The sequence below is a fragment of the Engystomops pustulosus genome, chromosome 2 (genome assembly GCF_040894005.1).
Source record: "Engystomops pustulosus chromosome 2, aEngPut4.maternal, whole genome shotgun sequence".
NCBI classification, from domain to species: domain Eukaryota; kingdom Metazoa; phylum Chordata; class Amphibia; order Anura; family Leptodactylidae; genus Engystomops; species Engystomops pustulosus.
In genome coordinates this window covers 141,645,885-141,790,063 of record NC_092412.1, presented here as the reverse complement: position 1 = coordinate 141,790,063, position 144,179 = coordinate 141,645,885, and the positions used below count along the sequence as shown (strand labels likewise).

The 144,179-nt window shown below is 41.1% G+C and overlaps 4 protein-coding genes across 5 annotated transcripts; all 4 read right to left on the bottom strand.

Moving 5' to 3' along the window:
- Window positions 1-45,478: 45,478 nt before the first annotated feature.
- RRAGC (Ras related GTP binding C) lies at window positions 45,479-61,675 on the bottom strand. Its single transcript, XM_072136734.1, has 7 exons — window positions 61,166-61,675; window positions 58,526-58,729; window positions 56,507-56,706; window positions 55,885-55,999; window positions 52,655-52,797; window positions 49,792-49,940; window positions 45,479-48,286 (listed from the first exon to the last, which is right to left on the bottom strand). The coding sequence occupies exons 1-7, from the start codon at window positions 61,349-61,351 to the stop codon at window positions 48,135-48,137; spliced, it is 1,149 nt and encodes a 382-aa protein (XP_071992835.1). The 5' UTR covers window positions 61,352-61,675; the 3' UTR covers window positions 45,479-48,134.
- Window positions 61,676-77,995: 16,320 nt separating this feature from the next.
- On the bottom strand, window positions 77,996-79,762 carry LOC140118610 (uncharacterized). Its single transcript, XM_072136733.1, has 2 exons — window positions 79,020-79,762; window positions 77,996-78,737 (listed from the first exon to the last, which is right to left on the bottom strand). The coding sequence occupies exons 1-2, from the start codon at window positions 79,701-79,703 to the stop codon at window positions 78,267-78,269; spliced, it is 1,155 nt and encodes a 384-aa protein (XP_071992834.1). The 5' UTR covers window positions 79,704-79,762; the 3' UTR covers window positions 77,996-78,266.
- Window positions 79,763-83,455: 3,693 nt separating this feature from the next.
- On the bottom strand, window positions 83,456-94,099 carry MYCBP (MYC binding protein). Its single transcript, XM_072136732.1, has 5 exons — window positions 93,940-94,099; window positions 89,321-89,393; window positions 88,182-88,230; window positions 86,726-86,855; window positions 83,456-83,627 (listed from the first exon to the last, which is right to left on the bottom strand). Exons 1-5 carry the CDS (start codon window positions 93,952-93,954, stop codon window positions 83,583-83,585), a joined length of 312 nt encoding a protein of 103 aa, XP_071992833.1. The 5' UTR covers window positions 93,955-94,099; the 3' UTR covers window positions 83,456-83,582.
- A 9,095-nt stretch (window positions 94,100-103,194) lies between these two features.
- On the bottom strand, window positions 103,195-143,872 carry TBC1D32 (TBC1 domain family member 32). 2 transcript variants are annotated; one of them, XM_072136730.1, is made up of 34 exons: window positions 143,668-143,872; window positions 142,353-142,547; window positions 140,832-140,993; window positions 140,323-140,500; window positions 139,032-139,103; window positions 137,311-137,436; window positions 136,952-137,030; window positions 133,696-133,793; window positions 133,555-133,616; window positions 133,092-133,227; window positions 132,466-132,525; window positions 130,838-130,934; window positions 129,033-129,170; window positions 128,758-128,850; window positions 128,396-128,538; window positions 127,548-127,672; window positions 124,193-124,394; window positions 122,033-122,115; window positions 120,410-120,548; window positions 119,265-119,352; window positions 118,173-118,291; window positions 117,388-117,507; window positions 116,776-116,864; window positions 116,202-116,324; window positions 113,972-114,080; window positions 113,143-113,236; window positions 112,343-112,465; window positions 111,597-111,680; window positions 111,107-111,170; window positions 110,419-110,534; window positions 108,695-108,846; window positions 108,208-108,348; window positions 107,891-108,079; window positions 103,195-105,546 (listed from the first exon to the last, which is right to left on the bottom strand). In XM_072136730.1, exons 2-34 carry the CDS (start codon window positions 142,508-142,510, stop codon window positions 105,436-105,438), a joined length of 3,873 nt encoding a protein of 1,290 aa, XP_071992831.1. In that variant the 5' UTR covers window positions 142,511-142,547; window positions 143,668-143,872; the 3' UTR covers window positions 103,195-105,435. The 2 variants fall into 2 exon arrangements, with proteins under 2 accessions (XP_071992831.1, XP_071992832.1); XM_072136731.1 differs by having other exon boundaries at window positions 103,328-105,546; window positions 142,353-142,562.
- Window positions 143,873-144,179: the final 307 nt, after the last annotated feature.

Genomic DNA, 144,179 nt, shown 5'->3' with positions numbered 1-144,179 from the left:
AATAGGTTTAGTGTTTCTTCAAAGGGTTAAAGTGTGGCACAGGATAGTACAAGAATACAAATGCCACTCAAAATCAGAATTTTTTTAACAAACGCAGCAAAACCTAAGTCAGTTGTTTCCCGCTGCCCTCCCATACGTTGCCTGTCTGTTTGCTCACAGTAAGTGTACAATGGTGCGGCTACGCGTGCATAACCTCTTTTCTTCTAGCGGAAAGGCACTGGAGACTGAAACTTTACAGTATGATTCCAGACTCCTCTTCTATGTAGGAGAAACACTGCCATCTAAAGGAAATTAAACTAATTACATCCTTTAAATCCTGTATTGCTTAAATGTATTATATACAGGCCATGGTTAGTTTATATAAGGTTTGGACTGGGCCACAGGTAAACAGGTTAATCCACCAAGTCCCTGAATGAATACTGCATGGCACATCACACTTGTAGTTGCATTGAGTGACTGAGATGACAAACCATAAGTGACTACATTCCACCAAGGGGCAGATTTACTTACCCGGTCCAGTCGCGATCCAGCGTCGCGTTCTCCGACGCTGATTCAGGTTCTGCCGGGATTCACTAAGGTCGTGCGCCCAAAGTCCACTAGGTGTCGCTGCTGCGCTGAAGTCCGCCGTAATTCACCTTCTTTGTCTCGCTGTATGTGAGTGCTATTTTTGCGGCACAATTTTTTTTTTAAAATTCCGTGGTTTTTCCAAATCCGTCCGATGCGCCACAATCCGATCGCGTGCACCAAAATCCCAGGGCAATTCGGCGCAAATTGGAAAAATACGGGAAACCCAGCAGAAAAAAACTATTCGGACCCTTAGTAAATGTGCCCCAATGTTTCACCTTCTCATTTAACACATTTTTAAGGTTTGAAAATGCCTTTATTGGGAATGTGAAACATTGCCTGAAATGGGATAGAATAAAGTCACCTTGGTATCTGGAGTGCTGGTTCACCCTCCAATGGAAGCAGGTCAAGCAACTCCTATAGGGCCTGTACAGATCAGTCAAATGTTACTGGCCAGTCCACACTTACAAAGTATCATCTCCTGTACACATAGGGTGTAATCTATGAATCTTAGATGGTGCTGTCTGTGTCCTCCTCAAAGTACAGCCAAAGAACATGAGCCCTGATGCAGAGACTCCTGACAACGCTGCGTGGAATAAGTACAAGTTTATTGGCTTACATTCAAGGGACCACACGGTGTAGAGAAAGGGGAGTACTGTCTGTGGAGGGCACTTTGGGGGAAGTACTGTATAATGGGGCCCTGTAAAGAGGGGAGGGAACTGTCTATTGGAATTCTGCTTGGGGTATTGTATGAGAGGAGCACTGTCTGGAGAGAGCACTTTATGGCAGGGCCCTGTATAGAAGTGGGTAAAGAACTGTATAGATGGGACGTGTGCGGGAGAGTAGGGTATAGGGGTTCTCTGTATAGAGGAGAGATGACCGTATAGGGGAAGCAGAAGGGGGGATGTACAGTAGAGCATGGGCACAGTGTAGGGGGGATGCAGTATAGGAGGTGTGCTTTATAGAGGGGAGAGAGTATTGGGGTTTATGTATAGAAGGAGGGCGATGTGGAGGTTGCTAGGGGTTAAGATGGGGCTGCAGTATAATGGAGGGGAGTAAGAGACAGTGATCTAGAGGAGGGAGACACTGTGTGATGAGGGTTCGGTATAAAAGAGCAGCACTGTATAGCAGGAAGGGATGCTATATAGTGGGGGATAACAGATACACTTCAAGATATACTATAGACTGTACATTATAATGTATAGTCATGAAATACATACTACCATAACCTGTGGGCAGAGATGGGCAACTTCCCATGTGTGATCTGATTTGGTATGGTATTTGTTTTTCACTTTCCTTTTGTCATTCTTTTCTGCAGGATTATCTGTGCATCTATTTTAACCCCATTGTCTTATGCATGTTTACTTGGGGCTATGCTATATGACAAATTTATTACCTACCCATATACATGGATATAATTATTTATTGTACCACACATGGCTTTTAACCCATTGTAGTTCACCCATTGTGTGTCTTGATTATTTGTATGCTACTAATAAAGATGGTAATTTTTTACATTTATTCTTTGTAAGTGTTACATCACTTTTTGGTCAAATTATTAGTGTTCTGTGGGCAGAGATGAAGAAGACATTAGAGATAAGCTGTCACCATACATCCCCCAAAAAATACCACACAGTACCTTTTAGTGTAGTTGAATAGCGTTCCCATTATGTCTTTATTTATCTTATTGCTTCCACCATTCATGTAAAATAACTGATTTTCCTCCTCTGGTGTTCTGAAGACAAAGTCATCGGGGTGGGGGAGCTCCGGCATACAGCCAAGCTGCTAGTGTGAGCAGTGTTCCATGGAGCTGGGCGTTGGCTCTCACTATATAGAGGTAATGGTTGTGGTTATGGTGTAATGGTGTGCTTGAAATATCCTGATCTTGCACAGCTGAAAAGTTATTCTTTGCATCATTGTAATAGTAAGGCAGTAATTTTAAACACTGTTTGGTGGTAATATTTGGTATTGGTAAAATGATATTATTGGCACCATTGGTTTTTATATAGACAAAAAGATATAGATCAATAGATAGATTTTTACTCAGATATGGTAGTAGTAGTAATAATATGGTTAGTAGTACTAAATATAGAGAGCGATAAGTCCTATGTGCCACAAAATGGAGCATGCAGTGACAGACATAGAAACTCCCTTTACTTTATACCTCTCAGGATAACAACAACCATGACATATGCCTCAAACATGTTTTCTCCAGTTGTGCTCTAGGTGTGCTGAAAGTGCATTAATAGCACAGAGTGTCAGCCTATGAATCCTAGAAAACAGATCAGGGGTAAGCATAGAAAAGTGTACCTTCCCTTCTCCAGCTCTGAGTTATAGTGTTGCGGGGGTCTTTGGTTACCTGGAACTATGAGCTGGGAGTGGAAGTGTCAGGGGTCATGGGACTTAATATTGAGGGAGATTTATCAGTAGTGTCTGCGAGCAGAATTGTTCTAGTTGCCTGAATGTCCAGGTCAATTTTTGATGTCCTGCTATCTCTAGGAAAGCTATATCATATCATAACAATTTTTACTTGTTTACTTTAACCACCACTTTTTCACCGTTTTTCAATCCATGAATATTAGAATAAAAATTGATCAAACAATCATATAGGTCCCAAATTGATAAAAATTAATACGCCAGCACGCACCGCAAAAAATGACACATCGCATAGGTCTGTACACCAAAGTGTGAAAAGGTTATTGGCCTCAGAATTTGGTAAAATTGCAAATATTTTTTTTTTTTGTGCATAATGAAATCTATAAAACTTTGGGATCCCTGTGAACGTACCAACCCAAAGGATAAAGGTGAAGTGTCATTGAAATCTGTAAAAAAAAGAGCCCACAAGAATATGGTGCAAATGTGTTTTTTGTCAATTTCACCGCACTTCGAATGTTTTTCCAACTTTTCAGTACATTACACGGAATATTAAATGGTTTCTATATTTATCTTTGCAAATCTCTGTAAACGTAAAAATTAAAAAGTTATTGCTTTTGGAATGAGGGGAGTAAATAACAGAAACAAAAAAAGTAGGGCAGAGTCCTGTAAGGGTTAACTTGATAATATAGTTTTATTAATTACATATTTTTTCTTTATAAATTTTACCAATAATTGACTACAAATGTAAAATGTTTTTTATTGAGTAGTAACTTTTACCAAAATATGTTATAAATGTGTACAGCATAATTCCATAACCCTTTCCCAGGCTTAGCTATAGGTGCAGAGGGTGCATGGACTTCTGCAAAGGGAAAATCTTTCCTGCAGCTTCTTCTATATTCTGTCTTCAGATAACAGACTGGAGGGGGTACACTTCAAACACCTATATCTTCTGAACCCTTGCACCTAGAAACAAAATTATGGTGTCAGGAGTTTCCCCTTTAATGTGATATAAGAATTGTGCATGGATGCTTAAAGGAAACCTACCACTTGAAGTGGCAGGCTTCAGAAGAAAACACAGAGCACCAGTTTAAAACCAGTATCGCGGTTTAAAACACTTTTTAAACTGTATAGCCGGCGCAGGGAGGTACGCGCTCGGCGCTTACCATGCGCGCGGCTACATAGGAAGTGAAGGAGAGCCGCGCGCATGGTAAGCGCCGAGCGCTTACCTCCCTGCGCCGGCTATACAGTTTAAAAAGTGTTTTAAACCGCAATACCGCGGTTTAAAACACTAACAAAAATAAGCACCAGCACCAGCTCAGCCTGAGCTGGTGCTCGGTGTTTTCTTCTGAAACCTGCCACTTCAAGTGGTAGGTTTCCTTTAACAGAATCAGAGATACCGCTCTTAAATTTACATTTGGAATTTGAACAGGCATGTACAAATAGGACTTATATAGTCGTATGGAAGTGGTGAAGGGGTTAATAGCAGTTCTACTGAGAACAAGGTGCCTTCCTAGGCAGCTTCTCTGTGATTCAACTGATGTGATAATTTCATTGCATCGTAGGTGGTTTTCTGTAGGATTCTGAATGCACATGGACTGGCTAAAAGTGAATATTCTTTACATAGGCTTCTTTTTCCTATTCTTATTCACAGGACACATTAGGGACAAAACATACAACCTTCAACAGAAAAAACAAGCATGTGAGATCAAAAAAAGATTTGCTAACAGACTTATCGGAATATATTGTACATATAGTAGGTTTTTTCATGGCAGGTTGGGGAATACATCACAGGACACTATAAAAGCTAAGGCAAAACTTGACTTCAAGTCATTCTCAAACCTTGCTTTACAAGCTATGTTTAGAAACTGTGATCTAGTCAGTGATTGGCAATGCTCCATGCGAGACTGTTCGTATGTACACAAGCAGCCTAAACATTACTGTCACTTCCATTCCAGTTCAACTTTCTTAAGCTTCACAAGTTCTCTGGAGTGTGCTACCATAGACAATCAGGTTCATGCCCATAGCTCAGAGCTAAGTGTGCTCTAAAACACTATTTCATTTCATAGGCCTAACCTAAGCAGTAGTTACAACAGGACAACATTCCCTATCTACGCCAAAGTGCAAAAACAGAGACCAAGAAAGGGCAATAAAATCATAAAACAAGACACTGGTCAGAACCAAGGTCTACAAATGCAGTACAAAATCAATGGGCAAACAGATTTAAGGAAAACATGCCAGGGGTCAGATAACAAGATTAATGTCAGCTAGCTCATAATAAGTCTATAGTAAGCAACAAGCAATTGCCTTCAAATACTTTTAAGAAATATCAGAACCCAGACCCGGAATATAATTGGATCAGCATGGCAGAAATATTAGTGGAGGGAGATTCTGTCAATCACAGCAGATTAATGGTTTGCAAATCAGAGCTTTTATTTCCACAAATCAATAGTTCTTGGGATGTAAAACAACTTTGTCTATTATCATTGTTATTTACATTACAGACCTAAAGTTTGGACACACCTTCTCATTCAAAGAGTTTTCTGTTTTTTCATGACTATAAAATTTGAAGATTCACACTGAGTACATCAAAACAAAGAATTAACATATGTGGAATTATATACTTACCAAAAGAGTGTGAAACATTTGAAAACATCTCTTATATTCTAGGTTCTTCAAAGTAGCCACCTTTTGCTTTGATTGCTGCTTTGCACACTCTTGGCATTCTCTTGATGAGCTTCAAGAGGTAGTCACCTGAAAAGTTTTTCACATCACAGGTGTGCTTAAGTTTCATAAGTGGGATTTCTTGCCTTATAAATGAGGTTGGGACCATTAGTTTTGTTGTGCAGAAGTCAGGTGGATACACAGCTGATAGTCCTACTGAATAGACTGTTAGAATTTGTATTATGGCTAGAAAAAAGCAGCTTAGTAAAGAAAAACAAGTGTCCATCCTTACTTTAAGAACTGAAGGTCAATCAGTCCAAAAAATTGGGAAAACTGATAGTGTCACCAAGCGCAGTTACAAACACCATCAAGCGCTACAAATAAACTGGCTCACATGAGAACCGCCTCAGGATCGGAACACCAATGGTCACCTCTGCTGTGGAGGATAAGTTCATCTGAGTCACCAGCCTCAGAAACCACAGGTTACCAGCAGCTCAGATTAGAGTGGTCAATGCCACACAGTTCTAGCAGCAGACACATCTCTACAACAACTGGCAAGAGGAGACTTCATGGTAAAACAGCTTCTAGGAAACCATTGCTATGGACAGGCAACAAGCAGAAGAGACTTTTTTGGGCTAGATAACACAAGGAATAGACCAGTGGGAATTTGCCTTGGTCTGATGAGTCAAAATTTGAGATCTTTGGTTCCAACCACCACACAGAAAAGATGAATGAATGGACTCTACATGCATGGTTTCCACCGTGAAGCATGGAAGAGGAGGTGTGATGGTGTGGGGGTGCTTTGCTGGTGACACTGTTGGGGATTTATTCAAAATTAAAGGTATACTGAATGTAAGTGAAGGTATACAGCATGGTTACCACAGCATCTTGCAGCGGCATGCTATTCCATCATGTTTGCGTTTAGTTGGACTATTATTTATTTTTTAACAGGACAATGACCCGATGAAAATTACCTCCAGGCTGTGTAAAGCAGTGGTCCCCGAACTACGGGCATGGGGCATCCAGAGGGCCTCCGTCTGTCCGGACGGGAAGCTCCTGCCCGTCACTGAATAGTGCTCGATGTGGCCGATGTGGCCGCTTGAGCACTATTACTGCAGGGGGAGCGATGTGGGCGGAAGAGCGATGTGGGCTCCTTGGACCTGGGTGCGCGGCCGCGTGATGACGTCATCACGCGGCCGTGCACCCCTTCCTGGCCGACGGCAGCCCAAAGAAAGAAGACACGGGATCCGCTGCCAGAGGTGAGTATAGGATTTTTTATTTTTTTTTGTTAACCTGCAGCAAATAGATTTTGGCAGTCGGGGGGCCCTGATATAAAAAAATTATTAATTATGGGGGCAGTATGGGAAATGATCAATGATATGGGGGACAGCATGGGAAATGATCAATGATATGGGGGCAGCATGTCTTAAGTGACACTTTTTCCAAACAGTTTCCACTAAAAAGAGCACAGAGCTTAGTAACTGTGCCCCATTGCCTGGGTTTCACATGAGTCAAACATTCAGTTTGCAGTTTGCAGTCCTAACCCTCTTTATAGTTCTCTATGCTGCTAGGGCTATTCCTTGCCCCATCTGACATGTACCCAACTATCATTAAAGGAAATGTCTTTTCTAAAATTCCTTCTTTCATGTGAAATCTCGTTCATTTACTTACAAAAAAAACCTCTGTCAAATCAGAGTATAGCCTTATTTTTCCTAAGATAAGTCAAATTCAGATGCTCCAGAAAGAGTGTAACTTCAGATGCCCTTATCTTAAGTTGTAACATACCTAGAAACATGCTTTTGGTGTCATAGTAAAAAAAAATCTCATCTTTAAGATCCATACCTGAGATATAGGCAAATATTAAACAAATAGTCAAACTGGATATTTATCTGTAACTCGTATTTCCAACTACAGTCATGGCCAAACGTTTGGAGAATGATACAAATGTTAATTTTTACAAAGTCTACTGCATCAGGTTTTATAATGGCAATTTGTATATACTCCAGAATGTTATAAAGAGTGATCAGCTTAAGAGCAATTAATTGCAAAGTCAATATTTGCGTAGAAAATTTACTTTTTCCTGCAAAACACATTTCATCTTCATTGCAGGCCTGCCTTAAAAGGAGCAGCTAACATCGTTTCAGTGATTGCTTCAGTAACACAGATGTGGGTGTTGATGAGGACAGGGCTGGAGATCAATCTGTCACGATTAAGTAAGAATCAGACCACTGGACACTTTAAAAGGAGGTTGGTGCTTGGCTTCATTGTTTCTCTTCTGTTAACCATGGTTATCTCTGAAGAAAAACACGTGCAGTCATCATTGCACTGCACAAAACTGGCCTAACAGGCAAGAGTATCACAGCGAGAAAGATTGCACCTTAGTCAACAATCTATCGCATCATCAAGGAATTCAAGGAGAGAGGTTCCATTGTTGACAAAAAGGCTCCAGGGCACCCAAGAAGACCAGCAAGCACCAGGACAGTCTCTTAAAAGCGTTTCAGCTTTGGGATTGGGCTACCAGCAGTGCAGAGCTTGCTCAGGAATGGCAGCAGGCAGGTGGGAGTGCATCTGCACACACTGTGATGCGGAGACTCTTGGAGCAAGGCCTGGTGTCAAGGAGGGCAGCAAAGAAGCCACTTCTCTCCATAAAAAACATCAGGGACAGACTGATATTCTGCAAAAGGTACAGGGAGTGGACTGCTGAGGACTGGGGTAAAGGCATTTTCCCTGATGAATCCCCTTTCTGATTGTTTGGAACATCTGGAAAACAGCTTGCTCGGAGAAGACAAGGTGAGCAATATCACCAGTCTTGTCTCATGCCAACTGTAAAGCATCCATTCATGTGTAGGGTTGCTTCTCAACCAAGGGAATCGGCTCTCTCACAGTCTTGCCTAAAAACACATCCATGAATAAAGAATGGTACCAGAATGTCCTCCAAGAGCAACTTGGAGCACCTTGCCATAAAGCAAAGGTGATAACTAAGGGAACAAAACATAGAGATCTTGGGTCCATGGCCTGGAAACTCCCCAGATCTTAATCACATTGAGAACTTGTGGTCAATCATCCAGATCAAACAAAAAACAAACAAATTGTGACAAAATGCAAGCATTGATTGTGCAAGAATGGACTGCTGTCAGTCATGATTAGGTCCAGAAGTTGATTGAGAGCATGCCAGGGAGAATTGCAGAGGTCCTGAAGAAGTAGTGTTAGTGTTGCTCACTTGGTTGGCTATTGTGCCTTCTCTTATTGCTATCATTCTCTGATCATCCACCACTGTTATCTAAGGCAACTTGATGTGACATCACAAATGGGTTTAACTCCAGTGCGCTGAATGACAATATTTTGAGGAGAAATTGGAGGATAGAATTAAAAGATGTGATCTGTACTATTCACCCTCTGTTGTTGGTGTCCCTGCTGCTTATTGTAAATTACATTGTGCATATTCAAAGGCATTGCAGGTAATGTGAATAATGTATTGCCATTGACCAAAGAGTTAGGTCATGTGCACTGTTGATAGAACTCAGGTAAATCTTTCTACCACTCCATGCTGACATAAACTAATATTGAGATATGTAGATTGCAGGAAGCTGCAATATACAAACTTACCAAAAAGTAATTGAATGTTTCTGTCGAAGCTCAGAAGACACCATGAACTTTACTTTTCCCAGAATTCTTTGCGGAAGGCCTCATCAATCCTTATTGGATCATTTGGATTCTAAGAGGGTCTTCACGCTTAATTAATCTAAATCCACTAGCAGCAGGATAGAGACTTTGAGTTGCTCCACAACTGTTTTAAAGCGTTCCAGTTTGAATCATCCTCTTTCCTAATTTTGTGCCGTTTTCATCTGCTTTTGGATCATCTGAAGAGCTATAAAAAGCCGACGCCTCCTTCTAACCCCATTAGGATGAAAGCTTTGGATTTTATTATTCATGTTTAATAGGAGGAAGCTGAAATTCCCCCAGGAAGTGTAAAAAAGGTAGTTTTTGATGTCTCAGATACAGAGACATAGCTGCAAAGACATGATGTGAGTAGGCAGCGAAACACATAAGACACAAGGAAATAAAGAATTTCTATAGCTTGTCCCATAAAGCCAGTGTTCAGAAAACAGTTATTTTTGGATAGGTAATCCCTTTATCCTCTGGGAAAATAACATGTTTGTTTTTTCACTGAAGTAAGGAGAGCTGCAGTATTGAGGCAGTAAATTGTCACATCACTATGAAATTACGCTGTCATTTGAGAAATGTTTCCTACATATTTTACCTAAGGCCACATATTTATTTTGTTAAAACACAGGAGTGGGATGATGACATTTGCTATTGTAGTAAATAATCTTTCCTGCAAAAGCCAAACCGAAAAAAAAAACATTTGAGACAGCTATACTACAAAAGGTTTCAGCATGGATTTTTACATATGATGATGAATCCAATTATTTCCATATATTATGTTTCCAGCACTCAAATTCCACCCTTTGTCTGTGGTGTCACTTTTTCTCCAAATTTCTCTAAAATGTCACCAAAAAGTGTCCTCTCCCTCTGGGCTTAAAGGAACAATAAGCATAGAAATAAATGGTAAAAGTGTACAAGAAATCCTCAGTTGTCCTCAGTGCCAGCCTTCAGATTTTGTTTCATAAACCTTACACAAACAGTCCCTTAGATAGTTTTGATGGTTTTCCATATGCATAGAAAAGTTATAGAAATCATTCTTATTTTATGTTTCATATAGTTTTCCCATTCAACCAGTTAAAGGGGTGTTCCCGTTTGTGTAACATAATGTTATTGTTTGGATGATGAAAAGTTATCCAATTTTCCAATATACTTTCTGCATCAATTCCTTCCAGATCTCCGCTCTTGTCATTCTATAAAACGCTTCTTTGTTAACTTCAAGTTGCCTTGCTCCTAAAAGCACATGGCACATTATTATAAAAGAGAGTAATTAGTACTGTGTGTATAACAAACCGTGCACCTGTGTGACCATGGAAAGATTTCAATCCACTGGAAGTAAACATACACGGGAGATCTAAATTAGAGAACAATGTATGACCTTTTTTTTTTCTTTCCGAGATATTAAAATGCCCATTAATCAACATTTGATGGATTTTTTGTAAGAGGTAAAAATGTGATGATAATGATGATGATAATAAGACAACATGAATGACTCAGAGACAAGTATAATAAAATTTACCAATAAACAGTCACTTATCAGTTGAAAGTGTACATGACTTTGCACATCTGCAGCCACAAGACATGACTATTCTCTCACATTGCTCTGGTAGGATTTTGGTCCAGTCATCATTCAATCTGTTCCACAGTTTTGTGACTATTGTGGGTTTCTTAGCCATAACTTTATCACCAATGATTGTCCAGGGGGTTTCTATTGGGTTTAGATTAGGGCTCTTGACTGGCCATTCACTTGAAGAATGCAAGGAAGAAACAACTTGTTGTAGAAGTGGGGTCTAATACATGATTGCATCCACTCTGTATGAAAGGTCCAACTCCTTCTGCAGAAAACCATGAGATGCATATTAGACATGACATTCTCAGCTCTACTATCACATTCATAACATACACAGCACTGCTATATGCCTCCTTCCCCCTCCCCTGGATAAAGACCTTATCTGTCTGTAGCTTGTAGCATTACTCTCCTCATAATGTGTTGTTGTCACTAAGTCAGTGTGTGTGTGAGCTCGTCCTGGAATGCAAGTGTGGGGGCTAGAGGGAGGGAGCAGCTCAGCTCACTTCAGCGTCAGACAGAAGAACAATATGCCTGCCGACCCTAAACTCAGAAGATCCAGGGTCGGGTCCAGGGCAACCAAAATTGTGTACAGCTGGACTGCTAAAGACAGGTTGGAATTATATCTGGAAAATGCTGTATTTTTGTGTGTTGTTTTGTTATCCTGAGTATATTTATGAAACTTGTCTTCATAGGAATACCCCTTAAGGGGCTGCCTCAAAAGGTAGCTAAGAGGCAATGTTTTCCTTTCCTATCCTGGAAAACAAATTTGCATAATTCCCACAATTCCCTAGTGGAGCATCAATGGCTGCAAGGCAGCAAAGTCTCCAAAAGGGGAAATCTTACTTTGTAGCCTTTACTGCTGCGTTTTTTATATGCTGTTTGTTTCTGGGCCTGTCTGAAGTTTAGTCTGTAACAAGTGAAATCCTTGCATAATTATGTCTTAATCAGGTGACTGACTTGGCCATTAAAAATATTGAAGATTAGGCAAAATATGTCTCTTTAATGGCTCTAACTTTTTTTATTTTACTTTTTTGGGCTATTTATGTGATTCGTAAAAAAAAAATTAAAAATTTATACTTAAAAGCTTTAAAAATAGTAAATGAAAATAAACTGTAATTTAGAGTTACATTAAAAAGTACATTTTAGTAGTTGCCACAAATTTTGAAATATATGTCTGTTTTTTTCTGTCCCTCAAAGGTTTGAATAGTCCTTTAGAAACATTTTTAAAATTTTATTTTTACACTTCACTTTTAGACCGTAACTGGGATTGTTGCAGCCAATGTTAAGGCTGTACTGGGTCTACACAGCAGGATCACCAGGACCAATAAATGCAGCGGACCTGCTGCTGCTTCTGGGTAAGAAGTGGGTAAATTCCACTTCTATCTACTATCCAGAGTCCCCTGCAGCAATGGGGGAGCCAACAATCAACTACCCTACAATCAGGGGCGGATTAAGACTGCCATGCACCCTGGGCTGTATGAATATTATAGCCCCCACACGTCTGCAATTCGCTGCCAAATATACTAGAATCAAGCTTCTTGAGGAACAGAAGATGCCACCAATAGTGGGAGCTAAATGCTAAAATATATTTAGATGCATTTATGCATCTTTCATACTGCACAATCTACTGCAATGCATAGTATCTACTGTCAGAAAAATGGCAACACAGAAAATGTTCTAGTATAGTGGTGAATTATGATTCCCGGTATAGTCAAGGGTGTCCAATTTTGATGGCCAATTAAGGTATGAAAATATCTGCTGATGCTTTGTGAATAAGAGTATCCAGTGCCTGTGGTATATATAGTGGCACACATCTGCTATACTGAGTAATTCACTCATTATATAGGAGACAGTAGTGTACATAATGAGATATTCTACTTGTCAATGACATAGACAGCTCATATTTGCTGGTGTTAAGAGATAACAGCCCTTCTGGTCTGGTTACATAACGTGCACATTCTTTGTTGTCAAATTGATACCAACTTTTACCGTATAAAGAGCTCCATATCCTCTACTGTCTGCCATCTATATGCAGCAAAGGTCACAGAGGAAATTAAACTGCAGTAACAGAATGGTTGCATTTATCTTTCTGTCCTGTGGTATATTGTGAAAGTAGGTGAAGTAAACACCTTTAGCACCTTTTCTCTTAGTGACTCATTAAGAGATGCACAGACAATATCAGCTGTCTTAGGCTTTGTTCACACTTGAGTCAGGTATTTCCTGTCAGGTTTTCATCACTTGCTTTTTTCTATCCACTTTAAAAAAAGACATTTGAATTGTCCCTTAAATATCAATAGAGAAATATGAAATCATATTCAACAATGAAACAATGGATCATAACTAATAATGAGCAGATCCGTAATAATTTTAAATCCTATTTGGGTACCCCCACCAGTGGCATCAAATGCAGTATTTGAATTACTCCAGCAACAACCCTCCCCAGATTAGCCACCCCATGGAACGAGAAGCATGCCAGTGCTAGGGCATTAATGATGTGGGGTTTAAGCTTCTAATTCAGTTCAGGGTTTTGCTCTCAAACACTTTGGATAAATCTCCCCCATATATATGTTTATTTTACATGATATCTTAAGGCGGCCTTAATTAGCAAAGTCTACAAGGAAAACTCTTACTTCCTGGCTTGTCCAGATGAAGCTTTGCTGCCATGTTCTTTTTGTTTTTCTTGTGGACACCCATCCAAACAGGTCATACTTGGGTCATACTTTTATGCTGTCGTGGACTTTTATCATACAATCTGATGGATGTAGAGTCTGTGAGCTTTTGGTTACTTAGTGATTTTGCAAGTTCTGACCATTGGTGTGGCATTAGGTTCTAGGAATATTGTCAATTTTGTGGACATTGCAATCAAGGGCAACTGGTACTTACTTACAAGTAAGAGAGTATCTAATTTTTCACACATCTTATGTTTGGTTTGTTTGCATCTGGGACTTAATGACTGGAATAATTTGTTGTATGTTCTTGTTGATCTGAGGTTTTATAAAAGTCTATGATTAAGAACTCTGTAGTTCAAAACGCGTCAGATTGTTTCATGATGGTACCTGTTTTATCACTTTTTTAATACAATGAAATAAACTCAAGTTTTATGCACTTTCTTATATCCCTGCCTGGTTGCTGGATCCTTCGCTTCTTTTGATCTGAGGTTTTGTTTATGTAATTTTAAAACTTTCTAAGGACCATGTGTCCTGGTACATAAAATTATGACCCATTGGTAACTTTGCAAGGTTATCATTTGGGGCAGATATGGTACCATTGCAGCCAAGGTCCTAACGAGGGTCTTCAGGTCTGCCATGCATGAGAACCCAACAGGACAGTTTTAAACTAGTAATCATTAAAACAGGAACATTGATGTTGCAATCTACATATTTATGATCTCATAAATGGACTATTTTAAGATACAAACATACATTGAGAATGCTGTAGCTACACTGATGCAGAATCATATCTTATTTAATCACTGATCCAAGCGGTTTTGCTCAAAGAACAATTTCAGGACCTTGGGAAAGCTGGGTTTCATGATGGCTGAAGTACATAAACACAGTACACAGAGCTTCCTGAACTATGCAGACCGGACTAATCAACCTGAGCTGGATCATTCATATACAGCAGCTGGAGGATGGTGCAGCGATGGATTTACCTCTGCCTGTCATGGATGATTACATCATTCTCTGGAGCAGTGCATAATAAGGATAAGAGGAGAAGCACCAGGGCCATTTTCAGATAAATAGACCTGATGTTCAGTCCCATACACTTCTGCAACTAAACTCTTTTGGTCCTTATACCATGAAATCAAATTAATTGCTAATTGTAATAAACCTATTTGAACACAGTTATTGCTTGGTAGTTGACAGTGACCTGTGCTAAGAATAGAAATTGTAGATAACTGTAAATACCATGAACACCTTGGACACTTTGCTAGACATTTCCCCCTTAGTTTGATAAACATTTTTGAGAAAATATGGCAACCTATGTATTGTTCTGTTAACTGTTATTTTTAACATGTAGGGCGTGAACCAAGGATTTCCACTTAAAGGGAACCTGTCAGCAATGCCTCCTGCAGTCAGGTAACCCCATCTCCTGCAGTCAGTCTTCTCTGCCCACTCCATGCAACTCGTGTCCCATACCTGCCTTCTAATTGGATGTCATTCTCCTGATATCTAGAGATCTAAGAGGCAGGGCTGGGCCCAATGCATGGAATGAGCATAGCAAACTGATTGCAGGAGGCAGGGTTATCTGACTGCAGGAGGCGGGGTTACTTGACTGCAGAGGGTGGGGTTACCCGACTGCATTGTACAAAAGAATAAAATATGATTTTTCATTCATGCTGCAACCTAGAAATGTGATAAAAAGACCTCTAGGTGATGCACATATTACAGAAGGAGGTACTGGTATTGGGCTTGTCGGGATTTTTGTGGTGACAGGTTCCCTTTCGAATGAAAATAACTTTTTACCATGTAATTCTATCTGATCTTTAACTATAAAAGATTTATTATTTTTTCAGTTAGGAGTGGGAGGACTAGTATTGTCCATACTAAAATTTACATTAAGGAAGTTTATTTACATTACAACATGCCACAAAAATCATCTGCCGCTGGATTGCAATGAATGTTATAGACGGCAGATACGCTATTCTGTGTAGAGCTGTAAAAAGATTAATGTACTTTTTTTTAAAGAAATTAGTAGCTTAATGAAGTGGATAAAACCGCTGTCATAGTTTTTATTGGATCTAAATTGCATGGTGGTGTAATGGTATAATGAGTCATGACTGGAAGCTGGAAGGCTAATTTGCCCTTAACTGACATGAGATCCAACGAATTAACATCTCTGTAGTTTCAGCCAGAAGAAGGAGCATTATTTCATTTTACAGCTAAGTTCTTAACAAAGCTGTTAACAGAAGGTTTATTGATCTCGACTTCTGCGAAATGATGAAATTAGAATTTAAAGAAAGACGTTTTTTAAGTTATTGTTCTTTGCTTGGCACTGAGTGGAATGTGATCTGTGATGAGGGTCCAGGAAACTTTAACATTCACTAAAAAGGAAAAGAAAAGTTTTTTTTTTACTTTATTTCTGCAATTATTATTCTAAGAAGTAGATGAGATAAAGGTGAAGAAAAGAAGAAAAGGGCAGATTAAACCACAATTTCAGAAGATAGGAGATAAATAGAGATTATCTTTGTACGATTATCTTATTTACTAAGGAAGAGTAAAGGTGACCTATAATTCTGATACATTACTCTTTTGAAACTCGTAATAGATATCCCCTGTTTTCCCTGCCAACCACATCATGGACAAATGCAATTGATGCTGGAGGTTCCTCAGGTTGAAATCCATGGAACAGTTAATAGTTAGCATTGGGATACAGAAGCAATGACACGGGACAAAATCAAGACTAGAGAGTGCAACAGGACCAGGGGGACCAAACAAGCTACTTGGAACAGGAATGTGTGGTCAGGAACAAATCAAGAGCTGCCAATAGGAATAGAAAGAAACAGAAATGAGGAGTGTGTACAAAGGGCTAAGGCCAGCTAGATTGTGCAGATAGAACTGAATACAAAAAGGATAAGAATGAGTTTGCAACGAGAAAATGTGGAACATGGTCACAGCATAGACACAATGGCCCACATTTATTAAAGGGGTATTCCCACAAAGGCAAGTTTTTTAAAATATACTCAGGATAACAAAACAATACATACTCTAATTCACTGTTATTAACAATGTTAAAAATACAGCATTTCACAGATATAGGCCACCCTGTCTCTATCAGTCCTGCTGTGCATAATTTCAGTCGCCCTTGGTTTCTGACCCTGGATCTTTTGATTTTAGGGTCAGCAGCCTTCTTGTCTGACGCTTTGGTGCTGAAGTCTTCTCTGCTCCCTCCAGGGGCACTTCCCCGCTACATTCCAGGAGGAGCTCAGACTGATACTCACAGCAAACAACACATCACATTGTGAGGAGAGCTACAAGCTACAGGCAGATAAGTTCTTTTTCTGGGGAGGAGGCGTGGAGGCACATCAGATCTGATCAGTGTGAGAGCAGAGATGTAGCACAGCTAAAAATGTAATTGTGTGTAATATGCATCTCATGGATCTCATCGTGTCATCTCTGATCTGTCTCATCTCTCTTTCTATGTGTCAGATACTAGTACAATGTTCAGAATGTAAATAAAAATGTACATAAACCTTGTACCCTGATCATATAACCACATTTTCAGCACACTATCTCACAGCACTACATGGAATCTAATGGGGCACATTTACTTACCCGACCCGGCGCGATCCCCGAGGTGCATTGTCCAACGAGGATGAAGTCTGCCACGATTCACTAAGATTGTGAGCCCGAGATCCTGCATGTGTCGTTTTCCCCGCTCAGAGTTCTTTGCGGTGTATGCGAGCGCATGTCTTGTGACGCAATTTGAATTCTAAATCCCACGCTTAGTCCGAATCAGTCGGGTTGTCCGACGGCCACGCCCCACCAAAAACCCCTGTTAAATGCGGCGCAAAACGGAATTAGTCGGGGAACCAGACGGAAATGCGGTCCACGGACCCTTAGTAAATGTGCCCTGATGTGCCTGCTTAGAGAATCCCCGCCCACACTCTGGAATTTTACTCTGACCATCACTGAGTAAAATTGTAAAGTGAGGGGTTAATGATCTTTATTGTGTACACATCACTAGGGGATTGAAATTTGAGAATTGTCTTTCAACCCCTTTAAAGTGTTTGCATCAGTTTTCTGCCTGACTTTGCACTAGAAAGAAAAAACAGCTTGCATATCTATTTATAAAGTATCTGCGCCAGTTTTGTGTATCACGGCTGCAGTTTTTCTGACAACACAGAGAAAATGTGAACCATAAGGGTCCTGTTTGTGTTTAGTCGGACCATGCACCACAATGCGTGCACCATAATTCCTAAATCAGGCGCACCTTGCACATATTACACTGTTTTTGATAAATGTGGGCCAAAGTATTAAATAGAGCTGACATTATTGCTCCTGAATGTGGATGGGAGGATGGGATTAGTAGTACCAGGAAAGAGTGACCAGTTCCTCCAAGAGCTGTACACGGTGGCTTAAACTCTAGCAGTCCCCTATTTCCCATAGTTTTCAACAAAAGTGATGAGCAGGGCCTGGTGTTGTAGTCTGTTTCCATCGGGTCTCCCTCTATGGTAGTAGTCCCTAACTGGTTATAGGTTGTTAGATGAGGGTGCCATTGACGGTGTAGGTTCAGAAGTGGCACATTGTAGGTAAAAACCATAACTCAAGTTTATTGCCTCTGGAGACTAAGGTCCACAAGATGGCGGCACAACGCATGAGCAGTAAGATGGATGACAGACACAGCTAGCTGAGAATTCCCTCAGATGGCAGATTGGGCACACTGGACATACACTGAAATCCCCCTTTCTGTTCCTTCAAGTTTTATCAGGGAACAGCTAATGGAACCACGATGACTCACCAGAGATGAAAAGTTAAGGATCAAAAAGGTTTTTTTCCACTATTGCCCTTCCTTAAATCTGACAACTAATGATCCCTAATGTGTATCTTAAGTGCAATGACACAAGGAGCATGATCAAAATAAAATTGGCTAACAAAAAATTATATATATCTACCTGTGCATCACTCTCCCTGTCTGTCTCTCTGTCACTCTCTTTCCTTGTCTGTCTCTCTGTCACTCCCTCTCCCTCTCTGTTTCTCTGTCACTCACTCTCCCAGTCTGTCTGTCTCTCTGTCACTCACTCTCCCTGTCTGTCTTTTTGTCACTTACACTCCTCGTCTGTCTTTTTGTCACTTACACTCCTTGTCTGTCTCTCTGTCACTCACTCTCCCTGTCTGTCTCTCTGTCACTCACTCTCCCAGTCTGTCTCTCTGTCACTCACTCTCCCTGTCTGTCTCTCTGTCACTCACTCTCCCTGTCTGTCTATTTGTCACTTACACTCCCTGTCTGACTCTCTGTCACTCACTCTCCCTGTCTGTCTCTTTGTCACTCACTCTCCCTGTCTGTCTCTCTGTTACTCACTCTCCCAGTCTGTCTCTCTGTCACTAACTCTTCCTGCATGTCTTTCTGTCTCTATCCATCTTACCTCACACATAAGCGTATACTCATTTCCTAAATGAACCAATCAAAGCTCAGAACTTATACTAATGGCCTGTGGCAGAACAGCAACCATTTACAGGTTAGCTTCTAACTGCCACAGCAGCATCAGACAATGGCTTCTGTATATCGTGGTTAATAAGTGTATTTTGGAAAGCACGGGTTGAAGATTTTTGGCACAAAACTTAGTCTATGACGTTCTCTGAGTCACAGAGGGCAACTTTGCAAAGTTTGGTGATTGTAAACTCGATGGTGCAGGTTCCTTTAGCAGACATACACACACACACACATACATATAGAATTAACATAACACTTATAACAGTGATGGCTAACCTATGACACGCGTGTCACTGCTGACACGCGTAGCCATTTTCACTGACACACAGCTGCCTGAGAGTTAAGTTTCATCCTACATGACCAGGTGCAGTAGCCAGGAGGCTGAGAGATTGCACTGAGCTCCCAGCACTCCCCCCTACTCCTCCTCCCCCGGGCCGGCCCCTAACCATGTGTGAGCTGTGCCTAGTGTCTCCAGGCAGCACAGGTATCAGCATCGGACACAGCAGGAGAAGTGACCCGGCCGTAAACCACGGAGACTCCTCTGCAGCTCCTGATAGTTGTGGTGGGGGGAGGATGGCAGCACAGTCAGAGGCCACATCGCTGCTGCGTTGTGTGATGTCCCAGCAGCTGCCACCTCTACACTGACCAGCTCCAGAGCAGGGACCAGGGAGGACAACCACTCTCATCATACAGTAAGTAAGGTCAGTGCACTGTATGATAGAAGCCGTGAGATAATCGCAACGCCTTGCAAATCGCCAGACATTGCGATTATTTTGCTCCTCACGCCAAGAAGGCATGAAGGAGATGCGGACAGCAGCACCTGCACCCTCGCTATGACCTGTGAACTTTCATGACTGAAAGTTTGCAGGTTACTAATCTTTTCCACACCTGTCTGATTGTTACCGATCTATTACAATGTGCGAATTGCATATAATAATAGATGATGTGGAAAATCCCCATATACTGGAATACTGTTGTATGGCAGTACATGGTTGGATCAATCAGACAACCTAGGGTTAAAGTACCCTAGAAGTTAAATAATTATACATATTTGTTATTTAAACTATAAATATCATAAAATTATGTTTTTTTGTCAAGGTGACACACCACCCGAGTTATGCTCGGTTTTTTTAGCAAATTTTGACACACCAAGCTCAAAAGGTTGCCCATCACTGACTTATAATATGGTCAATGCATGCCTTCGTACCTGACTGTATTTCATTTTCCATCCAGGCAAGAGGCAGCCTAACAAGGATCTGGAGCCTCCTTTAAATTGTGCCATTTCCTTAATTAATATATAATTTCATAATAAAACTGTAATCACTTACATAGATAATTATTACATTTACAGGCGGTCCCCTACTTAAGAACACCTGACTTACATACGACCCCTAGTTACAAACGGACCTCCGGATTTTGGTAATTTGCTGTACTTTAGTTCTAGGCTACAATTAACAGCTATAACAATTATCACAGGTGTCTGTAATTAATATTTATTGTTAATCCTGGTTCTTATGAAAACCCAACATTTTTAAAATCCAATTGTCACACAGACCAAAAAATTTTGACTGGGGTTCCAATAATAAAATATACAGTTCCGACTTACATACAAACTCAACTTAAGAACAAACCTACAGAACCTATCTTGTATGTAACCTGGGGACTGCCTGTACAAACAATGTTTCAGTCAATTCCAACAGCTCCTTATTGGTGGGTGCGTTTTTTTGTCAATGATTGTATGTATATCATATATGCTGGATCAGCTGATAACAACAGTGTTGACATAACCAATTCTATTTGATTGACAGAGATGTAAACTATAATTTTCTTTACACTTCACAACACTTAATGGTTTGTATTGCTCTATCACATAAACTATCAATAAAATGTATTTAAGTTTGTGGCTTAAATGTTAAGGGGTATGAATACTTTTGCAACCCACTATTTGTGTGAAATCCCATGACACAAATATATGCTATCTGTTCTGACCTTTGACCTTGTCCTTGACTCTGGTACTCCATTTGCCCTGACCTGACAACCTAAAAATAGTGACCTGGTAACCCTGTAAATTGTCACATAACAAGAACTTGGCAGGACATCCGGATCTAGGCAGTGTTATTACCGCACAACATGGGTAGTAGCACCTGATCTCGGGTGTTTATCCCATTGGAAACCATCGATTCTAAGTGACTACAGAGGGAGGACTCTGCTTCTGTCACCCATTGGCATGTCGCAGCGACGATTGCAGGGTTCCGATGATATCCCACGGCAGCCAGAGATCCACTGAAGGACCCTTGGACTGCCTGTATTAACTTTCAATTAAGTCAAAGGCAGTCAGTAGCGGACGGTATAATGCAGTGCACAGAACTAAATTATTAAGGCTACGCAAGCACCCTAAATGGCCTTAAAAAGGGCCACTACACTACATCTAATTTTCAAATATAACTCAAGTAGGATTTACAAGAAAATTTAAAATTTAACATTAATTGGTAAAAAATCTGAAATTCTATGCCATATGCACTTTTAGATGCACTAAAAATTATAGTGCAAAAATGCTATTTACACTACAGCCGACCTGGAAGTGCCTCTAATGTCATAAGCATAAACATACAAATCGAGTGGTGTGGCTAGTGGTTTAGCTCAGAGGGGGCAAACACATTTATGTGGGCCCCCAATCAAAGTATGCTAATTTTGGAGAATGTCAGTGCCAGAGGCCGTTAGCTCCCTGACTTAGGCTGCATTCACACGACCATTGAAAAACGGCCGTATATACGGTCGTGTATTCATCCAGAATACACTACCATTCATTCCTATGGGAGATACGGTGATACAAAGAATTGCCCTATTTGTCACCGTACCACACCGTATGTGAGCCGTATAAAAAGATAGAGCATGTCCTATTTTTTCACGTTCTTTCGTCCGTATGCCCCATTGAAGTCTATGGGAATGTATAAAATACGGGTGACATAAGTTGTAGCCACCGTATGCTGCCGTATATACGTTCTGTATCTAGGAATACCAGGAACTATGGGAGGGGAGGGGAGGACTTTCCTGGGAGTCAGAAGCAACATGGCTTATGTGCAGATGGAGAGGCTTCTGACTCTGGTGCAAGCGCACCCTATCCTATGGGATAAGAGATTGGAAGGCTTTCACAACCGTGCCCTCAAGCACAAAATGTGGGAAGAGATTACAGCAATAATGTTACCGGACGAATGGGCTACTAGCAATACCCGGGAATGTGCATCTCTTGGTAAGTTAATTACCCTACCCTGCAGCCATGTGCATTCCCCACCCCTGCGGATCCCTGCAGCCATGCGCATGACCTTCCCCTGCAGACATTTGTAATACATAATCCCAGCCTCCATGTGGCCTGTATCACCCCTACAGCCATGTGGCCTGTATCACCCCTGCAGCCATGTGGCCTGTATCACCCCTGCAGCCATGTGCCCTGTATCACCCCTGCAGCCATGTGCCCTGTATCACCCCTGCAGCCATGTGCCCTGTATCACCCCTGCAGCCATGTGCCCTTATCACTCCTGCAGCCATCAGGCCTGTATCACCCCTGCAGCCATGTGCCCTGTATCAACCCTGCAGCCATCAGGCCTGTATCACCCCTGCAGCCATGTGCCCTGTATCACCCCTGCAGCCATCAGATTGTATCACCCCTGCAGCCATCAGGCCTGTATCACCCCTGCAGCCATCAGGCCTGTATCACCCCTGCAGCCATGTGCCCTGTATCACCCCTGCAGCCATCAGGCCTGTACCTTCTTATTACTATTCTGTATGATTGCTTGAAACCGCAAATTAATAAAAAAAAAATTTGTTATAGTAAAAAAGGTCTCCACACGCTGGGTCTCAGCAAGAGACCAGTATAAGAGTGAAAAATCGGAGAAAGGGCGAAGTGGCAGTGGGACACTGCACAAGAAACCTTACCTCTACACAGGTTTCTTGCGTTTTTTTGGATATGGTGATGGACGTTGGAGAGTAAGTTATCAAAATATATTTTTACTTTAAAGCATTAATAATAAAAGAATTGTAAGTTCTTGTGTCCTCAGAATTGTCGTTGCATCAATGTACTATAGAATATGTGCACAAATTTTAAAGTTATTTTTTTTTTCTCTAGAACTGCGGATAATCTAGAGGAATCTGCCTCTATACAGACTGGGGAAGATGTGGTGGAGGAGTCCTTTGAAGAGCAGCCAGAGGATCTATCCACCCAGTCACCAACACCTCAACCTCCAACTACACCACCACCACCACCACCACCGATGCGTTCTCATAGAAGGAGGCAGCTGGCATCGTCAAGTCTCAGTATTGCTGCAGAGACGGAGGTCCTGGATCAGTTGAGGAGGAGGCGTGATGAATCGCCGGAGGACATCTTCATGCGCTCCATGGTGCACGACCTAAAAGGAGTGCATGAGGGCGACAAAATGAATTGCAGGCTAGCCATGATGGCTGTCCTGCAGATTTTTCAAAAAGGCACACCGAAGGACAAGTCCGAGGTGGCTCTTTTTTTGGAGAGACGGCGTCAGCATGTGGGTATCCTGCTTCCTCCAAGCCCACCTCCATCCACCATACCATACCCTGCCATGGCCCCTGTCTTCCATGGCCCCTACGAAGGCTCTTCAGCTATGGCTCCTCATGGCCAATCAACAGCAGGGCCATATAGTAGAGAGCTGTATGAGCTATAAATACAGCATTTTGAATTGTATATAGTGTTAATATTTGTTTATAAATTAGTTTTTAAAAAAATGTCTTCTTTCATTATTCTTTACTCCCTCCACTACCATCCTGTATATGCATGCAAAAGAGACAGATGGGCACAGGGATCAAACAGCAAAGTAGCCTTGCACCGCTCTGGCTCTTTTTCGTTCACTCAGACGTACTTTTAAAGTGGTTTTTTTTTTGCTTTTTTACCACATTGCTTTTTTTTTTTAAAGGAAAATCACCATCAAATCAAGCATGGATAAACCAGGTACACTTGCTCATAGATACGAGCACCTTGAATGTGGTAGTCTTCTTATATTTGTTATAATACCTCCATCTCACTCACACCTCCTTTACTTGCTCCTTTACTTACTCCTTTTTTAAAATTTGCAAATGTGCTTGAGGAACTCCAAGCTCCATTAACGACTATGATACCTGGAGCCCCACATGTACATTTGAATTATATTCTAAATATTAGGACCAAAGAAGCTAAAAGAAGAGCAGATACGGCCACATTTTTAAAACAATTTATGAAGATAATTACATCCAAATTCAAATGCACACATAACCATACAACCACATTGCTAATGGTTTTGAAAAAAAAACACATGACAAAGTATTGTGTATATAATTTTATTAAAAATAAAAAAGAATGGATGAGGTCTTAGTTTACTCCTTTGACTCATTTTCCAATGTCAGCCTAAAAGCAACAATTCTAAAATGGGTCAAAGAAGTAGTAAGTAGTGGGTCAAGGGGCCCCATCACTTGCGAGTCCCTACACTAAACTACCAAAACAAAAAAGGTTCAAAATAAAAAAAAACACTAATCTAAAAGTCCAGAGCCTCAACGTCCACTAATAGCATCCATCTGCCAGGGAACGACACCCTCCGAAGAAACAAAGTTGGAGGCAAACTGCTCGTGAACAAACAGTCCAGCCGCTCCAGGTCGTCCTTGGAGAGTGTTGTCCAGGGGGATAGACGCTGTTGGATGTTGTCCCTCCAGGTCACCATCTGAAGCACCATTGTGGATCCGAACGAAGTTGTGAAGAATAACGAAGGCTTGCACTACCTTTTTGACATTGTCCGGGTCCATCTGAATAGAGCTATGTAGAACCCGCCACTTGCTGCAAAGAATCCCGAAGGCACACTCCACATACTCGGGTGAGCCGATAGATGAAAATGCGCCTCCGTTCATCCAAACCACGCCACGGGAATAGCCGCAGCACATGACGGGAAAGTCCAAAGCCTTCATCAGCGACGATAACAAATGGTGCAGGATCGGGCAGGGTCGGCTTGGGCAGGGTCAGCTGGTTGGAGCGAAGTCGTTCACCCATTCTGGAAGCCCTGAAGACCGCCTCATCCGCAGAACTTCCATAGGCCCCAATATCAACAATTATAAACTTGTAGTCACTGTCAGCCAAAGCCAACAAGACCACAGAAAAATATTGTTTATAATTGAAGAATTGGGACCCTGAGTGAGCCGGCTTCTTCACACGTATGTGTTTCCCATCCAGCGCCCCGATGCAATTTGGAAACTGTGCTGAGTCCAGGAAACCATTAGAAATCCGGATCCAGTCTTCAGCAGTTGGCACAGGCATGACCGCAGGCCTTAGTCGCTTCCATATCACTTCGCAGGTCGATCTCACGATCTTGAGATGCCCAGCAGGAACTCATAATGCGAGTTCCCAGTGGCAAGAAACCTAAATTTTAAAAATACATTTAATATTTAAAGACTGTCCAACTTTAAATAATAAAATATATATACTTGGAAAAACTTACCGCAGTGTCACGATGAGCAGTTCCTCTGGTGTCACAGACCACCTCATGTTGGTATCCTGAAACCAGAGCCCCGATCGCAGGTCCCCCAAAAGATGATCAAATGAAGTCACAGTCATCCGAACATGTTGTGAAACTTTTCCGGATGTTGGCGCAGGTCAGCATACAAGTTCATGAAGTGATCCCTCCTAGGCCGCTCGGCAACAATGGGATGAACCCAAAATCGCCTAGTCAACTGCCGCTTCTCCTCATGCATTGCAGAACACCTTCGGAGAAAGCGCAGAACAACCCAGTCCAGGAGCAGATCGTCTGTGGGATTGTACGCTATCGTGCGCATATGGCTAAAAACAGCATGTATATACGGCACAATACGCCAGAAATATACAGAACGTGAAAATTTAAAAGATCGTGTGAATGCAGCCTTACCATGCATTTCAGCTATATCGGTATCTTGTGGAACACATCCACTCAGTCTGAATTCTAATGTAATAATTCCCATCGTCAGTCCAAAGTCTAGAGAAAACTTTATTGGTCCCACGGCCACATTGTCACAATTCTCAATTTCAAGGGGCCACACCAGTACCCAGCACCTTAGGCTAAGGTCATACTCGGGTCCTTATTTCCGTTAAAAAGGAAAGAACCAAGGTTTAACATATCAGCTAAAAATCTCATTGACATCAATGAAAATTTCATTCTTCCATTATGTTAGGCAGATGTCTGTTATCCATTTGATTTTTCATTCAGAGGAAAAGTACTTTAGCCTCCATCATTTTTTCCATCCAAAAAACGCAAGTATAACGAATACCTGCCTAAATAGAGCATAACGGATGACATAAAATTTACATTTATGTCAATGGAATTTTTAATTGATACTTTACCTCTGTTAAATCTCTGCTCTTTACTTTTTTAACAAAGGTAAGGAACAGAGATTTGAACGGTAGTGTGACCTAAGCCTTAGATGTTCCAAAAACCACAATACTGAATAAAACGCCACCTCATAAATGATAAATACTACTGTACATCAATACATATCACCCCAGAAACTAAATACTGCATTGTCACAATAACAAATGAAGATCCCAGACAAGGAAATAAACACCAATACAGACCCAAGACCAGGCAACAAATAATAATACAGACCATATTAACCTCTTAACGCTCAGCGTCCGATATATCGGACGCTGAGCGCAGTGACTTAGCGCTCAGCGTCCGATATATCGGACGCTGAGCTGATGCCGGTTCAGCTCAAGATCTGAGCCGAACCGGCATCGGGAAACACGGGGTGCCGGCTGTGACTGATAGCCGGCACCCCAGTGTAACACCCGCGATCGGAGTTGTCTCCGATCGCGGGTGCTTAACCCGTTAAATGCCGCGGTCAGCGCGACCGCGGCATCTAACATGTATCTGGGGGATCTTTCCCCCACGATCGGCCCCCCCGAACCGTTTTCGGGGTGCGCCGATCGTTGCTATAGTAACTCTGGGGTCCGATCTGGACCCCAGAGTTACCTGCAAGAATTGCCAGTAAGATGGCGTCTGTGACGTCATCTTACTGGCACAGTGCCAGCCTATGCAAGTGTATAGGCTGACACTGATAATACTCTGCAATACATGAGTATTGCAGAATATTATCATGAAGAAGCAATCAGATGATTGCTTCTTCATGTCCCATGGTATAAAAGTGAAAAAGTAAAAAAAAAAGTTATTCAATAAAAAAATAAAGTCATAAATCACTAAAAATGCCCCAAACCCCCAAAACATATAAAGAGACATATAACTAAAAAAAAAGTCTAAATCATAACACAAACCCCACATATATAGTATCACCGCGTCCGTAACAACCCGTAGAATAAAAGTAAATCATTATTGAACCCGCACGATAAACGCCGTAAAAAAAAACTGTTATAAACCCTCCAAAAATTATGATTTTTACCTTTTCAATCCCACAAAAAATGCTATAAAATGTGATCAAAAAACCATATGTACTGCGACATGATACTGGTGCAATGTACAACATGTCCCGCAAAAAACAAGCCATCAACCAGCTCCGTAGCCAAAAAAGTAACAAAGTTATGCCACTTGGAAGACGGCAATACATAAATGATAGATTTTTCCCCACATTAGGGTTTTGTTTGACAAATTTAGTAAAACGTAAGAAAATATATTCATGTTTGGTATCCCCGTAATCGTATCGACCCATAGAATAAAGATAACATGATTATTAGTCTATACGGTGAACACCAAAAAAAAAAGAAGTAAAAAATCCAATACAGAATTGATGCTTTTCTACTCCTGTCCTCAAAAAACATTCCTAAATTTTCAACAATAGGTGATACAAACCCCAAAATGGTAACATTGGAAAAAGCATCTCATCCCGCAAAAAAAATGGCATCACATGGCCCCAATAACGAAAAAGCGAAAATTTTATAGCCTTCAAAAGGGGCCAATGAGGAAACTAAAATCCTGGCAGCTGCAGCGCCCTCCTTCCCTTCTACGCCTCGCTGTGCCCCCATAACACAAGTCACAGCCACATGTGGGGGGTCTTTGTACTCAGGAGAAATTGCAGAACAAATTGTATGGTGGGTTTTCTCTTTTTATCTTTTGGAAATGTGTAAATTTTAGGGCTAAATGAACGTATAAGGGAACAATATGACCATTCTAAATTTCACCTCCATTTTGATTCAATTACTATGAAGATCTCAAGGGGTTAACAATCTTCGTAAAAGCTGTTTCTGATAGCTTGAGGGGTGCAGATTTGAAAATGGGTTGGTTATATAGGGGGTTTTGATGCTAAATATGTAAAATTTCATTCCAAACTGTATTTATCCCCAAAATAGTCAATTCTGAAAATCCGGAAAAGCGATATTCTATTTGCAAGCCGCGTGACATCAAAATAAATTATCCAGACATTTCAGAAATTATGAAAATGTAAAGTAGACAAATGGGAAATGTTATTTAGCAACTTATTTAGGTGGTAAATCGATCTGCCTGAAAACGCAATGATTTTGAATTTCGAAAATGGCAAATTTTTCCAAAAATTTATCATATTTTCTTTTTTTTTGTAAATAAATGCAAAACTTATCTGCCAAAATTTACCACTAAAATGAAGTACAACATGTGGGGAAAAAACAATCTCAGAATCGCTTTGATAAGTAACAGTGTTCAAAAGTTATAACCGTATAAAGAGACGCAAGTCAGAATCCAAAAAATCGGGCTGAGCCTTAAGCTACAAAATGGCTGCGTCCTTAAGGGGTTAAATACTAATAAAAAACAAATAGTAAACAAGAGACACCACAGCAGGCAAATAATAATACTGGAGACCCCCAGATAAGACTTATAACACTAGAATTCCCATAGCAGACAGCAAATACTGGAGACCCCTAGAGGAGACAGCAAATACTGGAGACCCCTAGAGGAGACAGCAATACAAAATGAGACCTTACACAGCTCCGTTTGTACAAAAGGTTTTAATATTTAAAAATCAATGAAAACATAATAAAACCTATACAAATTTGTGATGGACATATGTGAGAGGTGTCCTTTAGAGCACACAGTGAAAGTCATAAAAAAATGGCATATGTTGTATCGCTTCCATCTTATACCATAGACACCCTTGATCTTCTATCCAAATGGGAAGGGATTATCCTGGAAGGAAAACATATTTTGAGTATAGCTGTTGAAGTTTTATACGAGCCCACTATATGAGATCAAGGGGACGCCAGCATGATAAACACAATAGGGGTTATTTATCATTATGCAGGCTCCTTGTGATAGTTGCCTTGTGAGCTCCACAGCCCTTCAGATTTATTAAAGTGGCATTGGCCCTTTAATATAAAAGGTAGCTGTAACTGTGGTCCCTGGTTGTAGAAAATTGTATCTAGACTTGTCAATAAGGTCCTCTGACTATGCTTGTTCGATTAGGCTTGTTCACTCAAATAAATATCAGTGGGATTACTAGGCAAAATTTCATATGCACACCTATTCTTTAGGATTTTGATGGCAAACCTTTTAGAGACCGAGTGCCCAAACTACAACCAAGACGCACTTATTTTTTGCAAAGTGCCAACACAAAAATTTAATTTGTGATTTATACTCCGTTCTCTGTCACAGCTTTCATTCATATCAGCACCCTGAGGACACCAATAATGCAGAAAATAGGAGAAATTTGGATGATTATTATAGCTTCCCTCCAAAAGGAAGAATTGTCAGGGCCGGAGCAGGATCTGTTCACAACTTCCCACACCCCCAGTGGTCCCAGGTAGAGCTGTCACTTTAAAATAGCTCTGTGCACAGCAAGTCCTGGGCTGTCTGGGACTGCAGGAAGATACCTGGAGTCATCTCTTGTGATGGCCTGGGTGCCCACAGAGAGGGCTCAGAGTGCCACCTCTGGCACCCGTGCCATAGGTTCGCCACCACTGCTTTAGGAGATCCAAACAAATATCACAATATTGGTGGGTATCCGTAATTATCATATTCCCTCTTTTGTCTGATGCTTTAATTGTCACCCTAGTGTCAGTCTCTAATGATCTCAGTACCTGAAGTTCCTCTCTGCTACAATAAAAATGGAAATAAGTCCTGGTCAGATCTTAGATCTAGATCTATGGAAACCCTGTTCAGAAAAAGATCTATAGGTGACGCATCCATATTAGGTGGAAGCCTAGTTTGCAGTCCTGTTTGGGATGGATCATTGTTATAATTTAAACTAGTAGTCTAATATGCAATATATCATCAGGTATACCAAGCTCTGAACAGGTCTTTCTAACTTATTTCTTAAAATGTTTGTGCAACTTTAGTTCATGTACAAATAAATGCAAGTCCTTGACTACTGTGTGGTTGGAATAGTAGGAGCGCTCAACTGGTAGTAATACTCTAAGAAAATCCAGATCCTGATTATTCTTTCCTATGTTACCACAAAAACACCACATACCGTAATTGGTATTGCCGTGTTTGTAACAGACTGCACAATGAAGTAAAATTGTAAGTGAAACCGTACAGTGAACGTCATAAAAAAACACACAAAAATGACAATATTTTTTATATATCCAACCTCATAAAAACAGGATAAAAAGTGATCAAGAAGTAACATTTACCCTGACATGATATTAATAAAAAGTACATCTTGTCCCACAAAAAAAAAAGACCTAAAACAGCTCTGTAAACAAAAAAATAAGAATGTTATGCCTCTTAGAACATGACAATGCAAAACCATGTGGATTTCTCACCAAATGAGTTTTGAATTCTACAAAACAAGTCAATCATAAAAAGTTATATAAATGGATATCGCTGTAATCCTGGTGGCCCATACAATAAAGATAATATATTACATATAATAATGCAAATCTGCTCTAAATGGCTCTCCTTCTATTCTATGCCTGGCCGTGTGCCCACACAGCAGTTTACAAACATATATGGGATATTGCCACACTCGTGAGAAATTTGGTATTAAACTTTGTGGAGCTTTTCATCATTTAATCCATATTAATGTTTAATTTTAGGGCTAAAACTAATGTATTGTACAAAAAAAAATGTAAGAGGGGTTGACAAACATCTTAAAGTTGGTTTTTCATACATTGAGGGTTTCTATAATTGGCTTATCATATTCCCTCTTTTGTCTGATGCTTTAATTGTCACCCTAGTGTCAGTCTCTAATGATCTCAGTACCTGAAGTTCCTCTCTGCTACAATAAAAATGGAAATAAGTCCTGGTCAGATCTTAGATCTAGATCTATGGAAACCCTGTTCAGAAAAAGATCTATAGGTGACGCATCCATATTAGGTGGAAGCCTAGTTTGCAGTCCTGTTTGGGATGGATCATTGTTATAATTTAAACTAGTAGTCTAATATGCAATATATCATCAGGTATACCAAGCTCTGAACAGGTCTTTCTAACTTATTTCTTAAAATGTTTGTGCAACTTTAGTTCATGTACAAATAAATGCAAGTCCTTGACTACTGTGTGGTTGGAATAGTAGGAGCGCTCAACTGGTAGTAATACTCTAAGAAAATCCAGATCCTGATTATTCTTTCCTATGTTACCACAAAAACACCACATACCGTAATTGGTATTGCCGTGTTTGTAACAAACTGCACAATGAAGTAAAATTGTAAGTGAACCCGTACAGTGAAAGTCATAAAAAAACACACAAAAATGACAATATTTTTATATCCAACCTCATAAAAACAGTATAAAAAGTGATCAAGAAGTAACATTTACCCTGACATGATATTAATAAAAAGTACATCTTGTCCCGCAAAAAACAAGCCCTAAAACAGCTCTGTAAACAAAAAAATAAGAGTGTTATGCCTCTTAGAACATGACAATGCAAAACCATGTGGATTTCTCACCAAATGAGTTTTGAATTCTACAAAACAAGTCAATCATAAAAAGTTATATAAATGGATATCGCTGTAATCCTGGTGGCCCATACAATAAAGATAATATATTACATATAATAATGCAAATCTGCTCTAAATGGCTCTCCTTCTATTCTATGCCTGGTCGTGTGCCCACACAGCAGTTTACAAACATATATGGGATAGTGGCACACTCGTGAGAAATTTGGTATTAAACTTTGTGGAGCTTTTCATCATTTAATCCATTATTAATGTTTAATTTTGGGGCTAAAACTAATGTATTGTACAAAAAAAATGTAAGAGGGGTTGACAAACATCTTAAAGTTGGTTTTTCATACATTGAGGGTTTCTATAATTGGCTTTTTGGGATTTTATTATTATTTAGGCCTCTCTAAATAAAGGTTTTGTCGATTTTCATAAAAATGTAAAAAATGTAGCATTTTAGAAAAATAAGAGGATGCATAAAAACCTTGCCAACATAAAGCAGACCTTTGGGAAATGTTGGTTAGGAAGTTATTTGGGTGCTATGGCTATCTGCCTGTAAAGCAAAGAATTTAGAACTCAGAATTTTTGCTAAATTAATTACTCCCGATTAATCAGTCTTCCATTTACTAAACTCTCTCCTCTACAATCTCGCTTCCAGGCTTGTCTTTCAGACCAAACGCTCTACAGGTGCCTCTGTGCCTCCAGTCACTACAATAGTTGCCCATCACCTCCTGAATACAGTTTAAAATAATCATCCACAAAGCTCTGCACAATGCTGCACCTTTCGATATCTCCTTTCTCATCACCCAACCTGTAGCGTTCAATCTGTAAGTGATCTTTGATTATCCTATTCCTTAATTCAAACCTCTGACTCATGTCTCCAGGACTTCTTCAAGCTGCACCACTTCTCTGGAATGCCCTGTCCCGGACTAATCAGACTAATGCCCAACCTCCAAGGCTTCAAATGTACTCTTGTAACCCCTCTCTTTAGGCAAGCCGTTAACACTCCCTAACTGCATGCAACTTTAACTCTCTCTTTACTGACCCATCCTATGCACTCCTCCCATCTGTTATCTGGTAGACACCAAATACCAAGCACCAGGCTTCTCTGCAGTTGTACTGACCTTGGACTAAACAAGATAAAGGCTGAAGCAGCAACATTTTTATTAATTAAATTATTTTTATTCTGTTTCCTTGTAAAGAATGGCTGGACCCATTATACTAACTCTTATACATCTTGGGTTTTTAAAAGGCATTTTGAGTTCCCAATTTGCGCCTTTGTATAAGTCTGTGACTTATACAAAGCCTAATATAGAACTGTGAGCATCTTACATGATGAGATATTTATTGTTCATGGAGAAATGTTAGAAGTTGATTTAAATAAAATATATTGGAAATAAAGTCCTCTAGCAGTGTGGAGATAAAAGGATGCAATTCTTGGGGGTGCCCTCTAGCCAGATCATGGGGGTCTGATGCTATGAGGGTATGCTTACACTTCTATTGTTTAACACTCTACGAGCAGTACCGGATTTACAGCTAGGGAGCCTGTAGGCACATTAAGAATTACACCTTAGTTTCTCATGAAAACCAACACAAAACTTATGCTTCACTAGAATCCAATCAAACTAATCACCGTTCTAATAAGAGAATATTGTATATAGACTACATAACCTACTACTAATGTACAAACTATCAGAATGCACATTTCACACTACCATGGTTGGGACAATGCGTAGGCGAATGCTGTTGGTACCACTCTGCTACTGAAATTAGAGGGTGTCACATTGATGTACAGCAATTAAAGTTGTGTGCACCTTGTATATCTTTCTGTATCCATATCTGTATAACGCTATATCCTCCTGGGCAGCAGGACCAGCAATGATATCATCACAGGTCCTGGGGTTAATCCAGTGTGCTAACATGAACACACATAGGGGTGCAAGGAGGAGAGGGACATATGGGTGCTGACTGAGGGAGAAGAGGGTGACATGGAGTAAATGTTAGTGAATCCTGACAAGTTGGTTATATATCAGCGAGTAAATCAACTTATTTTATCAAAAGGACTGGATATTTATCAGCAAAACAAACCAAGGGGAAATTTTAGAAAATGATAATTAAAAAATACATTAAAAAAATAACCAAGCCATAATGCAAATATACAGTATATGCCAAATCATTCTTACTTTGTGAAAAACAAAAATAAATATGTTTGAGGAGAAATGTTTCAGTAAATACATATTTTGTAGGTGACAATATGTATAAGGCTGTAAAGGAATAGTAAACCCCAGTTTTCACTTGATTTATATATTTCCAGGAGATAAACCAAAGCATTGGATCAAAGTCAAGAGTTTTAACAAAGTGTTATCCCATTATTGTTACTTAGAAATGCAAGTGTTTACCAAAACAGATAACCGGTCCCTAAAGTGTTACCTTTACCATAAAATTTTGTTCAAATAACGATAAAGCGACATATAGAATTTATTCTTATCTTTATTATACCTGGAGAACATGTTGCTGTCTATGTCCACAATTCTACACTAGAGCTCAGAAAAAAACTTCAACGATGTAAAGTGCTATAGTGCCATCTTGTGGACACTTTCAAACGTAACAAGAATAAAATTCACTTGCCTGGAAATGTCTGTTCTAGAGATGAGCGAGTATACTCGTCCGAGCTTGATGCTCGTTCGAGTATTAAGGTACTCGAAACGGCTCGTTGCTCGGACGAGTATTTCCCCTGCTCGAGATCGAGCATTTAATTAAAAAAACACAGTGAAGAACAATGAAGAATAGAATAAAAACTGTGAACACAGTGAACACAGGATCATTTAAGTGAAAAAGACAGTGAAGAACACAGTGAAGAATAGATTACAGATGTTCGGCACATCTGCTTACTTGTCGGAAGATACGCGCGGAACGGCAGCAGGGAGACATCAAGCAGCAGGGAGACATCAAGCAGCACGGGGAGACATCGGGCAGCACGGGGGAGACATCGGGCAGCGGGGAGACATCGGGCAGCACGGGGGAGACATCGGGCAGCACGGGGAGACATCGGGCAGCACGGGGGAGACATCGGGCAGCACGGGGGAGACATCGGGCAGCGGAGAGACATCGGGCAGCGGAGAGACATCAGGCAGCACGGGGGAGACATCGGGCAGCACGGGGAGACATCGGGCAGCACGGGGGAGACATCGGGCAGCACGGGGGAGACATCGGGCAGCGCGGGGAGACATCGGGCAGCGCGGGGGAGACATCGGGCAGCGCGGGGGAGACATCGGGAAGCGCGGGGGAGACATCGGGCAGCGCGGGGGAGACATCGGGCAGCGCGGGGAAGACATCGGGCAGCGCGGGGGAGACATCGGGCAGCGCGGGGAGACATCGGGCAGCGCGGGGGAGACATCGGGCAGCGCGGGGGAGACATCGAGCAGCGCGGGGGAGACATCGAGCAGCGCGGGGGAGACATCGGGCAGCGCGGGGAAGACATCGGGCAGCGCGGAGGAGACATCGGGCAGCGCGGAGGAGACATCGGGCAGCGCGGAGGAGACATCGGGCAGCGCGGGGGAGACATCGGGAAGCGCGGGGGAGACATCGGGCAGCGCGGGGGAGACATCGGGCAGCGCGGGGGAGACATCGGGCAGCGCGGGGGAGACATCGGGCAGCGCGGGGAAGACATCGGGCAGCGCGGGGGAGACATCGGGCAGCGCGGGGGAGACATCGGGCAGCGCGGGGAAGACATCGGGCAGCGCGGGGGAGACATCGGGCAGCGCGGGGAGACATCGGGCAGCGCGGGGGAGACACCGGGCAGCGCGGGGGAGACACCGGGCAGCGCGGGGAGACATCGGGCAGCGCGGGGGAGACACCGGGCAGCACGGGGGAGACACCGGGCAGCACGGGGGAGACATCGGTCAGCACGGGGGAGACATCGGGCAGCACGGGGGAGACATCGGGCAGCGGGGAGACATCGGGCAGCACGGGGGAGACATCGGGCAGCACGGGGAGACATCGGGCAGCGCGGGGGAGACATCGGGCAGCGCGGGGAGACATCGGGCAGCGCGGGGGAGACACCGGGCAGCGCGGGGGAGACACCGGGCAGCGCGGGGGAGACACCGGGCAGCGCGGGGGAGACACCGGGCAGCGCGGGGGAGACACCGGGCAGCGCGGGGGAGACATCGGGCAGCGCGGGGGAGACACCGGGCAGCACGGGGAGACATCGGTCAGCACGGGGGAGACATCGGGCAGCGGGGAGACATCGGGCAGCGGGGAGACATCGGGCAGCACGGGGGAGACACCGGGCAGCACGGGGAGACATCGGGCAGCACGGGGGAAACATCGGGCAGCACGGGGAGACATCGGTCAGCACGGGGAGACATCGGTCAGCACGGGGGAGACATCGGGCAGCACGGGGGAGACATCGGGCAGCATGGGGAGACTTCAGTGGAAGAAGAGGAGCGGATCCCGGGACAGCTTATCACCCCGACAAGTAAGCAGATGTGCCGAACATCTGTAATCTATTCTTCACTGTGTTTTTCACTGCGTTTTTCACTTAAATCATCCTGTGTTCACTGTTTTTATTCTATTCTTCACTGTTCTTCACATCTGTTAACTTGTCGGGAGATAATATACGCGCGGAACAGTGAAGAATAGATTGCAGATGTTTGCATACATCTGCTAACTTATCAGAAGACATTCTTTTTCAATTAAATAACACATTTTATTCCTGAACCATGGTCCCTTTGAAAAATGCTCGGGTCTCCCATTGACTTCAATGGGGCTCGTTATTCGAGACGAGCACTCGAGCATCTGGAAAAGTTTGTCTCGAATAACGAGCACCCGAGCATTTTAGTGCTCACTCATCTCTAGTCTGTTCCCGTTGTCCAAAGGCAGCACACAAAGGTTTAGGTTCCATCCTAATGACCTCTTATTAGAAAGTTATCAACCAAACAGTCCATGCATTTCAACTCCTTCCATACATGCAATATCCAGCAAGACAAACTACTTCTAATAAGAGGGAGGGAACTTGGACTGACTTGGGACTAGAGGAAAAGAAAGTCCAGGTGACTGTTCTTTGGGTTTGTGGTCCAGGGGGACCACAATGGCCTCTGTTTGCATGAGAGGCACAGCAGTCACATGCTGTGAACACTGTAGGGTTGTCCTGCATTGGAAGAATATAAACGCCACACTAAGACTTTTCACCTTCCTGACACAGCCCATTTTTTCAAATCTGCAATGTGTCACTACAAGTGGTTATAACTTCGGAACGCTTTAACACATCCAAGTGATTTTGAATTTTTTTTTTCCGGGACACTTTGTACTTCATGTTAGTTGAAAAATTATGGTGGTATGTTTTGCGTTTATTTATTTTTAAAAAAAATTGGATATTTAGTGAAAATGTGGAAAAATCCTCAATTTTAGAAATTCAAAATGTTCTAATTTTCCATACATAATTATAACAGCAAAAAAACTTAATAACTAACATCAACCGAATCTCTGCTTTATGCCTCCGTGTTTTTTTTGCATCCTCTCATTTTTGTAAGATGTAGTGGGGCTTTAAACTTTAGGTGCGATACCCCATATGTGTTGGTAACCTGCTGTAAGGGTACACGCCAGGGCATCGAAGGGAAGCTGCACCATTCAGAGCAGATTATGCATTGTCCCTTTTTATTGGCTATACAATCTTTATTTTTTTTTGCAATTTGGACAAATAAGGTTTTATTTCCAGCAACATGAGATGCACTTTACAAATACTTCATTTTAGTTGGTTATTGGCTTATTGATGATATTTTATTAACTCTTAAATATATATAGGGAAAGAAAATCGTAAATTCTGGTTTCCTTTCTTCTTGTATTTTTTGGGGGCCATACACAGTACCATAAAAAAACATATTCTCTTTATTCCATGGATCACTACGATTACGTTGATAACTAATTTATATAATTTTTTATATATTTTTACAATTTTACTTAAGAAAAGCTAATATAGAGAAAATCTCATTTATTTTCGTATCGCCATGTTTTCAGAGACATAACTTTTATATTTTTTGGTTGACACAGCTGGTTTAGGGCTTATTTTTTACGTGATGAGTTGTCCATTTTAGTGGTACCATTTTGGCGCACATAACTTTATTTGATCACTTCTTGGAACATTTTTGTGAATGGATTTTATGAAAAAATTTAATTTTTGGCAAGTTTTTCAGATTTTGTTTTTACAGCTTTCACCGAGCAGGTCCAATAATGTTACTGATTTACTGTCCAGATTGTTACGGCCACGGCAATACCAAATATGTAGGATTTTCCATGATTTTGTGTTTTTTGTGTTTTATTAGGTTAGGTATGTAAAGGGAATGTTGGTGTTTAGGGGATTTTCACTTTATTTAAATATTTCTTTTTTATTAAAAAAAAGGTTTTATAAAGTGTTAATAACTTTTTTATTTACCTTTACAGGTTGGCTTGAACAAGCGATGCTCTGATCGCTTGTTGAAGCTCTTATTCCTATAAACAGATGTATTACACTGTGTTATGTAACACACTAGGGCAGATTTATCAAGCTGTCTGAAAGTCAGAATATTTCTAGTTGCCCATGGCAACCAATCACAGCTCCCCTTTAAAATATTCATGAGGACTGGTAAAAATTAAAGCTCAGCTGTGATTGGTTGGAAACTCCGACCGCAGGTGTTAGCGGTGGGTGTCGATACCCACCAGCTTTTGGCACCGGCGCTGTTCGACAGCCAGTGCCAGAAGCTGGACATAGTACTACGTCATGATGTGGCAAGTCATTGCAATACGCATACAGTCCTATAGTGCAGTGACAGTAACGTGTCTATAAATGCATACAGTCCTATAGTGCAGTGACAGTAACTGTGTTTATATATGCATACAGTCCTATAATGCAGTGACAGTAACTGTGTCTATATATGCATACAGTCCTATAGTGTAGTGACAGTAACTTCATCTGAATACGCATACAGTCCTATAGTGCGGTGACAGTAACTGTGTCTATAAATGCATACAGTCCTATGGTGCACTGACAGTAACTGTGTCTATATATGCATACAGTCCTATAGTGCAGTGACAGTAACTGCATCTGAATACGCATATAGTGCTATAGTGTGGTGACAGTAACTGTGTCTATACATGCATACAGTCCTATAGTGTGGTGACAGTAACTGTGTCTATACATGCATACAATCCTATGGTGCAGCGACAGTAACTGTGTCTATATATGCATACAGTCCTATAGTGTAGTGACAGTAACTGCATCTGAATACGCATACAGTCATATAGTGTGGTGACAGTAACTGCATCTGAATACGCATACAGTGCTATAGTGCGGTGACAGTAACTGCATCTGAATACGCATACAGTCCTATAGTGTGGTGACAGTAACTGTGTCTATACATGCATACAGTCCTATGGTGCAGTGACAGTAACTGTGTCTATATATGCATAGAGTCCTAAAGTGCAGTGACAGTAACTGTGTCTATATATGCATACAGTCCTATAGTGCAGTAACAGTAACTGCATCTGAATACGCATCAGTCATATAGTGTGGTGACAGTAACTGCATCTGAATACGCATACAGTGCTATAGTGCAGTGACAGTAACTGTGTCTATATACGCATACAGTCCTACAGTGCAGTGACAGTAACTGCATCTGAATACGCATACAGTGCTATAGTGCAGTGACAGTAACTGTGTCTATATATGCATACAGTCCTATAGTGCAGTGACAGTAACTGCATCTGAATACGCATACAGTGCTATAGTGCAGTGACAGTAACTGTGTCTATATATGCATACAGTCCTATGGTGCAGTGACAGTAACTGTGTCTATATATGCATACAGTCCTATAGTGCAGTGACAGTAACTGCATCTGAATACGCATACAGTGCTATTGTGCGGTGACAGTAACGTGTCTATATATGCATACAGTCCTATAGTGCAGTGACAGTAACTGCATCTGAATACGCATACAGTCCTATAGTGTGGTGACAGTAACTGTGTCTATACATGCATACAGTCCTATGGTGCAGTGACAGTAACTGTGTCTATATATGCATAGAGTCCTATAGTGCAGTGACAGTAACTGTGTCTATATATGCATAGAGTCCTATAGTGCAGTGACAGTAACTGTGTCTATATATGCATACAGTCCTATGGTGCAGTGACAGTAACTGTGTCTATATATGTATAGAGTCCTATAGTGCAGTGACAGTAACTGTGTCTATATATGCATACAGTCCTATAGTGCAGTGACAGTAACTGCATCTGAATATGCATCAGTCCTATAGTGTGGTGACAGTAACTGCATCTGAATACGCATACAGTGCTATAGCGCAGTGACAGTAACTGTGTCTATATATGCATACAGTCCTATAGTGCAGTGACAGTAACTGCATCTGAATACGCATACAGTGCTATAGTGCAGTGACAGTAACTGTGTCTATATATGCATACAGTCCTATAGTGCAGTGACAGTAACTGCATCTGAATACGCATACAGTCCTATAGTGCAGTGACAGTAACTGCATCTGAATACGCATACAGTCCTATAGTGTGGTGACAGTAACTGTGTCTATACATGCATACAGTCCTATGGTACAGTGACAGTAACTGTGTCTATATATGCATACAGTCCTATGATGCAGTGACAGTAACTGTGTCTATATATGCATACAGTCCTATAGTGCAGTGACAGTAACTGCATCTGAATACGCATACAGTCCTATAGTGCAGTGACAGTAACTGCATCTGAATACGCATACAGTCCTATAGTGTGGTGACAGTAACTGTGTCTATACATGCATACAGTCCTATGGTGCAGTGACAGTAACTGTGTCTATATATGCATAGAGTCATATAGTGCAGTGACAGTAACTGTGCCTATATATGCATAGAGTCCTATAGTGCAGTGACAGTAACTGTGTCTATATATGCATACAGTCCTATGGTGCAGTGACAGTAACTGTGTCTATATATGTATAGAGTCCTATAGTGCAGTGACAGTAACTGTGTCTATATATGCATACAGTCCTATAGTGCAGTGACAGTAACTGCATCTGAATATGCATCAGTCCTATAGTGTGGTGACAGTAACTGCATCTGAATACGCATACAGTGCTATAGCGCAGTGACAGTAACTGTGTCTATATATGCATACAGTCCTATAGTGCAGTGACAGTAACTGCATCTGAATACGCATACAGTGCTATAGTGCAGTGACAGTAACTGAGTCTATATATGCATACAGTCCTATAGTGCAGTGACAGTAACGGCATCTGAATACGCATACAGTGCTATAGTGCAGTGACAGTAACTGTGTCTATATATGCATACAGTCCTATGATGCAGTGACAGTAACTGTGTCTATATATGCATACAGTCCTATAGTGCAGTGACAGTAACTGCATCTGAATACGCATACAGTGCTATTGTGCGGTGACAGTAACGTGTCTATATATGCATACAGTCCTATAGTGCAGTGACAGTAACTGCATCTGAATACGCATACAGTGCTATAGTGCAGTGACAGTAACTGCATCTGAATACGCATACAGTCCTATAGTGTGGTGACAGTAACTGTGTCTATACATGCATACAGTCCTATGGTGCAGTGACAGTAACTGTGTCTATATATGCATAGAGTCCTATAGTGCAGTGACAGTAACTGTGTCTATATTTGCATACAGTCCTATAGTGCAGTGACAGTAACTGCATCTGAATACGCATCAGTCCTATAGTGTGGTGACAGTAACTGCATCTGAATACGCATACAGTGCTATAGTGCAGTGACAGTAACTGTGTCTATATATGCATACAGTCCTATAGTGCAGTGACAGTAACTGCATCTGAATACGCATACAGTCCTATAGTGCAGTGACAGTAACTGCATCTGAATACGCATACAGTGCTATAGTGCAGTGACAGTAACTGTGTCTATATATGCATACAGTCCTATAGTGCAGTGACAGTAACTGCATCTGAATATGCATACAGTGCTATAGTGCAGTGACAGGCAAAGTGTGCGTCCAGGCACCTACAAAGCAAACATGAGCCATAGTGGATTGACACCAAAAAAGCATGGAAACACTGGAGGCTCCCTCCGCTGCTTTGGTTGTCTCAGCTTCTAACACCGCTTCTTGATTGACAAGAACATCTGTCCCCCCACAAAGAAAAGATGTGACACCACCACAACGAAGAGGGGCTTTAAAAATCTTATGGGGGCGCCTACCCCATAATATGTCATTCTTAGTCGCCAATATTATTCTCAGAAGGCCATCCCTGTCACGCACCAACAGGTTGTTGAGAAAATAAGGTGCCCACTGGGGGCTAGGCCTGTGACAGGAAGCAGTTTGTCGCATACACTACCACCAACAAGCATTGCCTGACATCTATCCTTTTCCTACCTCCTGATTCAGTCACAGCAGTGCCTGCACCATCAGCTTTATCACAACCATGGGGAAACAGCAGCAGGCCATGGAAAACTCATTACCATGGACGCCCATGAGTTGCTAACGGAGATCCCCCCGAAGACAGATGAGTGGTTGCTGCCATTGAACTTTAAGCTTGGCAAGATGGTGTGTGACAACAGGCTTAGTCCGAGCCAGGTTGACTCACATCCCTTGCCTGGAACATGTGCTCAACTTGATGATGCAAAGCTTCATGGTGAAATATGCAAACAAATCAGAGGTGCAGCATATAGTGTACACAGTATGTGTGGATTTTCGGTGTTCAGACCCCGGCTATCTGTACTTGAAAGGAACCTGGGCATTCCCATCCATCACCTGATATGTAATGTTCCAAATAGGTGGCTGGGGTGATGCAAAGGATCAGACACTTGTCCCTGCCTTGGGGAAGCCTGGCTCGTATAAGCCACTGCATGCTCCAGTGCTTGGGCAACAACTGCCAGTGTTGATTACTGGGTGACCCTACCATGCTAGATCCCCAGTGTAAGAAAAACCTAGCATCTTCAATTCCACTACTAATGCATGGTAGAAAAATTGGGTAGTACAAATGCACTTTGGTGGAGGCCCTAGTGGAAGAGTTTCCCATCCAAAGGCTCAGTGGCAGCCCAAGGCCAAGAAGGAAGTCAACAACACAGCAAAGGCACTAGCACCAACTTGGAAGGGAGTGTCAGCATGGTCTTAAAGTGAAACACCATGTTCAATTCTCTGCAATATTCCTCAGCATTAGATAAGCCCCATAGTTTCAGAGGCATGGGAGGCAGACTGTGACATATGATGGATGGGTTTTTGTCCACACATCAATGAGTCCTTCTTGTTCAATTTTTAGGCTGATAAATTGGACATTTGGAAAAGCTTGCCCTCTATACCTTGGAAGTGCTGGCCTGCCCTGCAGAAAATGTCCTGTGAGTAAATGTGTTCAGCACCAGCAGGAGTGTCATCACAGACAAGAGGTATATGCAATTTGTACTGTGTCAATTGCGTATTAGCCCTGGTAAGTGCGGCCCCCACACCAGTAAAAAATTGTAAACATATCACACAAAAACCCAACACGGTCCTGGTGTTATAGAGCCTGAATTATGATACTATATTGCTATAAAATTCTTATTTTATTGATATGCATTAAAAACAATTAAAACATAGCATGTGCCCATCAATCATATGAGAACAACCAGATGCCTGCAATATGGGCTAACTGGTATACTCTGTCCCCCCTCTAGTCACAATACAAACATTGGGATGACCCACAGGTAATGGAAAAAACATGACATAGGTAACATTCAATATAACATAATTTAGCCAAGTAACTTTACCCTGTGTGATCAGGTTGGGGGGGGAGAGGCTGACTGCCCCACGCGTATCGCCACCTCGCTGCATATTATAGCAATATAGTATCATAATTCAGGCTCTATAACACCAGGACCTTGTTGGGTTTTTGTGTGATATGATCACAGACAAGAGGATCTGCCTACCCATAGCCAATATGGACATCTTTACTTTAATTAAGATGAACCATGCATGGATCCCAGGGGACTTAGATGTGCCAGCGAGTGGTTAAAGAGTAAGCTACCTCCTCATCTATCTCCAAAGTCTCCTCCTCCCTCTGGATCTCTAACACACGTTTCAACATTATTTTGTTTTACACTTTTAATTATTTCTTTCTTTTTAATAAAGTATTTTCCCCAGCCCATTTTTCTAGAGTAATAGTCCAGATAGTGTCTTCTATCACAGGGACAGTAACTGTCTGGATACCAAAAGCAATTTCTACCAGAGTGAGAATAACTGCATACCCATAGCGTCTTTTACCACAGTGACATTAACAGCATTTTATTTGGTTTTCATTTATGTTATTACTTTAAGCACTTTCCATACCCCATTTTTGGCTGTGTAATTGCCTTGTTATTAACCACATCTTGCAACCCTCCACCGCTTACTGCTGTCATTTTACAACCATTTTTGTAACTTAAATTTTCGGTCCCCATTGATTTCAATTGGGTTCGGGACGAATATGTTTTCTTTTGTCAACTTTAAAAAAAATATTAAAGGGAACCTGTCACCAGGAGACCCATTTTTAGCACTCCCGCAGTCCCCACAAAGCATGGTACATACACTGCCAAAGTGTTTTTGTATAAAAAATAGGTTTTACAGGAAAAAAAAAAAAGATATTTTATATTGTACCTTGCTGTGTGACTAGGCACTCATCCACTGGGAGTGGCTGGAAAGGAGCAGTCCCCCCCCAACCCCCCACCCATGGTAAACCACTCCTCCAGGTTTCCTCCTTTTCAAATATATGAAAACACCCATCACTTTCTTATCAACGCCCCCTGCTCCTCTACAGACAATCCCAAGTGAGGGGAGTTATTCATTTATTTGAAAAGGTCCACTCCCAGCGGACGAGTGCCTAGTCACACTGCAAGGTACAATATAACATTTTTTTTCCTGTAACACTTTGGCAATGTATGTACTATGCTCTGTGGGGACTGGGGGAGTGCTAAAAATGGGTCTCCTGGTGACAGGTTCCCTTTAAATTGTGCCACATTTTGTCCACCAAGTAACACGCCTTCATATGGAACAATATAAAAAGAATAGGTTATGGAATACAGCAGTGCCATGGCCAACCAGCACCAAAATGCTAAACATGGTGTTCATAGATGTCATTCTGGCTTTTATAGCAAAATACAGCTTTGCTGCAGAAAAGATATAAAGAAAATCTGATATCAAGTTGCTGTATGACTATGTAAACTGGAGGTAGGGTAAAAAGGTTACTGCAAGTTAAACTCAATAGGTGCCTTTTCTGGCTGAGTTATAATTTTTTCTCTAAATTCCAACCATATCGAGTCATCAATGTCAAATGGGAGGAGCAAGGCTGTCTGTTCCAGGCCCACCTGACAGTTGAGAGTCCAATTAATATGCAAGGTACTAAAACCATGCAAATTGAGCCCCATCCTGCCATAGTGATGGGGAGGGCCTGTTTAAGAATTGACCCTCACAATCTGCACTGGGAATAACTATGGTAGCAGCTTAGCCTGCAGATTTGGTCATAAACCTCCTTTTAAAGGGACACCATCATGAGCTAACAAATGCTGACAATCTGTTACCTGCTTAAACCGATGCACAGATTGCAAGGAACTTTTCTTCTTTCATACCGAATCCAATGACATGAAATGCAAGTCAGCTGCTGCGCAAGTGTCAAAAAAACGAAACAGGGAGCCAGTAAGGATTTAAATTTTTATTTTTTTTTACTTTGTACATCAATTACAGATCATGATTTGAAAAAAAATATATATTGATAGTGTCCCTTTAAGTGATCCAATTAATCACCAGGGGGTGCCCAATGTACATACTGGTAGGAAAAAAACAAGGCAATGTGAATACCTGACTTCTTCATTAGATGAAGCGACTTTTTTCTGCAGCTGATCTTGTTCTGCTAAAAATGTTACAGTATAGATGAGATTGGGGAATAGGAAACTTTTCCATGAGTAAATATGTTTATTGATAACCCTTGTTACACATTATTCATCTAATAGAAATATATATAACTTTTCCCCCAGTTTCACTTTTCCTTTCATCATGGTCCATAATCACTGATCATTTGAAGGATGCACTCTATTGTGAGGTTCATATACAGACAAGTTACTGTGGCACTTTGTTACAGAATGATTCAGCAAGAAAGGGCCTTTGGTACAGCAAGCGGTGCAAAATTATGGAAAAACCACCATACTAAAATACACCAATGGATTGTAGAAAACAGAAAAGTAATAGTAGTCCAGGTTATGAATTGCAACACAAAGAAAAAAAAACCCATAACAAAACATAAAATTGATGTGTAAATGTTTTCAATTTTGACTAGTGGAAAAGTAGTGTTAATGAAGGGGGGGGTTAGTCTTTACCAGCAAGGGAACAGCACGAGTCCCACATACCAAGCAGTATTCATCAATCAGTGCAAACATGACAAGTGATCCTGAACCTCAATAGCCCAGCAGGGAAAGAGGCCTAGGGGCAGATTTCTCGCACAGTTAGACTACACAGTCTTATGCTGGTCCTGTTTTATCACTGTGTCTAAAAGCCCATGCACACGAAAGTATGGGGGACGTATATTCAGCCGTATATACGTCCCCCATAGTTGTCCTCTAGTTGTGCCCATACAGCTGAGCAGGCAACGTTAGTGTGCATGGACCCTATGGCCTATTTCCCACCAGTGAGCTTGATGTGTGCAACTCGCATTGTGTGCTTGCTTCTCAGTTCAGTTCTGGACATTCCAGCAATTTTATGATCCTTCAAACTTGCTGGTGGGCAGTAGGTCTTAGACATGGTAATAAAACTGCTGTAGGATAAGACCGTCTGGTCCTGCATTGCACCTCCTGTTAGTTGGTCTTGTACGCACCATAAAAAACTGCAAAATTATGATGCATGTGCATAATATTTAAAGCTCCCTCTTTTTATTCACAACACAAAAAAGGTCCAAAAGTTGTTGTAAAATGTCTATAATTCTTCTTAAAACCCTTAATAATTGCAGTTCAAGGCATTTTCAGAGTTTCCTGACACAAATCTGCCCCATAGTATCCAAAAAGGGGACACCCCATTACCAGGTGCGCCATACTGGTTTCATTCCAAAAAATCGAATTACTTTGAACCAAGAGATAAGGCATGGCATAGTGTTGCTGGTTACCTTCCAGTGCCATCATTGTCTATGGTTGCTAAGGCTATGCTTTTTAGATCATCCTTCTGCACTCCTGATATGCTTTAGTAATCCCTTGCAACCTCTGTGCCATTTCTCGTTTGTTCACTGTCCAGAGTATACATGGACACACCCTTTGATAAAAGACAATGCTCAGTTACTTGGTGGAACAACATAAGAACAGCACATATCAGGATGGCAAACAGATCTGCACAGCATCACATCTATACCAACTCGTCCGATCACAGACCTCTGAAGAAGGGTACCCGAGACACGCGCGCTTGGTTTATAATGACCTAATCATCCTCATGTAGCTGTAGTCAGTGCAGTTAGTAGCAGCTCTCTCATTATTATTCACTTGCACCTTATTAAACACATAATTTAATCACAGAAAAAAATATCAAGAATATTAAAACCATCTTCAATATACTGTAAAACTCATGACCAATATGGCACCCTTTGCATACACTGCAGTTTATTTCACAACAAACCATGAAACCCAATTAATAAAACAAACAACAAAAAAAACAAACATTATATATAGGCACCAGCCCAAAAAAGGCATTTGGAATAAGCTGAAGAACTGCAATTTGAAAGATCATTGTAATCCGTGTATATTGGTTTGGACTTAAAAGGGCAAAACAGGGTAGAACTACTGAAATATAAACCCAGGTATGGATAGAGAAGGATCTTCCTCCATAGGACGATCACTTGATGCATGCCGGTCTAGTTCTCATAGCAGGAGAGCGCACCCTTGGAATGTTTTCAGGTCTGGAGTTTGTGTCCTGTGAAGCACGTGTGTATTTTGTGATCCCCAAGTTTCATATTAATGGCAAAAGATTTGCAATGAAGTCAGCATTTATTAAAAAAAAAAAAAAAAAACCTGAACCAGGTAAGGTGGTAAGATGACATGCGGCTTTTCACATGCATAAACGGCTGTTGATATTTACCAGAGGAAAACAAATCCAAACCAAAATGACCCATTTCAAATGGAAAAAGTAGAATCATGGCAGGAACGCAAACTTGTCACTATGATTAGACACTTAAAAGGATGTAAAACGGCAGACCATGGGAATCCACAAGGTTTCTTGTCTGTAGTACCCTGTATTTCTTGCACTGGCCTTGTCTCAAGTGACGCACTCCATGTGGGGTGCACCTAGGCTACTGGTTGCAGAGTCCACAAGGTCTTACTCTAGACTGCATTGGCAGGTGTGCCATTGTGAGTCACTGCATTAAGATTAGGGCTGCTGGCTTGATGGCTGAAGGTCCGATGGGTGGAAGCCCCCACCTCAAACACCTCATGGATGGCTTTTCGAAAGCAGTGAAAATTATAGTCTATTAATCCTGCAAAAGATAAAAAATAAAATGTATAAAAATATTTCACCGATTTCTTGAAGGTAAACAATGTTTGTATTGCAAAACAATATTTTATACTATTTAAATGTGTCCACGAAAAGAGCTTAACTAATAGATTCCTAGAAAAAAAATGATTTGTGGAGCAGTGTGTGCCCAAAGCCGTCAGAAACAAAATGTATAGTTTTATAGAGAGCACCAAGTGAGCACCCATTGTGTACTTACATCATACTCTAAGTGCATGCGACCTATCCAATATAAAACCCCCACAGAGGAGGCAGAGGCCAATGATGTATACGTCCCCCGAAGCCTCTAACAGCTTCCTGTGTTTCCTGCAGGATGTGATGTACACTGATCAGACAAAAGCCAAAAGAATGGCTCCGTCTTACAGTAATGTATAAGGACACATTCAGCATGCAAGTCAGGAGCTTTCCTGCCATCCATGCGGATAGTGAAAAAATGCATGCCCAAGATTCACAGGCTGTTACAGTGTGCAGAAGCCAGAGCAAGGAGGGGCTTTGGTAATGCCCACAAGTCGATTTTACAAGGAAGGAGGCCAGGTATTAGAAAATTATGAGACAATTACCACAGTCACAATGCCTGAACCTGTGAGTAAGTGCTCCGGGATTATCGTGCTTGATTGTCATTGCAGATCTAACAATATATTAAAAGTTATTACCAGTGGTGAACCCCATAACAGAAAAAACTGCCATATGACAAAAATGCCACTTTGTCATTTGGCAACTCACAAAAAAAACTTAAATAAAAAGTGATCAAAATGTCGTACAAGTCCCCAAAATTGTAGCAGTGAAAAAGTCATTATGTCCTGCAAGCTCCACACAGCTCCATACCCCAATAAATGAAAGGTTTTCAATGTATTTATTTTTTAAACCCATATCAATTTGGTATCCCCAAAATTGTACCGACACGAAGATTGAAGGGGAGACGTTATTTGGAGCACACAGTGAAAGCCGTAAAAACAGAGTCTAGAAGAAAACGGCACATAAGCGTTTTTTTCATCAAGTTCACTGCTACTAGGAATTACAATTGGTAGCACAGAAAACAAGTCCTTATAAAGCTCTGTAGATGGAAAAATTTTTTAAAAAAAAGTTAAGGATTTTTTAAGAAAGGGAGCAAAAAAAAAAAAAAAGGGGGAAAAAGGCATTGGCAGCAAGGGGTTAAGCTCTACATAGACTAATGGATGTATTGCAGAGGAAATGCAGAAAAAACTGGGACATACTTCATTGTTCAAATACAGACCAAAAATAAGGGATTAAATGTAAATAGCTCAACAGAATATTAAATCTGTTTACAAACTGCTTGCAAACACCACTGGTCTATATTCTAAAGCTTTTCAGAAACCAAAGATAAATCATCTTTGTACAGATTTACACATTGAATTCTTACTTTGCAGTCAGTCATGATAAAGGAGCATTCATAGTAATTGTTAATTATACTACATGACAAGCATCCTCCCTGCACTACCATTGTCCTACCTTTTCTCTCGAAGCTTTCTTCCCTAAGAATACACACGAGTGACAGAAACTTTGTAACTTCTTTCAAATACAGAACAGTTGTGTTGTTAAGCTTGATAATGGCCATCGATTCCTTGTCATACGCCGTCCCATTACACTCGGCCTGCAAGCTGGGGGAATAAAAAAGGTTTCAAATGACACAGGAAGTTTGGATGGGAGTCCACAGGACACAGACAAATTCTTGTACAGGAGGAGACATTAGCATCATGCATAAAGATGTCGCCCACTCAGGAGTGGTGGGTGTACTTCATAATAGGAAACTAACCTGATCACGGACCATTAACCCTTCTTGCAGCATGATACCTTACTTTCAATCAATAGAAACCAAGTACTGCAATGTGTGGAGATCAGGGAAGCAGTTATATCACTTATAATAGGCTTTAAGGAGGATTTTTCACCACCTCACTTACATGGAGATGAAAGATGGCACTTTGGATTTTCTTTCTAGTCACCACGGTTGAGGATATATCATTACCTGTATCTGACCATTGTAATTTGTATGATGTCAGAGAGGAGGACCATGAAAATGCAAATGCCACGCAAGCACAGCGCAATCTTGTCTCCATCCTCACTCAAGTAGCCCCCCCCCCTCCATGTCTGCTACCCCCTTATTACAAAGAAAATTTCCCCAGGTCTCACAAAGCAAGTCCCTGGGTCTAGTCCACCATCCTCCCATAGAATCCGCCCTGAAGGTCTAGTGCCCTCTCCACAAAAAGAATCACGCTCCCCCCGGTAAAGGTCCCCGGACGTGCCCTAGCAGTATATAGGGGGTCCCCGGACGTGCCACAGCAGTATATAATAGGCCAAGTAAAATTTAAACAAACCTGCCTGCGCTCCCTGTAGCCGCCTCCTCTGCTCTCTCGGCATCTTCTGCTCCAGGCGCTGACGTCGTTGCTTAGGTGACGGAGTCTGGGTCGTAGATATGAGTCCTCTCTATGACCCAGGTGCCGTCGCCTAAGCAAGGACATAAGCAGATGGGTTGGACAATGGTTGCAGGCAGCAGTAGTACCCCTGCCTGCATCCAGTGATCAGCAATCTGTGATTCTAAAGACATTGCTGATCACCTACCATCAGTTGTGCACCGCCGCTATAGATGCACATAGAGAAATCAAAGATTACGATTGTTCATGGTAGCTTCTCTGACATTGCCTGCTGCTGATTGAACAGTGTAAGAGAAAATTAGCATAACACACACCTCCAGCTCCTCCACTCCACTGACAGATTACAAAGGTCAGATACTGGGAGTGATATCTCCGCAGCTGTGGGTGCTACAAAATTCAAAGTATCCCCTAATTCTCATATAAGCGAGATGGTGAAAGGTCCCCTTTAAGTATTTTTGTTACAATACTATTGCACTATATACTTCACCGGCCACTTTATTAGTGTCCAACTGCTCGTTAACACTTAATTTCTAATCATCCAATCACATGTCGGCAACTCAGTGCATTTAGGCATGTAGACATGGTCAAGACAATCTCCTGCAGTTCAAACCGAGCATCAGTATGGGGAAGAAAGGTGATTTGAGTGCCTTTGAACGTGGCATGGTTGTTGGTGCCAGAAGGGCTGGTCTGAGTATTTCAGAAACTGCTGATCTACTGGGATTTTCACGCACAACCATCTCTAGGGTTTACAGAGAATGGTCCGAAAAAGAAAAAACATCCAGTGAGCGGCAGTTCTGTGGGCAGAAATGCCTTGTTGATGCCAGAAGTCAGAGGAGAATGGGCAGACTGGTTCGAGCTGATAGAAAGGCAACAGTGACAAATCGCCACCCGTTACAACCAAGATAGGCAGAAGAGCATCTCTGAACGCACAGTACGCCGAACTTTGAGGCAGATGGGCTACAGCAGCAGAAGTCCACACTGGGTGCCACTCCTTTCAGCTAAGCACAGGAAACTGAGGCTACAATTTGCACAAGCTCATCGAAATTGGACAGTAGAAGATTGGAAAAATGTTGCCTGGTCTGATGAGTCTCGATTTCTGCTGCGACATTCGGATGGTAGGGTCAGAATTTGGCGTCAACAACATGAAAGCATGAATCCATCCTGCCTTGTATCAACGGTTCAGGCTGGTGGTGTCATGGTGTGGGGAATATTTTCTTGGCACTCTTTGGGCCCCTTGGTACCAATTGAGCATCGTTGCAACGCCACAGCCTACCTGAGTATTGTTGCTGACCATGTCCATCCCTTTATGACCACAATGTACCCAACATCTGATGGCTACTTTCAGCAGGATAATGCGCCATGTCATAAAGCTGGAATCATCTCAGACTGGTTTCTTGAACATGACAATGAGTTCACTGTACTCAAATGGCCTCCACAGTCACCAGAGCTCAATCCAATAGAGCATTTTTGGGATGTGGTGGAACGGGAGATTCGCATCATAGATGTGCAGCCGACAAATCTGCGGCAACTGTGTGATGCCATCATGTCAATATGGACCAAAATCTCTGAGGAATGCTTCCAGCACCTTGTTGAATCTATGCCACGAAGAATTGAGGCAGTTCTGAAGGCAAAAGGGGGTCCAACCCGTTACTAGAATGGTGTGCCTAATAAAGTGGCCGGTGAGTGTATATTACAAGCAATCAGATCACAGGTTCAACCACCCTTGGGGGTGAAGTAATAAAATAGTTTTTAAAAAATTAGTTAAAAAAAAATAACTATGTTTTCCTAAGTCTAAAAACAGACATTTAAAATATGAAAATCCAGTAGTCATCCTTGAGACATTAAAAAAAAAAGACCCCTTAGGAAGCCAGACACACTGAACCAATACGTATTACAAAATACATTATGACTTTGTATAATGAACCCACAGCAAATATATTTACCTGTATATACAAGAAACATCTATGACAACATCTATCATATCACAACAAAGCTCGTAGGACTGCATGTCTACAGGAGAACTGTCTGTTGCAATATAGATCTTGCTGACCACATCAAATAAGAAAGCCTTTTCAATGCCAGAATTCTGAAATAAAATAATAGAAAAATCATAATGTAATGAAGAAACTAGAATCACATATTTCCCTTATAAAACAAGTCTTTTTTTGTTACTGGGAGAATAGCCAATATGTCTGCCTGGATATTTCCCCTATACCTGCCCATCTTGTTTTATTAAACACATCAGAGAAATAAAAGTGGAGTGCTTTGCCGGCAGCTCTGGTTAATGCTTTGTGAGAGCTCAGAGAGCGCTCTGCAGAGCATAGTTCCAGAAAAGGGGGGATGTAAGTTCGCTCACAAGTGTGTCTGAGGATCTATTACAAAGCCGCCAGAAATCACATGCAATGTCACATGTCTCACACACATTCCACTCAGCAGTATAATGGATGTTTCCTAGCATCCAAGTTTTACCATGCAGTCACATATGGAGGAATAACTAGGTAGAATATGTATTTTGGCCACAATGATTTGACAAATAAATAACTGAACAAGTAAAAGGCAAAAAGCTGAAAAATTCCCGATTTCTACTGCCTGACAACAATCCTTGTGAAGTGCAGCTGAGCAAACATGTAAGGTATGGAAGTGTGGTTACCAGGAGTTCACAGATACTTCTGTTTGACCTACATAAACTTTGCAGTCTACAAATTTAAAGGACATCTATCACCAGATCAAAGATTGCAAACCAAACCTACAGACATACTGGTGTGTGCCCCCCCTGGTAGGGTCTGCTGGTCTTTTAGATTCTTAAGCCCTTGTTTTTAAGAGGTGCTTTAAAAATTATACAAATGAGCCTGAGGAGCTCCAAGCTTCATTAACTACTACGGAGCCTAAAGCCCCTCAAACTCATTTGCATAATTTTAAAAACTTTTTTTTCTTAAACACTAGGGCATAAGAAGCTAAAAGAAGGGGGCACTCACCAGTATGTGAGTGTCCTTGGTTTACAATCCTTGATCTGGCGATAAATGTTCTTTAACCCCTTCCCGCCGCAGCCCTTTTTCGTTTTTGCGTTTTCATTTTTCACTCCCCACATTCAAAAATCTGTAACTTTTTTATTTTTCCATGTACAGAGCTGTGTGATGGCTTATTTTCTGGGTAACAAATTACACTTCAAAATGGTGGTATTTTATATTGCCGTGTACTGGAAAGACGGGAAAAAAATTCCAAATGCAGTGAAATTGGTAAAAAAACCGCATTTGTGCCGTATTCTTGTGGGCTTGGATTTTACGGATTTCACTGTGCACCCCAAATGACATGTCTACTGTATTCTTTGGGTCGGTACGATTACGGGGATAACAAATTTGTATAGGTTTTATAATGTTTTCATACATTTAAAAAAAATTAAAACCTCCTGTACAAAATTTTTTTAGGGGGATTTTGCCATCTTCCGGCGCTAATAACTTTTTCATACTTTGGTGTAATGAGCTGTGGGTGGTGCCGTTTTTTGCGGATTTTGATGACGTCTACAATGTTAACATTTTTAGGATGGTACAACCTTTTGATCACTTTTTATAGTATTTAAAATTTCTTTTTAAAATGGCAAAAAAGTGCCATTTTTGACTTGGGCGCGATTTTTCGTTACGGGGTTAAACGCAGTGAAAAAACGTTATCATATTTTGATAGATCGGGCATTTTCGGACGTGGTGATACCTAATGTGTTTATGATTTTTACTGTTTATATCAGTTCTAGGGAAAGGGGGGTGATTTGAATTTTTAGTTTTCTTTTATTATAACTTTTTTTTATTTTTACTATTTTTCAGACTCCCTAGGGCAGTAGTGGCAAACCTATGGCACTGGTGCCAGAGGCGGCACTCAAAGCCCTTTCTGTGGGCACCCGAGCCATCACTCCAGCACACCAGACGAGACTCAAAGAATCTTCCTGAAGTTACAAGCAACTTAAAATATGTTCAGTCATATTTTGATACTGACTTCACTACTTGGGAGTGTAGGATGAGGGAGAATTAGACAGGGTCGAATTATTTTTGGAGGACCTGTGTTGCTGTCCTCAGGAGGCCAATATGATCGAAAGTTGTTGAACGGGGAGCAATAAGTTACTGTTTTAATTTTTGGTTGGCACCTCGCGATAAAAAAGCAGGGTTTTGGGTTGCAGTTTGGCCACTCGGCCTCTAAACGTTCGCCATCACTGCCCCAGGGTACTTTAACCCTAGGGTGTCTGTACGATCCTATCATATACTGTCATACTATTATGGCAGTATTACTAGCATTACTAGTATGGCAGTATATGTGTATTTTACTACTCATACATTACAATGTGTTAATAGCACATTGTAATGAATGGGTTAGCTCGAAGTAGCTTCGGGTCTTCGCGAGACCAGAAGCTTCCATGGCGACGGATCGCCACTCCCCGATGACGTCACGGGGAGCGACGATCCTCAGAAAGATAGCGGCGACGATCTGTAGGAAAACACCCGCAATCGGTGCTAGCACCGATCGCGGGCGTTACCGGTAAGCCTTTGCTGTAATATGCAGCAAAGACTTACCGGCAATGGAGACGGCTCGGCCCGCGAGCCCTCTCCATGCACCGGGACCCGACATGTGACGTACACATGTCGGTAAGGGGTTAAGGGGCCAGCATTTGGGGAGGAAAATTCTATACTAACCCCTCTGGTGGAGGTTCCCGACTCTCTGGCACATCCACTTCTGATAGTGAGGATTTTTATGGCACAGTGTAAAAAAAATAAAAAAAATCACTCCAGGAGACGTCTGGATGGTTAAGTATAGAATTTTTATCTATTACCCCTCCAAAATAACAATTTTCCTAAAGAACTGTGAGTATTCAGCAATATACACAACTAGATATAGTTTTACCCAGAAATTAGTATTTAGAAATATCCTTTGCGTGACATCTTTCCACTATATCAAGCTGTGTATAAGCTGCATTAAGCTAAGGAATATGAGGCAAACAACTTCTACTGTCCAGAGGTATACAATGAATCAATAATAGGATATGGCATCTCCCAAGACACTTTGAGGTTGTAAGATTTTATTATGTGGGTTCTAACAGCCTTGTCAAGCAAGAATGATAACTTCCAGCACATCCTACATTTTACCTACAGGCAGCAGGACATAACAGGGACCAAGATGAAAATCTACTTACAGATATGAAAATGTTCAGCAGGTTTTCTAATGTCGGCAATTGTGGAATCAGTTTCTGCACAACTTTACTGAAAGCTTCAAATATTGAGTGGTCATAAATACTTGTCAGGTAGAAACTGCAGGAAGAGAGAAATTGGTGTAAATCAAGAGTCTCCATGACAGAACAAGAGCTGCCAGGCCAGTCATACAAAGCCATCACGATTGCCATTTGCTGAAGGACTGGCTTCTCCCAACCTTCCACATTATACGTGGCATTTGACAGGTTTACCAGAGCACTTTTTGGTGTTCGAAACAGAAAAACAGACAGAGCGCTATGATATCCATTTGCCATTTCCAGCTAGATATAAGCCTTTTCTTGATGGACAAATCCTTTAAATGTTTAAATATCTTATTTGACATGTGTAAGGGGAAAAAAAGCTGTAAAATACATTCAGTTGATTGTCTTTGTTTCCTGCATGGAAGGGGGTCAGTGTAACAGGAGCCCATGTCAACAGATTGACAATAAAATGCAGAGCAAGTACATCCTCACAATGAAGAGGGCTGAGGCTCCTTTTGAAATGCAAATGTGATTATTTGGGGGGAGGGGGAAGAAAGGGCAAGAAGGACAGAATAGAGTAGCTTACCTTAAATGGAGTTTTTCCAGTCCAACATCAGCCAGGTCATCATTAGCTCTCTGGTGAATATCTCTTTGTGTTTCTATCTTATGGTCATCTGATAAACCATCTACTTTGTGAATGAAAACTTCAAAATTCATGTCAGGATTTGCCTTATAAGCTTTGGTGACTGTGACGTGAAGTCTTGCGAGGGATTCCATGTAATCATCCTGCATGGAGATGCCAAAAAGGAGACATGGAAATTCATATATACACATATAGAAACATCTCAGGCCCTATGAGAATCACCTTTAAAATCTGACTAAAGCAACATTTTCAGTGTACTGTACTAACTACAGGTATCTTTGATTTGCTATAAATTGTTTGTTATAATACTCACTGACAGAACAAAAATAAAAGGCTGTGGCAGGAATGTATTATGACTGGGTGCATCCTGCACAAGTTGTGATCCTGTTCCGCTAGTGCACAATGCGCCCAATATACTAAAAGACTCCATGTGTCTGGATTAATTCTACACCAGGTCTGGACAGGCCAAAATTCATGCACCAGGTTGGGTTTCCTCACCTCAGCCTCTTCCCAACACACTTGGTATGAGGGTGAGAGACAAATAGTCTGGCCTATGGTCTACTTCCAGGTCCATCCATCAAATGATTGGTGGAGGTGTCATTAATATGTTTGGCCAGGACAGCCCTTTGAAGGGGTAGAAGTACACAAACCTTATATTACATGAACAAACTACAACTATGCTTTGAAATGCAATGGAAATATGGCTAATGTGCAACAGTGTGCATACTGAGGCTGGGGAAAACTACTACATGCACAGTATGCTGTATGGCTATCATAGTGCAAAAACTCAAAAGCACCAAAAACTGAAGAAGATACCCTTACCAAGGCTTACAATCTTCTAAATACCTGAACTGAATCGCCAACCATGTAATGCAGAACACTTTCCAATGTGGTTTAGTTTATAGAAGGCTCTCAAACCTAATCTATGATGCCCTTACTGTCACATGAGGTTTCCTGTTATTATATGCTGAACTATTCTTCAAAGTCTATATTTTTAATTCATTAAATGGAGTAATTTTTAATGACCTGACAAGCTAGACCTTTACCTGTAACAACATATAATGGAATACTACTACTCATATGTAAGGCTACATTCACATCACATTTAATGTGTAAGATGAACAAGGGAAATTTCCGATATATAGACCAAGCATATCTATATATATCCAGTAAATGTCATATACTATAAAAACACAGTACAGGCTGTCCTCTACTTAGGAACACCCGACTTACATACAACCCCTAGTTACAAACGGACCTCTGGATGCTGGTAATTTATTGTACTTTAGTCCCAGGCTACAATGATCAGCTGTAACAGTTATCAAAGGTGTCTGCAATAAAGCTGCATTGTTAATCCTGGTTCTTATGACAACCCAACATTTTTAAAATACAATTGTCACAGAGAACAAAAAATATTTGTCTGGGGTTACAATTATAAAATATACAGTTGCATACAAATTCAACTTGAAAACAAACCTACAGAACCTTGTACATAACTGCCTGTATAGAAGTGTGTCCTATGCCTTTTCATCCTGCTAAGCAGCCACTGATGCCTACAGGGGATGGGTGCAAAGTAGTGCATCCCTCCCCCGCTAAGCGCATAGTTGCTCAGCAGAAGAGAAATTCCCAGTGTCAAAGTTCATATAAGGATAGTGACATCACTGGGGGAACACAATCACTGGCTGCTGTTACTGGTTGTACTTTCAGCCACTTTCATGGGGGAGGAACAGGATGAAATATCCCACTTTATGTGCAGTGAGATACATCTTTGGCCTCCATTAAAAACTTACAAGATGATTACACCTGACCTATACTTATAAAGGAGGGTGAAAACGCAATGTAAGCCCAGTCTTATAGACAAAAAAAAAAAGACTATTTTTGCCTTTCAACAATTACTGTCTAACTATAGAGGCTGCAGAATGCATTTCTTATGATGCACCTATATGTGGTATAGACAATCACCTGAGCATCAATCACATAAATTAACGCTCCTGTCCCTCGGAAAATCATTTCGTAGTCAAACGTTGGGTCAAAGAAGTCCACTTGTCCTGGAAAGTCCCAAATTTGGAAATTGACAAAAGAACTATTAGATATGTCATCCTTGTAGATTTTGTTGGTGCTTTCCAAGAACAATGTTTCATTAGGAGACATCTTATGGAATACCACCTGCGAGATAGAAGAAGGAAAAGGTGAGATATAGCAACATTTTTACAATCATTCTACAACTGCTTGTAATACGGTCCTAAGATTTTTTTTTACGTTCTATAAAAGTAGACCTGAGATACTTTGTAACTTTTTGGACAGTTGGACAGTTTATGAGGATGACCATTCTAAAGAACAGTAGTTCCTGAGAATTGATCCATTTTAATGTATAAATACTTATTTGTTCAGATTTTTTATGCAACAAGAAAGATGGTAGCGAGACAACAGCACATTGCCTTGTGTAAATTGCATTGGGAGAAACCATATGTTTCCCCCAAACAGTAGCAATGAAATCCAGCATTTAAAAGGGAACCTTTTAAGGGATATAACATTACACAACCCACAGATCCTTATGAACCCGTGGTTTAGTGTCTGAAATCACACTCTATTATTTCAAATAAGTTTAAAAAAAAGGAAATACTTACCTTGTTCCAGAGAGGTTTCAATGAAACTGGCTTAGTACACCCAGATTTACTGTGAGAGCACTCTAGGTATAGCACACGAGCAATGAACATGGGGTGTACTATTCCGGCTTCTTAGAAGAACTGCACAGGTGCTGTAAGCACCGGAGAGTCCAATGCGTCTTATCAGACCCGGCTGTTTGATTTGTAAAGCGCTACAGAATATGATGGCGCTATATAAATTATTATATTATAGATTATGATAAGTCTAAACATATGTGGGTGGAGTTGCAATACGGTGATTTAGGACACTAAAACACTTGTCCACAAGACCTTTAGGTGATTCAGTGTCCCAACTCAACCTGACAAGTTCCCTATAATTGCCAACCAGGTACGTGATCCTAACATATCCATGTAGAAACATACAAAAACACATAAGAGAAGGAGTTGTGGGCGTGATTTACTTATCTAAGACCAAAGTACATCATAGCCAAAAAACTGAAGGTTGTTAAAAGGAAAAATAAAAAAACAGATGAATTCTTCCTCTGGAATTGTCCTATGGCCGGCATTGGTTATACTTGTCATAAAATGGTTCCAAAGTTTGGCAAAATAGATCTAGATCTGCACTTTTGGCTGTTCATTATTTATATAGCCAAGTCTTAAGGAGAAAAGTTGTGAAACTAGAACAAGTTAGCAGAAGTCATTGACAGAGCAGCCCCCAAGTTGCAGTCATTGGGTGGTTTAGTAGGGTCCAAAAGCAAGGAGACTTCTCATAATGGGAGGTCTTGTGTGCTATAGTATCTCAGCTACTTATTTTCCAGGAATTAGAGAGAAAAGACAACGTGAGGGGCGGATGTCTACCACTGGGCACTTGGATTAGCTGGCACTATACCTCCGGCAGCAACCACTTACTGATGTATTTGGCAAGGGGCAGAGCAGCTATAAATTATTCATGATTTAAGGAATACCAAATATATCAACACAGCATTTTCAATTAAGACTTTGCAGAGGAATTAAAGCCAACCTCGGTGCATTTCATCCCTGATATGTTAGTGCTACCTTAGAGCAGCAGTGTGACACTACAACGGTGCTTTCCATCCCAAGTACAAATCTGCTCATATTAAATCCACGGAAATCTGCCAGTGTTCCCAGCATAGACAATAACAATTGTCACTACAAGACACTAAAAAGCCTGCCCTAAAGAATATCTACCATTGGATAAACCAGGGACACTTACGCATAGATCCAGGCACTGTGACTGTGGTAATATTCTTATATTTCTCATCTATGGTCTCCTTCCTTCCAAAAATCAACTTTTATAATTATGCTAATAAGCCTTAATGGCTCATACCGCTATGGATATTGAGTATGGAGAGGCACACATACAAACTTTCACTCCATCCCAACAACCCCTTTTAGTGCATTTTTGGCAATGAGTGCATACTACTACTACATGTGTAAGTAACAGAAAAGAGGTGGCTACAGCGGGTGTCCAAAATGTCTAGTGAGTAACACAAAAGAATGAAAAAATTTGCCTAAGCAATATATGACATTTCATTCACATACCTCCCCCATCTGTTCCTCAGACATGTACAAGTCACCCGCTATTTCGATAACCTTCCAAAATAGGGGGAAATATTGCCAGGTCCCCTATATGATGGAACCCACAGATCATGATAGGCTCTGAGTCTACTGGACCTCTGCCCACAACTCTCATCAATGGGGACAGGGAATAGCACTGTGCAGGGAGGATTAAGGAAGTTTTACAGGAGTCATGAGGATGTGCAGATAGCACATGATCGCCCTTGGTGTGTGACAGGAAACACCATTATCTGACCTCAAAATCCAAACACTGGGTGGATCTAGGGGGCACAATCCCCTCCACAAATAATGGACCCAACAGCCATGTTGCGGGACCCCAATCCTCCTCGTTCCGATCCCCAGTACTCTACACGTGATACACCTCCGGGGCTGCACTAATGGAGAGGCCGCTACTCACCTTCTGGATGGACGACTTGCCGCTCCGCCTCATCCCCATCAGAAGGATCCGGGGTTTGCTGTCGGACGCCGTCGAAGACTCGTCCATTTCGGACTCATCCGCCCCATAACCGAAGTCCTTGGGGAAGGAGTCGGCCACCCCGTAGCTGCCGGTGAGCGGCTCGTCCACCGCGTACTGAATAGACATCTTGTGCGGTTGTAGACGCTGTTCACAGGTGCCGCCGCCGCGGTGTTCCGGTCACCATAATCCAGGCAGCACTGTCACGTGATAAAACGGTCCCGGTAGTTCAGAGCCTCCCCAAATCGTTCAGCTCCCCCTGGCGGTAGGTGATAAGATGGCCGCGCGCGGGGCTCCTCTCCGCTGCCTTGTATTGTTGTTACTGTACCGGGAGATAAGAACTCCGTTCTCTTTTGCAGATTCCTGGAGCTACCAAACCCTCCGTCCAGCTCACACCCAGTGTCCTGCGTAGCGCTCCCTCATTGGCCAATGCATCAAGATCCGCGGCTGTCTGATTGGTTGCACGAACTAGTCAGTCACCAAAGTCTTTCAGCAAACTAGGTTGTATTAGGGTCATGTGGCTGGTAATCACCTGACCCAGTGCACAGAGGAGGGGGTTAGGGTGTCACACGTGACCTTTAACCCAGCCACTTCTCCTGCAGACCAAGCAGTATTTGTTGTAGCAATAGGGCACCAATTATTACTTTGTGATCTATGCTCTACAGAACTTTTCAGGGTCAAGTAGTGCTGAAGTGGGCGCCTTGCCACAGTCAGAGTGCACCAGGGAAAATATTCCTGCTGTAATACATGCTATCCTAAAATAAAATACATGACTTTCTGGATATTTAAAGGAAACCTACCACTTGTAGTGGCAGGTTTCCGATGTCAATACCGAGCACCAGCTCAGGGTGAGCTGGTGCCGGAGCTTATTTTAGTTAGTGTTTTAAACCGCGGTATCGCGGTTTAAAACACTTTTTAAACGTTGTAGCCGGCGCAGGCAGGTACGCGCTCGACGCTTACCGTGCACGCGGCTACATAGGAAGTGAATGAGAGCCGCGTGCACGGTAAGCGCCGAGCACGTACCTGCCTGCGCCGGCTATAACATTTAAAAAGTGTTTTAAACCGCGATACCGCGGTTTAAAACACTAACTAAAATAAGCTCCGGCACCAGCTCACCCTGAGCTGGTGCCCGGTATTTCCATCGGAAACCTGCCACTTCAAGTGGTAGGTTTCCTTTAAAGGGAACTTGTCATCAGAAGTTGGCCTAATAAACCACTACTAGTATATTGTCAGGTAGTGTAACACCTTCTAGTTTTTGTTTCTTTCATGTCCCAGATTGGTGGCATCATCCTAAAAATCAACTTTGAAGTGAGAGGTAAATTGGTTGTATGAAGTCAAGGAGGCGGAGACTTTAACACTAAAACCGCTCCTCTGTGATTGACGTTGTGCATCGGACTTCAGGAGACCAGGTTAGTGATGTCTCTGGATGCAGGACCATCTATAGTAGTGAAGGGGGTTTTCTGAGGAAGAGAGAGCTTGATTTCAGTGTTAAAATCTCCTCCTTCTTGACTTTATACAATCTATTTACATCTCACTTCAAATTAGATTTTCTGGATGATGCCACCACACTGGGTCACGAGAGAAACATGATCTGGAATATGGTAAACTGCTTGGCAATATACTGGTAGTGGTTTATAGGTCCATTTCTGATTACAGGTTCCATTTAATAGGACATGTCAGGTCAGTAGACCAGTGGTTTAATGTCTCAAATAGCCCTGTTTTAGGACTCCTAACGAGTACAGAAGGAAAAACTAAAGGGTCAATTTAGGACACCAATCCATAAGGACTAGTGGGTGATTTAATGTCCCAAGTCGCCCTGACAGGTGTCCTTTAATGGAGAGGATGGCAAAATAAGATGAGGAGCTGTTGGGGGTGTCACAATAACTCTACAAAAACACTTATCAGGGATGTAAAAGATAAATCCACTTGGGTCCAAGCTGCAATACTGGACATAGCTCTTATACAAAATCAGCCATCAAAACCAAGCATGATAAACCAAAGACACTTACTCATAGATCAAGACAAAGTCCATGTGGTAATATTCTTATATTTGATATCCATTGCCTCTCTCCTTTTTAATTCAATGTTTAAAAGGAGCCAGAAGTGCTATGGGGTATTGCCAAAACCCCCCTCTGGTGCAGATTCAGGGGCTTTAACATTCCCCTCCCACTGTTGGCAGAAACTTCCTCTGCTGCCATGAGATTACATCAGTCAAAGGGAGGGGGGAGTGCTGAATGAGCAGAGGGGAGGGGGGTGGGGGGGGGATAAGACATTAACAGCCCATTAAATTGCAGCATAGAGGGGTAACATCCCCATGAGCCCTTCCAGCTTATTAGCATAACTTTAAAAGTTGACTTTAGAAGGAAGGAAGCCATGGATAACAAATATAAAAATATTTGCACAGTCGCCGTGCCTGTATCTAACGGTAATGGTTTATCATGCTTGATTTATGATAGTAGATTTCTTTTAACTCCTTTCTGACATTGGACATAGTACTATGTCACGGACACCAAGGACTTGCTGCATCGTTACGTAGTACTACATCCCACCTCTGGCACCGGCTGCCGAACGGCGACAGTGACAGAAGCTGCGAGTGTCAGCTGTATATTATAGCTAACACCCGCTGACCATGGCGTGCAAGGGTTTTCTGCACTAGATCAGCCCGCAGCGCCTGCCGGGGGCGGGGGGGGGCGATGCTCCCATGGCAGCCCCTGGGGTCTGCCAGTGCCCCGAGGCTGTGCGACACTCTCTGGCTATAATACACTGACCATGCGTTACATGTTATGTTACATAACACAGTGTAATACATCTGTATTACACTGTGTTATAGGAATAAGAGCTTGAACAAGCGATCAGAGCAGCACTTGTTCAAGTCAACCTGTAAAAGTAAAAAAAAATAAAACACTTAATAAAAACACTTTTTAATAAAAATAATTGATTAAATAAAGTTAGTCCCCTAAACACCAACATTCCCTATACATACCTAATAAAGTACAAAAACACAAAATTATGAAAACACCACATATTTGGTATCGCCGCGTCCACAACAATCTGCACAATAAATCAGTAATTTGGACCAGCTTAGTAAACGCGTAAAAACAAAATCTGAAAAAATTGCCAAAAATATATATATTTTTCATAAAATCCCTTCACAAAAATGTTCCAATAAGTGATCAAAAAAGTTGTGTGCCAGAATGGTACCACTGAAAAGGACAACTCAACAGATAAAAAATAAGCCCTAAACCAGCTCTGTCAACCAAAAAATATGAAAGTTGTGTCTCCAAAAAGATGGCGATACGAAAATAAATCAGATTTTCTCTATATTAGTTTTTCTTCAGTAAAATTGAAAAAAATAGACGCTTTTCTTTTCCTCCATACATTCCAGAGTTAATAAAATCAATGGGCTACAGACCTACTAAAACGAAGTCTTTGTAAGGTGCATCTCATGTCACAGAAAATATTCCTTATATATGTCCAAATTGCCAAAAAAATAAACATTGTATAGCCAATAAAAAGTGACAATGCATAATCTGCTCTGAATGGCGCAGCGTCCCTTCGATGCCCTGGCGTGTGCCCATACAGCAGGTAACCACCATATATGGGGTACTGTTATACTCTGGAGAGATTAGGTATCAAATTTTGTGGAACGTTTTGGTATTTTATCAACTGAAAATGTGTACATTTAAAAAAAACACACATTCATTGAACTCGATTTTGTTTTAACCCCTGTAAAACAATTAAAGGGTTAACATACAGTCATGGCTGTAAGTTTTGAGAATGACACAAATATTATATTTTCACATGGTTTTTATGTGTGTTTGTCAGATGTTTTTATCACATCAGAAATACAAGTGCAATCATATTATGAGTAACAAAAGCTTTTATTGACAGAATGAGTTAATGCAGCAATTCAATATTTCAGTGTTGACCCTTCTTCTTCAGGACCTCTGCAATTCTCCCTGGCAGCTCTCAATCAACTTCTGGACCAAATCCTGACTGATAGCAGTCCATTCTTGCACAATCAATGCTTGCATTTTGTCACAATTTGTTGGTTTTTGTTTGTCCACCTGCCTCTTGCTGATTGACCACAAGTTCTCAGTGGGATTAAGTTCTGAGTTTCCAGGCCGTGGACCCAAAATCTCTATGTTTTCTTCCCTGAGCTATTTAGTTATCACCTTTGCTTTATGGCAAGGTGCTCCATCATGCTTTACAGTTGCCATGAGACAAGGCTGGTGGTATCGCTCACCTTGTCTTCTCCGAACAAACCGTTTTCCAGATGTTCCAAACAATCGGAAAGGGGATTCCTCAGAGAAAATGACGTTACCCCAGTCCTCAGCAGTCCACTCCCTGCACCTTTTGTAGAATATCAGTCGGCCCCTGATGTTTTTTCTGGAGAGAAGTGGCTTCTTTGCTGCCCTCCCTGACACCAGGCCTTGCTCCAAGAGTCTCCACCTCACAGTGTGTGCAGATGCACTCACACCTGCCTGCTGCCATTCCTGAGCAAGCTCTGCACTGCTGGTAGCCCGATACCAAAGCTGAAACACTTTTAAGAGACGGTCCTGGCGCTTGCTGGTCCTTCTTGGGCGCCCTGGAGCCTTTTTGGCAGCAATGGAAACTCTCTCCTTGAATTCCTTGATGATGCGATAGATTGTTGACTGAGGTGCAATCTTTTAAATAAAAATAATTAATTAAAGTTAGTCCCCTAAACACCAACATTCCCTATACATACCTAATAAAATACAAAAAACACAAAATTATGAAAACACCACATATTTGGTATCGCCGCATCCACAACAATCTGCACAATAAATCAGCAATTTGGACCAGCTCGGTAAACGTGTAAAAACAAAATCCGAAAAACTTGCCAATAATGTATATTTTTCATAAAATCCCTTCACAAAAATGTTCCAATAAGTGATCAAAAAAGTTGTGTGCCTAAATGGTACCACTGAAAAGGACACCTCAACACATAAAAAATAAGCCCTAAACAAGCTCTGTCAACCAAAAAATATGAAAGTTTTGTCTCCAAAAAGCTGTGATACTCTTCCCTGTTAGGCCAATTTTGTGCAGTGCAATGTTGACTGCACATGTTTCTTTAGAGATAACCATGGTTAACAGAAGAGAAACAATGATGCCAAGCACCAGCCTCCTTTCAAAGAGTCCAGTGGTGTGATTGTTACTTAATCATGACAGATTGATCTCCAGCCCTGTCCTTATCAACACCCACACCTGTGTTACTGGAGCAATCACGGAAACAATTTTAGCTGCTCCTTTTAACCCCTTAATGACCGCCGTATCGGCTTTTTACGGCGGTCATTAAGGGTACTTCTTCTGACGCGTACGCCTTTCTACGGCGGCGCGTCTGAAGAAGAATTCGGGACACCGGGTCTTGCTGGTGCCCGTGTCAGGCTGTGATATCACAGCCCAGACCCGGCACTCTCCCCGCCGGGTTCTGCCTTCCGGGCAGGACCCGGCTGTAAGTAACTGAGCATGCGCGGCATGCTCAGTTACTTACACTATACACTGCAATACAAGTGTATTGCAGTGTAAAGGCTTGAATAAGCGATCGGATGATCGCTTATTCAAGCCAAGAAGTAGAAAATGTAAAAAAGTTTAAAAAAAAATTAAATCTTTTTATAATATAATTAGATTAATTAATTAAATAAAAGTCCCATAATCTCCCCAGTAACACATAAAATGCAAATAAAGTAAATAATACACAAAAACACGTACATATTTGGTATCACCACGTCCGTATTAATCTGTACAATAAATCTAAATCAATATTGAACCCGCTCGGTGAACTACGTAAAAAAAAAACTCGAAAAACTTCCCATAATATACAATTTTTCATCAAACACCATCACAAAAAATGTTCTAGAAAGAGATCAAAAATAGTTACATTCCCTAATATGATACGACTGAAAAGAACAACTGTTTTCGCAAAAAATAAGCCCTCAACCAGATCTGAAGACAGCAAAATACAGAAGTTATGGCCCTGAAAAGTTGTCAATAGTAAAAACAATGCGATTTTCTCCAATATTGGTTTTGCTCAGGAAAATTGAGCAAAAATAAGAAAAACAATATAAATGAGGTAACACCGCAATCGTAGTGAACCAGAGAATAAAGATAAAATATTATTTTTACGTTACGGTGAGCGGGGGAAAAAAAATGCTAACAATCCAAAATAAAAATTGATGATTTTGTTTGTGTCCCCCTTGAAATAGTTAATAAAATCTCATGAATAATCTTTAGACTCCCAAAATGAATTATCTATACATTGTATATCATCCCGTAAATAATAAGACCTCATATGTTTGCATTACCAAAAAAAAAAAAATTAATTTATTCTGAAACTGTCAGTTTGGCCTAAATGAATGTATTTTCCAAAAAAATTCTATAGTTTCTAAATCGCAAGTCCATGTGAAACACTTAAAGGGTTAATAGACTTAATATAAGTTGTTTTACATATGTTGAGGGGTGAACTTTCTATAGTGGGGTAATTTATGGGGTTTTACTATTATTTAGGCCTTACAAAGTCACCTGAAAGCTGAGTTGTCCCTCAAAATGTGAGTTTTGGCAATTTTCATGAAAATAAGAAAAATCGCACCTAAAGGTCTGCACCTCATAACATTCTAGAAAAATGACCGGAAGCATAAAATATCATCTCAGCATAAAGCAGACATTCCGTAAATGTTAATTATCAAACTTTTTGGGTAGTTTTACATCTTGTCTGGAAACCAGAACATTTCAAACTTAGAAAATGAAGAATTTTTACAAACTTTTGCCAAATTTTCACTTTTTTTCAGAACGAAACGCAAAACTTATCACTTAAATTTTATTACTAACATGAAGTACAATGTGTCACGAGAAAACATTCTCAAAATCACCGGGATATGTTAAAGCGTTCCGAAGTTATAACCAATTATCGGGAGACATGTCAGATTTGAAAAATCGAGTCTGGTCATTGAGCTGAAAACTAGTGTCGGTGATAAGGGGTTAAGGCAGGCCTGCAATGAAGTTGAAATGTGTTTTGGGGGGAAAAGTTCATTTTCTTGGCAAATATTGATCTTAAGCTGATCACTCTTTATAACATTCTAAAGTATATGCAAATTGCCATTATACAACCTGATGCAGTAGACTTTGTAAAAATTAACATTTTTATCATTCTCAAAACTTTTGGGGCAAAAGCCAAACCCCTGAGGATGTCACGTTAGGTGGTGAAACATGTCAGGGGGGGGCGACAGTAGGTTTTAGCACAGAGACAGAGAGGAACCTAATGGAATAGAGAGTCAGGTCAGGCTCTAATATGGAAGACAAACACCTAAGAGAGGTAGCTCAGAGAGAGCAGGGGAAAAACAGCAGGTATAGGATACCGCAGATGGATGCAGTGGGATGTATGCATGGTGTGAACTACCCTACCCCAATCCTAAATTTTCCCCTACCCTACTAATACCCTCTGTTTGAAAGCTGACCAGAATGAAAGACTCTAATACTAATCAAAGCATTCTGAAAGGAATGTGATAGATCAACAAGCCAAAACAGGTTAACCTCCAGATCTCTGATAATTTTAGACAATCAAATCGGGTCAGAAACATTGTTCATTCACACATTTTTTGTCTTTTCACTCTATTTTTAAATGAATGAGAATTAAAAGTTAAATTTTAAAGAGCGAAAAAAGGGTTTAAGCGGCCGAGTGGCCCTATTCTGTCTTATATTTAAAAGTAACTAAACCCAGCTCACCAATGGTTCAATGAAAACAAAGGTATTAGACTGATACTTAACACAGGCAGCAATGTTACCCCTGCCTACGTCCTTTGTACGACCCAGGTGCCATTGTCGCCATCATCTAAGCCTGGGTCAAAGAGAAGAGCATGGGAGCGATGAGGAGCTGGCTGCAGGGAGTGCAGGTAGATGAGTATTATTTTTTTTTTTTTTTTTGCAGTGGCTACCTATCTACAGCATGCTCAGTGTGTTACATTACACAGTGTAATACATCTGTATTAAACTGTGTAATGTGAAGAAGAGCTTGAACAAGCGATCAGTGGATCGCTTGTTCAAGCTTACCTGTAAAGGTAATTAAAAACATTAAATAAAAAATTTTTTTAATAAAAATAATTATTGAAATAAAGTTAAAGTCCCCTAAACACAAAGATTCCCTATACACATGCAAAAAGTGAAAAAAAACACAAAATCGCCAAAAAAACCCCCACATATATGGTATCGCCGCGTCCGTAACAATCCGTACAATAAGTCAGAAACATTATTGGACCCGCTCGGTGAACGCAGTAAAAACAAAACCTGAAAAACACGCTAAAATTTACATTTTTCATAAAATCTCTACACAAAAATGTTCTAAAAAGTGATCAAAAAAAGTTATGTGTGCCAAAATGGTACCACTGAAAAGAATAACTCAACAAGTATAAAATAAGCCCTAAACTAGCTCTGTCAACCAAAAAATATTAAAGTTACGTCTCCGAAAAGATGGCCATGCAAAAACAAATGAGATTTCCTCTATATTAGTTTTTATCCAGTAAAATTGTAAAAATAAATGAAAAACTATATAAATGAGGTATCACCGTAATCGTAGTGATCTGTAGAATATAGATAATATAGTATTTTTAGTGTATGGTGTACGACCCCCAAAAAATACGAAAAAGTACGACCCCCAAAAATGTGTGTGTGTATGTGTATGTGTGTGTGTCCTAACTATGGTGCTGCTGTAAAACTTTAGAATTTTTTAGAGAACCTTACCTGGATGCAAACATATATCTTTTAGAGACCAGGAAAATCTTACAGAAATGAAAGTGGTCATCAACACATAAACAAATACAACAGAAATGTGAGTGATGATAAATCATAATTAGAAAGAATATGATGTCCATAATCACTTAAAAAGTACTGGAATAAGCTCAGAGAGCAGTGCTACAGATTTAGACATGAGTTATAGAAGCTAATTCTGCCAGGAGGTAGACACTTCCATTACAGTCCTGGAAGGATTGAAATCGTTCTACGCAGGTAACACGAATAGTTAGCTGTTCAAATCCTGCATACAATGATCACTTTGCTGTAAGTTACCCCTTTATTTATTGCCTGAGACTGAATCAGGGGATGATCTGTCAGTCATCAGTCCTGTGTAAGTATAGAAGTATATATCTACAGCAATCAAGATTGTGGAACTCAAGCAAACAGTCAGAAGGCATGCTTATTGCTGACAATGAAACTTGGAGACTACTTTAGGAAAAGAGAGGGATAATGTATAAGGATTATGAAATCTTCAAAATAGGCAGGTAAGCCTAAATTTCCCCCACCCTTCTGGATATAGAGATAACCAACAAGAAGGCAGTCCTCAGGATAAGATATAGGAGTGACGAATCAACAATATGGATGTCCTTTCAGTGCTGACAAGAAACAAATGAGAAATGGGCCAAAATGTCTTTAGGATTGGAGACAGAGGGGTGTTACAATGTATAGGAACATAGGGGAATCTAGAGTCTAGAGAAGAGTGGTCAGAAAGATTAATGGTCTATAGAAGAGCACCAGGGTGTTAGAAAGTAAGGAGGCATAGTGGGTCATAGTGTATAGGACTGGGGACATTTTACAGCAATATTTTAGCAGTCAGTCAGACAAGTCTAATGTAATGTTACTAGGCAATATAATGTGGGAGTATCAGACACCAGATAGAAATGACAGCCCTGATAGCATTCCAAAATAAGTAGCTGTATCTAATTTAAAGAGATCTTGACACAAAGTAGAGCACTTATCTCTAAGACAAACCCACTGAATGAATGCATTTGAATTCTAGGCAATCCTAAAACAATTAACTTGTCAGCAGCAGCAGCAGCAGCACCAGAATAGCTCCCAAATGTCACAGATTTGAAAGTCACAGATTTCAGGCTCTGTCCCTGGACTTTAACCCCTTAAGGACGGAGGGTTTTCCGGCTCTTTTCTCGCTCTCCAACTTCAAAAATCCATAACTTTTTCATTTTTCCGTGTACAGACCTGTGTGAGGGCTTATTTTGTGCGTAACAAATTTTACTTTCCCGTAATGTTATTTATTTTAACATGCCGTGTACTGCGAAGCTGAAAAAAAATTCCAAATGTGGAAAAATTGAAAAAAAACCGCACGTGCGTCACATTCTTGTGGGCTCAGTTTTTACGACTTTAACTCTTCGCTCCAAATAATACGCCTACTTTATTCTTTGGTTCGGTGCGATCGCGGTGATAACAAATTTATATAGGTTTTATTGTGTTTTAATACATTTTCAAAAATTAAACGAATGTGTACAAAAAAGAAAAAAAATTTTTTGCCATCTTCTGACGCTAATAACTTTTTCATACTTTGGCGCACAGAGATGTGTGAGGGGTCATTTTTTGCGAAATGAGGCGACGTTTTCATTGCTACCATTTTGAGGTCTGTGCGACATTTTGATCATTTTTTATTTCATTTTTTATGTTATGTAAAAAGGTGTAAAAGTCGCATTTCGGACATTTGGGCGCCATTTCCCGCCTCGGAGGTCACCGCCGCTTGTAACCGTTTTAATATTTTGATAGATCGGGCATTTTGGGACGCGGCGATACCTAATATGTTTGTGATTTTTACTGTTTATTATGTTTTATATCCGTTCTAGGGAAAGGGGGGTGATTTGAACTTTTAATATTTTATTAATTTTTTTTATTTTTTAAACTTTTTTTTTAATTTTTTTTTTCACTATCTTTTAGACCATCTAGGGTACATTAACCCTAGATGGTCAGATCGCTCCTACCATATACTGCAATACTTCTGTATTGCAATATATGGCATTTTTGCAGCACATTCATTACAATGAGCCACTGGCTCATTGTAACGAATCTGCAGCTGCCAGATAGCCTCGTGTCAAAAGAAGACACGAGGCTACCATGGCAACCGATCACCGCCCCCCGATGACGTTCGGGGGCGTGGCGATCGGAAAAAAGATGGCGGCGCCCGCGCGCCGCCGTCTTTTAAACGCCGCCGGCGACTTTGCCGGCGGCGTTGAAGGGGTTAATAGCCGCGATCGGTGCAAGCACCGACCGCGGTTATTAGCGGTGGGGGTTTTGTGCAATATGCAAAAACCCCCACCTTTGTATGAAGAGGACTCAGCCCGTGAGCCCTCTTCATACATCCCTTATACCTCTGCGCCGTAGAGCTACGGCGCAGAGCGTTAAGGGGTTAAAGTTGAATAAATTGGTGAAACAGGGAGCCAACAGCTATATGCATCACCGTCAACGTTCTGCTGTGGTCACGTGTATGGGATGACATTACATCATCGCACCTACCTGCTATAAACCGCAGCAGCGGAGAAGACAGAAGAGGAGAGGTAAGTACCTGATGTTTGTTTTTTAAATTGAACAACAAGGAGGGGGCATGATGTAAGTAGATAGCCCCAATATAAGATGGGGAGGGGGCACATTATAGGAAGGAGGAAGAAGGTCCAAGAATATAAAGAAGAGAGAATCACATTACGAGGAGATGTGATTGTGTGTGGGGCTTTGCTGGTGACACTGTTGGGGATGTATTCAAAATTGAAGGTATACTGAACCAGCATGGTCACCGCAGCATCTTGCAGCTGCATGCTATTCCATCCGGTTTGCGTTTAGTTAGACCATCATTTATTTTTCAACAGGACAATGATCCAATGGCAATGACGTCCAGGCTGTGTAAAGGCTATTTGACCAAGGTGATTGATGGGGCGCTACGCTAGATGACCTGGCCTCCACAATCACCAGACCTGAACCCAATCGAGATGGATTGGGGTGAGCTGGACAGCAGAGTGAAGGCAAAAAGGCCAACAAGTGCTAATAATCTCTGGGAACTCCTTCAAGACGGTTGGAAGACCATTTCAGGTGACTACCAGTTGTTTCAAGCTTTTTTTGTTATGTATATTCCACATGTGCTAATTCATAGTTTTGATGCCTTCAGTGTGAATCTACAATTTTTATAGTCATGAAAATACAAAAAACTCTTGCGATATTATTTTTTTTCTCTTTTGTGTTGTTTCATTATGTCCTGTTATGAGTCATGAGGCTCCATTTGGCCAGAGAAATGGCTAAAGGGGCACTTTGTTCTTGGGCCTAGCTGCAGGGAAACCAGCAATTGCAGCACACCCCTAATAATGGGCTTAGACATCACGAGTTTGGTATAGGATGAAAAGTAATAAGGTACCCGGTTGATTGTGAGCTATGACACGGTTGTGCCATCTTTCCATCAAAAGTTATGGGGTTTTAATAAAACCCCAGACACAGAAAGTACCTCTCCGAGGGGAGGGGGATAGAAAAAACTCCCCCTCACAGAGACATCACAACCAGGGGTGGGGGTCAAAAACCTCCTGGCATTAAATTAGCGAAGCGGCCACATGGCCTTGTTCAGTTTGAGGACTCTATACACTAGAAGACTGGATCGCTCTCCATGCCTTGTCCTCGGGCAAAGGAACTTCCACCTATTTCCATAGCAAGAGATTTTTGTTTCCGTTTTCACTAACTAAGTATTGTATGTGTATTGTACTGTTTTTTATTTTTATCTGACAATTTAGTTTTTGAGTGTACTGTAATTGTTATGCATATTAAAGTCTTAACTTAAAGTATCATATACACTCACCGGCCACTTTATTAGGTACACCATGCTAGTAACGGGTTGGACCCCCTTTTGCCTTCAGAACTGCCTCAATTCTTCGTGGCATAGATTCAACAAGGTGCTGGAAGCATTCCTCAGAGATTTTGGTCCATATTGACATGATGGCATCACACAGTTGCCGCAGATTTGTCGGCTGCACATCCATGATGCGAATCTCCCGTTCCACCACATCCCAAAGATGCTCTATTGGATTGAGATCTGGTGACTGTGGAGGCCATTTGAGTACAGAGAACTCATTGTCATGTTCAAGAAACCAGTCTGAGATGATTCCAGCTTTATGACATGGCGCATTATCCTGCTGAAAGTAGCCATCAGATGTTGGGTACATTATGGTCATAAATGGATGGACATGGTCAGCAACAATACTCTGGTAGGCTGGGGTGTTGCAACGATGCTCAATTGGTACCAAGGGGCCCAAAGAGTGCCAAGAAAATATTCCCCACACCATGACACCACCACCACCAGCCTGAACCGTTGATACAAGGCAGGATGGATCCATGCTTTCATGTTGTTGACGCCAAATTCTGACCCTACCATCCGAATGTCGCAGCAGAAATCGAGACTCATCAGACCAGGCAACGTTTTTCCAATCTTCTACTGTCCAATTTCGATGAGCTTGTGGAAATTGTAGCCTCAGTTTCCTGTTCTTAGCTGAAAGGAGTGGCACCCGTTGTGGTCTTCTGCTGCTGTAGCCCATCTGCCTCAAAGTTCGACATACTGTGCGTTCAGAGATGCTCTTCTGCCTCCTTGGTTATAACGGGTGGCGTATTGAGTCACTGTTGCCTTTCTATCAGCTCGAACCAGTCTGCCCATTCTCCTCTGACCTTTGGCATCAACAAGGCATTTCCGCCCACAGAACTGCCGCTCACTGGATGTTTTTTCTTTTTCAGACCATTCTCTGTAAACCCTAGAGATGGTTGTGCGTGAACATCCCAGTAGATCAGCAGTTTCTGAAATACTCAGACCAGCCCTTCTGGCACCAACAACCATGCCACGTTCAAAGGCACTCAAATCACCTTTCTTCCTCATACTGATGCTCGGTTTGAACTGCAGGAGATTGTCTTGACCATGTCTACATGCCTAAATGCACTGAGTTGCCGCCATGTGATTGGCTGATTAGAAATGAAGTGTTAACGAGCAGTTGGACAGGTGTACCTCAAAGTGGACGGTGAGTGTATACTTGAGTATAAGCAGGTTTTTCAGCACAAAAACTTGGCTTATACTTGAGTTAAAAATATATCAAAACTCACCTTTTTGGCTTCCCCCGCTGCTGGCTATATACTGGGGCAGGGGGCTGGCTATATACTGGGGGGCAGGAGCTGGCTATATACTATGGGGCAGGGTCCGGCGGGCTATATCATGGGGAGGCTATGACCCATGCATTTCCCACTCACGGCTTATACTCGAGTCAATAGGTTTTCCCAATAGGTTTTGTGGTAAAATTAGGGGCCTAGGCTTATACTTGGGTCGTCTTATACTTGAGTATATGCGGTATCTAAGTTTCCGAAGGGAATTAGATTACCAGGTCATTTTAATATAGTATAAGTAGCAGTAGTATGGTTCACTACAATTACGGTGATACCTCATATGTTTTTTTTAACTTTGGTCAGCTTTAGTGAGCAAAGCCAATATTGGAGGCTATTGACAACTTTTCAGGGGCATAACTTTTTTCTGTTGACAGATATGGTTTAGGGTTTATTTTTTGCAAAAAGAATTGTTCTTTTCAGTCATTTTCAGTTGTTCTTTGCAGTCATACCATATTAGGGTGGATAATTTTTTTCTGTGAAGGTATTTGATGAAAAATTGTATATTACAGGAAGTTTTTCGTGTTTTTTTTTTCACTTCGTTCACCTAGCAGGTTCAATATTGATTTTGATTTATTGTAAAGATTGATACAGACACAGTGATACCAAATATGTACCGTATTTTACTGACTATAAGGCGCACTGGACCATAAGACGCACCAAGATTTTAGAGGAGGAAAAATAAATGTTTTTTTCCCCAAATAGTATGCTAAAATATTTAATAAAGTAACAGTAAAGTAACTGGGCGGTGCAGTGCAGCCATGTTCCTCTTTGGAGAGGGGCAGGGACGAGCAGTGCTCACCCCCTCCTCCTCTCCCGGACACCGCTGTCTATATTTAGATCAGTGGTTCTCAACCTTTTTATGCGGTGACCCTGCAATACAGTTCCTCATGTTGTGGTGACCCCAAACCATGCAACCCGCAGTAAAAACACAATAAAATTGCATCTCCAATGGCTTTAGGCGACCCCCCGGTTTTGGTCGTTCGACCCCCACGTTGAGAACCTCTGCTTTAGATGGAATTATGCAGACACTTAGGCATTGGGTCTCAAGAGTTACCAGGGCTGTATAGGTATGACTATATGTGACAAATGCCCGCAAGAGCTTACGATCTAGGAGGAGGAGGGGGGGCAGAGGAGGTGACACTGCTTGTACAATGGTCACAAGAGCTTACAATCTATGGGGAGGGGACACAGGATGTGACAGTGCTTGTACAATGGTCACAAGAGCTTACAATCTATGAGGAGGGGAGGGCAGGAGGTGACAATGCTTGTACAATGGTCACAAAAGCTTACAATCTATGAGGAGGATGAGGGGACACATGAGATGTCAGTGCTTGTACAATGGTCACAAGAGCTTACAATCTATGAGGAGGAGGTGACAGTGATTGTACAATGGTCACAAGAGCTTACAATCTATGAGGAGGAGAGGACACAGGAGATGACAGTGCTTATACAATGGCCACAAGAGCTTACAATCTATGAGAGGGAGAGGACACAGGAGATGACAGTCTTTGTACAATGGCCACAAGAGCTTGGTCTGTGGGGTAAGGTACCTTTACAACAGCAGCACTACATACAGCCACTACATACCAGGCAACAAGTGGTGTAAGAGTGTGAGAGCAGAGACCTGGGGGAAGGGAGCACTTATCTGATCCTGTCCAGAGAGAAGATACAGGTCAGACACTGCAGGCTGAACAGTATCATCTGCACACAGTGGCAGCCTTCACCTTCTGTCTTCACTCTGAGCCTCCCGGGCTACTTACAAGCACAGCGGGGATTGGGCAGAGTCAGTCTTTCTCCTCCCCCCTCTCTCTCTCTCCACTGCTGCTGCGCTCCTGCAGCAGGCTGCCGTCCTCCATAACCTCCAGCAGCGGAGGGCTCGGAGGAGGAGAGGAGCGCAGTGCAGAGCCGCTGCGCTTCACTGTGAAGCCGGGTGCCCTCCATAGGCTACATCCGGACTATAAGACGCACCACTGTTTTTTCCCCATTTTCTGGGGGAAAAAAGTTGCGTCTTATAGTCCAGAAAATACGATACTTTTTTGTGTCTTGTGACTATAAAATTATTTTTACATTTTTTCATTTTCCCACTCTTGAGCTTGAACTAGCATTCATCCGATCGCTTGTTCAAGCCCTTACACTGCAATACACTTGTATTACAGTGTATAATGCAAGTAACTGAGCATGTGTTAGTTACAGCGGGCTACTCCCAGGAGGCAGAACCCAGCGTGAAGAGGATCAGACAGCCTTGAGGCACACCCCGAAGCTTCTGCAGGAAGCATTGGATCGCCGGTAAGCTCACGGGGGACATATTTAAATGCCATAATCATGCTTGACCATGGCTTGCAAGGGGTTAAAGTGCCGTGACTGGGCTGTGATGACCCCAGCACCAGCATGACCCAAATGTCCCACATCTTCTGATGCAGAGATATGCGGTGCGTCAAAATAAGTACCTTTAATGGCCGCCATAAAAACATGAAAAGGGGTTACATGTATGCACATGTATTTATTGCTTATTGTCATCAGACTGACTCTCTGCACCTGTAACCAACTGCCTCTAGAATACCATGAAATGCCATCCATTCTGTAGTGGCTGTGCATGGGTATAACAGATGGCTGCATTCTCTTGAAATAGAAGTAGATTAAATAAGCTTATAGCAGCTACAACACGCTTGGCATTGTTCCTGGTGAGTAAAGAAAAAAGTCCTGGCACCCAGGTCCAAAAAGTCGAAAAATGGGAATTATTCTCACCGTTAATTCGGTTTCCATTAGTCCACCATGACGGCCCCACTTGGAGGATGACCCCTTGACCTCTGAAGGGACAGGAAGCAGAGAAGTTAAATACCCCACCCCCGGCATCCATACTCCAGTGACTACCAAATAACTACACCGGCAGCGGATACAACTCTTTTATTGTATGTTAAATCACACACAATCTTTCCATAAAGTACAGTATAATATACATGGGTGGGAATATATATGGGCCGTCATGGTGGACTAATGGAAACCGAATTAACGGTGAGAATAATTCCCATTTTCCATTGCGTCCCCCATGACGGCCCCACTTGGAGACATAACAGATTAATTTTTTTCAGGGAGGGACAACAGCTTGAAGTACTTTTCTGCCAAACGCTAGTTCTTTTGTACTCTGTAGGTCTAACCTATAGTGTTTTACAAACGTCATTTGACTAGACCATGTTGCTGCCCTACAAATTTCATTAATGGAAGCTCCCCTTTTTTCGGCCCATGAGGTTGCCATGGCCCGTGTGGAATGAGCTCTAATAGTTTCAGGTATAGACATATTTTGAGCTACATAAGCATTTTTAATGACAGTTTTGATCCATCTCGCTATAGTGGATTTTGAAGCTCTCGTGCCTTTGTTTTTCCCGCTAAACTGTAGAAGGATATTTGAGTCCCTTCGCCATTGCCTTGTTGTTTCTAGGTAGAAGAGAAGAATCCTTCTGACATCAAGAGAGTGCCATTCTTCTTCCTTCGGAGTTTTCGGATTTCGACAGAATGTAGGTAAGATAATCTCCTGGCTTAGATGGAAGCTAGAGGATACCTTGGGAATAAAATTTTTATCAAGCATTAATGTTTTTCTATCTTCAGATACTTTCAGGTATGGTTCTTTGATAGATAATGCCTGGATTTCTCCTAGACGCCTGGCTGATGTTATGGCAATGAGAAAGGTTAATTTGAGCGTCAACTCTTTAATATTTTTTGAGTCTAATGGCTCAAATGGAGGACCGGTAAGATAATTTAAGACAACAGATAAGTCCCAACTTGGGACAGCTATTCTTACGGTAGGTTTTAGTCGGGAAGTAGCTCTTATAAATCTCCTTACCCATTGGTGATCCGCTAGAGGACTATCGAAGAAGGCACTCAACGCAGATATCTGGACCTTCAAAGAGCTGGTCTTCAGGCCCTTGTCAAACCCTGCTTGGAGGAAATCCAATACCTGGGAAATATTGGGAGAGTTCTGGTTAGGAATCTCAGGTCCACAGAATGTTACAAACTTATTCCATATGCGGAAGTAAATAGCCTGAGTGACAGGTTTCCGACTCGCCTTTAAGGTGGAGATGACCTTGTGGGACAAGCCCTTGGTTTTTAGCAATTCCCTTTCAGGATCCATGCTGATAATTGGAGAGCCTGGGGATTTGGATGCAGAAGTGGTCCCTGGAATAGTAGGTCCGCACGAGGAGGGAGGTGAATAGGCTCTTCCAGAGATAGCCTCCTGAGTGATGGAAACCATACCTTCTTTGGCCAGTAGGGCACTATGAGGATTACTTTTGCCTTCTCTCTTTGGATCTTCTGAATCACTCTGGAGATTACTGGTATTGGTGGGAAGGCATACATCAGTGCCGCATTCCAGGGATGTCTGAACGCATCTAGTTGGCTCATAGGTGTTGAATTGTCTAGCGAGAAGAAAAACTTTGTCTTCGCATTTGTGCGGGTTGCGAATAGATCTATTTTTGGAACACCCCATTTTAGGGTTAGATGTTTGAAGATCTCGTTGTTCAGGCACCATTCGTTCTGGTTGATGGTCTTCCTGCTTAGGTAGTCTGCTACCGTGTTTTCTTCTCCTTTCAGATGGACTGCCGATAGGGATAATATGTTCTGTTCTGACCAACTGAAGATCTTTTCTGATAGAAGAAGAAGATCCAAATTCTTTGTGCCCCCCTGGTGGCGTAGATATGCCACTGTGGTGACATTGTCTGAGTATATTCTTAAATGATGGGATTTCATTAAATCTCTGCTGACTTTCATGGCTTCCCACACTGCTCTCAACTCCCGGTAATTGGAAGAACGTTTTTGTATGGATAGAGGCCATTTCCCTTGAAGAAGGGATCCTTCGAAATTTGCCCCCCATCCAGACCGGCTTGCATCTGTCTGGAGTGACCACAAGGGCCATGGGTGCCAGGCTATCCCTTTTTGTAGGTTCTCTTGATGTGTCCACCAGGTTAAGGCTTCTTTGACCTCTGCAGGGATCTCTATCTTCCAATCTAGATGAGTCGGATCTTTGTCCCATACTGATAGGAGCCAACTTTGTAATCTGCGGGTATGAAACTGACTCCACTGTACTGCTTGGATACATGCCGTCAGTTGGCCTAATAACTTCATCACATCTCTTATGGAACAGTTGACTCTGTTCTGAAATAATTCTACTTCTTGACAAAGTTTTGATACTTTTCCCTGAGGAAGGAAGGACATCTGGAGTGATGAATTTAGAGAAATCCCCAGGAACGTAATAACCCTGCTGGGATTCAGATTTGATTTTTCCCAATTTATGATCCAACCCAACTGTTTGAGGGTGGCAATTGTGAAATCTCTGTGATGTATTAGCTCTTGTTCGGATCTTGCCACGATTAGTAGATCGTCCAGATATGGGATTATGATTATCCTTTTTGTTCTTAAGAAGGCAACTATTTCGATGATAATCTTCGAGAATGTCCTGGGAGCTGAGGATATTCCGAAGGGAAGTGCCTTGTACTGGAAATGACTTATGATGCCTTCTGGGTTGAGGACCGCAACCTTGAGAAATTTTTGCGATGCTAGATGTATTGGCACGTGATAATAGGCATCCTGCAAGTCGATTGTGCACATGAAGGCCTCTGGGGGAATCTGGGTGATCGCCGAGTTCACAGTCTCCATTTTGAATTTCCTGTATAGGATGTATTGATTCAGGTCTTTCAGGTTGCATATCATCCTGAATGTCCTGTTGGGTTTTTTTATTAGGAATAATGGGGAATAGTGACCTTCCCATATTTCTGATTCTGGAACCGGAATGATGACATCCAGATTCAATAACTTCTGAATTTCTGACCATAACTGAAGAGCAAGCTCTGGAGACGGTTGTCTGGTGAGGAAGAATCTTTGGGGAGGAAGAGATGTAATTTCCAGCCTGTATCCATCTTCCAACATCGATAAAATCCATGGATTCTGTGTAATTTTTATCCAATGTTGGTGAAATTTCAGGAGTCTTCCCCCCACTCTGGCGTCATTTCCTAAATGATGGGGTGGTGTTGCTGGAACTAAGGAGGAACCCCCTTCCTCTACCCCCCTTTGGGTAGCTCCATTTCCCCTGCTTTCCTTTCCCTCTATAGGGAAATCTCTTTTCTTTTTGGTCCCGAAGGGGCTGCTTCTTCTGAGTTGTTTTTGCCTCCGGAAAGCCCTTCTTCCTATCGGCTGCCTTTTCAAGAATGGTATCCAATTCCTGTCCAAATAGGTATTCCCCTTGGAATGGAAGGCCACACAGTTTAGATTTTGACCTGAAGTCTCCTGTCCACTGTCTTAGCCACAGTGTTCTCCTTGCCGAATTGGAAAGTGCTCCTTCTTTGGCGCTAAACCTTACACCTTCCGCTGAGGCGTCCGCAACAAAGGCTGCTGCTGATTTAAGTACAGGAATTGTTTCTAAGAGAATTTCTCTCGGTGTTCCATCCTTGATGTGATTTTCTAGCTCAGATAGCCAGTAAAAAAGGGTACGAGAGACTGACGTAGTGGCGATGTTCGATTTAAGATTCCACATAGACGATTCCCATGTCTTTTTCAGCAGGCTGTCTGCTTTGCGGTCCATGGGATCTTTGAGCTGAATAGAGTCTTCAAAGGGAAGATCGGTCTTTTTCGCAATTTTTGTGACCTGGACATCTACCTTAGGAAAGGAATTCCAGATCTTTGATTCTTCTTCCCCAAAGGATAGACGACTCTTAAACTCTCTTGATATAGAAATTCTATTTTCTGGTTCTCTCCACTCCTCAAGGATTAGATCCTTCAGGGTCTTATTGATCGGAAAGACGCGTCTCTTTTTAGCCTTAAGGATCCCAAAAAGCTCATCCTTAATAGATGTTGGTTCTTCAACCTCTTCAATCTTTAGGGTGTCTCTCATGGCTTTTAATAGAGGATCTAAATCCTCGGACATAAACAGGTATTTGGATTCCATTTTTACTGCTGATGTAGATGGAATTGAATCTAAATCTAAGGAGTCCTTGACCGAACCCTCTAGTGATTCTATATCGGACTCTGATTGATATTCAACTCTCTGTCTTTTTTGTACAGGTTCCTGAGGTATTAGGTTAGCTAGAGATGAAGCTAACGAACACTGAACCTCCCCTTTTATAAAAGTCCTCATTTCGTCCATAAAGGATGACTTTTCCTCTTTCAAGAGGCTATCAATACAGTCCTTGCAAACTGCTTTTTTATAATCGATAGACAATTTGTAAAAGCACATGTTGCATCGACGGGAGGTAATTTTTCTTTTCCCCGCATCTTTGGGAGGTGGATCCTTAGATTCTCTATGCTTCTCCTTCTCTTTCGGTTCCTACCAACAGAGAAGGAGAACAGTGTTACTATCTAAGAATAGTAATACTAAATCTTTAGGATATGACCCACAGTAACACTTAGATACCCCGAAACCACTCACAGGAGCTATAGGCGGGGGATCTATAGACACAGCATCCATAGTACAAGATTCCACGTTGCCAATGGTAAAAAACGGCACCTATGTGTACACATATATATATTAGCATATTTCAAATAAACGTCATATATATATAATGGACTACTGTTCATACTTGCCTTGGACACACAAGATCGTGAGGTAAGGCAAAATTTTGGCCCAATAGGGTGGTGCCTGAAAAATATACAGCCCATATATAATACTGAGTCATTGCATATTAAATGTCTCAGGCCGAGTTTACAATGAAAATACCTTAATAGACCGCAGTGGAGGATATGGTGCGCCGGGATACAGGAGCATTAGACCTCAGATCATTGTGCGTCCCCGCCAGCTTTAAATCTTACCGCTCCACGCGCCTGTTTCCGGACCGTGCGACAGATTACCTCACTTCCGGTGCGCCACCGGAAGTTGTCACTGGCGGCCGTGTCAGGCACGCCGCCGCCATTTTGTTGAAGTCCGGGTGTCGTTAACCTCACGGGGTCGCGGACAGAGCCGGAACTACCGGCCCCAACATGCCGACAAGGGAAGGGTCGTATGCACCGATCGCTGTCCTGGACCGGAGGGGTAAGAGGAGGATCCCCGCGCCACACATGCTCCCCTCTCACTGTCCCTCTTGGATGGAAGGATCAGAGGAGAGATCTTCTCTACAACCTGCCCTGTGTAGGGACAGGAAGACACTGGAGTATGGATGCCGGGGGTGGGGTATTTAACTTCTCTGCTTCCTGTCCCTTCAGAGGTCAAGGGGTCATCCTCCAAGTGGGGCCGTCATGGGGGACGCAATGGAAAAATGATGTTCTGTATGTGTGAATAATATAAACTCAAACTGATTGCTGTAAAGACAGATTGTTTATTTATAATCTAAACAACTGAACATTTGTGCCAAAAAAATAATAAACCCCAACGTCCATCAATATTTACATATCCAGTGCAAGAAATTAGAGTAGTTCTTATCCATTATTCAGGACGTTTTTCATCTGTGTGAGGTTCAAGCTGTGCAAGCTACAAGAGAAAACAGAAAAAGATACTTTACATTATATGGAAATATAAAGAAAAATGGAAGGTGTCAAAAGGGTGTGCCTTGGGATTGGTGCTTAAAAAGACAAAAAGACATCACTGAGGGGCTCTGGCACCACACTCCCAGGAGTCCCTCAGACTCCTTAACATAATTGTAAAAGTTGATTTTGGGAGCAAAGACGCCATGGATAACAGCTAATAAGATTACCACATTCAATGTCCTTGGTTTATCATGATGGATTTTGGTGGTTGATTTTCTTTTGGGGGACGGGGCATTTTAAAGGAAACCTACAACCACAGATCTACCTATTAAAGGTAGATCCGGTGGCAGGTTCCTCTAATGTATTTTTCTTTTGGGGCCCAGAACTTTTATAAATTTTAATTAACCCAATTTTGTCGGCTGCGCAGTCACGGCTCTGAAGCCGGAACTACTGTGCATGCTTCACAGGCGAGTGCACGCAGCTCCTCGTAGCTGTACGCTGAAGATGCATTGGTAGGCGGAACGCGAGACGCTACTGGGACGTGGAGCAGGCTACTCCACGCCTCAGTAGCCTCTTTAGGAAATTTGCATGTTGGGGGAATTAAAATTTATAAGAGTTCTGGGCCACAAAAGAATTAACCCTAAAAAGGGCTATACTACTATACATTAGAGGAACCTGCCACCGGATGTACCTTAATAGGTATATCCGTGGTGGTAGGTTTCCTTTAAATGCCTATATCTCCTAAACCCATGCACCTAGAAACACAAACACAAAAGGGTTACAATTTCTCCCATATCACCTGAAATTAGCTGTCAGTGGGGCACTGTACCTTAATTAGGGACTGTCTGCTAATATTCAACTACAGACATATAAAGCTCTACTTACAGATGGTAAATATTGTGTCTATTTTTTTACTCTGCCTTGTGTTACATTAATGGCATGTGACAAAAGTGACATCATTGCAGATCCTTTAGCCTTCTAATAATAGCAAACTGTACACCATGTATGTGATTACATGAAATCACAGCAGCCTCCATGGAGGATGGAAAAGAGTAGAAGTCCGTAGAGGCTTCTGTGACTTCATGTGGTCAGATATATGCATGGGGTACAGTTTGCTATTGTTAAGAGGCTAAAGGACCTGAGATGATGTCAGTTTGGTTAGATGACATTAACTGTGACCAGTAAGGAGGAATAAGGCATGGGGAGTATTAGAGGGGAGGGGTCGGATGAGCAGGACACGCCCCCTCCGATGCCAGGTAATAGAAGATAAAAAGTGATTTATGGGGATGTAAGCAAAACAATTTTTAGCTATAAGAAGGGTGCAAATGTGGTGACAGGTTCCCTTTAACAGAAATGGAGATATCCACTCTTAAAGTTGTAGGACAAATATATATATTTTTAGTTGTAACTTTAAGGGTGGATATCTCTGGTTCTGTGAAGCATCCATGCATCATATTATAGGGGAGATTCTCCTGTATAATATGACACCAGAAGTAGGTCACGGTCATAATGTTTATAAGCGTACTTTTTACACAGGCATGTGCAAATAGGACATACATAGCAGTCGGGCAGTCATGAAGGAGTTAAAGGCCATGAATACACCCCTTGGAAACCCCTTGAGAAATGTGTTACAGTGGATGCTGGACAGTGTGTTTTCAGACATTAGCTATATTTAAGTGATGTACATTGTATGCTCTAGGTCTGCTCTGTTGTGGCTATAGGAAAGGAAACTTACCATCAGAAATCTATCTATTAAGCTAATCTGATGGTAGGTGGCTAGTAACATACTAATCCCTAATAAATGTTTACCTGATCCTAAAATACTTCCTAAACTACACTTCATCTAACTAATATGCTAATTATCATCAGAGGCTACTGGGACTTGGATGATCCATTGCTCTCACTACCTGGAGAGGCTAATCCACACCCCAGTAGCCTCAGCTGATAATTAGCATAGTAGTAAGATATAGTGTACTTTAATTTATGAAGCATTTTAGGATTAAGTAAAAATAGATTAAGGCTTACCATGTTACTATCCACCTACCATATGATCTACCTAAATAGGTAGATTTCTGATGGTAGGTGTCCGTTAACACTAAAAACACTTGTCACTTTATTATTGTGGAACTGAGCCCTTGAATATTTACATATGCACGAAAGGTTGTATATATATTCTTATTACCTTGCTATACCGTGAAGCAGTCTGTTTTTTAACTGTGGATTCCTCTCCTTTTAATTTTTTAAGTGAATTTATATTTATCAGATAAATAAAAAGTATTTTGACATAAATTTTGTTGTTTTGGTTTTATATATGTATAATATCTGCTCATTTCGGTCTGGCCCTTGGTTCAGTCGTGCTGCTTCAGCTGTCCATTGTCTGATATTTTTAATGAATATTATTAAAAAAAACTAGGTTTTACTTTTCCTCTAAATAAAGCTCTCTCTTTTTCCGTTTGGTCTGCCGGTTTAGTCAGGAGAGGCTGTATGTACATGTGCCATCACTGTTTTACCATCAATAGGTTGCCTAAATGAATTGGGCTGCTGGTAGCAAGTCAGAATTTTGTCATGCATATCATGCATTGCAGATTTGTTTCAGATACTTCTGCAGCTTAAAATGTGTTCCATGTGAATGAGGTTGTTTCTGTAGATGAATGTGACATTTGGACAAAAATGTCTTCAACAAATCTTCTGTATATAAATATACAAAACAGGAATATATGAATGACAGGCTACATCAACATTACCATTTCCTACAATGGTCAGACCATAAATATGAACACTTTTGATCTACCTAATCGATTTTCTTATTAAACACAAGATTACCAGTATAAGGCAAAGCAAGAGAAAATTAGAAGGTGAAGGAATATTATACTACTGTATATTTTATGTTTTTGAGAACATAATTCATAGACATGCAGTGCTATCTAAGCAGGACAGCATGTTTGTAACAGTACATACTGTATAATGACCGAACTAAAGCATTATCTGGGAGACTTAGCTGCAATACATCCCTACCCTTTGTTTAACAGTATCTCAGGCACTTAGACATACATGCATATATACATACACAAGCGTAAATATAAAACAAAGAAAGAAACCAACCTTTGCTTTCAGTTCTTTGTTTTCTTCTAGAACAGCTTCATACTTCTGTTTCAGTTCTGCGATCTCCAAGCGCAAAGCTTCAACATCTGGCGTTTCTGGACCTGCAGCTCCCATGTGCTGTTTCAGGAAACTGGATAAACTATTAAGGATGACTACATTCTATTCGAACACATCTATGATATTTTTTTGTTGCGTGACATGTTATATTTCATTAATATTTTAGAGATAAAATATTCATAAACACTTTATAATACCATGTACTATATCGCAGGGGTGGCCAACCAGTGTAGCTGGCTCACATCGGCTTTATCTGTCAACATGCACATCATATTCCATAAAAATTGCAGAAATGAATGCCTGTATTTATAATAAAATATTTATCTTAGAGCACATACTTTGAAATATACAGCAAGCCAGCGATATATAGGACCACCTGTTGGACTCCAGAACATGAGCAGCAAGGAAGATCAATGGATACTTTACAGATTTTACATGAAACTAGAACATGTTTCTACATGAAACTATAAACCAATGCTGTTTGCTTTGCCTTTAGAAGTGTATTCAGAATCATGCTTGTTAGTTGGTTATGAAAACATTTTATTACATTAAAGATAACCTCCAAAAAAAGGAAAAAGACAGCAACCAATCTTGACAAAGATTCATTGTGAATCGAAACGTTGCACTTTTTTCTATGCCTGTGTGAATAAAGGTTTAACCTTTTTTCATCATATTGGATGCTGTGGCCTTCTCTCCCCTTTTTATTAAAGATAACCCGTCACCCACATCTATCCCCCCAACTTGCAGGTCCTACCTTATTCACTGTTGTGACCTGGAATGCATGACAAGGAGATGGGCCAGCGTCTCCTGTAAATTATAAAATTAACCCCTGTATTCTTCCCATGCTGAATGCTAATGGCACACCACGTCCTTATGTATACACACCTCCTGTTTCTTACAACCATATTACTATATTGCGGCTGATGAAATCTCATTTTAAATTGCTGCACTGCCAGATCTTTCTTCTCCAAGGGCAGTGCAGGGCTGGCGCAACATCCTTTCCTCAGAATAGGATACAAGTATGTCAATGGGCATTGTACAAATGGACTGAGTAGCAGCAGACCAGCTGTTATACACAGGCTGGTCTCTGCTATGTGTTCCATGCAGAGGGACAGCTCTGTGCATACCTGGGGTAAGGGGTGTGGTTGTAAGATACAGGAGGAAGGAGAAGGAGGGGGTGTGCCAGCACGTCTCACTTCACAACATTCGCATTCAGCAAGGGAAAAATACAGGGGTTCATTTTATAATTTGCAGGAGACACTGGCTCCATGTCATCATGCATTGCAGTTTACAATGGTGAATAAGGTAGGACCCACAGATTAGGGGGCTAGATGTGGGTGACAGGTTCTCTTTAAGCATTCTACTTATTCAGCTGACAAGCGCTGTATAGAAAGGATACTCCAAAGCATTGTTTGGTTTTTCTGGCTCTTCATACAGTTCCACTAATACTGGAGGAGAACATGAATATCAATTAGTATTCCGAAAGGACACTCAACACATATATAGTGACAACAAAAAGCCAACCATAATCTTCTAGATTACATCAAACCACAGTCTCACAGAAATAATTATGTAGAAAATGTGCTAAGTCAGAAAAACAATGGCAGCTGCAAAATACAAATGTATTAACCTTTCCATCATACTGTGAAGACCCCATTCCTGATTGTGGCATAAAGATACTGACAAGAATACGGATGTCGGAACATAACCTACCCCATTTAGACATGCTCACCAGGGTGCCTGAGGTTACCATGAGTGATAATTTTGTGATTAATATCTTTTTACACAGTATACAATAAGGGTCTGGGACTCATTATAGTTATATATTATGCAAAAAGTCCCCGTTTCATCATGGGAAAAAAGAGCACTGTGCTGGGAACATGATTATAGTTTAGCGCTGTTGTCCCACGGGGGAAGCAAGGACTCCTTACAGCATAGATCACCATGATGCTCGAAGTCCTTTCTTTAACACTGTACACATTGCATGCAGCCAGTGCAGGGTCAGTGTTTCACAGACTGTTCTCGGTTGTGCATCTTTCTTGAGGGCTGCATTGACAGATTGTGCACCACAAACCTTTGGAGCGCTACACCACTGCTATGACATCATGCACCAACAGTGATGAGGCACGGTGAGGCAGGGGGAGCTTCTGATGCGTTTGAAACCACGTTTTGAACGTGGGCCGTTTCTAAGAAGTCAGTTAAAAAACGCATGCGTTTTTTAAAATGAATCCTTTTATTCCCTGTTCTTCCCCAATAATCATAATTATCATAATTTTTTTTTTTTTGGGGGGGGGGGGGTTCGAAAACGTTCGCACGCCACATGTGCCACTGCCCTTAAAATTAGTTTTCTGTATGAAGCTAGGCCAAGATCTGGAAGGTGTCAAATCATTTTCTGCTGACAGGTTCCCTGTTAATATTGCTGCTTTAATGGGAAAATAAAAATAAATATGGATTGTTATAAAAGAAACGCTCATATTGTATAAAACTTTCTAAATGTTCTCTACTATCCACGCTACAGTTACACGCTACACAGGTTACCTTTAGTAAGGGTATCAAGGACACCAGCCTTCTCCAAGTATCTTCTGAACTGTTCCCTTTTGGAATCTGCTGCCTAGTAACAAAAGGGAGGAAAAAAAAAAAAAAAAAAAGATAAAACAAAAGTTTATCTACGTTAGGCTGACATAGAAACACATTATGAATAAAAACATACAACCAAGCATTGTGAAATATATTACATTTAAACTGCAATAGAATAGAGGATTAGGCCGGCGGCACACGTGACGTTTTGAACTCGGTTTGGGGACGTTTTTAAGCACTCCGTTAAAAAAACGCATCAGTTTTTTTTAAAACCGCATGCGTTTTTTGAAAATGCATCCGTTTTTGTCTTTTTTATTGCGCAAATTCGGAAAACCTGTCAAAAACTGATGCATTTCCAAAAAACGCATGCGTTTTTAACGGAGTGCTTAAAAACGGACGAAAAACGGCTTCAAAGCGCCACGTGTGCCGCTGGCCTAAGGGTGAAGACACACGTGGCGTTTTTAGGGTCTGATCGCTTACTGCACGTAATGTGAGAGGCAGCGATCCTAGAACCCCATCATGGTGTATGGAGCACTGGGAGAGTCCGTAGACCAGCGCTTTCAGGGGACAGGGGAAAGCTGTAATTGGTTGGACAACCAGTTTGGGGGTGCAAACGCTTGCATTTTTAAACACATCAAGCTGATGGTGATGCCACACATGGCGTTTTGAACCTGTTTTTGGTCCGTTTTTAAACAGTCCATCCTAAAACGCATGTAGTTTGTAAAGACGCATCCGTTTTTGACCAGTTTTAATTACGGTAAGATGATTGGTAAAACACATGCGTTTTTACTGGACTGCTTTAAAACTGACCAAAAAGGGGTTTAAAACACCATGTGTGGCATCACCCTATGAGGAGAATTACCTGATGACATTGCTGTCACGTTTACAAAACACTTGTTAACGCAATGTTAATGGATTCACACGTACAGCTTTTCAGATGCAGTTTCTGAAGCCAAATACAGGTGTGGATGATAATGGGTGAGAACTAATCACTGAGGGTGCTGTCACACGTCGCGTTTAAAAACGCATTGCTACAGCTGAAGGGATATTTCCCAAATTAGACAGCTGTTAACGCTTGCGTTTACAAAACGCATGTGTTAACATCGCGGTTAACGCATGCGTTAACAATGCGCTAACAACCGCATGCGTTAACCGCGATGTTAACGCATGTGTTAACAATGCGTTAACGCTTGCGTTTTGTAAACGCAAGCGTTAACAGCTGTTTAATTAGGGAAATACCCCTTCAGCTGTAGCAATGCGTTTTTAAACGCATGCAGTAAACGCGACGTGTGACAGCACCCTGAGAAGTTCTACTCCTTCTCTAATTTCACTCTACTACAGATTATCATTAGGACATGAATAACTGCATCTATGGGCGATGCCACACATGGCGTTTTTGGTCAGTTTTTCCCAATTATCTTAATAGATAAACAGGATGTAAACGGCCAAATGCATGGTAAACAGCCAAAAACGCCATGTGTGGCATCACCCTAAAAAAGAAGACCCACCCTGCGTTCTTGGTGCGTTTTTAAACAGACTGCAAACGCACGTGTTTTTGCATGTTTACCACCATGTGTTTGGCAGGTTTGAATCTGTTTTTCTTCATTTGTGGAAGCGTAAGCAGCTATGAAATTCTTAGTACAGTATTCGAACCAGCCAAACACATGGTAGACATGCAAAAACACTTGTGCTTTCAGTCCATTTAAAAGCAGTCTGAAGAACTGTCCAGTTTCATGGGAAATGGCGCCTTCTCATGTGGCATTTCTGAACCCATCTAAAACGCAAGTGGGTTCACACATTGCATTTTTTAATGTGTTTTTGAATGCTTTTTCTATGGATGAGCTTTTTCATTGCGATAGACACTGGTACGCTTATTACTTTTAAACTGCAAGTAACTTCGTATAAACATGGCAGCCTCTTTCACAATGCAAAAATGAATCCAAGAACGCAACATGTGGTTACACGTAGCACTTTCATTGTGTTTACAAATGCAATGCAAGCAAGCGTCTAGGCTGGGCCTCGGTTTCCATGGAAACTCATGTAATCAGTAACCAGCATCTGGTAGAACTATTTAAACAATAAATGGATAAACTATCCATTCATTGTTTAACATTTCAGTTTTTTTTTGTATTGCCATCCTCTCAAAAGCCAGAACTTTTTTTACATTTCCATTTAGGGTGATGTCAGACGTGGCGCTTTGTCTGCGCTTGCAAACGCAGACAAAGCGCCATGGCTGACATCACCCTTAGGCCGGCGCCACACGTAGCACTTTGTCTGCACTTGCAAACACAAACGGAAACAAAGTCGCGCCCACCGGAGCGGGCCTCGACCCGATCGCATCGGAGTTTCTATGGAAACGTCTGTGATCGGGAACGAGCCGCCGGTGTTTTGCGTTAATTTAACGCGAAACACCGGCGGCTCGTTCCCGCTTGCAGGCGTTTCCATAGAAACGCCGATGCGATCGGGTCGAGGCCCGCTCCGGTGGGCGCGACTTTGTCTCCGTTTGTGTGGCAGACTAAGCGCTACGTGTGGAGCCGGCCTTACAAAGATGAATGAGAGCTTGTTTTCTGCTGGACAAATTTAACTGACACTTGCCCTCCCTCCATACAGCCTTATGAAGATACACGACACATAGGTGGCGTTTTGGATGCGTCAGAACACATACGCCTGGTTACTCTTCAAGAGTTTTCCTTCATTGCTATAAGCATAAGCAGATGTGAAAATGTTTACTCAGCTGCTGACACTTAAAGGAAACCTACCACTTAGTATGGCAGGGGTAAGCTGTAAGTACCGAGCACCAGCTCAGGGTGAGCTGGTGCCGGTACTTACTTTCATTAGTGTTAAAACCGCGGTATCGCGGTTTTAACACTTTTTAAACTTTAGGGCAGAAGACACTTCGGCGCTGCGTGCGCACGATCATGCGCGCGCCTCCATAGGAAATAGCGGAGATGTTGCGCGCGCACGGTCGCGCGCAGCGCCGAAGCCCCTTCTGCCCTAAAGTTTAAAAAGTGTTAAAACCGCAATACCGCGGTTTTAACACTAACGAAAGTAAGTACCGGCACCAGCTCACCCTGAGCTGGTGCTCGGTACTTACAGCTTACCCCTGCCATACTAAGTGGTAGGTTTCCTTTAAAGCAATGAAGAAAAGCGCTTCCAGAGTAACCAAACGCATTGCAAAACTTAAAAATCCATGTATTCTGACGCAAGCGTCCTGATGCATGAATTTTGATGCATCCAAAATGCCACGTGTGAACGCACCCTCAGGGGAGATGCATCAGTCGGTCTACACCTGAAAACTGGAATCATTTGCACCTGAAATGCCGTGCGCCACATTTACTGAAGGTTGCAGAGCATTTTTTTTCCAATGCCAAAAAGGGGGCAGAAAATAGCCCATGCTACAGAAGATTCACTCTGTGTGCTAGAAAATTGTATTAATGTGTTGCAACAGATAAATCACATCTCCCCCAATGTGTTTACACTTTGTTTTGAACTACATTACCAATGGCATATGTGTTTATGTAGCAATATGTGTGTTTTGCATTGATAAATATTAAAGGAGTATTCCAGGAATCAGCATAATTCATGTACAAATGAGTCAATAAAATATAAGCTAATATGTAATTAGTTGTTATTTAAAATTTAGCTCCCCTTTGCAGAAAATGCTGTGGTCATGTGCTGTGTAATGAAGAATTAAAATGCTGCTGGCCCTTTAATCAGTCCGTTAATTTCCTCTGCAAGGAGAAAACACAGGACAGAAGATGGCCGCTGATCACATGTCCTGGGCCCTTCATGTGATCTTCACTACGTTTGGCTGTAGTCGGTTGGTTGCAGTGCATCCAGTATGGACAGTGTTGTGGTTATGTGCCAGGATGGCAGTTACACACATCATTACTATGGTAACAGAGCAGGACATTCTGTTACATCATCACAGGGGGCAGAAAATAAGAGGAGTTACTAAGAACTAAAGGATCTAGGGAAATGTGGTTTCCAGTGGCGGCCATCTTGGTTATAACTCCACCTACTTCAGAGAGGCCATAAAATTTTTTAATCATAAAATCTAACTATTTAAGCTCCATTTTGTAACTAATGACCTGGAGTTTTGTTATGTTCATTTATTTATAGCATCATGGGTTTTTGTAGCAGACGTTCATAATTCTGGAATACCCCTTTAACATTAAAAGGCAGAATACACGTTGTGATTTACCAAACATTGGCATTTGGCAAAAACCACTATACGTTTAGTGAGGAGCATCACTTGTATTACATCCCAAACACCAAAGTGAATATAGCAAGGGGCAGCTACACCTTGGCAATCCTATATGGCCCTGGCAGCGATAACCTGTATGTACCGTTACCTTGCTACCCCATTACCACACCATGTAAATGTACCCTATGGTCACCACATATTATATTTCCATTTGCAGGCTCTCTTCTTACTCTTGGACCCCGGCTCCTCTCCACCAGCACAGGACAAGAACCTGAGTTTTTTAGATATGAACTATGACAATGTACACCCCCCAAACCATGAGGCACAATAGCAGCAGCCAGGAAATGACAGAAATGACACGCAGCCTTCTCACCTTGTAGTTCGCCATTGCGTCCCGCAGCTTGTTTCTGGTTTGTTATTTTACAATCACCTCAGTAACAAGGAAGCTGCTGTGCGCATGCGAGGTAGTTAGCGTGTGCCTGAAGGGAGAACGCTTGCGTAACTAGGGGACGTGACTGGCGCCTGCGCAGATGAGAGGAAGGTAAACTAAAAAGTGATTGTTGTTGCTAGGCGCTTCTTGCATGAGCTCCGGAATACTGTGCCGGCTGGAGAGGATGTGACCACAGCAGGGAGGTCACATGATACATATGAGGCGCTATGGCTACTGTACATAGCATGGAAGTGACTGCGGACTACGACTGGCTCCTCACAGTGTGCATGAGGACATGAAGCCATCAATTATATCTGTGCTGGTTCATCAATGTAAAGGGCATTTTACAGAACGTGAAGATCCATTAATAAACACACATAAAATCTGCATAATTAACTTGATAAAAATTGTATCCGCTGCAGAAAGTGTACATGCTGAGAAGAATACAATCTGCACCGCATGTCAGTTTCTGCAGAGAGAAAAGAATCTGTGCAAAGGCTCTTGGACACAAGCGACAAACAAGACGTGTGAGGTCCCACATATGTGGCCGGTCACCGGAGTGCGTGGTCTGCTCGCGTGGCGCTTTCACATTAGGATTTGCTTTATCTTTGCAGCTTCCCCTGGCAGATCATGGGGGCTGTTTGCTAAGACAATGGGGGTCATTTACTAAGGGCCCGATTCGTGTGTTACCCGAATATTTCCGATTTGCACCGATTTTCCCTGAATTGCCCCGGGATTTTGTCGCACGCGATTGGATTCTGGCGCATAGGCCCCGGCATGCACGCGACGGAAATAGAGGGGGCGTGGCCGAACGAAAACCCAACGGATTCAGAAAAAAACGCAGCATTTTAAAAAAAAATGTGTCGCACAAATTGCACTTTTGATGCCAGGGTCACTCTGGAGGACTTGCACATGTTTTGCTAGTCCCTGAACATAAGCTTTTAGGTCTAAACGCATCTGTGTTTGTGAAAATGTGGAAACAGGTTCCCTTTAAGATCATGTTCACACTCCCAAATACAACTAGTGATGGGTTCCCACAGAATCCTATTAACTAAAGAACACCCTTGTTTTAGCTAAAAATTGTTTGTCTTACAACCATGTAACATCAATTTTAGCTTATATTCCCTGGCATCAGAGGGGCGTGTCCTGCTCAGCTAGCCTCTCCCTTCTACTCTGCCTTATCCCTCCTCACTATTCAGCATTTGACCAGGGTTATGTCATCTAACCCCTTCTCCATGCGCCGGGTCCCGGTGCATGGAGAGGGCTCGCTGGCCGAGCCCTCTCCATAGCCGGTAAGTCTTTGCTGCATATTGCAGCAAAGGCTTACCGGTAACACCCGCGATCGGTACTAGCACCGATCGCGGGTGCTTTCACGGCGATCGCCGCCCGCAATGCTGCCGGAGGCCATCTTGCCGCGGATCGCCGCGGTGCCCTCTTCATACAGAGATGGGCTTTGCTGCATATTGCAAAGACCTATCGCTATCACCCAAGATCACGGGTGTTAACCTCTTCTTTGCTGCTGGGGCTTAAAACGTGGCAGGGCATGGGCGCCGCCATGTTTCCTATGATCGTCGCTCCCCCGAACATCATGGCGAGGGGGGGCTGATCAGTTACCCCTCTCTTCGTTAGACCCGAGGCTGCATGGTTTCAGTAGATTCGTTACAATGAGCCACTGGCTCATATGCAGAAACTCCATATACTTAAATACAGTAGTATTACAGTATATGGTAGGAACGATCTGACTATCTAGGGTTAATGTACCCTAGAGGGTCTAACAAATTGTGAAAAAAAAAAATTTTAAAAATGTAAAAAATTAATAAAATATAAAAAATTCAAATCACCCTCCTTTCCTGAGAACTGATATAAAACATAATAAACAGTAAAAATCACAAACACATTAGTAATCGCCGCGTCCCAAAATGCCCGATCTATCAAAATATAAAAACGGTTATAACCGGCGCCAAAATGCGACTTTTACACCTTTTTACATAAAATAAAAAATGTGATAAAAGTGATCAAAATGTCACACAGTCCTCAAAATGGCAGCAATGAAAACGTCGGCTCATTTCGGAAAACACCCCACACAGCTTGAAAATGTATTAAAACGCAATAAAACCTGTATAAATTTGACGACACATACGCACAAGCATTTTTTTTTAATTTTTTCCACATTGGGAATATTTTTCCTGCTTCCCAGTACACGGCATGAAATAATAAATAACATCACTGGAAAGTAAAATTTGCTCCGCACAAAGTAAGCCCTCACACAGCTCTGTACACGTAAAAGTGAAAAATTTATGGATTTTTGACGATTTTTGTCCTTAAGGGGTTAAATCATTAGTTCCCATACTGTACAAAGTTTTGGGCAACAGTTGTCTTATGAACTCCACACTACCATAGTAAGACCCGGGGGCGTTGCTAGTGTGGTAAAAGATCCGGGGCACGGGCCCCAATGCATATGTATTGCACTTGCAGTAATGCCCCCTCCTGTACATAACCCCCTCACATTTGGTTGTTCCATTAACAACTTAACTGAAGGTATATACAGCTACAGAAAACACAGGAGAAATCCCTTCTTGTTACATCCAGTGATTGCAGGTGACGTGTCCTCCACCTTTTCAATTAGGCCTGGCCTCACCACATTTTATGTTCCTCATTATCCCTACATCTTGGTTCCCTGACAGTGTTATCCAGGTGCTAACCCGAATAATATCCCTCAAATACTTTAGGGCTGCATTCACATGTTTACTGTGCATTTAAACAGTACAAAACCAGATGTTCGCTTCACTGGAAACGCATATGCGATCAAACCGATGCCCCCTTGGGGTGTGTGAATGCGCACCAAGAAATGTGCCTCACACAGTTATCCCCCATGCTCTCCCCCTACCTTAGCCCCTATCATGTTTCCCCCTCTCTAGTGAGGTAGTGCAGCTCTGTGCACTGCTTTCTCTGCAGGTCATGTGATCATGATATCATCCTGCAGCCTCCGGGTAGTAATATTCTCCTGGTGGCTAGGATCTGCAGGGGAAAGCACACTTGGCCGTGTGTTTGGGTTTGTGCACCAACTGTCCGACTCTGTGTGCCGTCTCCGCCACCATGCAGGGGGATGGGCAGGTGGTCACCTGTGCCAGAGGGTGGGCAGGTCAGGAAGGGGGTGGGCGGGTCAGGGTGGTAACGGGTGGGTGATCCAAGAGAGAGGTGGGCGGGCCATGAGAGAGGTGGGCGGTAGCCAGGACACAGAGGGAGAGGCCAGGGGGCATGATCCGCCAGGTACCCGGCAGTGTTTCCCCAGACCACATACCACGGGGCCATGGCTCAGCACTGCAGGGACACAGGGACCGTGCATCCCTGGGCGCCTGAACCTCACGAGCCCTCACTGGCCGCTACGACGGTAGTTACACCACTGTATATAATGCTGCACATCCGCCATTCTTTAGAGTGTCAGGTTGGATGCCGGGGCCTCCTGACACTATGGGCCCCATAGAAGCGGCTGTGGCTGCTACCGTTGTAGTTCCGCCCTAGCTTACAATAAATACATTGGTGAGGTAGAACTGTCAATCAGGTGCTGAAGTCATACAGCCATACACGGAAAATGAAGCTGGCCCTGTAGATTGCACAGATGGCACTGTACAACTGTTATGTGCTGTTCTAAAGTGTAGATTATGCCGTATAATTTTTTCCATTTTCAAGAAGTGGTGATTAAGGCTCTAGTATTTGGAGAAGAAGGACAGGGTCCCAGTCCTTGTAGATTAGAGGTCTCTGTGTTATGCCAGGGCACCATTTTCCCAGCGGAGTTTTCCAGATTTTTTCTAAAGGAAGGACTCAGAAAAGATGCAGAGTCTGTTCCAAAAGGGGGGTTAGGAAGGACAATATACCATGTGAGACCTGCCCTGAGAAACCTGGTTTCTGCATATATAACAGTAACCAAATCTTAGTTAGTCCCCTGGTATATCACCTTTTACGCAATGCATTCACAATTTACGTCCAACCTTTGTTATGAATTCATTTTGGTAAAAGGAATTATTGTAACAACTGTTAGGTCAAATTGCTCCCTATACCCTTGGAATATTTCATTGAGGGGTATAGTTGGCAAACTAGTCACTTGTTGATTTTATTTTTTTTTAGGTTTTCTTTCTCCCCTGCAAGCTTATGGATTTGTTAGCACATCCTTTGTAATTCTCCAAGTTCTGCGTGAAATAAACATAGTGCTTTATCATTCCAGAGCCCTGTTGTATTTTCTCGCTAGCGTTTAGGATTACATGTTGGGTCTTTGGAAAACTCACTGTATTTTTAAAATGCTCACTATACAACTTGATAATACACATATTACGCCATGCTAAATTCACCAAGAGGTGTGCTTTCAAAAATTGGGGTCACTTTTCGGGTTCTCCTCTGTTTTGTACCACTGGGGCTCTCTAAATGCATCCTGACAAGTGTAAAGGATTTCTGTCAAATTTACCATATATACTCGAGTATAAGTTGACCGGAGTATCAGCCAAGGACCCTAATTCTAACACAAAAAACTTGGAAAACCCTCAGGTATAAGCCTGTACAGTGTCGGATTGGAATACCTTGGGCCCCCCAGAGAAAATTTTTTTGGGGGGCACACCCTTCATGTAACAAGAAATACTACCAGACTTATCCGAATTGAATTGTAAAACACATTCTGGCAGATTTATTAGAAGCATCAAACATTAGATACAGAGGCAGAACCGTTTTCCATACATAACTATAGCATTCGGCCAAGCTCGCAGCCATATACCTGTCCCCACAATGGCAGTGTGAATGCACCCCATCGCTGTCAAATCATCGCTAGGAAAACATCTTATTATATTACTGTGTACTGTGGCTGTAGCTCAATGTATGGCTGTGTACTTTGGTTGTAGCTCCATGTATGGCTGTGTACTACATCTGTTGCTCCATGTAGGGCTCTGTACTGCGGCTGTAGCTTCCTGAATGGCTGTGTACTGCATCTGTAGCTCCATGTAGGGCTCTGTACTGCGGCTGTAGCTCCATGTATGGCTGTGTACTGCTCCTATAGCCCCATGTATGGCTGCGTACTGCGGCTGTAGATCCATGTATGGCTGTGTACTTTGGTTGTAGCTCCATGTATGGCTGTGTACTGCATCTGTAGCTCCATGTAGGGCTCTGTACTGCGGCTGTAGCTCCCTGTATGGCTGTGTACTGCTGCTGTAGCTCCCTGTATGGCTGTGTACTGCGGCTGTAGCTCCCTGTATGGCTGTGCACTGCGGCTGTAGCTCCATGTATGGCTGTGTACTGCGGCTGTGGCTCCATGTATAACTGTGTACTTTGGCTGTAGCTCCATTTATGGCTGTGTAATGCGGCTGTAGCTCCATGTATGGCTGTGTAATGCGGCTTTAGCACCATGTATGGCTGTGTACTGTGGCTGTAGCTCCATGTATGGCTCTTTACTGCGGCTGGCTGGCTGTACACAGGGCCTCCCCTTATTCCCCCAGTATAGACACAGCCCCTCCCCTTACCCAAGTATAGACACAGGGCCTACCCTCACCCCAGTATAGAGACAGCCCCCACCCCAGTATAGAGACAAGGACCCCCCCACCACCCCAATATAGAGACAGGGCCTCCCCACCCCCACCACCTGAGTATAGAGACAGGGCCCCCCCCCCCTTCACCCTAGTATGGAGACAGGGCCTTCCCCCACCACCCCAGTATAGAGACAGGGCCTACACCCCACCCAATATAGAGACAGCTCCCCCCCTTCCCCCCTCCACCACCCCAGTATAGAGACAGGGCCTACCCCCCACCCAATATAGAGACAGCTCTCCCCCACAGTATAGACAGACGCACAACAGGGCCGTACACATACCTCGCAACGAAGCAAATAACGTCCAACGGGGCACCGGTCAGGCGCGGACACGCAGACATTGCGCAGGCGCGGCCCACGCAGACATCGGGCAGGCGCGGCCCCGTAGGCATCGGGCGCCGCGGCACAGCAGGCGCCGGGGCCCATTGGAGGATTCTCCGGTACTCTGGTGGGCCAGTCCGACGCTGAGCCTGTATATAGCAAGCACCCCCTTGTATATAGCCAATGCCTGCCCCCCCCCCCCGGCCAAGTATATAGCCAGATTTTTTGTGCAGAGTATATAATGGTAGCTTGTAAAAGGCAAACATACCCTTTTCCCTTCTCAGCCCTACTGCGTACCCATACAACATTTTATATGCTCATGTGGAGCAATTCTACCCTTTGGAGAAATAGTTTTACACATTCTGGGGGGTTGTTTCATATTTTATCCCTTATGGTTCAGAAAAATTAGTGGTAAAAGAGACTTTTTGGGGAAAATTTTCACCTTTTTCCTTTTTGGGGCCTAATTTCATCACCCATTGTACTAAATTCTCCAAAGGTGTACTTTCCAAAATGGTGTCCTCTGTTTTGTACCACTAGGGCTTTCCAAATGCATCCTGACACTTGTAAAGTATTTCTGTAAAATTTGTCTTCTAAAAGGCCAACATCCCTCTTTAATAGTAATAATCTTTATTTATATAGCGCCATCATATTCTGTAGCACTTAAGAAATCATAGGGGACCTATACAAATATAATATTACATTACAGAGTACAAACAGTCATATAGAACAATAGGAGTGAGGGCACTGCTCGCAAGACACCCTATTAAATTCTCCAAGAGGTGTACTTTCCAAAATGGTCTCACTTGTTGGGGTACTCCTCTGATTTGTACCACTAATGCATCCAAACACAGTTTTCAGCTGGCTCCTCTAGGTGCTTCCTGGTTCTGGTTGTCATGCCCCCTGCAGCCAGTGTGTATGAGATCCTCCTATACACATGACTGACAGCCTGTATAATGATTTTATTACACTCCTGATGCTGGCTCCTCTAGGTGCTTCCTGGTTCTGGTTGTCATGCCCCCTGCAGCCTGTGTGTATGAGATCCTCCTATACACATGACTGACATCCGGTATAATCATGTGACACTCCTGATTCTGGCATCTCTATGTGGTTCCTAGTGCTCGCTTCCACACCCCCTGCAGCCGGTGTGTATGAGATCCTCCTATACACATGACTGACAGCCTAGTAGTCCAAAAATAGGGTGTTTTGAGCGGCACCGTGTATATATATATATATTTTCGGGTGCAGGTCTTCTTTAAGAGGTCCGACAGTGACCCCAATATCAAGTAATAGAAAATTGAGAAGCAGCACTCCGGTATTTCCAGTGAATAAAGAGGTTTTTATTCCACCAACATAGTGCGACGTTTCGCCAATTCGATCAAGGCATTATCAAGCATACTGAGTCAGACAGTCAGCTGACTTAAATAGTGATACAGTGATTACCAACAGCTGTGCAAGATAAAGTGACATTTCAAAAAAAGGGATACAAAGTATAAAAGAGTTTAAAACACAAATACATCGTATCATAAAAGTCACTGTAGTATGTGTGTGATAGACAATAAATATTCATAATGTAACAAAGTGTACAAAGGCAGCAACTCCCTCGTATTGACTCTGTCGGCTCACGGCCGTCCTCACGAGTCAATCACAGAAAGGAGTTAATACTAACAAAGTGCCAAGTGCCTAGTGTAAAGATGATTAAAATGGGATTGTATAGTAACGAAATACCTAAATATATAGCATAATTCATATGACCGAGTCCTTCTGTTGATTAAGTCGCATTAGGGATATGTCGGTCCATCATAATACTGTGCACCAATCCACATCCAGACTGCGCGCATGCGCACAGTATGTGAGAGGTACACCGGAGCCATCTTAGAAGTGGGAAGGAGAAATAAAATACTATGCAGTGAGAGATCAAGCTAGACTCCAAAGCGGGACATACAGGGGAGTATCGGGAAGGAGCCAGGTGATCCAAGGTAAGCAGAAATGAGCAGGTATGGAGATCAACATATCGCCTGAACGGCTTAGGAAATCCTCCTGTCTTTGTCCCTCCGGGATCGCTGCATCCTTCAATGGGTCCACCGGCTTCCAAATGTCCCACTCACCCAAAGTTCACCGCAAGTATGGAGAATTGAGCAGATCCCACGTCAAATCCAAGATATACTGCAAAAACAGAAACAAATAACTGTCACTTAAATTGAAAATAGAAAGATGGATCCAGATAAATGCTATACAACCCCTAAAAGGTAATCTATCCTCTTCTTCTTGTCTGAGCCCTTTTTGGTGCATATAAGACTCATGTTACGATAAGGACTAAATAATTGAATATCCTTACCTTATTACCTTTTAGGGGTTGTATAGCATTTGTCTGGATCCATCTTTCTATTTTCAATTTAAGTGACAGTTATTTGTTTCTGTTTTTGCAGTATATCTTGGATTTGACGTGGGATCTGCTCAATTCTCCATACTTGCGGTGAACTTTGGGTGAGTGGGACATTTGGAAGCCGGTGGACCCATTGAAGGATGCAGCGATCCCGGAGGGACAAAGACAGGAGGATTTCCTAAGCCGTTCAGGCGATAATGTTGATCTCCATACCTGCTCATTTCTGCTTACCTTGGATCACCTGGCTCCTTCCCGATACTCCCCTGTATGTCCCGCTTTGGAGTCTAGCTTGATCTCTCACTGCATAGTATTTTATTTCTCCTTCCCACTTCTAAGATGGCTCCGGTGTACCTCTCACATACTGTGCGCATGCGCGCAGTCTGGATGTGGATTGGTGCACAGTATTATGATGGACCGACATATCCCTAATGCGACTTAATCAACAGAAGGACTCGGTCATATGAATTATGCTATATATTTAGGTATTTCGTTACTATACAATCCCATTTTAATCATCTTTACACTAGGCACTTGGCACTTTGTTAGTATTAACTCCTTTCTGTGATTGACTCGTGAGGACGGCCGTGAGCCGACAGAATCAATACGAGGGAGTTTTTGCCTTTGTACACTTTGTTACATTATGAATATTTATTGTCTATCACACACATACTACAGTGACTTTTATGATACGATGTATTTGTGTTTTAAACTCTTTTATACTTTGTATCCCTTTTTTTGAAATGTCACTTTATCTTGCACAGCTGTTGGTAATCACTGTATCACTATTTAAGTCAGCTGACTGTCTGACTCAGTATGCTTGATAATGCCTTGATCGAATTGGCGAAACGTCGCACTATGTTGGTGGAATAAAAACCTCTTTATTCACTGGAAATACCGGAGTGCTGCTTCTCAATTTTCTATTACATGACTGACAGCCGGTATAATGATGTGACACTTCTGATGCTGGCTCCTTTATGTGCTTCCTAGTACTTACTGCCACACCCTATGCAGCCTGAGTGTGTAGGATATACTCCTATATACATGACTGACAGCCTGTATAATGATGTGACACTCCTGGTGTCGCTATGTGCTTCCTGGTGGTGGTGGCCCTGCCCCCTGCAACCTGTGTGTGTATGAGAGATACAACTGCTGCAGGATGCAGCCATGTGTATGGGAGGAGAGAGCATGCCAGGTACTTGTGTAGCTGATGTCTGCATTTCTCTCAGGAATGATTAATTTATAAATTACGTAAAAAAAAGCTGGGGTGGACTCCTTGTGAGCTGGTCTAACAGCTAGTGGTGATAGAATTAGTTACAGAGACCTGATCACCGGTGTTGTTTAATCCCATAGTGTGTCATTAGGCTTCCGGAAATTAATTACTTTGTAGCTAGCCCCCTTAATATCATGCATGAAAGAGGTGTGGTTTTCCTAAAATGAAAAATATTTTGCCTGAAGCAATGTTGGAGGTCTCATAGAGCCTTGCTCCTTAGAGTGCCTTTCTGGCTTTTGTATGGCTTATATCCTGCAGTTCTTAGTAATCTTCCCCTCTGTAGGCTACATCTTTAAAGGACATCTACCATCAGTTTAGTGATAGGTAGTAGCTTTATAGCATTTTAATGTAAGCACACCCCCCCATAGCGGATAGATAGGTGACAGTCAGGGGCGCTTGTGTTACAGAGAGCAGGGTTGACTTCAAGTTTCAGTAGGCCGCTGAGCGACAGAGCCTCAGTGGGCCCCTTTTCGGTGAACTCACGTGGTGGCATTAAAAATTCAGAAACTAAAACAGTTTTTTGTTCCCTAGTTTATCATACGAAACAGCCCCCTGATGGTTATTTTATATCTGCCCCCCGCCCTAATGGATTAATTAGATACAGCCCCCATCACTCCAATGGACTCCTTATGTAAAAAAAAGAAAAGCAGTTGCGCCACTTTCTTTTGTACATTTGATTTTACGCCTTTCACTGTGCAGTCCAAACATCCCTTTAACTCTTTAGCTTCATCAGTTCAATATAGGGATCTCTGTTCCACAGATTTTCATCATTTAAAGAAGTGAACATCTGAACTGCAAAATATGATCTGGACATTCCGGTACCAATAACCCTTGGTCATGAATGGGTTAAGCAATAATTATTGGCTTCTGTAAAACTTTTGCAAATATATTGTGGTAAATAGAGACCCCGCATAACTGAAATTTTAAAAATAAGTTATTTATTGTTTTACAAAATGATTATTTCATCTTAAATTAGCTATATTTATACGGTGTACAGCTGTCTCAAAATGCTATCCAAACAGTAGAACAGTAGCTTAGCAGATTACTACTCTTATAAAAGTACAAACCACAAAGAATCATGGTCCTAGAAACTATATAACCCAAGAAATGGCCATCTGAAGGGATGCTCAAAAATTCAGCCTCTATTGAGGACTGATTAAAGGCAAAAAGTGACTCTTCTCTGCTTGTTAGCATATGACTTTGAAGGTGATTTTATTTGTCTTCTAGGTAAAGTAGCTAGATAACACATAAAACACATTACTGGAGGGAGCTGATATTTTAGTGGCATAAAAGCTGCTGATAGGTTCCCTATAAGGGAAGCTATTAAGGTCACTCACCCAGGTTCTCAGAACTAAAACATAAGTGAGAAAGTAGTAATCATGGGACCGGGGATTTTCAGCATTAGTACAGCTTGAAATGGCTGTTAAAATGGAAAAGAAATAACATTGTGTTGAGCAGCACTGAAGGGAACAATAAAAAATGACTGCAGGTTGCCTGTCCACTTAAAGAAGACCTGTCCGGTCGATGTGGTCATGGACCTTTTTGTAGTTTTTATATGGAAAAATATGGAAAAAAAAAAAGTTTGATACCATGATGCGATTCAGATTCACAACATGAGATTACGTGCCAGTGCCTCCTCTCACAATGTGAAGCTGAGAGAGTATCCTGGATTCACTGCACATGTGCTGTACTTAGGACGCTTGTACAGTGTGTAGTCGGCCGGGTTCACTCACTAGATTGGGACACCAGTCCATAAGGACCCATGTGTGGGCATGTGTCCCAAATGGAAATTACAGGTTTCCTATAAATTAATAGAATCCTGTATATATAAAATTAACACTTTTAACACATATAATAGATATAACTTATCTTTACAAGAGAAATACAAGTTTAAACATGTTATGCCGAGCATTTTTTCATTTCTTTTAAGACCATTGGCCTGTAAACCTGCTCCAGATTTTCCATGTATTCCAGATAGTCACTGACTTTAAATCCATCAATTGCTTCCTCCTGTATGGAAGTAAAACATAGTACAAAGCATAAACATGATTTATTAAATTTATTAAGAGCAAGAAAAAGAAAAGAAACTGGAATGTCCCATTATAATTATCCATTGTAAGGCTGTGTTCTTATACTGCGTTTCAATTTTATTATAACAAGGACCGGGCCCTTTCCTGTTTTTTCATGTCCATTTTTCACTCCCCAACTTCAAAAATCTATAACTTTTTTATTTTTACACGTAAAGAGCTGTGCGATGGCTTGTTTTCTGCGTAACAAATTGCACTTTATAGTGATGGTATTAAATATTCCATGCCATGTACTCGGAAGCGGGAAAAAAATTCCAAATGCAGTGAAAATGGTGAAAAAACGCATTTGCGCCATTTTCTTGTGGGCTTGGATATTACGTCTTTCACTGAGCGCCCCAAATGACATGTCTACTTTATTCTTTGGGTCGGTGCGATTAAGGGGATACCAAATTTGTATAGGTTTTATAATGTTTTCATACATTTACAAAAATTAAAACCTCCTGTACAAAAATTATTTTTTTGATTTTGCCAACTTCGGGCGCAAATAACTTTTTTATACTTTGGTGTACGGAGCTGTGGGTGGTGTCATTTTTTGCGAAATTTGATAATATTTTCAATTATATAATTTTTTGGACTGTACGACCTTTTGATCACTTTTTATAGATTTTTTTATATTTTTCAAAATGGCAAAAAAGTGCCATTTTCGACTTTGGGTGCTATTTTCCGTTACGGGGTTAAACGCATTGAAAAACCATTATCATATTTTGATAGATCGGACATTTTCTGACGCGTCGATACCTAATGTGTTTATAATTTTTACTTTTTATTTATATTTATGTCAGTTCTAGGGAAAGGGGGGTGATTTGAAATTTTAGGTTTTTTTTAAACTTTTTTTTTATTTTTACTATTTTTCAGACTCCCTAGGGCAGTGATGGCTAACCTATGGCACTGGTGCCAGAGGTGGCACTCGGAGCCCTTTCTGTGGGCACTCAGGCCATCACCAGAGATGACTCCAGGTATCTTCCTGCAGTCCCAGACAGCCCAGGACTTGCTGTGCACAGAGCTATTTTAAAGTGACAGCTGTACCTGGGACTATTTTCTGCTTTATTGATATCCTCAGAGTGCTGGTATCAATGAAAACTGTGACGGAGAAGGGAGTATAAATCACAAATTAAATTTCTGTGTTGGCACTTTGCGATAAATAAGCGGGTCTATGTTGTAGTTTGGGCACTCAGTCTCTAAAAGGTTTGCCATCACTGCCCTAGGGTACTTTAACCCTAGGTTGTCTGATCGATCCTATCATATACTGCCATACTACAGTATGGCAGTATATGGGGATTTTCCTCCTCATTCATTACAATGTGCTATCAGCACATTGTAATGAAGGGGTTAAAACGAAATAGCCTCAGGTCTTCGGAAGAACCGAGGCTACCATGGAGACGGATCACAGATGATGTCACGGGGAGCGGCGATCCCAGGTAAGATGGCGGCGCCCATGGGCCGCTATCTTTTTGAGGCTGCCGGCAGCTTTGCCGGCAGCCATCGCTGTGATAACACCCGCGATCGGTGCTACCGGTCGCGGGTGTTACCGGTAAGCTTTTGCTGCATATTGCTATGAGCCCTCTCCATACAGCGTGACCCGACCGGCGCCGTGAATACACGGCGGACGGTTGCGAACTGGTTAATGTAAAAGGAAGAGGCTAGGCCCAATCGCTTATCTGTTTCCACTTAAACTTATGTTATGGGTTATGAGCACCATAGGAAACATGTTGTGCTCATTACCAAACACGTGTTTCAGTGGAAACGCAATCTGCCAAGCCCCTCTCCATTGAGTTTGAACTGTCGAAGAGTCCTACTTTAATGCGAATTCCAGACATTGGGGAACATTTACTAAGCTCCGTGCGCCAGTTTTCTGTCGGACTTGCACGTTCTTTTTAGTGCAAACTGCTTGCACAGGTATTTAGGAAATGTCTGCGCCACATTTGTGTTTCATGCGACCCTTTTATGGCGTGGCTGCACTACGCTTCATGCAACACAAAATTCTGCTCTGAAGGGGACCTTGCGGTGCCCAGTCAGACCATGCGCCAGATTTAGCATGCAAAGTCAGACAGAAATGTGTTGCACGTCCCATGTTAAAGGTGCATCAAAAAAAAAAAAAAAAAAAGTAGTGCGCTCTGTCGGGGCAGTGCATGGGGCGCAAGATTCACGCAGAACGGGCGCCAGAAATCACGAACCTGGCGCACCCTGCACTATACACAGGCAAACTGCACATGGCACAGACTGCACTGTTCTTAGTAAATGTGCCTCATTCAGTCTAAATGACTTACCTTCAGAAAGACTTGTAGATCTTGGGTTTGGGTGTGTTGTAGAATTTCCTGCTGAAGGTGTTTGAATATTGCAATACATATGTAGACCTGATAATCTGCTCCAAGAAGAATACATACTCCCAGATAGTGACAGATCTCGCCCCAGTCCAAGTAGTTCCAAAAACATTGATTAAGCCAGTGCTGACAGATCTTTGAAGAAAAAAAAAAAAAAAAAAGCAGAGCTCCTAATAAAATGTTAAACGTGGAATCCTGGGCTGGTTCTTTAAGAATTAGATTAAAGAGACCCTTAGGGCTTTACAGTCTATCTAGCAGCATACCTGGGAGGGAGTGAAACCAGACATTCGAAATGCAGAAAACACAAGTGGTACTTCTGACTTCATCAGCATCTCTACATAATGAGTAGTACAAAAATATATGGGATGGATTCCTGTTGTTCTTATATCCACGGGTAAGTGTTTCTGAAATGCATGAAATACATAGTTACAAGTCTGGAAGTTTATTCTACAGTAAAGGATGAAATCACAAATATGATATTAATTTGAAGGGGTTCCGTCACCCATTAAGACAATCCCATTCTCATGATCACTGAGGGATCCAGATAAGCATCTACATACAGTATATATATATATATATATATATATATATATATATATATATATATATATATATATATATGATCATAAACACGGATACCAACATAAATTCGCCAAAAGAAAATAGCTTTTCATTATATCTTAGAAAGCTCTTCTGTATAGACAAGGAAACACTTTTGTTCTTCAAATCCTTGTGCACAGTATTACTTACAGAATTGTGAAGGCGTGGAATCCAGAGATATGCTGAAGTGAGCAGACTGGAAAATTTCAGCAAAAAAGTAAATGTTTTTTCAGTGTCTCCTGAAAATATTAAAAACATGGAAGACACAAACCAATCGTGACCGGGATAGCCTTGTAAGATTTCTAATAGAGGAACTGTCAAGGAAGCTGTAGAATGCATATGCTGACATTGTGCGGAATTCGTCATGCATTGCCACTATCATTAAACGCTGTTGTTCACCTGCCAACTATTGACATGAACATTAAAGGAAACCCGTCATCAGGACACACTTTTTTACCTAATGACAGGTTCCCATACTAAGGACAGGTTCACTTTTAAAAGTTGATAAAATTATACCTGGCTCCCTGCTAGCAAACTGCATCAAATCACGAGCAATTTGGAGTCCCACCTTTCTTTATCTTCTTCCCCTCTCCTGCAGATCTGCTTAGAGCACAGGGTCAGCTAACAGCTGCAGGAGGGAGAGAGGAAGGAGGGAGCAAGCAGAGCAGAGAGGAGATGATGATCAGTGCATTCTTGTAACAGACGCCTCAGTGATTTGATGAAGTTTGCTGGCAGGGAGCCAGGTAAACTTTTATAAATCTTTGCGTGGAACCAGTAATATTCATTATTAAAGCAAATTGGGAACTAGTATTATAAAAGGCTATAGGAACCTGTCATTAGCTGAAAAGGTGTGATCCCAATGACAGGTTCACTTTAAATAGAAATTTCACACTAGACAGATATGGAAAACGTACCTCTTAGTGTACAGAAAATAAGCACCAAATATTTAGTTTTTTACTTTTTTTTTGTAACGTTAACCTCAATGCACACATTAATGCAAACATAAATTCCCATATTTAGGAAAGCTAGGAGATGATATATCATTCTGCTAAGGCGAAACAGTGGTTTTTCATCTCATAGCTGGGGATCACTGTGCAAACAAAAGATATGTGACAATCATATTAGCGGCACAACAACTTAGCTTAAAAAGAACCAGTCATGCAAATTAACCCACCCAAAATAAAGACTTCATTAAAAACTGTTTAAAATGCATTGCCTTTATCCATAAATGCTTCTTTTCCATGGCTGCAATGTTACTGTTTGTAAAGTTATATGCTATTCACCTTTTACGACTCCAATCACACTAAGTGAGTACTGCACAGTAAATTTACTTGCATTGCCCTGCCTCCTTGTTCCTGATTGACATACTATGATATTCTGCTGTATGGAGACCCCTGTTACATTATTGGGCACTCAAAATCATGTGACCAGGATGACATCATCTAAGGTCCTACTACATCCACAATATCTACCTCATGTATCTACCTGATCACATGAAATTACAGCGAGCCTCCATGGCAGACAGGGAAGGGGTGAGTAAAAGTCCATGGTGGCTGCTGTGATTTCATGTGATTAGATGTATGCAGAAGCCTAAAGGACCTATGATGATGTCACCATGGTCACATGCTGAGAAGAGGTATGGGACATGGGGATGAGTAGATGGGACTGGACTAGCAGGACAAGCCTTCTATGATGCGAGTGAATATAACAAAAATGATATATGTGGAAGTAAGAGAAACAATATTTAACTAAAAGAATTGTGTCACTTAGTTAATAGGATTCTGTAGGAACCTGTCAATAGATGTGAAAATGTGGCGACCGGTTCTCTTTCAGCTACAATATCACTTCAAGATGCTTTAGGAACCAAAGGATACGTAATGGAGAGCTGACAGACACCTGCTGCTGTTGAAGGAAATATTGACACTGTTGAAGAAGCTTTGTGAGATCTTGCTCTTTGTTACCAGTCAGAACACCTAGATGTCTACCATACCTAAGGAAGAGACATATACATTATTTGAAGTAAAGAAAGAAAATACAAACCTGAAACATTTGAAAATTTGGGATATCACTGTCTCAAATGTGTAATATATTCTATATATTACACACACACACATATATATATATATATATATATATTTTTTTTTTTAACCTGCTTTTTATCATTGATGACTTATCTTTAGGGTCATTTAGTAAAGAGGAAGGTGATGCCTCTTGTGAGGGGTCATGTTTTGACCATGTAATAACATTTATCCTTATTTGCATTTTTCTTATATCAACTGCAGGATGGCCTTGCAAGAGATCGACATAATAACTTGATTTGGTATATTACTGAAATACAGGTTAACAGGACAGACTTTATGTAGATCAATTTTTAATTAGTTTAATTGGTGCCACTGTTTGGCACTTGTGCACTTATTGTATACATATGCATATAACAATGGATTATACTCAAGCAAATTGTCAAAATAAAGAGATTATTTTTGGAAATGGTCAGCCCTATAGGATTGTATGGTAACTGAATTGTTGGCACATATAATATAAGGTACTTTACATAAATTTTACCTTACAACAATCTTGACACCCAGTTTCTGTGAGGTTGTAAGACTTCCCTTTGGTAAATGTGAATCTAGATTAAAAAAAAATAAAATAAAATATTATAAATCTTATAAAATGTACACATTGCAGTATACAGCCAAGTACTCTGGGTCATGGTGTATAAATTTTTCCCTCTGTGTTTGTTTTGTTGTCTTGAAGTAGTAGTGTTTTTGATTTTTTTTTGTATTTTGATTCAAATATCTGAGGGGACCCATTCATTATTTATTTACACAGAATTGTGATGTTTTAGGATCCTTGATACCAAGGATGTCTATATTGTGAGGTGGAAATGTATTAATATTTGTTTATTGTGCAAGTAGAGCGCGTGCACCTTCCACCATGTATTATTTTAATCTATTAATCATGATCATGCTAATCAACAAGCGGTTAAACCTGAGCTTATGCTATAAATTACCAGTTCACGGAAAAAAAAAAAAAATCAATGAATTCAACTTACCTTTATATTCAGAACTTCCAAAAATGCAGTTAGAAGGAATTTCATACATGTGTGATATACATTTCTCCAATAATTCTCCATATACTACAAGAAGAAAATGACATGCTTGAGTTTGACTAGTAAGACATATAATAACATAAACAAGCACAACCTCTCCTCAATGTATAAGCAATATTGCACAGGTTATTCCTCTCTAAGCTTGGGTTTCTTCTTATACACTTGACGTAACAACCCCTTTAACTTTGTTTAAAGTATTGTGCAACATTGAAGCTCTCCTTTAAATGGATAATCCCACTAAACATGTTAGGCCCTATCCACCGGATGGGGCCTAACTAGCTGAATGGGGAGGTCTCAGCGATGAAATCCCCACAGATCACGAGAACGGGCGGGGGGGGGGGGGTGTTTGATCAGAATACCTCGGACCCCTCGTCAATACCCGAGATGAGTGGAGCTGACAGCCGCACATGTTTATTCAGGTTCATTCATCTCTATGGAGCTGACAAGATTGCAGAGCATCATTTTCTGAGACCCACACCGATCAGCATGTTCCACAGGATAGGGCCTAACTTGTTTTGTCAGAAAACCCCTTTAAGTGTATAAATGCCACTGCCCGTAAAAGAAAACCAGTAAATGTCTGTGTTTTTGTCTTCACCTCTTGCATTTCTTTGATTATATCCTTCAAGCAATTAAAACGGGCAAGTAAAATGGGGGAGGACCAAAAAAAAAAAAAAACACCCAGCACTCACCCAATCCTCTTAGTGATCCAGGATTGTTTTTCATAGCTCTACTGAATAGTCTTTTACAATTGTCTAACCAGGTTACTCTTTGGTCTGTGTCTCCAGAAGATAAAACCTTTATAAGTTCCTGGTCTAGGGAAATAAGAAAAACAATATTCTTTACATTAATAGAGGTGTCATCAATTGCTTATATTCCTTAATCTGTCATCTTTGGGGAGAAAGCTGCTACAAAGTGCAGAGAGTAAGGAGAAGCACGGACAGACTGCAGGCTTGTCCTTGGGAGTAGGTGCAAGGCTGGTCCTACCTAAAAATAAGTTGTATGCTTATGAATTCTGCCCCAGCATCTATTACTGCTACTAGTGACTACCACCAGTATTCAACCACAAAAATAGAACTACAGGCGGTCCCCTACTTAAGAACACTCAACTTACATACAACCCCTAGTTACAAACGGACCTCTGGATATTGGTAATTTATTGTACTTTAGTCCCAGGCTACAATAAACAGCTTTAAGAGTTATCAAATGTGTCTGTAATGAAGTTTTATTGTTAATCCTGATTCTTATGACAACCCAACATTTTTAAAATCTAAGTGTCACAGAGACCAAAAAAGTTCTGGCTGGGATTATAATGATAAAATATACAGTTCCGACTTACATACAAATTCAACTTAAGAACAAACCTACAGACCCTATCTTGTATGTAACCCGGGGACTGCCTGTACTGGTATTAAAAAATAATACACAGGGTGTTATTATATCTGTAGAACGACTAAGTTTCATAGTGAATACCGAAATGCAAAATACATACCTTGTTTAAGATCTTCAGTTCCAGATACTTCTGGAATGTAGCATTTTGGTAAAGGATAGGATGAAAACATTGGCCAAGGATATGGATCGTTACTCTACACAAAGACATTACACATAAGGTCAAATATTTTAGAAACAGGAAATGTCTAGAAAGCAATAAAGTTTATTGCACACTTTTAATTTCTCTGTTCATTACATTTTCAATTTTATTGGACAGCTATCTAATATGTATTTAACAGGGGTGAGTCGTCCAGCGTAAAACTTTTTTATTGCAAACGATACCTCCTTGCCATAGAGGAATTTTATACACATCTAAAGAGACTTTGACAGACCAAGGGAAAATTTGACAGTATGTGCCAAATACTGCCATGTGGACGAACCCTTATACTTCCAACATATGGTATATTAAGAGGTCTCTATATTGCAGTGTTTGTGTTTTGAATCTTGAGGTGTCAATTTTTATCCTGCTTCTAATAATGATGAGCTTGTGTCTCATTGCACTATGTTGTTGCCTTTGTGGCCATTAGTCTGGAGTTAAAATCTTACCTAAGGCCTCCGGCACACATAGGAATTCGCTGCACATTCACAGCACTAATGATTTCTATATTGCATGCAGTGTCTCTTACCTCACCACAAAAGTAACAACCATGTTGCAATGCCCAGAAGATGCACACGATTGTGGGTATGAGACCCAGAATGTAGTACAAGATTGTTTGCACACATTTATTTTTTTGTTGGATAAGCTCCATTATTTCCGAAAATCATAAAGTGTTCACTAACTTAGCATTTGGAACTGGAATTGAGAAACATATGAAAGCAATGACCATCACCTTAAGCATCACTCTAGGCGGTAAAACACGCTCGTGTGGTCCTCCAATTACATTCATCCTCACCAAAATATGATTCCTCTCCACAGAAAGACCATCTATTATGATATTTCTGTAAATGCATGCAAATAAAATAGTTACATAAAAGTAGAGTAAACAGTCAATATCATTTTCCCAGATTTCACACTTAGGAAATGACATAACTAGCCCTGTCCTTGCTGATGTAAGAAAAATAAAAGGACAACAGTGCTTTTCCTGAAATACTTTGTGCTACAAATCATGCTAATTCATTTCCTCATATTTTTGTTGATACAGTCTTCTCAGCGGCTCACTCCATCATTTGTAATCAGTACAATCCGGTCCTAAAAAAAGGACCATGAGCTAGGGCTGCAGGGTATTTACTACTATTTTATCATATTTTTTCCATTAGGCTACATTCACACTGCCGTTGCCCGTTAAATGGCAGTGGCGGGCACAACGCCGTATTCCGGAGACAGATAGAACATGTCCCACCTTTTCACTGGGGACGGAGCCGCACATGTATGGGGGACGTATATTGGCTGTATATATATATATATATATACACACACACACACGTCTCCAATACGGCAGTGTGAATGTAGCCGTACTCCGAATTCTTCTGATCTGGAGAGGCTTCTTGCTTTGGGCCCAGTTCAGCTTTTTAAAGAAAATCTGCCATCAAAATCAAGAATGGAAAACCATGGACACTTACTCATAGATCCAGGCAACATGACTGTGGCAAACTGCTTATATTTTTTCTCCTTCCTTCTAAAATAAACTTTTAACATTATGCTTATGAGCCAGAAGGTTTCTGTGGGTTTTTCCAGAGCCCATCCATGTTGTAGCTTTACAGGCAGTCTCTCCTCCCCGCTTCCTCAGCACTTCCCGCTGACTGTTGTAATCTCGCGGCAGCCGCAGTCAGGGAATAAGGGAAGTGCAAAGGCCCCCATAGCCCTTCTGGATCATTAGAATAATTTTAAAAGTTGCCATTGATAACAAATATGAGAAGATTACTACAGTCATGGTTACTTGTTTCTATAAGTAAGTATCCCTGGTTTACTATGCTTGATTTTGATGTTAAATTTCCTCTATCCCCTTACTACCATACAGACCTCCTCTATCCCCTTGCTGCTACATGTGCTGAGACATCCCCATACAGAATGGGTGTTTGCTGCATATTGCAAACAACAGAAGAAAGAAGTATATTGTTCACCGCATCAACGTGCATATTGTGTATATTGCAAACAACACCCACCGTTAACAACCGCAATTGGTGCTGGCACCAATTGCAGGTGTCAACCCTTTATATGCCGCCGACAGAGCTCCGGCGGCATGTAACAGCTTTCGATTAATGGCTGTGATTGTTCCTTCCTGTGGCATCATCAGGGAGAAACAATTCATCAACATAACTACGGTATAAGGTTGATTATAACTATAAGACCCCAGACCTGTTGTTTCTGCAGAAATATGGTGGCACATGGTAATAGATCATAAGCAAAAACTACTATGCTATAGTATGGAATTGTATGGTAGGATTGATCAGACTACCTAGTTCCCGAGGAAGTATTTAAAACTAAAAAAGGTAAAGCATTATTTTTAAAAACCTAAAAGTTCAATTCATCCCACTTTCCCTACAACTCATAAAAAAATAAATAAGCAATAACAATCATAAACGTGAGCTATCGGTGTATACCAAAAGTTCTAATTTACATATATTTGTACACAAATGGTTATTCCTGAAGGTGAACCCCATGAGGGAAAATAGTCCCCAAATATCCAAACTCATGAAAATTTATCAAAATGTTGTATAGTCCTAGAAATGGTATCAATGTAAATGTCAATACATCCCTGCATTCTAGTACATGGCATGTGCAATTTATTATGCAAAAAACGAGCTCTTCTAAAGCTCAGTAAACTGAAAAAAAAATATTACAGATTCTTAAAGAAGGGAAGCAAAAAATGAAACAGCAAAAACTAAAAGGGCATTGGCGGGAAGAGGTCAAGGATGCAGAAGCATGACAAAAGAGCATTTCTCACTATGGACCTCACTCAGATACCTTTACGTTTACTATTCATTTGAAATATTACGTTAACCATATCTTTTTTAAAACTGTAGTTTCATCACCAGGTGATTTGTGGGAGACAACCACTTTAATTTACTGAGCATACATTCATATGTTACAGAACATGGATATTTCTTCTTGCTACTTACTGGGAACCTGTGGAAGAGTCTGCAATGTTTTCACTTTGGGCATTAAAAAGCATCTCACATACTTTGTACTGGGACTCCAGAAGTAACAGCACATCAAGATTACAGCACAAGACGTTTAATAATCTGAAAATGGAACAAATACATTACACATATATAGATTTCAAAGCAATATCAAAAACTATCACTGCCTCCTCATTATGGTAGGGAACAAGGTTATATAATTAACATGCAATAGCAATCATATGAAAAGCGACTGATGTAACCAATGAATCCCAATTCACATATATCACTGGTGTGCAGTCAGGTCAAGGTTAATAGGTGCAATAGTACATTTATTTTTATATTTCCATATTCTTGGTTATTTTTCTTGCCGGATGAGGTTCTGAGCCCATAACACCGTTACAGTGGGTAATTAAGTAAATCTGTGCATTTCTTTACAGAAATCTACACAACAATGCATCAAGATGTGAAGACAAAACAATTCATCATTTGCAATAGCAATATACAGTAATAGAATACCTGTTATTACTAAAATAAATGTATAGACATAATACAAGTCAATGTTTTGACTCACCTTAATCCGAAAATGTGTGACTGATCATAGTTAAATAATGAATTGATTTTGGCGACTGAATCTACAATGACAAGCCGATCAAATACATCCTTAGAGGGAAAAAAAAAACATAACCCAGTGTCATATACACATCCATCTTGTAGGGCCAAAGGCAGCTGTGACTTTAGGCCATTTAGTGCAAGCCTATAACCTAGGTTGCCTGTGATGAAGTCATCAGGTCATATGAGCCACAAATCATACCTTAAAGGGGTTTTCCCACAAACTAAAGTTAGGTCCTATCAACGGGATAGGCCTTAACTTACTGATCATTATACTAATAGTGCTATTATCAATGGCAGTGGTCATTATGTAAAAGTAATATTTGGACCTAATAAATAATGGGATCCTCGATGATATTGTCATATGGTGTGTTTTTTCCGATATCTTCAGGATTGTAATATTTAAGCACTATATGGTAACTTTTATTCTTCCAAAGTTTTCAGCATATTTCTTGGGGCATATTCACTCCACCACTTAAGGGATTTAGTCATGCCCAAGTCCATGACCAATCCCAACCTCTTTTGAGAACCTATTATTAAACACCGAATTCCATCTTTGCTACTGTTTACTTACAACAAAAGACGTGGGGACTTCACGTAGAGAGTAATCACCCTTTGAAGGCAAATGTTGCTTCCCAAGTAGCTCATAAACACTATGGTATGATGATAGTAGGTTTATCAAGGCCAAAAAAGACTGAATAAGAAGAAATAAAAAAAAAATAAACACTTAAATATGGTTATATTTGTTACTTGGTAAAATATGAATTCAAAAGTACAATAGTAAAAATGATAGGTACCGGCGTTTAAGCGGATACTATACTTTGTTGCAATTCACCCTCTACACCACTTGTGCACATTAACTACAGGTACTAGTGCAGGCATTTGTGCAATTCTTCTCCAGGCAGGACTTGGTGCAGAATTGTTTGGCAGAGCGTCCGGCTGCTGGATTTATCAGGAGGCCGGAGCCTAAAATTGGCACTTGGAGGGGTAGGGCTCACATCATACGCTGGCACAACATTTGCCAGCATATGATGTTATAGAGTGCTTTAATAACCATATAAATCTTACATGTTCCCACCAAAATAAATGTAAAATAGAGGAAACACCATGCATAGCTTTATGCAAACAAATCAGTTATCCGGAAAACACCAGATACCAAGCTCCATGTGTCCCCTATGATTTGTAAAGAGCTATGGAATATGATGGCGCCATATAAATAATGGTGTCTACAATAACCTAGTTGTAGAAGTAGTAATAAAATGTATTGGGAAATACTTTATATAACTGCTTATAACTAATAACCGACCAAACAGATTCATTTTATTATTTATGTAGTGTCTTCGTGAGGTGCACATTTACCTTCTGGCAGCTCCTGTCTATAGGATCCACAGGGGTGGGTTTAGGATGAATAACCCTGACATCATCCCTTCCACATTCAAGGGCAGCCCACAACTCCGAGACAAAAGCCTGGATGAAACCTGCAGTGAATAGTGACAATAACACACCTTGGACTGGCATAAGGATGTAAAAAAGCTCTACCCCAAAATCCACATTCATAGAACACCAATCAAATCAAGTACCATTTATACTCGAGTAAAAAAAATATAGCTTTTACCAGGTTTTCGTGCTAAAATTAGGGGCCTCAGCTTATACTTGGGTTGGCTTATACTCGAGTATATACGGTAACCCAAATAGGGAAAATTCACTTTTAAAACTTAAAGGGGTTGTCCAGGATTATAACATTTTTATAAATGACTGGGGTAGAGGGTCTCTAAACATGAAAAAGAACTCATACTTATCTCTGTCTCCACTCCCGTTCGCCCATCACTGTTGGCTTGTGTTTGTATACAGAGGCTGGAAGCAACACATGTCTACAGCCTCTGTTTACATCCGGAGCCTGGCAAAGATTCGCACATAACTTTCAGTGCAGTAGTAGAGTGAGCAGGGGCAGAGGTAATCATGAGATTTTTTTGTTTTTGGAGACAGCTCCTTCAACTTTTGAGTGTATTTTATAATCACAATAACAATCAAAATAACAGTTGATAGTTATTGTAACATCAATCACAGTTTTATACATAAAAACATGAACATTTCCTATGTGGCAGGGGTCTTGTATCTCAACACACACTCTGAGATACTCCGATTCTTGTCCTATATTTCCCTCAGCTACTGGCACTTTAAATAAAAGGTGTAGGCTTTAAAGTAGAGAAACATAGAGGCAATATGCAGAAACATTGTAGTGGGCATGCAAGGAGAGGGAGCCATGTAAAAATGAACATACTTTTCCTTCAAACAGCTGACTTTTGAGGGTGCCTACTCATATGTTAAACGTAAGTCTATCAATGTTGTAATCCTGGAAAACCTCTTTAAGGATAAAATAAGTTTCTGACTGCAAAACTATAAAAATACAGTAAAATAATCAAGCAACTGATTCATGCATACAAATATTACCTGACTTCTGGAGTGCTACTGCTCCAGGTGTCGTTGCTGCTACTTGTGTAACTAAAACCCCATAACCAAATTTTTCACTTCTATTCACCTGTAAAAACAAAACAAACAAAAAAAATAATATGTGTATTTCAAAGCTGTGATACTGTAAAAAAATGCATTTTATATGAAAGAAAAAATAATACTCAGATAACACCACAAGTACCCAGCATTGCCTATTTCAATGCCTGTTCCACCAAGGCCTTAAAAGGACATCTACCACCAGGATGAAGGATTGTAAACTAAACACCTGACTCTGCCAGGTCCTGTCCTTCTTTAAGCTTCTTAGGTGCTTGTTTTTACAAAAAAAATAGGTATTTAAAATTAAGCAAATGAACCTGAGGGGCTCCAGGCTCCATAGATGTCAATGGTGCCTGGAGCCCCTGAGACTCATTTGCAGACCCCCATCTATACAGGAAAGAGTGTACAGCCTGGTTATTTTATTAAAAAAAAAATATTTTACTAACCATATTACTCTATGGGAGCGTTATTTCGTTTTTTTTTTTCTCCTCATCTCTCAAATCATCAGTGAAATATTCTCTAAGGTATGGAAAGAGTTAATTTTCAGACTCCCTTTCTCATCTATCTGCTCTCCAGAAACACTGCCCACGCCAGGTAAAAGCAGGAGCAGAAAAAAAGCAAAGAGAATCTGCTTTACTTAAAGGTGTGTTGCCATTTCAGCAAATATTATTTGTATAATGAAAAGTTATAGAATTTTCCAATAAACTTTCTGTATAAATTCCTCATGGTTTTCTAGATCTCTGCTTGCTGTCCTTCTATAGCTTCTATGTTTATTTCCAGTTAACAGAAATCAATGGTCACACAGGTCCACGACTCAGTAAACATAGAAGCGTTCTATAGAATGACAGCAAGCAGAGATGTATAAAATAGGAAGGAATTGATACAGAACATATATTGGAAAATTGTCTAAACTTTTCATTATACAAACAATTTCCTGAAATGGAAACACTCATTTAATGAACTATATAACATTCATATGGAAAACTAAAAATTAAAATCACTCCAAAGTTTTTTTACAACATTTTCATTTATTTTAAGACGAAATATTAGAGTAGGTCTCCATTCCTACCAAATCAATGTCAAGTTACCTGCAGCTTTTTTGTAAATCTGCCAAACATATATTGTATGCATTCATTGATGGCTCCAGTTTGTTGGAGAAGTAGAAGTCCTCTTGGAGTAGAAGCAAAGTTTAACAAACTGTCCAGTAAGGATTCCTCCCAAAGCATTCTAAGGCACAAACATATCAACAATGAATATACTATATAAATTCCATATTATGCTCATATGCATAAGGGCTTATCCGAGTGAAAACAAATGCTATGGAAGAACGTGGGAAAAGCTAAACCACTAAAGAGGACCTGTAATTGTTTTAGTAAATTCTTGTATCTGTAGGCAGTTAATGCTCAATGGTATAGTTTGTTAAAATACTTCCTACGAATACACAGCACACCATTTCTGAGGTTTCATGTACAGAAGTTACAGGGAACTTGTCATCACAAATGTCATTTCTACATGATGACATGATTCCAAAAGCCCATTCCATATTCATTACGAGGCTGCCTTTTTCGAATAATTTTCTTGCTTATGATCCTTTATTTTAGCTTTTCTGGCTCTCTGCCAGCATCATGTGCTGGTTCCCTTTGTGCATGACAGATGGAAAGAGCTCACCTCACGAGTGAGAAAATTGCTGCAGTGAGCAAGTGTAACCAGAGGAGGGAGCAAGGCAGCGTACAAGAACTGTGAGGGTTGATAGGGATTTTTATGCAGGGCCCCAACAGCCCTCTTGACTTTTGTAAGGTGAGTCCTAATTAACCATTTTATGGTTGTCCTGGTACCAGGAACTTCAACACAAAACTAAGACACGTCAATCTCTTAGTGTATGTAAAGATCTTCTCCCGTTTAATATCTCAAAATCATAATATCACAGACAGAAGAGTAGGCGTGAATAGTATACTGTAAAGTTATTGGTCATCAGCACATTCTGGGGAAAAAAAAAATTAATTGTGCTCAGTTCTCAGAGACCTTGTATACAGATATTGTTTATACTAATTTGCTGAGAAGAAGAAGATAAGCAGACTACAGAATCATAATATAATGTAGCATCAAGGACAGACTGGCTTCTCTTTAAATGTCAAAGTGTATTAGATGACAGGCAAGCAAACAGGTTACATAAAATGAAGTTTGAATCATGACATTAACTTGACAATGGGCAGGGAACATGGCCGCTGTATCTAAGATGGCGGACAGAAGTCAAGATGGCATCCAAAACCAGTGCGATCTCCTTAACAGGGTGCATGAGAAGCATTACTGTCTCTGAACAGGCTCCAGCCGCAAAGTACAATATTGTGCATGTGCTCTCACAGATCTTGTGTGATGTCGGTTCTGCTCTGTTAACGGAGTAGTTTGCATAATGCACTAGATGCTCAGAATGACAGCAGGTTCCACCAAAGAAGTAAAAGATGGTCCACAAGGAGGCTCAGACCCAACCCGAGTGCACCATTATGCTTATTTATATAAAAAAATAATAAGATAATTTATGGAGAGGGTTGCTTCCAAGTTCACACACAAACCACTCCACAGTGTTTCTACCTACCAGTGTCAGCAGTTCTGCATGGTCAAAACCCATCAGATTCCATTTAACTAAAAGCAGAATCCCATAGTCCTAGTTTGTAGGAACCTCATAATGCTACAAAGTTAGAATTTATCCTTACGTTCCCTGGGAATCTTGACTTCCAGATGTAAGAGACACGGCCCCTGCAACAGGTGTCGGAGTTCTTTCAGAAATTAAAGCAGTCTGTAAACAAATAAAAGGTATGAGTATTATAGGATATTTAATCAATCAAATTGACAGGAAATGTTATTCCTTTCTATTCGTTCGCTAATTTAAGTGGCCATAAAAGCAAGCTCTCAAGACTGCTTTCATCTCTTCCATGGGTATTATATGGAAAGTGAATACTTACCCACTACTCATTTTTTTTTAGCAGAAAAATCCATTTGATCTATCCCTAAAACTTTTCAGTCTTACCCGAAGCTGGCTCATTCATAAAGTTCTCCGGGTTAATCAATGTACAAGAGACCACAAACCTCCTACGGTAATTAATTAGTTGATCTAGACAGCAAACGGCTCAAAGCAATCCATTAACATCAAATCAAATGTGCCTGCAACAATGGTGTCATCCAAGTCATCTACATGTACTGTTTGGCCTGAAAGCCTTTGAACAGGGAGTTGTCAAAACAGAGAAAATGGATCTAAAATGCAATGTAGTGTGAAACAGTAAATAGCCATCTTAGACTAATACAACATTACCTATTCAAAGGGAAATTTATTTTGACGCTATGTACTAGTTTACTTCTATTGGCAATATGCTGTTAAAGATCCCATGGCTACCCTTAGTGATGTCGACATAGAATGACAATTTTATGTGAATTTTATTTCCATTAAAGACTATTGTAAATGTATAGATGCAATGATGAGATTTAGTGTCTGAGAACAAAACTGTTCTAGTTGCTCGTGGCAACCAATCAGAGCTCAGCTTTCATAACCCCACAGCAGTGTACAAAATGAAAACGGTATAGGATCAGCTACAATTCAAGTTACACCATACACTAAATAAAGGGGGTTTTATTTACTTAAATGGTCATTAACACACAGCTTATACTGAACAGAACTGCAAATTACTTTGAAGTTTTCCAACAAGTTTTACACCAACAGAGGGCTTCCATCTATCAAATCTACTGTCCATTCCATGTTGCTAAATACATTCCAACTTCAGCAGCAGAGAAGGCCAAGTCTAAAAGCGGGAGGTAGGTTAGACACTGGTAAAAGGCCCTGGTCACAGGCACGGCTCTTTCACAGACAGTAATGTATTCCCAGGCAGGGTTAACTCAGTCTTTTTGCTGTGCACAGCTCTCTGGATATGCATTTTAGATAAAGGGAATTCTTCATCAGTTTTGACCATAATAAAATGCAGACAGTGCTAGGTATAGGCCCTGGACATCTGTGTAACCAGATGGTTGTGTGTAGTAAGTAAACTTTCAATCCAGATTTGCAGCTGCTGCAAGTTCTCTGGGTGGGTCTTTGAGCCTGAAGAGCTTTCTGCTCTTTGTAATGAGCTGTTCTACACCCCCATCCCCTCTGCTATGAGTGAGCGCTGCAAGTATCTAACCAAAATCCTAGTACAGCTCCTATTTGAAGCAGAGGAGAGAGGCTATGGAGCAGGACAGTACATACAGCAGAAAGCTCTTCATGCTGAAAAGCTTGCCAAAGAGCTTTAAATCTGGATTATAGCTTCATGTTTTATGGTCCTGTCACTACTAACAATACACAGAAAGGTATGAGCTCTAGGACTGCTACCCAATACCGTCTGCAGCTTTGCATGGTCATAATTGTTGACACATTCCCTTTAACCTTTCTGATCCTGAAAGGCGCTGAGAGGAGAGGAGGTTTCTGAAGAGATCATGCTTCTGAAATAGCATTTTCTGTACGGTAGCTGTTGTCATAACAGTGTAGCAATGACTGAAGCATTTAGGGAGTGCAGACAAATGCTTGAGGCTTTGTGTGTGCTCCATATAGAGTCCCAAACTACTGGAAAGGAAGTGTACAGTAAACTCCTACAAAACACTATGGACTGCAGATCATGGTGACAGTAAATGAGAAGAACACACTTTGAAGGGTCATAACATATGGAGAACCATATCCCAAGGATTGTACGTTTCAAACACTCAGCTACCCTGTAGAATGAATTGTAGTACATTAAAGAAAACTAGACATGTACTACCAACTCCCTACTGTATTTTGCATCAGTCTAGGTTGAGGTTGTGGGAAACTGAAACACTGTATCTATGAAAAAAAATATAAAAGTGAAAGTTACCTTTCTCCAGGCCTCAGCAATGCATACATGCAATTGGTAAGGAGCTAAGACTTGGAGACCTTCACAAGTCTGGTACATTTGACGACACACAAATAAGAATGATCCTTTCAGGACAGGCAGTAGATCTGACTCTGTTAAAATGGCAATATCATCACTGAGAAGTTTCTTGGTAAATTGGGCAATCACATGGGCACCTGCAGTACTGAAAGGACAGATGCAAGGTTTACTACTATGGAATCATACAAGCATGTACTAGAATGAGACATGCAAGATCAAATAACGGATTATATGAAAATTATGTTTATGTCTCCTTTTATCAATGCTTTTATTCCCAAGATGTTGGCAATAATTCTTCATGTTCTACTTATGCAAACTGGTGAGGATCTAAAAGGTAGGAAACCTACAGTAGTAACTCAAATTGCAGCGCTTGTTCCTGGATGACAGATTATGCACACCTTTTTTATTCTGCCATGATACAGACTATATAGTCATTATGATTTTAGATTTGGGGTGTCCTTAGATTATACCTAAGAAATCTGCCTTTCTACAAGTCATTTTTAGAATAGTGGGAAAAGGGGATACATTTGAATATTAAAAACAGCTGTGCAAATTAACAATCCAGTTTTAGCTATTAACGTAAACCCATTTTCACCTTTTGGGCTGGACTTCAGTGCCGGCACTGTATTAACAGTTACAGTGGTGACTCTGCAGTCCTGCCTGCAGACAGAAATTCCTAGCATCATATTTTGGTATAATGCAAGGACTCCCGTTTTGTACAAGGTGTGCCAACGGAAGGATCAGGCTGACATACCGTACGCGTTTCTATGGGCTATTTGAGTTAAGGCAGAAAGGAAAAGAATATGGCATAGATTTTGCTTCACTGAAATATATCTACCGCCCAGGAGCATAATGATTGAGGTTGCACCCCCCATGTCATTATGCTGCCGGCACTGCAAAGAAGACAATTTCTCGCCACCGTTGCCAGAGGAGGAGATGAGTATTTTTTTTCTATTGCGCTGCTGGTATGAAAGATGGGAGAGGGAGATAATAATAGCTTCCATTATGTAATAAGGGGATGGGAGGGTTAATACTGGCTCTTGGTATGTAATAAGGGGGTGAGAGGGCTAAAAATGGCCCTTAGTATGTAATAAGGAGATGGGGGAATAATAATGGCTCCTGGTGTTTAATAAGGGGGGCAGGGGATAATAATAGCTCAAAGTATGTAATAAGAGTAATAAAGTAATAAGGTAGAGTGGTTAATAATAGCTCTGTGTATGTTATAACGGCATGGGGGGTAATAATGGCTCCTAGTATGTAATAAGGGGGTGGGGGGTAATAATGGCTCCTGGTATGCAATAAAGGGGCTGGTGGAGATAAAAATGGCTCCTAGTATGTAATAAGGGGGTAGGGCGGTAGTAATGGCTCCTAATATGTAATAAAGGGGTGGGGGTAATAATGGCTCCCAGTATGTAATAAGGAGACGGGGGGTAATAATGGCTCCTAGTATGTAATAAGGGGAGTGGGGGATATAATAATGGTTTCTGGTATGTAATAAGGGGGGTGGGACATAGTGGTTACTGTTATGTAATAAGGGTAGTTGGGGGAGTAATAATGGCTACTGGCATGTAATGGGGGGGGGGGAATATAAGGCTTCTGTTATATTATAAGAGGGGACAGGGAATAATGGCTCCTGGGCTATATAAGAGGGAGGATGGGCACTCCTTGCAGGTATATTAAGGGGCTCCCAGACAGAATATTATAACGGGGGGGGGGGGGTACTATATATTATTGGGATGGGTCTCCTAGATGGTAAACTATAAGGGGGGCTCCTGAACCGTATAATAATGGAGTCAGCTCTGCTATACTCCACCTGATTAACCGAGCGGTGATTCGCGCCCCAGAACGCCCAAGGCAAGGGCAAAACACAGGTAAAAGTGTCGAAATTCCAGAGCAGGCTTCCAGAAGGTCTAAAATGATCCTTATTTATGCATCAGCAAGTATATATATCGGATAGGAGTACATGGACGTGGAGCGATCAACGCGTATTGACTAAGGTAACCGAAACGCATTGATCGCTCCACGTCCATGTATTTCTATCCGATGTATACTTGCTGATGCACAAATAAAGAATTATTTTACACCTTTTGGAAGCCTGCGATGGAATTTCTACATTTTACCTGTATTATAACAGAAGACTGCTGGACAATTGGAGGCTGACCGAATATTTATAACTGGGGGCTGCTGAACAATGTACTAACTAAATTAATTAGTAAGAGGGGCTGCCATGCTACATATAAGTTACTTGAGACACTGCTGACTACATATTGCTTGGTGGGGGAGCTGTTCTGCTACCTTGATAGCAGGGTTACATGTAAATGAATGTGGGGTCTTGCTTTGCTAAATAATAATGAACAGGAGTAAACATACATTAATGAGAGGATGTTTTTGCTGTTTAACAGTATATAAATTACAAGAGTTTTTATCTTATGTGAAATTATACTGTAAGTGACTGTGGTGTTCTTAGAGATGCAGTTTGAGATGTGCTGCCGAGAGCTTGTGGTGAATATTCTGTAGCGTTAAGTCACAGCCGGAGAAATTATCAAAATTCTGTAACTGATGAAGAAGAATAGTCATCTGTGAGGAGCCACCAAGATGAAAATCTGGACAGATCAGAGGCAGAAGGTTGGAGCTATGACGGATGTATACAATAAGTAATGTCTATATCTGCCGCATGGCAGCCCTGGTGTGCAGTGATTTTTTGGTGCTGTATAGTAATGTGCAGTATATTCCCTGCTGGTATATATTTATGTATGTGGTGTATTTATTACTACAATATTATTAGTATTGTACAGGTATGTGGGAATTGGTATGGGGATATATGTTTATGTGCACCTATATTTGAGGGTTTCTTATATGGTGTGTGTGTATTTGTATGTGTAGCGTATGTATGTATATATATATATATATATATATATATATATATATATATATATATATATATATATATACACATAGATAGATAATAATGTGTTATGCATATGTAGTGCATGTGTGCTTATGTCTGTGGAGTTTATATATGGTGTATTCTGAAGTATTAAGTGCGGGTGGGGCTGGCAGCAAGGTTTAAGGCATATGTGGGCCCCGATTCTAAGTTTGCACCGGGGCCCACTGGGGTCGTGTTACGCCACCACCATCCACGCTAATATATGGTATGACAATATCATGCCAAAAGACTGACCAGAGCCAAGACAGTGTAGCCATATACTTATATTGGATCGGTTTAGTTTAGTGGGGGGAAATTACTATATACTTAATTAGTAAAAACTCTTTTGAATAACATTGCTGCAGAACATACCTGTCTTTGGTAGACTCAGTCCTATCTCCATAGAGAAGTAGAGTGAGCCCTGCTTCATTTGAGGCAATCCTGGCCAAAATATCAGCAAGAAAAGTCAGTGTTCCTTCATTACAGTTCTGGTGAACCTGAAAAGAAATGTGTCATAAAATATATTAAATGAGCACCAACCATATACATATCCACCAGGATCTGAATATTCCTAGTAGAGTCCTTGAGTTCTGGTGCTGTAATAGTAATGGCTGATAACATAAGGTATTATAGAGGAGCAGAGGGTGTGGATATACTCATGTCTTCAACAGACACGATGTTAGGACATTTTTTTCAATTTAAGGTAATTATTTTGGTTTAGAAAGAAATGTATACATATTGTTCAGTAGAAATATTTAGTAGTATAAGCCACTTAGTAGTCTCTCTTGGTCATTGATGTCTGGGAAAGCTTATGACAGCCATTCAACAACATGAAAATCTAAAATCCTGAATGCTAAACTTCTCTAATACAGATGGAGCTTTGGAAATGACTTATTAGCAGCCCTTCACTCAGCTCTTGCATCAGTAACCCAGCTCTTACAATTGCATGGGGTCTAACAGTATACAGGAGAGGGGACATAAATCATGGCGGGATGTATCAAGATGGAAGAGTCCTGAATTTATACTACATTTGCCAAAGCTCATGTAATGCTAAGAAGATACTTCAAAACCACACCCAAAACAAAATGAAAAAATAACTGAAATGGTATTGACATTTTAAATTATTATTCATCAAATATTAGGTGTGAGGAACAGCAAATGTTTTACCGCTTTGCTGCAAAATAACCCTGTATGGAATTGGAATGATTCTCAGCACTGACCTTTTTTCCTTTCAACAGCTTTTGTATTGGAGACAGCAGACTCTGTATAACAGCCCCGGTGTACAGACATTCACAGGCACACTCTTTTCTATCACAAAGCATTTTGAGAACTTCCACAGCTAGATGTGCTGGAGCAAAGCTGCCTATGGGTGCAAACATCTCTGCATTACAAAGGGTTTATAATAGAATTGTGTATAAACTAATTCTGATCAAGAGATCCCAAATGCTGTCCATGTTTTTGAGGATTTGTTTCTTTTTCATCAGATATTGATGGCTTATTCTAAGGCATAGGTCATTAATAGGAAGGTTGTCAAAATCTCCTTTAAGTTAAAAATCATTTTACAAAATGTGACAGTCATTACCTGCATAAGCTCCAAGTGCTCTTTTCTGGCCATTTGGGCAATACAACATAATATGGGTGAACAGCACAACCAGGTCACACAGAGTCACCAATTCTGAAACACAAAATTATATATGCCAAAATCTCTGTCCATCTAATATGTTGTGTGGCTCTCTGATATATTTGATCATAAGCTTCCTTGCACAGATGAAAACTTCATACAAGATACATCTGTATATGAAATTTGCATTTGTGCAAAAATCTTCATACTTGCTTTGCATCATAATTTCTGGTTACCTTTGTGGTTTTTTAACTTTATGGGGAACAGTTTTCTGCCATTCTTATAGATCAATAACCTTCCAAGAACATTCAGCGAATGAACAAAGTACAAATACTGCAGCTCTTTCCTAGAGTAGAAAGTCTTCTGTTTTATGCCTGGAGGGAAGACAAAACATTTAACTAAATAAAATGCATTATATTTTCACATATGATACTTTCTAATATGTGTGTGATATTTTGAAAAATGAATTGGAACTTAATTTATGTAGTGCTCTCCATTGTTACTGAGATCTCATCGCCATTTCTGGAAGTGATGGCATCTATTGATCTAGATAGAATGTGAAGTGTGCAGGACACATGGATTAGATATCTCTATCCAGGAAATTACCCTCAAAATCAAGCATGATAAACAAGGAGCAGTTACTCCTAGATCCAGGCACTGTGACTGTGGTAATATTCTTATATTGGTTATCCATGTCCTCCTTCCTTCTAAAATCAACTTTTAAAATTAAGCTAAAGAGCCCTACTGTGCTATAGTTTCCACTCCGCAAGAGCACTTCCACCCTTCCACTGTGTGAGATTACAGTAGGCAGAGGGAGGGGAGAAGTGCTGAGTGAGCAGGGCGAGACGGGTTCCTGCACAGAGTAATAGTCTGTGAAGCTATAGACCAGTGATGGCAAACCTTTTAGAGGCCAAGTGCCCAAACTACAACAAAGACCCACTTATTTATCGCAAAGTGCCAACACAGAAATTTAATTTGTGATTTATACTCCCTTCTCTGACACAGTTTTCATTGATACCAGCACCCTGAGGCACCAATAAAGCAGAAAATAGTCCCAGGTAGAGCTGTCACTTTAATAGCTCTGTGCACAGCAGGTCCTGGGCTGTCTGGGACTGCAGGAAGATACCTGGAGTCATGTCTGGTGAGGGCCTGAGTGCCCACAGAAAGGGCTCTGAGTGCCACCTCTGGCACCAGTGCCATAGGTTAGCCATCACTGCTATAGACTATAGCCCTTCTGGCTCACTGGTATCATTTTAAAAATTGCTTTTATAAGGATGGAGGCCATGGATAATATTTGCAAGCGTCACTGGTTTATCAATGCTTGATTTTGATGGTAGTTTTCCATTAATTAAATCTACCAATTTGGATACTGTGATTAGCACTTATGCAAACGACCACAGTAGTTTTCAACAATTCTTTCAATAATTCTGTACATGCTAAATTGGAAAATGCTTCAGCATCCATAACAGTTTATAAGTGTATAGCGGAATAATTCTTCAGTCAGGAACAAAGGTTTAGTGTTAGAATTTATTTTGGTCATTTACCATAGAGTTTGTGTGTCAATTGATTCCAATATTTTGAATCCTTAATTCAGACTGCAGGAAACTTATATACAGGAAGTGGCTTGTCATTGGAGTGGAAATGGGCCAGGGGTTCTTATAATAATTAGATATTTTCTCCTTTATGTATTTTCTCCTTTGGATAACCCTTTTGCACTGCCATGTACAATGATAGTGAAGTTAAGATGAAGATTATTCTTTGTTAGCTCAAGCAAAGAAGAACCCTTGTTTAGAAGACAGTCGCTGAGTTAGACAGTTGCTCATAGACTTTGATTCATGTATAATGTACCCTACTTAAAAAGAAAATAAGATTCTGAACAAATGTCTTAGCAATTATGGCATATAGCTATCCGAATTTTCTCCACTAGGATTCCTAGGTGCAAAAAACATAAAATGCTACTGGAAAAATGATTTTCTCAATGCACACCAATGTTGCTTTGGCTGCAGCTGCCTGTCAGGAATTGTACAGTCTGGATACTCACCAGGATACAGCTGGGAAGATGCGGTTTTTGTATTTTCATCAGTTCCTGACTGCGAAGACTCATAGTAACAGAAACACTGTTCAATGGCAGCAATTATCTGGAAGAAAGCACAACAACTGCATTGTCCAGACCTGTACTCTTGAGTGTACCTCCAGCATAGTTAAATCAACTTTGTATATTAACACATTGGAGAGATTTACTAAGCCTTTTCTGCCTGTTTTCTGGCAGAGAAGTCATGTAAATCTACCAATCTCAGGCAGAAAAGAGGGTGTGAACGCCCAGGCCGCCATATTTACCATGTCTCCACGGGAAAACTGGCAGAGACTATAGTTGAAATCTGTTTGGTCAGATCTGAAGCCTTTGAATAGATCTGAGACGCTGTTTAAAACACCAGTCTTAAGGAGATCTACCATCAGATATACTGATGGTAGACTCCTATAACTTGCCTACTCGTATTTTGTTCTAGTTTCCTAAGCCGTTTTTACTAGATCAACTGCATTGTGGAAAAAAAAAGACTTGTACAAAATATTAGAATCACCCAGAGGTGCTGATAATTTATTAATGCCTCTTGTAGCCAGGTCCAGCCCATGTATTGCTCAGACTCCCGGTAACAACACATGGCAGTCTGCAAATATCATGCATGCACGGCCACACTTCTATCAAGCTGGCTAAAGTAAAGTCTCAGCAAGATTTGCAGATTGTTGGGTGACATTAAAGGGGTATTCCAGGAATAAGCATAATTCATATACAAATGAGTCAGTAAAATATAAGCTAATATATAATTAGTTATTAAAAATTTTGCTCCCTTAGCAGAAAAATGCTGTTGACATACCCTGTAATGAAGAATTAAAATGCTACCGGCCCTTTAACCAGTCCGTTAATTTCCTCCGCGCGGAGAAGACACGGGACAGAACATGGCCGCTGGTCACATGTCCACATCAAGTGTCCTGCAACTGCCATGGCAGGTCATGTGATCATCACTATGTTTGGCTGTAGACAATTGGTTGCAGTGCATACAGTATGACCAGTGTTTTGGTGATGTGCCAGGATGGCAGTTACACATCATTACTATGGTAACAGAGCAAAAAACCTGTTAGATCATCACTGGGTCCAGAGCATAAGAGGGAGGAGTTACTGTGAACTAAAGGATCTTGGGATGTGTAGTTTAGAGAGGCCATAAGATTTTGTGAATCATAAAAGTAAAGTATTTAAGCTCCATTTTGTGACTAATGACATTGAGTTTTGTTACAAAAACCCATGATATATACAAATGAATGTATCAGACATTCATATTCCCGGAATACCCCTTTAAGTCTGAGCAATACATGGACGGGAAGAGGCTACAAGGGTCGCAAATAAATTATCAGCCCTCTGAGTCTGCTGAGTACTTCCAGCTCATTTTGATATATATAAGAAAAGTCTATTTTTTCACAATGCAGCTGTTCTAGGATATAGAGAAAACAGTTTATAAAACCAGAACAAAAACAACAAATAGGTAAGTAATAGATAAACAAATAGGTAAGTAGTCTACTATCAGTATATCTGATGGTAGATGTCATTTAAACTCCCCCAATTGTATTTTTAAACTCCCCCAATTGAGTTTTACAGGCAGTTTTATTAACACTCACCAAAGATTTATATCTTTTTTCAAGAAGCCGCAATACCACAGTCCTGCTGTAATAGGCATGCTGGAGGGAAAATAGCAAAATTCTTTAGTAATATTTTCTTATACTTTAAACACACCGGCATAAGTAAATGTGGGTCTTTTAGAAATCATAAATAAAATCTCAAAACAATCCGAGTTCTGCTGGCATTGTTTTTTTTTTTTGTGCAGGAGTTGCATTAAAATGTATGGTAACACCTGCTTGATTCCATTTAGCATTACATTAAAATAATTATTAAGTTACACTATTTAAAGTATATTTCCTATATACACAGGCTTATTAACAGAAGATGTTATACCGTGGCTGACCTAGTGGCTCTCTTCAAGCATTGCAGTAGAGAGTGAAACATAGCATACTTAAGCTCAATTTTCACAGGTAAAAGCAGGCAGGTTATTCCTCTAGACCCCACTAGATACAATAGGTTAGGCTGATAACAGCCTGGTTCCTCCATTATATCTACCAATCCCCAGTTGGGATTGGGATTTGATTAAAGAGGCTGAAGTTGTCGGTCAATAACACTGCTCCCTGGTAAGAATTGGTTCATAAATGACTGAATACACATTTGCAACATATGTTCTTGTAGAAATTACCATCCATTTCTTGAACCACACAGCCTTGGTATCAATCATTGACAAGTAAAAAACTGGATCCAGGAGCATTTGTGAGCTTGATTCCTGAGTTATGGATAACAGAGACAATGTGCTCTCTATAATCTCTTCCATGTACCTAGCACAAGGAAAAATTACACTGATTTATCTAATCAAAAGGGGTTCTAAAAGAAGTCATGAGAAATGTCATACTTTTTAGTGCAATTCTACATTATATAAGTTTCTATATAGCAAAAAGGGTATAATAACACATATTAGCCCTGTGGAGGTCAAGAGGACATTAATTTGGCCTTTGTGTAAGTAAACTTGAGCCCTAACAACAAGTGTACATTTTATGCTGGGAGGTTTTATAACATCTAGGCAAACACATGGCTCAGACATGATTTTGATAATGTCCTCCCTTGTTATTTACTGGATATTGAGGAGGACAGCATAAGATACTTACTTTTCAGGATGTCTGATCCAAAAAGACGGAACTTCTTTTTGGTAATCATTCAAAAGGCGAATCTAAAGAAAAACTCAAAGATTAAGGCTGGGAAATAATATAAAAAATATACATAAACAGGGAAAAAGCATATAGCCTCACCTTTTTCAGTGTTCTGACAACTTCAGGGTTGTTGATGTCAATACCAGTTAATAACATTGGTTTATGGCTTAAAACAAATGATGATTCCAAATGTTTGGCTAAAAGAAAAAAAAAAGTAAATACACTGCTTCAAATACATGCATAACTAGAAAATTACATTTTCTTCATGTATGTTTGCATTATAAATTAATGTGTACAAATAAAAGCTCAATAATTAATGAATTTGCCACTGGAGCACACACAATAGTTTAACATTTCAATTTTCTGTTACTCTGTAGATTGAGTATATTGGGACCCGAAAAAGATGAGTAATCTTACTTTCATTAGGATGTGATTGTTTTAAAGTGGGTTTCACAGAGATTGAAAAATATGGCTCCGCTCCTGACCATGGGTAGTGCATGGTATTTCAACTAAGCTCCTTTCATCTCTTTACGGCAGAGCTACAATACCAGCAAAAAAGCAGCCATGTTCAACCCCAGGAAAACCCCTTTAATGATGACGTAAATAAAATCTACCATCAAAAATCAAGCATAACAGTACAGGGACACTTACTCATTGATCCAGGCACTGTGACTGTAGTAAATTTATTAGTTGCAAAATCAACTTTTGAAAGGGTTCTGAGGGCGTTACTAGAGCCCCACCATGCAGTAACTGGACAGGCTGTTACACTGCCTCCCCTCCCCCTGCTCCATCAGGTCTTTCTGTACTGCAGTTATATTACATGAGGAAGAGGACTGGGGGAAGTTTCTAACACATAACGTATATATATGAAGATTACCACAGTCACAGTGCCTGGATTATCATGCTCTATATTGATGGTAGATTTCCTTTAAATGACATCTACCATCAGAGGTATGGAGGTAGAGTGTCCTAATTAGGCTGCTCGTTCTGTCTAGGGGATGGGGGAGGGGGGGTTTACAAGTTTTCTGGCATCTTTCTCATAACGAAATATCAAATTTGTAAAGCAGCATGGTGCTCAGGCTGACGGCACCAGAGTGCCTCTTGGCTTCCACAGCTTTTAATTTATGCACGTTTCCCCGCTGCAAGCCTCCTCCTACTCCAGGCTGGGGAATTAGGATCCGATGACGTCAGATACAGGGCATGGAGAGAGTGGGACGTGTGCTCTCTACTAGTTTCCCGGTCAACAACAGGAGGAGGCTTTCAGTGGGGGAAGCGTGCATAAATTAAAAGCTGGGGAAGCCAAGAGCCTGAGCACCTCCGCCTGTTTTACAAAGTTAATATTTTGCTATTAAATATGCCAGAAAAATTGTAAAAAAAAGTCCCCCCATTCCCTAGACCAGTGATGGCAAACCTATGGCATGGGTGCCAGAGGCGGCACTCCAAGCTCTATCTGTGGGCACCCGGACCATCGCCCCAGCACACTACACAGGAGTCAAAGAATCTTCCTGCAATTCCAAGCAACTTTAAAGATGCTGCTTTCAGTCATATATTAAAGTGATACTTACTATGCTACTTGGGAATGTAGGAAGATGCAGAATGAGTAGACAGGGCCGAATTAACTTTGGAGGAACTTCTGCTGGCCTCACAATACTCTGAGTACAGAGGGACACTGGAAAGAAGCTAAAATGATGCAAATTTTCCATCTTGTCCTCAGGAGTCCAATATGATCGAATGTTGTTGAGGAACAGTAAGCAATAAATTACTGCTTTCATTTTTGTGATAAATAAAGGGGGTTTTGGCTTGCAGTTTGGGCACTCGGCTGCCAAAAAGTTCACCATCACTGCCCTAGACTGTACATAATATGGTGGTAAACATCCATTAACCCCTTCCCAACGCGCGCCGTACTATTACGGAGCGCGCTGGGTCCGGGTGCATGGAGAGGGCTCGCGGGCCGAGCCCTCTCCATAGCCGGTAAGTCATTGCAGCAAAGGCTTACCGGTAACACCCGCGATCGGTGCTAGCACCGATCGCGGGTGCTTTCACTACGATCGCCGCCGGCAATGCTGCCGGAGGCTTCAGAAAGATGGCGCCGCATGGGCGCCGCCATCTTGCCGAGGATCATCGCTCCCCGATGACGTCACGGGGAGCGGTGATCCGTTGCCATGACAGCTTCGGGTCTCACGGAGGCCCGAAGATGTCTCGTTTTAACCCATTCATTACAATGTGCTATCAGCACATTGTAATGAATGAGGAGTAAAATCCCCATATACTGCCATACTGTAGTATGGCAGTATATGGTAGGATCGATCAGACAACCTAGGGTTAAAGTACCCTAGGGAGTCTGAAAAATAGTAAAAGTAAAAGTAAAAAAAAGTTAAAAAAAAAAATTATAATAAAAAAACCTAAAAATTCAAATCACCCCCCTTTCCCTAGAACTGATATTAATAAACAGTAAAAATCATAAACACATTAGGTATCGCCGCGTCCAAAAATGTCCGATCTATCAAAATATAATAACGGTTTTTCGCTGCGTTTAACCCCGTAACGGAAAATAGCGTCCAAAGTCAGAAATTTTTTTGCCATTTTGGAAAATATAAAAAAATTAATAAAAAGTGATCAAAAGGTTGCACAGTCCTAAAAATGATAGCAATGAAAACGCCATCAAAAGTCGCAAAAAATGACACCACCCATAGCTCCGTACACCAAAGTATGAAAACGTTACTGCCGCCAGAATACAGCAAAATCAAAAAAAAAATTTTTGTACAGGAGGCTTTATTTTTTTTTTATTTTTTTTTTTTTACTTAAATTTTTATTGAATTAATTTTTTTAAATGTATGAAACCATTATAAAACCTATACAAATTTGGTATCCACATAATCGTAGCAACCCAAAGAATAAAGTAGACATGTCATTTGGGGCATACAGTGAAAGCTGTAAAATCCAAGCCCACAAGAAAACGTTGCAAATGTGTTTTTTCACCATTTTCACTGCATTTGGAATTTTTTTCCTGCTTCCCAGTACGCACCATGGAATATTAAATACCGTCACTACGAAGTGCAATTTGTTACGCAGAAAATAAGCCATAACACAGCTCTTTATGTGGGAAAAATAAAAAAGTTATAGATTTTTGAAGGTGGGGAGTGAAAAATGGAAGTGAAAAAACTAAAAAAGGCCAAGTCGTTAAGGGTCGTTAAGGTCGTTAAGGTTTACAGTAGAGGTTAGAAAGTCTAGGTCTTCTGTGGATTTCTTTTTTCGAGTTTTCCAGTTGAAATACATTTTTTTAAATTGTAAACACATTTGTTACTGGCAGGCAATAATATTAAAACATGTGGAGCCTCATCATAAAGGGGCATACCCAAGCTGGTGTAGACTTCTCGCGCCATATTCAGGGGAGATGAAGAAAATGTTTTAGCATAAAAGCGTAAGATTCTTTCCTGAAAACAAAGAGTGGTTACTTTGGCTACTTTAATGAAGCTATAGATGGGTTGTTAAATGCCATAATAACAATCCCTCAAAATTAATATGCACATATTTCAGTCTAATGACATCGATTTAGGTATAGGTGGAACTACTAGAGTCAATAGCACTGAGAGTAAGAGAATGGTAAGCATGACAATTAAATGAGTGCCTCCTTGTTTAAATGACTTAAACCAATTTAGTTATCTCACATACCACTAAGAAAAACTGGTTTTACTGGGTTTTAAACATTCTTACTGTGAATGTGGAATCCGGGTCTGCCAGAGCCAATGTCAGATTTTTATGAAGAACACTCCAGCACTCACAATTGAGAACGTCTGATGGAGGAGCAGAACACAAGGTTTGCATGGCCTCTTTCCGCAACTTTTAAAAAGAAATGGAAATTGATCAACTGAAACCTCAATTATTTGAGCATTATGTTCTCTACTGGTGTTACTGTTGAAAAATTAATTAATAAATTAATAAAGTGGTGGACATTTGATCTTATAAGAATCATTTATAAATCTACTATGTAATATTTGAAAAGACCTCTGTTATGACCCAAAACATTGCTGTAACTCTGTAGTAAGTTTGCTTCTGGTACTATGTAGAAAGTTTGGTTTTAACACTATAACTATATGAAAAAAAAATGGTTTCACCATCTTCTGCCGCTAATAACTTTTTCATACTTTGGAGTGTGGAGCTCACAATGAGCTCACATTTTCATTGCTACCATTTTAACGACTGTGCAACCTTTTGATCACTTTTATTTTTTATGTGATGTAAAAGGTGTAAAAGCCACGTTCCAGACATTTGGGAGCTATTTTCGGTTATGGGGTTCACCGCAAGGAATAACGGTTTTTATATTTTGATAGATTGGGCATTTTGAGACGTGGCGATACCCATAATGTTTGTGTTTTTACTGTTTATTACGTTTTATATCAGTTCTAGGAAAAGGTGGGCAATTCAAATTTTTTTAAAATATTTTTACCATTTTTTAGACCCTCTAGGGTCCTTTAACCCTAGACGGTCTGATTGTTTAGACGGTATACTGCAATACTACTGTATTGCAGTATATTGCATTTTTATATAGCAATACAGTATGTGAGCCCTCTTCATAAAGCACAGTGTGAAGGAGTTAAACTTACTTCTGTTACTGTATCCATGTATTAAAGGGAACCTGTCACCAGGAGACCCATTTTTAGCACTCCCCCAGTCCCCACAGAGTATAGTACATATGCTGCCAAAGTGTTTTTGGATTAAAAATTGGTTTTACAGAAAAAAAAAGATATGTTATATTGTACCTTTCATTAGCATGTGCTGTGTGACTAGGCAGTGGCCCAATGGGAGGGTCTGGAAAGGAGCAGTTCCCCCCCACCCTTGGGAAACTGCTCCTCCACGTGTCCTTTTCAAATATATGAAAACACCCATCACTGAGCTTAGCCACGCCCCCTGCTTCTCTACAGCCAATCCCGAGTGTTGGGAGTTATTCATATATTTGAAAAGGTCACATGTTTCCCAATGGTGGGGGGGAACTGCTCCTTTCCAGCCCCTCCCAATTGGCAACTGCCTAGTCACACAGCAGATGCTAATGAAAGGTACAATATAACATATATTTTTCTTCTGTAAAACCTATTTTTTATACAAAAACACTTTGGCAGTGTATGTACTATGCTCTGTGGGGACTGGGGGAGTGCTAAAAATGGGTCTCCTGGTGACAGGTTCCCTTTAAGCAGTAAGCTGTTGTATGACTGTGTATTTTATGAAGCATGTATTATTGTCTGTAGATTATAGAAAGGAAGTTAAGAAAGTACTCCATAATTTAGAAACCCTTAATCTAGTAAGTGCCCCCACAGCTATCCCCTACCTGTGGGGAGAAAGTAACAGCTGCACTTCAGGAGATATGTAAACTTTGAGTTATGATATGTTGGTGTATATTTGGTGTATCACCAGAGGTAACAATCACACACAACCAGTACCTCTTCTGGTTGACTTGGATCCAGCTGTTCAGCAATTAGTTGTAACTGTTCCTGATTCATGAATGTATAGCTCTGGAAAAAATATAAGAATCTACATAATTATTGTACATACAATTTCCTCTATATTAGAGACATTGGGGCAGATTTACTTACCTGGTCCATTCGCGATCCAGCAGTGCGTTCTCTGCGGTGGATTCGGGTCCGGCCGGGATTCATTAAGGCAGTTCCTCCGACATCCACCAGGTGGCGCTGCTGCGCTGAAGAGCATCGAAACGCACTCAAGTTCACCGGCCTATTCCTAGTGAAGGTAAGTGCAAGCTCCGCGGCACATTTTTTAAAAAAAATGCGGCGGTTTTTCCGAATCCGTTGGGTTTTCGTCTGGCCACGCCCCCGATTTCCATCGCATGTATGCCAGCGCCGATGCGCCACAATCCGATCGCGTGCGCCAAAATCCCGGGGCAATTCAGGGGAAATCGGCGCAAATCGTAAATATTCGGGTAACACGTCGGGAAAACGCGAATCGGGCCCTTAGTAAATGACCCCCATTGTTATTCATGTAAGGTGGTCATTGCACTCTGAATGTGTAGTATTTCTGTATGTGTGCTGTGCAGGTTTCTGAGCCAGATATTTGAGTAAAAACTGCAATTGCTCAAAGGGGTTGGCCACTTTACCTTGCTTTTTCTGTGTAAGTGTTTTATGTGTGTGTAAGTTGGGGGCAGGATATTAGGTCATTTACCAATGCATATATATTGAAAGTTCTGCACCACTTTCTTCATATGTAAAGTGAATTATCCTATCTTTTACCTCATCAGCCAGACATTCCTGTCCATAAAATGTGAGTTATTGGCAAAAAAAATTCCACATCAGGACTGTGCATCTTTAAGCTTCAAAGTAATATTTATTGAGTTAAAATGAACTACGAGTTTCAATAAACTATCAATAAATGAATAAAAACAGCTCAATAAAATGGCCACAGTTGGAGGGTCATGTGATCTCTATTTGTCTATGAATAATCGCAGGTTAGAGTTCACATGACCCACCATCTGCGGCCATTTTATCGACAGGAGTGTCTGGCTGATGAGGTAAAAGACAGGATAATTCACTTTACATATCAAGAAACTGGTGCAGAACTATTTATAGGTAAATATTTTTAAATTACCCAATATCCCATGCATTACAAAAAACATAAGGTAAAGTGGCCAACCCCTTTAACAGTTTAGACTGTTCCTGGCAACATTGCTATTCGGGGTTCAAACCTGAAAAGAATCAAGTAACATATAAAATATTGTACCTGGTTGAAAGACGAATCGCTGTCCGAGCAGTTATCCGTGTACCTACTGCTGTGCTGCTCATGCAGAGCTTTCTTCTGCAATTCTCGATTTTTGGCCTGATCCTCTTCAAACTTATTGAGAAGAGTCTCCACCACAGTCATCATCACATTCTTCAGTGACAGCATCATTTCTGTGTACCTTACATTAGATCAAGATTTTAGTATGCTAACTTGTAATTGACTTGTTTAAGCAAATGGGATGTTAGTATATTTTTACCATCAGGATCCACCTCAGAGAACCCCTTTGACTGATCAAGTCCCTCATGCTATTTACAGGAAGCTTCTTTTTATGTGTTCTAACATGGCAGGATACCTTTTATAAACAGTGGCTTTCAATGTCCTTCATAGATGTAAGCAGTGCACAGCAATCTCCCTTACTAAATAGGTAGGACAACCCTAATGAAAACACATTAACAGAGCAAATAGCATACACAGTTCAGTCCAATGTGGACACATTGATGCACACTTACTCGGTGGATTCTCGCGTTTGTTTGGTAACACGTTGTACAAGTGTGTCATATCCAGATGCTTCTCCTTGATTCTGGGCGAAAGTGCATCTCTCGGTTTCATCATCTATCACTGATCCCAGGGAGCTCTTGATGTAATGTCTCAAGTACTTCACCAGCTCATAGCTGAGAACAAGGACAGCAAAAACATTAAGTTATTTGGTCAGATATGATACGTTTACTTCACTACACAACAATTGAGTTGAGTGAAACAATGAGAATTTGTATTTGATGAATAAATCCATCAGAGCACATGTAGCTGGTGTATGCCAAAATAGTGCCGGCATGTCACATTACAGTAATTATCCACTATCTCTAGCAATCCCATTAAATTGAATAGAACAGCTGTGCATGTACGGTAAGCCTGTGCATCAATTTGGGTGTACAAGGGAACCCATTTATTGTGACTGGTGCTGGTCCCAGTCATGATATAGTCTAGATAGCATAGAATTACATGAATAGAGGAATAGCCCTTTTATAAAATGGCTTGATCAAAGAAATCTACAATGTTAAAGTGGGTTTAATGTAAAACCTCCATTGCAGTGATGGTCACATATGTTTGGTTGATGAAACTCATGTTCTGGTGTTTTTATGTGACAAGCTGCCTCTGGCCTGAATGTGAACTTGCCTTTGTCACATCGCCAAAGCACTGGAATGGGGAGGTCTGGTAAGTTTATTTTAACACTACTTTAAACTAAAGCAATTTTGACCCCATTACATATATTTTATCAATATCACCATTTACAAACCCTCAATATTTAAGAATGTAAAAGCTTTATCATTCTCAATGCAAATGTGAAGCAACTTTTTAGTTTCTTACCAGTTTCAAAACTATACTAGCTAACATTCCATTCAGAGTACTTTTATATTCGTTAGGCCCCATGCAGATGACGTATCGGGGCCAATGATGTGGATGCACAATTTGCGGCAGCATCAGGGCCCCCCCGACATCTACGGCACCCGGTCACAGTGCGGGGAGCAGACTGTGAGCGAGCCAGGCGGCTGCACTGAAGAATATAGGACATGTCCTATATTTTGTTGTTTTTACAGCACAGCTGTTCGGCTTTTAATGGAGAGGAGAGGGGTGAGGAGTGCTCACTGCTCCTCCTTCCTTCCAGAATTTTCTATGACCTAAATACTTGGGGACACAAATCAATGTTCTCCATCAATCACTATAATGTGTCATTATAGGTAAAATGTATGAACCAAGAATACAAACCATAGGATTTCCTAGGAGGATGAAATCTATGAAGGGTTTTATATTAAATCCTATACAGTGGGAGCAGGCTGAGATTTTAAAAAGGCAATTGATGGATGATCCCTAGAATGACTGATACTTTGTACACCTCTACAGTTGAAAATGTCATATGATTATAGTAATATACAGCCAATATCCAAAATGCCACAACTGCCATACTTCTGTAGCATTTTATGGTAGTTTTCCAAAGGAAGAGTACACATTGTTCTTGTGATAGTTCATATTACTTGTGAAAATGTTCATCCGTCTCCTCCAGGTGAAGTAAGATCTCCTCTGCACATTCAGCTGATGGTGCGCTGGCCAGCTTTTCTTTTACGCTCTGTAATAACTGTCTGACCATGGACTGGAGTGAGACCTCATCCTCTGCCGAGAAGCTTGCCATCATATATGTTCGAGCCTTCTGCCACAGATACCGGTAGTAGCTTAAATGAAGAAAACTATAAGACAAACAGCTCAAGCCAAGTTCTATAACTTATGTAGTTACCCTGGCTTTCTAGGCATTTAAGTAACTGTTGATTTCCGCATGGGGACATTTATTAAGACCAGTGTTTGTTAAAGGGGCATTAACCTTTCATTTAATTAATCTGATCTGGTGAATGTACACAGGAGAATACCCCTTTAATGTGTTTGCAGGTGAACTCTGAACCCACTTCGCTTTCATGCCCCTCCACACCCACTTGTCATGGAGGTCGCATAAAGAAGGAAATAATTGCAATTACTGTGCACAAGTTTATATTTCTGCAGGGGAAATCTGCAGAGCATATTCCCTTTTGACTGTTCATATGTAAGAATCGAAAAGAATATACCAAGTATAAGCCGAGGCCCCTAATTTTACCACAAAAACCTGGTAAAACCTATATTTTTTTTTACTCGAGTATATATGGTAACCTGTGTTTTTCAAGGTGGAAGATTCAGAATACACCAAACCCATACCCCCTGACTTCCCTGTTCTGATGCGGAGATTTGTAGATATCTTCTGGGGGTGAGAGTTGCAGAATATACAAAGTTCTGTATATATCACATGTACAGTAAAAATTGCAGAGCATATTGTTACTGTTTAGTGATGTGACGGTGAGAATCACTGTATACTGGGTGTACTGTTATTATGGTGAGAGCTGCAGAGCACAGCGCATACTAATATTGTATCTGCTGAAGCTGATTCTGATGTTGTGCGGAGAAGCATTGAAGAGCTCTGCATGTCACACCACAAGGCAGATCCTGGAGGTTGCTATAGCTACACAACAGCGTCATTACCACTGTTTACATGCCTGAAGGAAATTCACCCACTCTATACCCCGCTGCGTCTTACATAACCAAAACTGGACTGTTTTTACAAACATGGATTATTGACCACCTATAGGAATCACTCCAGGGCTGTCAGCCCTTTGTAGACATGACACTACTTCCAGAGCTGCTCCGCTTCCCATGGAGGAAAAGAAAGCTGTGCTGTGATTGGCTGCTATGGGCCCTAAAGACAGTCTTAAAAATCTCGCCACCATTCTAATTAATAAATCCGCAGACCACTATTATGCTAGTACTCACTTGTCCTGGCTTCTCAGCCGCCTGTTATCCTGATGTTATAGAGCTGCCGGAGATTCTGGATCATATTACACCCAACCAAGAGCTACACAAAGGCACAGGGAGCAGCTTCAAACCTCCACCAGCAGTTCATGAATAGCATTCCAGTCACACAATGCGTAGCTTAGCTACAAGCCTAACAGCTCCATGTCTGATCAGCTACGGAAGCCTTGAACAACCAAACTACCTTTGCCTGCCTTCTTTATTTAACACTTTAATTACCTGAATCTTTTACTCAGTGTTAGAGGGCACAGTGTAGTGATTGGATTGAGTGAAAGACCATCATTATTTTGTAGGTAAGATTGTGGTGTATGTGTTAAATAATTTAGAAAAAAAAAAAAAAATATTTATATACATATTCTTTTATTTCATTGTATTTTTTACATTACTAGTCATTGAACTGTTGTTAATTCCTAGTTTTAAAGTACTGTCATATATGTAGACTTTATATGAGCAAAAAGTAGGATTCACATTTT

Coding starts and splice junctions, on each gene's coding strand:
- RRAGC (XM_072136734.1), bottom strand. CDS start 61,351: ATGTCTATTCAGTACGCGGTGGACGAGCCGCTCACCGGCAGCTACGGG. Junction 58,730..61,165: donor GCAAGTCGTCCATCCAGAAG/GTGAGTAGCGGC, acceptor TCTATCTCGCAG/GTGGTATTCCATAAGATGTC. Junction 56,000..56,506: donor CTGGAAAAACTCCATTTAAG/GTAAGCTACTCT, acceptor CTCTTCCTGCAG/TTTCTACCTGACAAGTATTT.
- LOC140118610 (XM_072136733.1), bottom strand. CDS start 79,703: ATGGTGCCTGAACAACGAGATCTTCAAACATCTAACCCTAAAATGGGG. Junction 78,738..79,019: donor CTCTAGCGGATCACCAATGG/GTAAGGAGATTT, acceptor TTTATTCCCAAG/GTATCCTCTAGCTTCCATCT.
- MYCBP (XM_072136732.1), bottom strand. Junction 88,231..89,320: donor CCTTGATACCCTTACTAAAG/GTAACCTGTGTA, acceptor GTTCTCCTCCAG/TATTAGTGGAACTGTATGAA. Junction 83,628..86,725: donor ACAAAGAACTGAAAGCAAAG/GTTGGTTTCTTT, acceptor TTTCTCTTGTAG/CTTGCACAGCTTGAACCTCA.
- TBC1D32 (XM_072136730.1), bottom strand. CDS start 142,510: ATGATGGCAAGCTTCTCGGCAGAGGATGAGGTCTCACTCCAGTCCATG. Junction 140,994..142,352: donor ACGGATGAACATTTTCACAA/GTAATATGAACT, acceptor CCTTGTTCTCAG/CTATGAGCTGGTGAAGTACT. Junction 129,171..130,837: donor ATCTTCCCAGCTGTATCCTG/GTGAGTATCCAG, acceptor TCTTCCCTCCAG/GCATAAAACAGAAGACTTTC.